The sequence below is a fragment of the Notolabrus celidotus genome, chromosome 21 (genome assembly GCF_009762535.1).
Source record: "Notolabrus celidotus isolate fNotCel1 chromosome 21, fNotCel1.pri, whole genome shotgun sequence".
NCBI classification, from domain to species: Eukaryota; Metazoa; Chordata; class Actinopteri; order Labriformes; family Labridae; genus Notolabrus; species Notolabrus celidotus.
Genome location: NC_048292.1, coordinates 7445542 through 7589720, shown reverse-complemented (window position 1 = coordinate 7589720; position 144179 = coordinate 7445542). Strand labels below are relative to the sequence as shown.

General features: G+C 40.1%; 6 protein-coding genes and 1 long non-coding RNA gene across 10 annotated transcripts; 4 read left to right on the top strand and 3 right to left on the bottom strand.

The window, feature by feature from the left end:
- Window positions 1–43746: 43746 nt before the first annotated feature.
- LOC117805358 (transmembrane protein 229A) lies at window positions 43747–47336 on the top strand. Its single transcript, XM_034674048.1, has one exon. The coding sequence runs from the start codon at window positions 43860–43862 to the stop codon at window positions 44949–44951; it is 1092 nt and encodes a 363-aa protein (XP_034529939.1). The 5' UTR covers window positions 43747–43859; the 3' UTR covers window positions 44952–47336.
- Window positions 47337–49980: 2644 nt separating this feature from the next.
- On the bottom strand, window positions 49981–57689 carry LOC117805357 (hyaluronidase PH-20-like). Its single transcript, XM_034674047.1, has 8 exons — window positions 57403–57689; window positions 54395–55240; window positions 54096–54262; window positions 53843–54011; window positions 53530–53748; window positions 51830–51988; window positions 51278–51367; window positions 49981–50746 (listed from the first exon to the last, which is right to left on the bottom strand). The coding sequence occupies exons 2-8, from the start codon at window positions 55226–55228 to the stop codon at window positions 50309–50311; spliced, it is 2076 nt and encodes a 691-aa protein (XP_034529938.1). The 5' UTR covers window positions 55229–55240; window positions 57403–57689; the 3' UTR covers window positions 49981–50308.
- A 9165-nt stretch (window positions 57690–66854) lies between these two features.
- Window positions 66855–107144, top strand: waslb (WASP like actin nucleation promoting factor b). Of its 4 annotated transcripts, XM_034673610.1 has the most exons (12): window positions 66858–67319; window positions 83274–83408; window positions 83614–83700; window positions 87036–87132; window positions 89495–89518; window positions 90152–90175; window positions 94678–94861; window positions 98768–98810; window positions 102262–102415; window positions 103428–103963; window positions 104040–104148; window positions 105925–107144. In XM_034673610.1, the coding sequence occupies exons 1-12, from the start codon at window positions 67215–67217 to the stop codon at window positions 105984–105986; spliced, it is 1560 nt and encodes a 519-aa protein (XP_034529501.1). In that variant the 5' UTR covers window positions 66858–67214; the 3' UTR covers window positions 105987–107144. The 4 variants fall into 4 exon arrangements, with proteins under 4 accessions (XP_034529503.1, XP_034529502.1, XP_034529501.1 ...); XM_034673612.1 differs by lacking the exon at window positions 90152–90175 and having other exon boundaries at window positions 66855–67319; XM_034673611.1 differs by lacking the exon at window positions 89495–89518 and having other exon boundaries at window positions 66856–67319.
- Window positions 107145–115179: 8035 nt separating this feature from the next.
- Window positions 115180–122629, bottom strand: lmod2b (leiomodin 2 (cardiac) b). Its single transcript, XM_034673859.1, has 6 exons — window positions 122232–122629; window positions 121493–121990; window positions 120624–120884; window positions 120269–120487; window positions 118582–119037; window positions 115180–115585 (listed from the first exon to the last, which is right to left on the bottom strand). Exons 1-6 carry the CDS (start codon window positions 122505–122507, stop codon window positions 115559–115561), a joined length of 1737 nt encoding a protein of 578 aa, XP_034529750.1. The 5' UTR covers window positions 122508–122629; the 3' UTR covers window positions 115180–115558.
- A 3227-nt stretch (window positions 122630–125856) lies between these two features.
- On the bottom strand, window positions 125857–133834 carry asb15b (ankyrin repeat and SOCS box containing 15b). Its single transcript, XM_034673804.1, has 13 exons — window positions 133728–133834; window positions 133425–133477; window positions 133101–133232; window positions 132811–132975; window positions 131492–131598; window positions 131211–131349; window positions 130923–131094; window positions 130352–130512; window positions 129001–129145; window positions 128759–128914; window positions 126876–126978; window positions 126179–126332; window positions 125857–126080 (listed from the first exon to the last, which is right to left on the bottom strand). Exons 1-13 carry the CDS (start codon window positions 133832–133834, stop codon window positions 125920–125922), a joined length of 1755 nt encoding a protein of 584 aa, XP_034529695.1. The 3' UTR covers window positions 125857–125919.
- On the top strand, window positions 132813–134116 carry LOC117805170. Its single transcript, XR_004629357.1, has 2 exons — window positions 132813–132985; window positions 133068–134116. It is a non-coding gene; the product is annotated as an uncharacterized LOC117805170 (long non-coding RNA).
- Window positions 134117–135655: 1539 nt separating this feature from the next.
- Window positions 135656–143759, top strand: LOC117805109. Its single transcript, XM_034673715.1, has 7 exons — window positions 135656–135918; window positions 137767–137874; window positions 138010–138066; window positions 138224–138382; window positions 138589–138748; window positions 139163–139263; window positions 141381–143759. The coding sequence occupies exons 1-7, from the start codon at window positions 135907–135909 to the stop codon at window positions 141543–141545; spliced, it is 762 nt and encodes a 253-aa protein (XP_034529606.1). The 5' UTR covers window positions 135656–135906; the 3' UTR covers window positions 141546–143759.
- The last annotated feature ends 420 nt before the right edge of the window (window positions 143760–144179 follow it).

Sequence of the window (144179 nt, the reverse complement as noted above, 5' to 3'; positions counted from 1 at the left end):
GCCTCAAGTGTACAAAAGAGGAACTGCTTTTTTGGCACTCAAGCATTTATTTTTCCACCCCTGAGGTTACTGCTTGACTCAGACACAAGGATAAAAGAGTCATCACTCTCTGCAGTTACCTTGGCTACAACAGCACACATTTTTTTAAGATGATCAGTGGGATTTCTTTTAGTTTGTTCTGCCCTAATAGTATTTCAAATCAATGGCACACACACTGTTATGACACCCTTTCAGAATGATGGAACTAATGATAAGTTTGTCCAACATAATTGCTTATTGATTGTGTGAAGGATTAGTAAGACATCATTCCACAGCCTGTTTATTTAACTATAAAGGCTCGGCTTTTCTTCTGCAATCCACAATCAATTTGGCTTTTTTGCACCATGTATGGAGACGAAATGAAAAGAAAAGCAGGAGAGACTGAGAAGCAAGAGTCTTGTCGACAAACAGGCGGACTAAAAGAGGACAAGGACCTCTTCCTCCCACCCTCTGAGTCATCACACCCCTTCTCCCACATCTGTCTCAACGCTTTACGCCAGAGGACACTTGCAGCCGATAAAACAAAGGCTGACATGCAAGCTGTGCACGAACACTGACACCAATGACATGTGCATGCAGACTCACACCTGCACACTGGCCTCTGTGAAGCATGCAAACATGTGCATAGACAGTTTGCACACATGAGTAGTCCTACACACACCTATGCACTTGCTTTAGGCCAAAGGGAGTTCACCATGGCAACAGGAGAGAGAGTGGGGCAGCAGGATGCAGGCTCAGGCTGACACAGGTGTGTGTGAGCAGATAACACTTCCACCTGCATAGACACATGTGTGTGCACATGCTGGATTGAAAAAAAGAAGGTATAAACTTAAGCTGCAGCATCAGTTGACATAACCTGAAACATGTATTTTTTTTTGTTTGTTGTTTATGTGTGAAGGTGTGCACAGAGAGAGGATGAAACAAGACTCTCACACCGCAAAGATATGCTAATATTAGAGTTGTTCGTCATAATGGATTAATGCAACATAGCAAAAACATAGTATGGGAAAAAATTACAAATAAACAAGGGTAACTATGAATAAGATAGGCGCCTGGGTGCTACAAAAGTCCCTTGATGGACTTCAACTGCTCACATTTGTGTTGGCTAGCCTCCAAAATTACCTGACTGAGTAGATTACGTTGTCACTTTTGACCACGAGTCTAAATGACAGAAAAGCATCCTGGATTTCATCTCCATCTGTATGAAAAGGAAAGAAAAAGAGTGACAACAAATGTGACATAAATAATCTGTTATCAAGCACCCACCACTTGAAATAGGGTGCTATATTGTAACTGCTCTGATTAATAGACCCAGCTGTCACAAACTGGAAGCGTAGTGCAAGTGCAGAGTGCTGGTTACATCAAATCAAGACAATAAAATCACCACAATCAATACCCTGGTGTTACTTTAGAAATGCTTGTGGAAAAGTGTGTAGGAGTAGTGTGTGGGAATCACTGGACGTGATGCTGACTTCAGCTCCCTTTTGGCTGACTTGCTGACGTCCTGCAGGCAGATAAGGAGGTGGTAAGGGACAGAAAATCATTTAGCTTTATGCTTTTTTTTTTTTTGCTTTCTACGAAATATCTGGGATGTCTTACAGCAGTATTAATGTTGTCAGCACCATTGTAAAGCCATTCTATAATGCTGACTGCACCTTAAGTCCAGTTTAGAATTAACCTCCATCTAGTCTTTTAGAACAACTTTTTTGTATGGTGCTGAAACGTTCACATTTTATTCCTTGGCTAGAATTATAAGAAAATACCAATACTTCTTTTTAATGTGCTTGGTAGAAATAAAGCTAACACAAGCAGCTGTTCAGCTGAGATTATTACACGGCTAGGTTGAGTATTCAATACGTATTGGTCAATTATGGCATCGTGCTCTGCCGGGAGAGGAGATGAGAAAAAGATGAAGTGTTATTAGATAAAGATTTAAGGTGAGGGACCGGAAATGTAAAACTCCCTGGGCATGGCTCTACCTTTAGATTGTTAGGTTGAGTGTCACAGCTGATGTTTAAAAGATGTGCCTTCTCTTCAAACGCTGCTGTGATGAGCAAAGTCTGCTTGTTAAATCTTGCCTCAGCTCTTTTTTTTTTGTAGCGTGGACAGTATAATGCTCCCAGACTTATGGATCTGTACAACGTGAAGTTGTTGCAGCGGCTGCCTCCATATTATGTTTTGTTTACCTGTCGCTTCCAAGGTAACTAATTCACATGCATCACTCGCACCAAAGATGGCAAAGAAGCAAGATGTCTTACCTCTCAGCAATCAAACTCCAGAAAAGTACGATATGTCTGCACACACGCAGCATAAAAACATGAGAAGTAGCATAACCAACATGCGTGCAGCTAACTTACAGTGGGAATAAATAGGCACCAAAACTGTGGGCTTTAACACAGATGTAAGCAAAATTGTAGCTGGTGCATAAATTGAACACTAAACAGATCATGGTTTAGGTTTCGGCGGTGTTTAAGTACTTATAAATGAAAAGGAAATGTCTGACTGTCTGTGACAAGGCAGAAAAACTCAATCAGGTGTTGTTTTGATTAATGGGGTACTATTCACCCCATTGAATGTCTCCATTGGTGGACATGTTTAATTATCTATGACTAGTATCAACTAGGTTAGCTCATGCAAATATGGTTACAGATTTATCAGTTGGTATGGACACAGGTCACTATCTATGAATCTTAGCTTTTTTAGCACAAAGGCTATCACTTCCAAAATAGCATTTAATATCAAACTATTATCATTTTTTAATTTATAAGTAGTCTTCTCACCCTGTTGGGGTTTCATCTTTACATTATCCATACATCAATCTATTTGTGGTGGCTCAGCAAGTCAACCTAGACATCCCTCTCCAGAGCAGCGTTTTCCAGCTCCTCCTTAGGCATTCTGAAGCGTCCTCAGGCCGGATGGAATATATCACGCCTCAGGCAAGCTGTGGGTCTCTTCCCAGTTGGACGTGGTCAGAAAATCCCCCTGAAGGAGGCGCCCAGAAGGCATCTTTATCTGGTGCCTGAACCAGCTTAACTTGAGCCTTTGGAAAGGAGACTGACTCTGATTAGTCAGTTAAAGCATACCAAGGCCTGTTATATTGCTATGTTGCTATGGATGCAGCTTCAACTGTAGAATATAGACCACTTTTCTTTTTCTTTTTTTTAAGTTATATTTTTGTGCTTTTTGCCTCTATTGATAGTACAGTCATGGCCAAAAGTTTTGAGAATGACACAAATATTAAATTTTCACAAAGTCTGCTGCTTCAGGGTTTTTAGGTGTTTTTGTCAGATGTTTCTATGGTATAATGAAATACAATTAGAAGCATTTCATAAGTATCAAAAGCTTTTATTGAGAATTACACAGAATTCATGCAATAAGTCAATATTTGCAGTGTTGACCCTTCTTTTTCAAGACCTCTGCAATTCTCCCTGGCATGCTGTCAATCAACTTCTGGACCAAATCCTGACTGATGGCAGTCCATTCTTGCATAATCAATGCTTGGAGTTTGTCAGAATTTGTGGGTTTTTGATTGTCCACCCGCCTCTTGAGGATTGACCACAAGTTCTCAATGGGATTAAGATCTGGGGAGTTTCCTGGCCAAGGGCCCAAAATCTTAATGTTTTGTTCCCCAAGCCATTTTGTTATGACTTTTGCTTTATGGCAAGGTGCTCCATCATGCTGGAAAAGGCATTCTTCATCACCAAACTGCCCTTGGATGGTTGGGAGAAGTTGCTCTCGGAGGACGTTCTGGTACCATTCTTTATTCATGGCTGTGTTTTTAGGCAAGATTGTGAGAGAGCCCACTCCCTTGACCGAAAAGCAACCCCACACATGAATGGTCTCAGGATGCTTCACTGTTGGCAAGAGACAGGACCGATGGTAGCGTTCACCTCGTATTCTCCGAACAAGCCTTCCTCCAGATGCCCCAAACAATCGGAAAGGGGATTCATCAGAGAAAATGACTTTACCCCAGTCCTCAGCAGTCCAGTCCCTGTACCTTCTGCAGAATATCAGTCTGTCCCTGATGTTTTTACTGGAGAGAAGTGGCTTCTTTGCTGCCCTCCTTGACACCAGGCCTTCCTCCAAAAGTCTTCACCTCACTGTGCGTGCAGATGCACTCACACCTGCCTGCTGCCATTCCTGAGCAAGCTCTGCACTGGTGGTGGCCTGATCCCGCAGCTGTAACACCTTCAGGAGACGGTCCTGGCGCTTGCTGGACTTTCTTGGGCACCCTGGAGCCTGTTTGGCAACAATTGAACCTCTCTCCTTGAAGTTCTTGATACTTCGATAGACGGTTGACTGAGGTGCAATCTTACTCGCTGCTATAAACTTCCCTGTTAGGCCCTTTTTGTGCAATGCAATGATGGCTGCACGTGTTTCCTTGCAGGTAACCATGGCTAACAGATGATGAACAATGGTGTCATGCACCATCTTCCTTTTAAAGTGTCCAGTCACTCAATCATGACAGATTGATCGCCAGCCTTGTCCTCATCAACACCCACACCTGTGTTAATGTGTGTGACACCTGTGTGTCATTGAAATTATGTTAGCTGGTCCTTTTGTGGCAGGGCTGAAATGCAGTGGAAATGTGTTTTTGGTGATAAAGTTCATTTTCAAGGCAAAGAGGGACTTTGCAATTAATGGCAGTTGAGCTGATCACTCCTCATAACATTCTGGAGTATATGCAAATTGCCATTATAAAAACTGAAACAGCAGACTTTGTGAAAATGAATAGTTGTGTCATTCTCAAAACTTTTGGCCATGACTGTACAGTGGATGAGAGACAGGAAATGTGGGGAGTAGAGAGTGGGGAAGACAAGCAGCAAGGGAAGTCAAACCTCTGCGACGTGTGTGTAGGGCGCTTCGACTGCTAGGCCACCAGCGCCCCATGCACCACTTTTATAGAGGAGGCCTGCTCTTCACCAGGAGTGGGAATCGCTGGGTGACTCTTGGTACCATACCATGCCCTGCCATGCCCTGCCATGCCATGCCATATCATGCCATATCATACCATACCATGCCATGCCATGCCATATCATACCATACCATACCATACCATGCAATACCATGCCATAATATACCATGCCATAATATACCATACCATGCCATGCCATATCAAACCATATCAAACCATACCATGCAATACCATGCCATATCATGCCATACCATACCATATCATACCATACCATGCAATACCATGCCATATCATACCATACCATACCATGCCATGCCATAGCATACCATACCATGCAATACCATGCCACAATATACCATACCATGCCATGCCATACCATACCATACCATACCTTACCATACCATGCCATGTCATACCATACCATGCCATGCCATATCATACCATGCCATACCATGCCATGCCATATCACACCATACCATACCATGCCATGCCGTGCGATATCATACCATGCCATATGTCATCCATGATACCTTTAATATCACAATATAGTGATACTGCTATAACGGATGTACTGCAAGATAATCACATTACGTTACAATATCTGATTAACTAAAGAATACAAATGCCCCAAAAAGGTGAAGGGCTGGGTCAATGTATTTATTCGCAGAACTTTTGTTTCATTTCACTGAGATCAAAAAATATACATTATCAGTCTACAGATTAAATGACAGAACTATAGAACAACTTATATAATTAATGTAGTAATCACAAACGTCTTCAAAAAGGAACATTCAAAAATAAATACACCTGTAGCAATGACAGTAACATTCACTGTGATGCCAATATCTATATACAAATCTTTTTCAGGCAGCTGTCACTCTCTGTAACCTTCAATAAAACCTCTGCCATATGAGCAGCGGAGAAGGTCTCATGCATCTGGCTAGTTTGTCACGTAGGACTCTGCAGACTGAGTGAAACTCTCTCTGCAGACTGAGTGAAACTCTCTCTGCAGACTGAGTGAAACTCTCTCTGCAGACTGAGTGAAACTCTCTCTGCAGACTGAGTGAAACTCTCTCTGCAGACTTGAGTGCCTCCATCTTTCCTGTTGTGTCAGCAGAAAGAGCTGGAATAGCTTTTCTTTGTTTCTTCTGTTTGGTTTTAAGTGTCCAGGGCATCTCTTAACCATCTCTTTCACCGCTATCTGAGATAACCCTGCTGTCGTTTTCAGCTATTTTACAGCTGTTGACGTCTTCTTCAGCCAATCAATTTCCATTCACGTTAACTTGATTCATGTTCTTAGCCACGTTATACCACTCTGAGTGGTCACAAAGTTGTGAAATGGTGAATCAAAATGGCAGGGAAAACCATTAGAGTGCCATATTTTTTTCTATTTAAACACAGACGACAATCTATTGCAGTATTAATGTTTGTGCCACCCCGAGCCCACTATATATAATCTCTTACTTAGCAAGAATTTGAAGACATTGCAGAACGGCAAGCCCACCATCCTCCAAAGGTAGCAGGCTAATAAGCACTGAATGTCAAAACTGTTCTCTTAATGAGCAATATTCAGCCAGAAGAGAGGACAGCTTCTGACCCTGCATGTCCAAGGCTGCACCAACCAATAAGGCAAAAGTGGGATTAATTTGGAAAGATAGTGGAGGTGACCAGAGAGGGAGGGAGGGAGTACTCGCATGAGAATTAGCAAATTTGTGAAGCTGCAGTTTGTGGTTTTGGATAAATAATCAAAACCACAAAACAGAGCGAACAAGCTTCACCATGTTGCTCCTGATGAAATCCCAGATTGGTGCCAAGCAAAGAGAATGCTTTACAAGAGCAAAGTGGTGGTGCGGGGTGGGGGGGTTCAAGTCTGCAGATATTGATTGAACTGTCCTTGGTTAGAGGAGCATCATGTGCGAGTAAAATTGAGTGCTGTAATGCAGACAGAGGAGATTGGATATGATGATAGAGTGAATTCATTACAGCCGCAGAATGACTCGGAGACAGCCAGAGAGAATTGGGTCACTGGCTAATTGGACAGAAATACATCAGCCCGCCCTATGAGTACACACACACACACACACACACACACACACATACACACACACACACTGGACACACTGCTGGCACGCTTACACTGTCAGACTTGCATGAATACACATGCGTTTTACAGCATTTTACAGTATGCTCCCATGCAAATGACTACATTTGCACAAACATGCATGTGGACATAGCAAATACAGCGAGCTATTACTCTATAGACAGCATGCATAATGGTAGATTAGCATATAATAACCATTTAATCAATTATACTTTATCTCTGTGGGGTTGCCCAGACAAGACCTGGGGATTTTCATTATGCCTGACCAAGTGTGGCTTACAGAAACCCACACACACACTCACACGCACACACACACACTGACATAAACACCATCACTCACACTGATTAGAATCGTATCTACAGCATGTACAATCCCATGCACGAACACACATGCATGACGTTTCAATGCACCCTGATTTACTGTACGCTAAGTGAGGAGGACTATAAATAGGGTTTAGCAGATTCCAACATTATTCAGGATAAATTCAGGGGAATTGAGCTCTGGTTGCAGGGAAGAGACGCCAGAGTAGAGCAGAGAAAAGAAGGGAAAGAGAGAGAGGAGTAAGAGTGTATTATTCTGCCTGATGTCATGGTGTGTCAGAGCTTCAGGGGGTAAAGGAAACAATAGCAGCCGCCTTACTTATTCAAGGTGTTTTGCATTTTGCTGCATCATGCTACAACCAGGCAGCTTGGAGCAGTAGAAGAGGGGGAGGAGAAAGAGAAGAGGGGGTGCACATTCAAACACACACATACACACACACACATACGAATGCACATGGACTTACACTTGAGCCTTGATGTATTTCATCTCAGAGGTTTTGAAGGAGTGACACTTTGATCCATCAGGTTTCTGAGGATTGAGTGAATATAAAGACTGTTAGCTGGAGATGCAGTAAAGAAGAGATCATTGGAAATAACTCTGAGGGATTGTGTTTGTGTTTTTGCCTTTGTGTTAGTTTGTGCGTGTGCCTGTCGTTTCTCTTTTCATTGCATGTTTGGTCAATTCCCCATCTCCCTATCTCCCTTCCTCAATTCCCTCTCTATTTCTGCTCTTGTTAGTTCATCTCCTTTTTCCTTTGTAGTTTTCCATTGATGTCTGCTGCATGATGGTAGCTGACATCAATGTAACATTTATGATTTATACAACACTTACACATCATTGTCAGTTTCTTATGTTCAAAGAATCAGAGCATGAAAATTATCCACTGGAATCACTGCAATTACTGGATTCACTTGGGGAGGGAACATATGTGCAACTTTTTGTACATATGTCCCAATACTAGGACTAGGACTGGGTTCTGGACAGAATTATACGATACGATAGAATTTGATAAGTATCACAATAAAATGTATGTCAGAATTATTTGCATTACTGTACATAATTTACTGAAAATGTAAAAGTTGAGCTGAGAATACAACTTATACCTGACTGTATAATATCAAATAACATAATATAAAACTCAAAGATAATCTAATTCAAAATTTTGTTTGAATTTTAAGAAAGGTACTTTATTGATCCCCAGGGGGGAAGTCTTATTGGTATATGCACACACATGCAGTGAACATGCTTAGGGAGAGATGTCAGAGTGAAGATACTGCCATCAACCAGCGCAACCCGAGCAGTTGGGGGTTCAGTGCCTTGCTCAAGGGCACCTCGGCAGTGCCCAGGCAAGTGAACCAGCAACACTCCAGCCACCAGTCCACTTGCCAAACTTCGTCCATACTGGGACTCGATCCGGCAACCCTTCGGTTCCCAAGCCAAGTCCCTATGGACTGAGCTACTGCACATGCTGAAGATGCTTTTGTTAGTATACCAGATTTTAAAACCTTACCAAATTAGTAGTTGCAAAAATAAAGAAAATTGCTGAATCACCAGGGTAACAAAAATATAAGTCCTGGGCGAGGTTTGTTTCCATAGTGACTTATTTCTAATCATTTATATGTAAATTAAAATTTCGACTAATTGACTAGTCTAAATGTAAGAAAACAGTCAAAACTGGGAGAAGTTTATCAAACATTGCTTAAATGCAGGAACAAAGATTTTGCAAGTAAATGATGTCAAATTGGTTTGCCGAATGTGGCTAAGGTTGGCAGAGCTAGCACCACCAGTCTTCAGTCCTCCTTGCAGGTTAATGTCCACATGCCTGTGCTGGGTACACATTTCTCCAGTTGCAGAAAGAGAATAGTGGCTATCATTAGCCTGGGCAGCTTAACCTGTGTTAGCTAGCAGCAGTTACTCACCAACTAGCCCTGAAAGTAGTCACTAATGCAAATTAAACACAGAGTTATTTCATTATTTCACTCTATGACGTGCCCTGGCCTTTATTCTTTGTTTCTCACTTTCCAGTCTGCTCAATTATGCAGCTATAAAAGCTCAGAGGCAGAACTTTGGGAGTAGTAAGACGTGTTTCCCTGCCTCTCATTTACTTATGCATGAGAGAGAGAAGCGAAGAGTCAGATGGCAGGCAGACAGTGGGGATGAAAGATGTGGAGGAAGATAAAGTAGAAAATTAGGGGAGAGAGCTGAGACAGATGAGGGTCAACGAGACGGGAGGGAAGAAAATGAGGGACCATAATGGAGAAAAGAAAAGGGCAGAAGAGGAAAACTTGGATTTTTTTTTCTTCTTGCGTGTCTGGTACAAATTAACAGCAGGGGTGACAGCCTAGCCTGAGAGCCACTGGGATGGCAGTGTGTGTGTATGTGTGTGTGTGCATGAACAAGACTGAATAATTCAGAGAAAAGCTGGGACTGGCTGAGTAAACATTAAGTCGACATAGAGATGCACCCTCACACTCATACTCTGGCTCCCCTCGGTGCTCAGGGGGGACTTTCTCCTCCTCTGGGTCCTGCAGACAGATGGGACAGGAAATGTGTCACTAGGTCAAACTCTGACTGCGGCAGCCATCTTGCTACCACTGAGCTGACTGTCACCTCTATTAACCCTGGAAGAAAATTGGAGGCTTTTTTGGCAATGGAGACCATTATCTTCTGCCAAAGATATCTGATTTTACATAATGGTGCTAGACTGAGAGTTGACAGTTTGACTGATTTGATAAAATGTGTGAGTTCAGTTTGCTATCACGGATGATTATTGCATTGGCAGAAATGTCTTGATGGATTGAATTAAAACTACAGCAGGAATTTAGAGCAATAAATCTGAAGTGAGTAACTAGAAATGAAAATCAAAATTGTGGTAAAAGCTGAAATCTTAACTTCTTTTAAAAGTCAATGTAGCACTCACAGCTTCTTCAAGCTGGTCTCAAATGCCTCCTCAGGCTCTCCAGAAGATTTAGTCATTTTAGATCTCTCAGCTTAGCCCAGAAATTGGCAAAATTTTAAAAGAAAGTATTTTCCTCATTCTATGAGTATGGAAAGAATAAGAATACCAGTCTTGCTTTTGAACTGAAGTCAAGCCAAGCTCAATTTAGCCTAGCATTTAGCCTGGCTCTATCAAAAGTTCAAAACAGCCAACTAGCACCCTGAGGCTATGTGGGAAGTAAGCTGGCAGAAGGCATTTGCTCTGGTGCAAATGCTAGATAATAGAAAGGCTGAAAAACACAGAGTAAGACAAAGTGGTCTACCTTGGTTCTTGACATTTTTCAGGTAGTGAGACATCACGTTGTGAATAAATGTTGTGGAAACTGTCTTGCCCCTCCACCACTGTGAGAAGTCCCATTCAAAATATTAAATGAAAAGAGCCCCTCTCCCTCCAAAAAAGTTCCATTCAACATGCAAATAAAAAAGCATCTTCCCTCAAGCTTTTTAAGCCTAGCCTCTGCAGGATTCTAGAAATCATCTGTGCATGTGATGGAGGAATGTACAGTGCATGTAGGGGGCGTAGTCTCAGTAGCCCTGCAGTAAGCAGTGTGCTATGTGCATGTGATTGAGGTATAGCATAGATATTCAACTGTACTTCCATGAAATCTGGTTGTTTTAGTCAGAATTATGCTCAAATATATTTTCCCCAACTATATTTAAGTTCCCTATTAAGAGCCAACCTTCAATTTGGTAAATTCCTGGTTTATTCCCATTAATTCCCATGGAAAGTTTCCAACTTTGAAAATTCCTGGAATTTTGCAACCCTAATCAAGACAAATGAATAGAAACATATTTCAGACTGAAAGTGTTAAGTTTTCTACCTCCTTGTTCCTATTTGAAAATAATGAGCATGTCCACATGGTGGGATGTAAGCCAGGTGCACAACCGGGTCAAAATCAGTCCAGCAGCAGAAAACACCTGCTCACTGATGTTGCTGGTCTGCAGAGATACTGGTCTGCCAGCATTGCCAGTGTGGGAAATCTCTCTGCATTGACTTTGCACCAGTCTGTCTACTGTGTTCCAATGAGGTGGCAATGTCATATAAGAGTGCTTGTCAACATCCCTATCAGAAACCAATGGCAGACATCAGAGACGCTTAGTACCTTCACGCATTGTTAATGTTTGTTTCAAGGTTTAAATACATGGAACTATTTCAAACAATAAATTAAGATTGCCTCAGGAAAATAAGCACTGTTAATTCTCCACTTAATGTTGACCAGTATGCATGTTGTAACAACACCACAGTTTCTTACAACCCAACCACAACAAGAGTCTGGGAGGCCCATGCTCCCAGCTGTTGTTCCTAAATAAATAGTTAAGCACATAGCCTTTCTGAAACAACACATTTTGTGTTTTGAATTTCTGTTTGAGATTAAACCAACAAACAAGACATATAATGGTAATTAGCCAGCTAAAATGTGCTGCTAGGTTTAATTGTAGAAATTTGGATGGATACAAGCTAGCTGTTTAGCCTTAATTACAGTCTTTGTGCTAATTGAATCGCCCCCCCTAGCTGTAGCTCGAAAAGTATGAATCCTCCCATTTTACTTTTTTCGGAAAGAAAGTTAGGACAGTTGGTATTCTTTCCAGAATGTTGAAGTGTTCCTTTAATTGAGAGACCGTGATAGAAACTGGAGGTGTCCAAAATATGGCCATAAAATGAGGATGGGAATTAATGGATTTTCAGTTTATGAAGTTGGATACTCAAATAAACACAAGATACTTGTGTTTTAATTAACATTATAAGCCCTCAGTGAAGAAACCCCAAGCCATTGTGACCTCATCTCAACATTGATGCTCTACTGGTAAGTTACATAACCTACCATATGGACCCTAATTTCCCCCAACACCCGAGCATGAAGGTGACAGATGGGCAACAAGATCCAGTACATCACCAGGGGTATCAAGTGGGAACCAGTTTTTCATTGAGTTAGGCCAATGACACCTTGGGGAGGCTTTAGCTCTGGCATCCCAGTACCACCCCCTGCCATGCTAGCTCTCACCTTATGCTAAACTCACACACCAAAATAGGGAAGAGAAGAGGAAAATCAGATTTGAGTTTAATGGATGTTAGAAAGAGGACAGGGAAAGCAGAGCCAAGCAAGAAGCCTGTTTGGTCTATCAGGTTAGGCTGTACGCTTTACCTCCCCTTCTCCATCCCTTTAATAAAAGAGGAGAGGGGAGTCAGCATTAGGGCATGAAGCCTGTTTGGGTTAAAGCTCACCTCTGATGTTTTACACCAGTGGTTCCAAAACTTTTAGGCCATGACCCCCAAAATATAGGTCCCATAGACTCGCAATCCCCAAAAATGTAGGTGCCAAAGACTCGTGACCCCCAAAAGTATTGGTGCCAAAGACTCATGACCCCCAAAAGTATAGGTGCAAAAGACTTGGGACCCTGAAAAGTAGAGGTGCCAAAGACTTGGGACCCTGAAAAATAGAGGTGCCACAGACTAGTGACCCCCAAAAATAGAGGTGCCAAAGACTTGGGACCCTGAAAAATAGAGGTGCCAAAGACTCATGACCCCCAACAATATAGGTGTTAAATAATTGTGTTAATTAACTGTTAACTAACCCTAACCTTAGGAGTCAAGGCAGATAACTAATTAGAAATTTGAATTTGCAAGATTTTATTTCAGATTAAATTACTATTTTTGTTTAAATATTTTTACAATAATGTTAAATTTGAAATTTTAGATTACTTTAAAAAAAATTCTGGTAGACATCTCGTGACCCCTCACTAGTGTCCCGCAACCCCTCTGGGGGTCTTGACCCCCACAATGGGAAACCCTGGTTTAGACCCCTGGTTTCTACCTTCCCTTACTGGTTTTACAGCTTTTGTAACTTCAATAGACTCAACTGTGGGTGTGCCCCTTTAAAGACCACTTATGCTACCATAATGATTAACATTAGCAACTTTGCAAGTATGTAATATGAGTGTTTATTCTCAAGATTATCAGTGCTTTCTTTAGTTCAAAATGTTAATCTCTAATATGGAAATCTAACCCAGTTGTTTACATGAGCAGTCCTCCTACATAATCCCTATGTGTTGGGACAAGAGTTATTAAAATGAAAAGCTCATATTGAAATGAAATGGAAAAAAATAAACAAAGCTTTAATCCGCAGCTTTTATTCTTTCTTCATGCACAAGTAAAATACAGTAAAGCTTTAAGGCTCAGCTGTAAGGATGAAATACCCGAAGGTTCAAACTAATTTAATGAGTTCATGAACAAAGGAGTCTGTGCGCAGAAACAATCTTTTTGTCTTGCTTTTTTTCAATCACACTTATAATAAGGCTTTTTTAATTTGTCATTTTTATTCTTTTCATTGTCTTCCTGTTAAATGTTAATTTCACATCATTACACTGACGTCATCGCCACAGTCTCTCTTTTTTTTCAATTTGACTCCTAAAATAATTCAGCCATTCTTCTCAAGTGTTCCTCGCACCCTTCTTCTCCCACATGTTTGTCTTCTGCGCTCTGTTGCTGGAGCACTGGATCACGGGATAGCTGTCTAACCCCCCGTCACCTGTCGAGATACACTGGATGGGCGCGCCCTGCGGAAATTAACGCCAGGATTATGCAAATCCAAATTGAACTGTGAAGTTAAGAGGCTCGGCCCAGTGACCTCGCCGTCACACACAGGCAGGGGGTGTGCGTACAGACAGATCTACATACAGTACTCGCATGCACACACACTCGCAGGCTCCTAAAACTCAAGTACACACCCTACACACAAGGATTTATGTGTGCACAGACATGCAGACATGAACACAGAGTCACAGCCACAAACGATCGGTTCTTCCATGTTGTTGCATGTGTGTGTTTGAGCATGTGTGTACACTTGTGGGTCCATGTGCTCCTCTGCCCCGTGTGCATGAGCTGAATTATAATTTTGTCATTAGTGCAGTGTCCTAAATTACCACACACACACACATACAGGGACAGATTTATATGTGCACAGGCCACTGGTTTCTCCAGCTGTGACTGCAAGAACCATCCAGCTAATTTATAAAGAAAAACAACCTTTAACCATTTAATGAGGCAGCACTGAGGCTAACAGGGACTCCAATTTTGTTATTTCAACCTCTAGAAAGGCTTTTATCTCAGTTGGTGAAGCATGAGACACTCAAAAACCCTGCTCGACAACAAAGGTCTATGATTAGTTAGATGTTTTGTCATGCACAAACAAGAAATTCACTCAGATAAATCCTTTACTATTTAACATTCTGGGTTGATTGCTGTATACTCATCCTGATGATATATTTTATATTACGTGGCAGTTTAGGGACAATGTTTACCCATCATGGGGAGAATAGCCTCTGAAGTTTACTCACTAAAATTAATTCTGACTGCATTTGTTGCTTGGCATTGTTAATCTATAACCCAGAATGATTCTATTTTTTAATGATTTTTATAAAAAAAAAAAAATGAAAAGCAAGCTGAGCAGTCCTACAAGCTTCAATTGTTGTTACTTGTTCTAGACCAGGGGTTCTCAAACTTTTCGGCCCGCCACCCCCAAAATATAGGTGACAAAGACTCACGACCCCCACTGTCCCTCAAAGTGATTTAATGTGGCTTCATGTAGCTGGTCTGTAGAAAATTAGACTACCTATATGAGTATGTGGCTGTGTTTCCTGTGGTGCTATGAATGAACTTACTGCTACTGATGCTTTTGATAATTAACTGTTCACTCACCTTAGTTGTTACAGCAACCCAGACATAAGTACAACAAGAAAGAAGTTTCAATAAGTAAAAATAATAAAAAAAATAAACATAAAATAAAATAAAATAAGTAAAAATAAAAATAGATAAATAAAGCTAGAATACAATTTAGATATATACAATGTTACAAATGGAATTTAAATTAAATAGAGGTAATTACAGGCAGTATTAAAAATGTTTCAGTAGTGACAGGTTGACATGGTGTGATTATGGTTGGTAATGACAAATTAAGCAATAAATAAAAATAATATGGTATGTAATATGACCATGAGTTGTAGTTAGAATAATAATGTAATATAACATAATATAATAATAATATGGCAAGATAATTATAATTATATAATACAGTATATTATGCATTATAATGCCAGCAGCAGTCAAGAGAGAGAGTTCGGGATGAGATGATGGAGTGTGACAGACAGAGCAGGGATGGTATGGATTTGTTCAGGGGGGGGTGTCAGTGGTCAGCATGGTGCAGTCTGTGGCCTCCGTTACTGTTTAACAGTCTGATGGCGGTGGGCACACAGGAGCGCCTGAAGCGTTCAGTCTTGCACCGTGGTGGAAGACATCTCACAACCCCCAATTTGTCTTTCGCAACCCCCCAAGGGGTCCCAACCCAAACTTTGGGATCCCCTGCTCTAGACAATTTGTAAAAGTTCTTTAAGTTTCAAACAAAGGGAAAGATATGTTATGTATTGTGTTGCCTTGTACCAAAAATGGACCAAACCAAGTCTTCAAAACCAAAAACTGTAATGAAAATAGTTTTTGTACCATTACACCCCTAAAAAACAGATACTGCCCACACAGCAAAACGCTGTTAGTTGACATGGGCCCTAATTGGCCAATCAGAACTAAGTATGTATCACATATTTATTACACAGCTAGCTATGTTGTTAAGAAAAATATATAACTTGTTCCTCAAGGTTTTTGTTATTTAGAACATGTCAGATTAACCTAATGGCATACCACATCCCCAAATTTGGCCCTTGAAAACTAGTGATATGATAGTAAATGTGAACCTGGTATCGTACATCATTACTAAGGAAACATTACCTCACCTGAATATGTGACCTCATGTCAAGCTCAAAATGAAAGATGACATCTGAGTACAACACCAGAGAGGAAGAAAAATGAGCCATGGGTTAAAGAGCAGATATATTATATGGGGCATGTCTTCCATATTTCATCTCTATGTCCTAGATTCTTTCATCCTCCCTTACATCCATGATAGATTCAAGATGATGACAGATGAAAGGTCATAAGGTAAACACACAGATACATTCTCATTGGTGCTAAAATAACACTCATTCTCACACGTTTGCTCACACACCAAGCGCACATCCTTATCATAATCAAGCTTATGTGCTCACAGTCTGCCAGATTTGAAATGCTGCTAGAATCTAATGGTTGGCATTAGCTAAGCATTCCCCTGACATTTAGCTGGAAAGGGCTTCAGCTCATACATGTGTGTGTGTACGAGTGTGCAAGACTGTGTGCGTGTGCTCACACAGGCAGACAGCCGTGGGTGTGGATGGGAGAGGGAGGAGAAATGATGAGAGAAAGGTGGTGTGGATGGAGACAGAAATTGAGGACAAAAGAGGGAGAGATAGAAAGAACTGAAAGAGCAAAGGTGAGTCATGAAGAAGTCCAGACAGAAAGAGAGAGAGAAGAAGGGCAGTGTGAGAATGAAAGAGAGAGACATCCATACACTCTCCCAGAAGCAGCTTGTGAGCACAGGAGGAGCCTTCATGCTAATGTCATTAATATGCTGCTCCATGCCTCAAATATTCAATTATTGTCCTCAGTGGCTCTGCCGTGTATCATGAGAACATCGATTTAAATTTTGGAGAACATAGTCAGATCTTATCTCCAATTCTAACAAAAAAAGAATCCCCATTTATGATTGTCCTTAATAGTTGTACTTCTAGTTTCCTTAAGTTATGTTATCTGTCATCTTCAATTATGAAAATGTAAAATAATAGAAAAAATCTGTTCAAGACTGAACAAAAGGACCAATGTGCTATCAAGCCTCAACAGCATTGACTTGATTAATTAATGTGCACTAGCAGTAGGTTTCAACCAATCAGAAGCCAGAGTTGTTGACAGTGATTATTTATTACAACCAATCAAACTACGATGAAACTAAAGAGTTAAGCCTGATTTATACTTCTGTATCGAATTGACGGCGTAGCTGACGCCATACACTGGAAAAAATGCCCCTCCAAAAACAAGAAAAAAAAATGATTTCAAGGTACTTTTACCTTGAAATATCAAAAAAAAATTCTGCCAATATAACAAGTGAAAATTTACTTGATAAGATGTCTTAAAATAAGACGTAATATTTAGAAAAATGTGATCTTAAAATTAGCTGGGAAAACTTATTTTAAGCAATATTTCACCAGTATTTTAAAGCTTAGTGTCTCAGAATAAGCCAGGAATGCTAACAATTAGTATTTTTTCACTCACTACACTCACACACTAATACATTTCATGTCAACTTCTTCATTTGAGATATATTCACCTTCATTTGAGTTGTATTATAGCGGCACTTCTCTAGGTTTAAGACCATCTTGTGTGTATTTGAAATAAGATTACAAAGTTTTATTTGAGCATTTTGAGATATAATGTCTTCTCATAGTGAGCTGGATATACTAATATTCAGTCATGATGTTTTTTAGGATAAGCCAGCTATGCTCAAAAGTAGGTGTTTCATTGTGTGCATGTAGTTTGAGGATGTATATTTTGATCTGATTTAGAAGAAACAGTGCCTGAAAACTGTAACCCACCCTTAAAAAAAACAACTTTTCTTTCTTTTATCAATGGAGCTGTTTTCTGTTAGATTCTCCACTAAAATGCATTTACTGAAATCAAGTAAAGGGTTTGTCTTAAATCAAGATTATTCGTCTTCTACAAATAAGATCTCAGCTTGAAAAATGTATGAAATGTAAAATAAACCTTTTTTCTTCTAAATTAAAACTCAAAACAAGATCATTTCAAGATTGTTTGAATTGACAAGATATTTAAGATGCATTGTCTTAAAACAAGTCCCTCTATCTTGCTCAAATGTTACTTGTTAAGTAAATGTATCTTAAATCAAGTGGGAGAAGACATTTAGACTAAAAATGAGACAATTTCACTTGGTAAGATTTTGAGTTTTTGCAGTGTAGCTCGCGTACCTACGCAGAGGTCTAGCCACGTAGCCGACACGCACCTCCTCAAATGTAACTACGTGTCAAAGTGACGTGGACCGCAAGCCCTGTGATTGGTCTGCTCGGCGGCATTGTATTTCCCACATTTACAGCACTTACGAGATCCACATCCACATCAGAGGAGTTAAACAGCCCTCTCCTACTTTTGTTTAGGCCCCCAACTGACATTATTTTTCCCCATCTAGATTCACAGATTTGTTTTTACTGCTTGACATCTCCTCTATCATGTTTCGCAAATTCTGTCCATGCACTCCGAATTCTCCCAGTAATTAGATACCTGTTTGTGTTGCAAACCCTATACATCCTTCTTTTAGTGGACGTACCCTATAGCAGTTTCTGTTGCTAACGCTTTTTCTTTTCATTCGCCTCCTCCCCTGAGTCCTCTCAGGGCACTGTCAGTTCTATGTAATAAACCTCCCACTGACTGGTCCACCATAATACCATGTCAGGCCTCAGGCTGGTGCAGATTATCTCCTGTGGTACAAGCTTTCCACCTAAATCTACTTGCATCTCCTAATCATTAGAACTCTTTAGGTGGCATGACTCGTGCCTGTTTAAAAACCCACATGGGCAAAAGTCTTGACTCCCAGGATCAATCATACGCTGGCTGTCTTCCCCATGCTCTCACATTTCCTGTTTCATTTCAGATATTCTATCCAATAATTAAAAATAAGCCCCAAAAGATAACAGGAAAAGTAGTCATATTAATCACCAACCACATAGAAAAAATGTGCACACTGTTGGTGAATTTGTGTGTTAAAACAAAACCCTGAGGTCAGTCAGTAAATCATCACAAATATTTACTAAAGACAGTTATGCAACCTCCTTTTATTACTTAAATAATAATTGTACCATCCATTTTATCACCCAAAGGCACATCAGGTTCTTGTCAAGTTAAGAATTTGTGATACCATACCATACCATCTTCTTCCGCTTATCTGGGTCCGGGTCGCGGGGGCAGCAGCCTCAGCAGGGAAGCCCAGAGACTCCTCTCCCCGGCCACTTCCACCAGCTCTTCTGGGAGGATACCGAGGCGTTCCCAAGCCAGCTGAGAGACATAGTCTCACCAGCGTGTCCTTGGTCTTCCCCGTGGCCTCCTCTCAGACGGACATGCCCGAAACACCTCCCCAGGGAGACGTCCGGGAGGCATCCTGACCAGATGCCCGAACCACCTCATCTGGCTCCTCTCAATCCGGAGCAGCGGCTCTACTTTGAGCCTCTCCCGGATATCTGAACTCCTAACCCTATCTCTAAGGCTGAGCTGAGCCACCCTGCGGAGAAAGCTCATTTCAGCCACTTGTATTCGGGATCTTGTTCTTTCGGTCCCAACCCACAGCTCGTGACCATAGGTGAGGGTTGGAACGTAGATTGACCGGTAAATTGACAGCTTTGCCTTCCGGCTCAGCTCCCTCTTCCCCTCACTCGTGAACAACACCCCAAGATACTTACTTGCTTGGGGCAAAGACTCTCCTCCGACCCGGAGAGGGTAAGCCACTCTTTTCCAACTAAGCACCATGCGCCATGAATTCGGCAATGGGAATTGCAATTTCTGGGGGGTTTTGGAAGAGCAACAAAATGTATTGCTAAAATTGGGATTCAAGAAAAATCATATGCATAAAATCTGACCAAAACAGAATTATGTTTCTCTTTTGGAGCAAAAACAGTGGTCTGCATTTGAACTTACTATCATCATGATAACATCAGACGTCACAGCTCTACTTTTTGTGAAAGCTGATTAAAGCATCAAACCTTTCCAGACTACTCCCCTCATCAGAATCTTGTGTTAAAGTCAAACAGCTTAATTTGTTCTGTTTGTAACTCTCTTCTGTTTGGCCTCCCCCACAAAATCCTCCATAAACTACAACTGGTAAAAAATTCAGCCGCCCACATCATCACACGAACCGCCTCCATCCACCACATCACACCCATCCTACAACAGCTCCACTGGCTCCCCATCACACCCCGGATCAACTATAAAATACTTCACCACACCACGCCACACCCGTCCGCACCCTCAGATCCTCCTCCTCCATCCATCTCACTGTCCCCCCTGCTCACCTTGTTACCATGGGGAGCAGAGCCTTCAGCCGCTCTGCTCCCCAGCTCTGGAACTCTCTCCCACCTGACCTCCATAATACTGACTCACTCCCACATTTTAAATCCAAACTCAAAACTCATCTGTTTAAACTGGCTTACTCCATCTGACCACAACTCCACTGTCCATTCACTTAAAACTTTTTAAATTGTATTTTATTTACTGTTTGTTATTTAAACTCTGTTTGTTTTAATGTTGTAAGGTGACCTTGAGTGTCAAAAAGGCGCCTATAAATAAAATGCATTATTATTATTATCATTAGGTATGAAAACAAAAACTACAACATAAGACCCAAGTTGGAATAAACCAGAACTGCCCCTTAACCATTTCCCCTGATTCTTGGATTCTCTCCTGACACTGTGACATGGATTAAAGTTTCACGCGTTTGACTCCCTACATGTTTTCCCATGATCCTCTCTGGGATTTACTCATGTGCTGTGACGGTTCCTCTCTGCGTCTCCCCTCCTCTCCCCCTCCCCCTCTCTCTCTGCCTCCCCCACTTCCGCCGTTCACCCTTGGTTTTTCCAATGACACAGGATCAGATCCCCTCTCTGGGGGACACGATGTAACTTAATGCTGGTCAGTGATACACAGAGAAATGCCCTACACCACCCTTAACCCAGTTAGTCACTGACACTGGAGTGAGTGTGCAGCTTGGAGTGTGTTTGTGTGCCTGGGTGTATAGATAGATAGACTGAATATGTGGATGTATGTGTGTGTGTATTACACCTTCCACCCCCCAGCTGTAGTCATGGACAGAAGATACTGCCTCCTACAGAGAGCTAAAAGGGTCATTACAACCTTTAACTCACTTCCTGACCTCTTTTACACTTCATTTAACGCCTGCAGGGAAGTACACAAAAGACAAGGTTGACATCATCATCTGCAGATAATTACCACCAGAGCTGAAAGATAAATTGTTCGACTATCATTGTTTTGATGTGTTCATCAAAGCGCTGGCCGATACTGCAAAATGTTTCATATGAAAGAAATTTATTTTATTGGGATTAACCCCTTGAGATGTGCCATCTCGTTTTTGAGGGGTCCCAGACAGACAATAACAAATAGAAAACAGTACAATACAAAATATACAACAAAACATGAATCCTTCAAAAGAGATAAAACAAACAAACAAACAAACAAACAAACAAACAAACAAAAACACGAACAGTCAGACAATAAACCACCAGAGCTGAACTCAGATTCCCAGAGTAGAGCAGGACGGTGCGAGTCAACTGTAGCTGGGAGACACAATCTGCTACTGTGGACAACAGTGGAGAACAGTCTAGCTAAGTGCATGGTGCTTCCTAAAGAGCTGGGTCTTTACTATCCAGATAACAAGACAGGGAGCTTTTGTTAATCTTGTTAACCAAATGTCTGACAGTACATGTTCCTGAATAACCTTTTTTCCTCTCCACATTCTGAAGCAGGTGTCAGAGTCACTGTCAGACGTCTGAACCCAGTGTGGTAAAGCAAGAAAGGAAGTTTGGTTTGCTAGCAGAAAATAGACTCGGACAGAATTGTAGTTCAAATTGCATATGCACATAAAACCCACTGCGTATATTTAGTGTGATTTCCTATATTTTCTACATCACAGGAAGAGCAGCTATTGCAATGCCACTTGTCTTTCAAACGTCATGCAGCTAAAATTACAGAGAAGAAAGGAATTCATGACATCCAGGAAAACAACATGTCCTTCTCACCTCTGAGGCTTTTAGTATGTCCTGAGACATATTCCATTCAACATAAGAGATAGATTTTAAGGTTATTTTATTGGTTTTTACATCTCTTAATGGTCTTGGTCCTTCTTATTTATCAGATTTGCTTTTATCATATGAGCCAGAGAGAGCCTTCAGGTCTTCAGGTAGGTAATATCATTGTATGAAAAGCGTTTTAGAAATAAAGTCTGATTGACTGATTGATAAGGTCTGTCTTTGTGTGGACCTTTAATGTATGAATTCTGATGTGCATGTTTTTTTTCTCTTGGTTTGAATGTGTCATTTTGTGCAAGAGTTACATTTTCCAACATGTGACTAGCTGCTGAATGATTCTAGTGTATTGGGATTAGCAGGCATCACGATGACCTTGATTGGGACTGAACAGCATCAATACTCTCCATTGAGTCATTAGGACCTCTCTCTCTCCCCTGACAGAGGCACAGTAATGAAAACAGAAAGCCTCCCGAGCCTGCTGAGGCTCACTTTTCTGTGCCTTAATGTTCATTCAGCTTATTGAAAACTTAAGTAATTTTTCCCCACAGTCTACCATTTCAGGCCAGAAAGCCAACACATAACTCACTCAGAGTTGGCCCAGAAGATAGCCACAATAGGACAATAACTGTGTCAGGGAAGTGTTTCATTGTTGCTCCAATAAGTGTGTTGGTTGCTCACCCTCACTTTGATGTTTGGCCTTGGTGTTTCATAGCTTCCGAACGCTACAAAGGAGGATGAAATCTTGTGCTAGAAATATTTGTAACCCACTCATCCAGCCACTTGAACACTAGTGTGCTGTCAGATAGATGAGAAGAATGAGTGTAATGTGCCTGAACACAAGGGTCGAGTGTGTGTGGGTTGGTTGGGATGGACGAACCACTTGTACTGGCTGTCAGGAAATTTGAAACTGTGCTCAGGTCTGATACAGAGGAAACAGGTGGGCGCTGAGTACAGGCACTCCGCTAATTTCATTGTTTAATGAAGCAATTGAGCTGATGAGTCTATTATCATGCATAAAAATTAACATAAAATGTTTTGATTCTGTGATATTTTTTTTTAACTTTTGCACAACACTAAGCATCTACACAAGGCTAATATTGCTCATGAGGAAAGTCTTACTTTGGCTTAAATGAGCGTTATGAGGCTTGTATGCAAAACAGATGTCGTCTCTGTTCCTCAAGCGTAGCCTGCAGCTAATTTTTGCTGCTGCTAACAGTCTCACAGCCGCTGTACTGCAGCTAGATAAAATTTTAATGACACTCGTGAGGAAACTGTGTGTCTGTTTTGTTGCTGCAACATGTTTCACACTGTTGTAAACACATTTAGGTGTGTACCTGTAGTCAGGAGCAGTGGCGCCTTATAGGGGGGGAAAGTTTGGATTATTCTAAGGGCCCTTGACTGACAGGGGGCCGGAAAATAATAATAACAAAAAAAATCATAATTGATATTTTATTCAGAATAAAGGTAATTTAAAAAAAAGTCCTGTTGTCTTCATAAAATGTATATCAGAGATCTCTACTTTATTTGGGCAAATTCATATTAATCCCCTCCCCCCTGTATCGGCATGAAATGGTACAGCCCAGCCTGAGTCGCGAGAGAGAGAAGAAAGGGCGACTGTATGTCACCCAGTTTCTCCAGGAAAGGTTGGTATAGTCTTTGAGTGGTTAAAATCAACCTGTTTGCTGGTTTGATGCCCACAATGAAATGAACTACGTTTTAGCTAATTATACTAAATGACTTGACTCCAAGAGGCAAGACTCCAAGAGGCAAGACAGAGTTACTGTATGTAATGCTTTTTTATTTAACCTTTATTTAACCAGGTAAAACCCATTGAGATCAAGATCTCTTTCACGAGGGTGACCTGGCCAAGAGCTTTGACTGGGTCCATTGGATCCTGGAGATGTGGTTACAGCAGTTGCACAGGGTTCTGGTGGCCTTTGGTGATGGGGCCCAATGTGATATTTTTTCATGGGGTCCAAAATCCCTGGTGGCGCCCCTGGTCAGGAGTAATGGGTTTAGAGCAACAACAATCAATGTTCCTCTGTTTCTGCTTATTTTGAGCTATTACAGGACATGAGGCTTTAAATCCAAAAATATGTATCTAAAGTTTTAAGCTGAAACCTCAACTTTCTCTTACGGGGGGGTCAAAGGTCAGGGTGCAAATACAGTGTTGAATCATGTCCAACAAGTAGCAAAAATCCTGTAGCCAATCAATTTCCTCGTGACTCCTTTTCTATTTGCTGAAGTCAACCACCATTTAACCTTCAATTAACACAGCCACAAAACAGCCACCGTTCCCACCTCCATGAACAGTGATAAACAGAGATTCCCTTAAAGAAAATGCACAAAAGTGACCACTTCCATACTAATTGTATGCAAATACTTCCAGAGCATGCAGCATCTGTATTCTCCTTCACATTCAGCAGCACTGCAGGGAGCAGTAACTAAGGAGGAGCTGGATTTCCTTGCTGACCCTGACATGTAAAGCTCGGGCACATTCATGAGGCAGAAAGAAGGAAAGGGAGGGGAAATAAACCAAGTAGGAAATGAGAGGTAACACTCAGAAAGACGAAGAGCAAGAAACTGCAGTTCCTTGACTGACCACTTGAGGCTGGTTCCAAAAGTGAACCAATTCCTAGAAGGCCAAAGCAGCAACAGTGTTGGGGGACGAAGGAATCTAGACGTTCAAAAAATTGCAGTTCCTGGAGTTTCTATTGAGGCTCCAAAAGTCAAGTAATCCCCATGAGAGACTTTATTAAAATGCATGATTTAATAACAGAAATTTGCATGTTCACAACCTAGTAAGAATAAAAACCAATTTGGTCTAATTGGCTCCTTTCTCTATTCATTAAGAGTGTACTTGAGAGGAATTCTGCAACACCTCAGTTTTTCGCCAAGGCTAACATTTCTGAATACATTTTCAAAATCAAGGACGTGAGTTGACTGACATGTGGGTGAGCTGTAGCTGTTTACCAGGCGGCTACACACTGAACTCAGCTCCATCTCTTTGCCTGTAGTTAAAATGAACAAAAGTAAGCTGAGTCAGCATTTCCAATATGGCAACCACCGTTGCTGGGCTCCATTCTACATAAACCAATGAGTGAAGCCACTCAGATTACATTAGTGTTTTATAAACTTTTTGATCATAGCTCACTTTACAGCAGAGTTAGACCCATTTGGGTTCTCTGTGCTAACTTTTTTATTCATGTTTACTTGGTTAGAATTTTTCTGTTATATTAAGCCTAAAATTTTGCAAAATTAGGGACGTGGTCGCCTTGAGTGATAGATAGCTGCCTGCTGTGTGCTAGACATCAACACAGCCAATTGAATTACTGAACTTAACCTCTCTGCTATTGTTTGTGTTATTAAGGCCTAATTTGGGGGATTTTTCATGCAAAAATCACCCAAAAAATTGAAAGAGAAAATAGCTTGATGAGTGGATTTTAGCTTTAACTAGCCATCCAAGAAGTCTGTACACTTCTTGGTGAGTGTTTATGCTGTATGGATATTTCCCTGGCACTTTAGCTCACTCAGTGTTTAATAACCTTCTGTTTGTCAGCTTGTGCACAAAAGTCAGGATAGTTGTCAGATTAGAGAGATTACAGTGTGACATAGAGATTAGTTATTTAAAGCTACCTGCTTTGAAACACAAGGGTAAAGCAGTTAATTGGGCAGCTATTGAATCAGATTTTGGTGTTGACTGTTCAGCTTTGATAACTTCCTGTTGCACAGCCCTTTGATCATCTCAAGCTCCACACTCCACCCAGTTATGATAACTTCTGACTCCAGAAAACCAACATGACAACAGCCAAATGCAAAACTCCAGGCCTTCATTGGAAAAAATGCCCCTCCAAAAACAAGAAAAAAAAAACGTATTTCAAGGTACTTTTACCTTGAAATAAGCAAAAAAAAATCTGTCAATAGAACAAGTGAAAATTTGCTTGGTAAGATTTCTTAAAATAAGACGTAATATTTAGAAAACTGAGATCTTAACATTAGCAGGGAAAACTTATTTTAAGCAATATTTTACCAGTATTTTTATTTTTAGTGTCTCAGAATAAGACAGGAATGCTAACAATTAGTATTTTTGCACTAATACATTTCATGTCAACTTCTTCATTTGAGATATATTCACCTTGCGGCACTTCTCTAGGTTTAAGACTATCATGTACTTGAAATAAGATTGCAAAGTTTAATTTGAGCATTTTGAGATATAATGTCTTCTCATAGTGAGCTGGATATACTAATATATTCAGCCATGTTGTTTTTTAGGTAGATGTTTCATTGTGTGCATGTAGTTTGAGGATGTATATTTTCATCTGATTTAGAAGAAACAGTGCCTAAAAACTGTAACCCACCCTTAAAAAAAAAAAACACTTTTCTTTCTTTCTTTTATCAATAGAGCTGTTTTCTGATAGATTCTCCACTAAAATGCATTTACTGAAATCAAGTAAAGCATTTCTTTTAAATCAAGATTATCCATCTTCTACAAAGAAGATCTCAGCTTGAAAAATGTATGAAATGTAAAATAAACTTTGTTTCTTCTAAATTACAACTCAACTTCAAGATTTTTTGACTTAACAAGATATTCAAGATGCATTGTCTGAAAACAAGTCCCTCTATCTTGCTCAGATGTTACTTGTTAGGTAAATGTATCTTAAATCAAGTGGGAGAAGACATTTAGACTAAAAATGAGACAATTTCGCTTGGTAAGATTTTGAGTTTTTGCAGTGTTTGTATCAAGCGGCAACCTCCGGTCTAAAAATATGAGTCAATGCGGAAGTGTTAAAAGCTGCAGTTCATCGAGGATCCACTTGAGGCTGGCTCCGGAAGTACCGGAAGTCACATACACATGACTGGGGAAAAGACGATCTTTGCAGCATTAATAAACACGTTTACAGCCTGGTTCAAAAGATGAGTGTAGTCTGAATAGCTAATTTCTCGACGTCCTCTCACTGTGAGGGGGGTGAATTTTTTTCTAATTCGGCAATTTCGAAGATATTGAGATTACAAGTCTTCCAATGAGAGGCACAGCTGCCTGTGGGAACACTGCAGCTGTTGGCTAGGAGGCTCAAAGCCCGCCTCTTTACGTCACACTGGCTCGACAGAAGCAAGATGGCTGCCGCAGCCGATTGGTCTCAAAACAGCTCTTCAGAAACAGATGGGTGACGTCACGGATACTACGTCCATATTTTTTACTGTCTATGGTTTGTACAGTTGCAGAACAAATGGGTGGCCACGTCCATCATGTCCTCTGGTTAGATAATGAGGGAGGAGAGGGTTGTTAGGAGCTAAACTGAAAGGAGAACAACAAACAGATGGAAAGATGACAGATGAGGAAAAAACATGTTGTTCTCATAAACAGATACAAGACACAAGTGTTCCATCCTGGAGCCATTTTATGATGATTATTAATAAAGTGGCAGACTCCTTCAGGAAATCACCTGTAAGAATGCAGTTTGCATAATTCCCATTTATTCTGAAGCAATCACTTTAATAATCATTCTGTTTTACCGGAAGTCATGATCGTCTCCACTGATTTAGGAGACAGGAAAAAAGTAATTTGGTTATTTGTGAATAATGGTAATTTAGTGAGCCTCTGTTGGTGGCTCGCCTCCGGCCAGTCATTGCTTTAAATCAGACAGGAAGTCAATTTTGATAAATGGGAAGCCTGCAGAACAAAATCGTGTGTTATTATTTCTCGATCACAGGGGGACTGCTTTGTTATCAACAAAGTAGTGATTTATATGCTTAAATTGAAAGAATATCCTAAATATGACAACGAATAAGCGCAGAAGTGTGATGAATAAGCAGCAGCTTGACGTCTTCCAACTAAATCACAGCTTTTCCTGCAGAGCAAACACAATCAAAGACGAGTTTGAGGGTGAAAAATTCATGAAAATCCACCAGAGTGTTTCTTTGTAAACCCGTGTAGACAGGCTGCCACGGGACCTCATTAGGGGAAAGCTTTTGTTTTGTTTTTCCTCATTGAATGTTTCCTTCAATAAGGCAAAATTAAGTCATGAAATCTATCTTTATTTACTGTGGCAACTTTATTTTAGGCCCACGAGGCATTTTGACACAATAAAGTTGTCTTATTTCCATATCCAAGCTGTCATGCTCTTCAGAGATGCACGCTATACTAAAAATAGACTTTAGAGAGTCAGAGTAGAGACCTTTGGTTTATGCTTAATGACAACATGGTGTGTCTTTTATAGACCTGGGTGATAGATTCCTTTATATTTCTTCTGTTTTTGGTAAATATTTAACCAGGCAGGTTTAAATAAAATAAAGAAATGTAACAGATTTTTGATAATTGAATTTTGAATCATCATTGACAGAATCAAACTCAAGCTTTTCTATCCTCAGTACTGGAAGACTTGCATTAAAAGAGGTGCTGGTTTTGCCTCCTGCAGGCCAGGAGGATGGTTGCTCTATCTTGGAGAGAGAATGAAGTATTCTCTGCACAATCTTGGATTAGAGAGATGGCAATGTGTGTTACACTTGAAAAGTTAACCTATGTAATTAGGAGTAAAATGCAAGAATTTGAAGAGGTGTGGGCACCCTTAATGGACTTTCTCAGGCAACTGTAGATTATACTTATATGTAAGGCTATTGAGTGTGACTATTTTATTTTATTTTTCTTAATTTAATTTTCTTATTATTATTATTGTGTGTGTTTTAGTTTTTTATTTTGCAACTGGTGTGGTATGTGGTAATGTTTTCTGTATGTTCTTATTGAAAATCAATAAAAAATATTGTTTAAAAAAAAAAAAGAAGAGGTACTGGTGGTCTAACACACTATTTCTGGCTTTGTCATGGACACAAGCACCAACTCTCTCCAACACGTCAACCCCACTCCTCACTGAGGCAAACGCCTCTGCTATTTTCAGTGTGCCTTTACCACCAGAACATCATGTCTGTTGGAGTGCAGTCTCTGGCTTGTTGTTCAGCATGAAATGTGGAGAGATAGTGACACGTGGAAACTGTGCTGACCTGGAGTCTGCAGTGAGCTACCTTGTCAGCACTTTTCAGCTCAGCCATGATTACCTCACGTCTCCTCCACTGTTATAGTTGTTACAGCCATGATGTTAGCTTGCTATCTGAACTCTGTACATGTGGCCAGGCTAAAAATATATAAAGTTAAAAGCACTGATTATGTAAAAGTTGCCAACAACGCTACCTAGGGTTAAAAGTGTGAGCCTAGGACTTGTTTCGTTCTGCTCCCTGACTGAGTGGAGGCTCCTCTTCTATTGTCCTTCTGTGCACAGCCTCCGCTGCACCTGCTGCTGATTATCTCATTAGACAAGGTGGAGGTGTGACTCACTAGGTCTCTAGGCTTGACACATTAAAATACATCTAAAACCCAATACAATCCTTTAATAAAAGAACATAAATGTATAAAAACACAGCAATCATTAAAAACATAACATGCAAAATAAAAGGTAAGTAAAAACACACCACAGAGAATCCTTTTTCCCCCCGACACCATTAGCTTATGTAGGCTCAGTGCTTCCACTCTCTTTATGGTAACACATCTTCAGTCACCATTTTGTGACAAGCTAGCTTATCTTTTCTGTCCTGGTGGCACCACAACGGCACAAACAAACACTGCCAGCAAATGAGTTGATGAGATATGGTTGTTGTGCATTCACGCTGTTTTCACCTTCCGTAGCTTGCACAGAAAATTGATCACACTTACTTAGCAGTAAAGAACTCCACTTGTCACGATTATGCCTTGAGGTTTCCATTCTACATGTCATGTTGAATCAAAGGATGTCTTGCTTTGCAACTTGACGATCAGAATTAACACTTTACAAAAGACTTCCTACACAGTACTGAATAAGTAAGAATACAATTGGACGCATTTCAAGTATGCGTGTTGGGAGCGTAGCGCAGCTCAGAGCAGCCAGGATCAGCTGGGTCCAGTATAGAGAGAACTACATACAAACAACAGGTCATAGAGCCTTTCTGTGGTTGAATTTCTGCTCATTTGGATAGTATTCCATTACTTTTGTGCTTCTATCATCACTGAGTATGCTGCAGAACTGTTAAGCTTCGTTTTTGCAGGTTTAGAACCTGCAAAAACGAAGCTTAACAGTTTAACAGTGAGTTTAATAATAATAATTCGGCTCTACTTTGTTGTCCTGTTACCTTCTGAAACAGTTATCATCTTAAAGTCCTGTTGTAATTGACCTGGATCACAGATATGTGGCTGTTCGTATCTTACATCCACAATGGATGAGTATTTCTGCTCTATACGATCTTTAAACGGTCGGGAGTGCGTATATGATGTTTCATTTTGAGATTGGCGATGTGGCATGCAATCCTCGTGCCTGACTTCCTGTCCAGGTCATTCTTTTCTGTGCATATTGACGCGTGCTGGGAGCTAGCTCCGTCAAAAATAGACTTGAAGCGTATCTCTGGCAGAGCGGCGTGGGGGCACGCTCCCGAGACGGAGCTCAGACGTGCCGTGGCGCGCCCTGTGGACCCGAGGCTTGGGGAGTGACAGTTGTTTACCGCTAACCACTGGCTACACCAGAATACCCAGAAAATTCACTGTCAGTCGAGACTTCTTTGCATTGTTTTGTACACTTCATTTTTTACAATCCAATTAGAGACTCGAGAAGTGACCGTGTGTTCAGATCAAAATCAATCAATCAATCAATCTTTATTTGTATAGCGCCAAATCACAACTGATTTTATTTCAAGACACTTTTACAAACATGGGAGGTCTAGACCACTCTGTGTCAAATTATGAACAGAGACCCAACTTCAAGACAGGGTAAGACTCAGTCTGACCCCACCTTAATCCATCATGAGCATTGCACCTTGCAGTATTTAGCTAGTTACAGTGGCGAGGAATAACTTCCTTTAACAGGCAGAAACCTCAGGCAGAACCAGACTCATGTTAGACAGCCATCATGCCTCGACCGAGTTGGGTCTGGAAAGACAGATAGGGGGGAGTAAGAGAGAGAAGTGATAGTGATGAGACGAGTAGTAGAAGCTGTTGCCGCTGGAGTCCAGCACGTCCGTATCAGCTGTAGTCCAGATCGTCCGCAGCAGGAGGACGTCTACGGCAGCTCAGAGGGACCTACGAGATAAGGGAGCTCAGGGACTCCAGAAAGGTCTATGGTTAGTAACTTTAATGGGACAGGCAGAGTTAAAGTAAGTGATGAAGGGGTTGGGGGGAAGAGGTGAGATAGGATCAGCCCAGTGTGTCAGTGCGCCAGTTCCCCCGGCAGTCTAGGCCTATAGCAGCATGACAAAAGCTGGTCCAAGCCTGATCCAGCTCTAACTATAAGCTTTATCAAAAAGGAAAGTTTTAAGCCTACTCTTAAAAGTGGAGAGGGTGTCTGCCTCCCGGACCCTGACTGGTAGATGATTCCAAAAGCAAAACACAATTCTTCCCTCCAGATGTGTCTGCAAAATACACACTGCTTCAGAGTAGCACCCGTTCCTCTATTGCTGGTGAGTCTCAGTTTCACTGTAAATGTAAGGTTACACTCTGGCTTACTACTTCTGTAAGAACCCAGTAAAAGGGGCTGTTTTTTTATGATTTACATGCAATTAAGTTGGAATTATTCTGAAGTGTGACCAAAAACATCATCTTGATGCAGATTTGTAAAAAGTTAATTTGATAGCTTTGTTACATCCGTTCTCAAGAGGAGAAGAAAACAGAGTTTAAAGTGCTTGTTTGTTAAATGAAGGTCGGATCTGTCATTTCTGATGCATTCCAGGAAGATGGTAAGCTTAAAAGGTGATTGGCTTTTAGTACACAGCATCAAACAGATTTGTCACTTAAATAGAAACATGTTTAATTGGTGTCCCATGACATATTGTCATTGAAATATTGATCAGTGTTTAAGTGTATATTTCCCCTTGGTCCTGTCCAAGAATATAAACTTTAGATATAGAACAGGGTCAGTTTATGAATTTTAAAGATGTGAGTACTCTATGCATTGAGCAATACTTTCTGACCCCTAAGAGAAGCTCACAGCGAAACTAAGTAACCCAAAAGGTCAAAGGTCAGATGTCAGACAGACAAGACACCCACTGCTTCTCCTCTGTTTTCCTCCTGGCGTCACAGTTGATAGACAACCTCCCACGCTCTGCTTTCACTGCATGTCTACATCCACTCGCAGTGCTGACCCATCTCTGTGATATCTCTCAATCTACTTGTTCTTTCACACTCTTTCCTCTTTTCTGTTTTCCCTCACTCTGTCTCTGCCTGCCTCTCTCAGACAGACACTGATTGTACTGTAGAAAACACAACAGAGAGAAACCACGCTGCAGACAAAAGGAAGACAGAAGGTAGAGCGGGCATCATCATCAATGATCCATATCTCTATCACTACAGGTCTAATGACAGGCTGAACCAATCACCGTTTGACACACATTCATAGAGTGTCGGTATCCCATGGCTACAATCTCCCAGACCCCCCACCCCTAGGGCATATAGAGGCAGTAAACACAATGGATGGGATGCACAAAGGCTCAAAATACACAGGCTATTGTGTCTGCATGCCTGTTTGGCCTCTTTCAGAGATGTTCTGATTGCTTTTCCCTGCCTGATACCATTTCCAGTGCTTAGTAATGAGTATCAGAATGATAACCGTACTAAATGTATGCCTCTTTTTTATGGACTGAACCCTGATATTTTCATAGCTCTGCACTAACGCTGCATGTCAATTGTCCTAAAACCTGATAATTTTTTGGCTAAGAATTGAAGTAATCCAGGTGTTTATGGTTATTGTTGGTTATTGTACTTGTTGACACTGATATCAGCAGTGATACAGATATCAGTGCCAATATCAATATAGGGACTGGTACTGTTATTCATACCCCATTTGAGGCAGTAACTGAGGCTGATACCAGTACTTGTATCAGTTTGGAAATAACTATCTTGTTGCATTAACTTCTTGGTAGTTTATATAGATATCAGTAGTGATTAGGGGTGGGTATTGATAAGATTTTATCAATGTCAATGCCATTGTAGATTCTGCTTATCAATCTAATTCCTTATCAATTCTTCCAACGATTCATGAGTATTTTTTTAATGGGAAAAAAAGTAGTTCTACAAAGTCTTCTGCACCAAAAGGAACCATTTAATTTTTTCCAAAATTATGTCTGCACAAGACTGAACATGAACATTTTCAACTTGTACATACTGAACAATTCTCGGCCGTGTGAGTCCGAACTTGGACCCTGGAGCCTGGAGGAAAATACTTTGAATTTGGAGAGGAAAAATGTTTTCCTCCAGGGGTCATCACGGAGGTATTTTACCCGCTCTCGGTGCCTCATTTTCGGCCGCCTGAGTCCTGACTTGGACCCTGGAGCCTGGAGGAAAATACTAGGAAACATGGAGAGGAAAAACGCTTTTCCTCCAAGGGTCACCATTGAGGTATTTTACCCGCTCTCGGTGCCTCATTTTCGGCCGCGTGAGTCCTGACGTGGCCCCTGGAGCCTGAAGGAAAATACTTTGAATTTGGAGAGGAAAAATGTTTTCCCCGTGGTTGAAGGAGTTCTGCGTGGCAGAGTGTGTAACGTACGACATGACGTGACGTGGCGTTGTGCTGGGAAATGAATCGTTAAGAAGAATCGTAAACATTTGAGGCGTACAATTCCGATGGAATTGATCAATTGGAACCGGTTCTAAGTCGGATCCGGTTTTCGAGTCCCACCCCTAGTAGTGATACAGATATCAGTGTGATATTGACCTCAGTCCTGATATTGATATCCGTTGAGGCAGTAACAGAGGCTAATACTGATACTTGTATAAGTAGAGAAATAACTCCATCTTGTTGCAACTAGTTCATATTGATATTGATAGTGATACAGATATCAGTGCCCATATTGATATTGGTACTGATATCGATACCAGTACTGCATTTGACAAAGTAACCGAGGTTAATACTAATACTTGGAGAAGTAGAGGAATAACTCTTGCTGCTATAACTTTTTACTAGTTTATATTGATATCAGTAGTGATACAGATATCAGTGCTGATATCAATAATGTATTTTAGGCAGTAACTGAGGTTATAGTATAGGAATAACTCTTTCTTGTTGCATTAACTATCCTACTAGTTATATTGACATTAGTAGTTATACAGATATGAGTGCGATACACATATCAGTACTGTTATCAATATAACATGTCAGATACCGCATCTGAGGCAGTAACTGAGGCTGGTACTGCTATTGGTATAGAAGTAACTGTCTTGTTTCATTAACTATTGCACTAGTTGATACTGATCTTACTAGTGATACTGATATCAGTACTGATATCGGTACTGATACTGATATTGGTTGATATTGATACTGGTGTTGCTATGAGAATAACTCTACCTTGTTTCTTTTATCCTAGCAAACTGCCTCAGAAGTCACCCTACCCTGAAGTAGACACTTTTCCTATCAAGAGTCTCAACCCCAGGCAAGCAAAATTAAATCATCTCATCCTCCAGACCTGTCTAGACTGAACGAAAGAGAGGGGGAGATCTAAGGCCTGAGGTGGAGGGGACAAAGACTGTCTGGCAACAGGTACGTAGAGGTCATCTGGAGTGCCGCTCTGAGCCAACTAACAAATTTCGCCCTGCAATGATTAAACATGCAGAGGAGAGGAGAGGAGGATAGAAAAAGAGGGTGAGTAATGAGGATGAGCAAAGGCCAAAGGGGGAACAAAGGACTTGTAATTGTCAGAGTCAGTAGACAGGATGCTAAGGAGGGGCTAAAATGTTGAGAGGAGGCTGTTCGGGGGTGGATGATTAAGATTGGAGTGAATGTAGAAATCTGTACCTGACAGGAGCGGATGGGATAGGTCAAAAGGTGAAACAGGGTTTAAATGAAATGAAGAAGGTGACACATTTGAAGGGAGCTAGGTAGAGAGGATATGAGATAATAAAGAAAGGTGTGAAAAGTTCTCTTTCCACTGGAATAAGCCAACAGGGACATGCTGTATCGCTCATATATTTAGTGGAGGCAAATTGTTTGATGCAAAATTTGACCTGAAGCAATGATCACTATAGGCTTATAATGATTTAAAGATGAAAGACCTGAGAGTTCAGTTCTGGTTTCTGATGAGGAATGTGCTTTGAGCTAACATCTGTGGCATATTAACTCTCTTTTTACTGTCTCACAATGAAAGCCAATCTGTGTTTTGCTAATAGAATGCTTTTGAATTGAAACAGCGAAGCACTTAATGTTCGACTTTTGCATTAGCAGCATTTTCATACAGCTGTAGGAGGTACAAAGCAAACAGATGTCAATGAAACACAATCAAAAGCAGTTATGCTGTATTTTATTCATGTATTGTTTACCATGAATCTTTTGTGCATGTGAATCTAATTCAAAGCCACTATGAGAGATGCAGATTCAGTGAACAATGAAAACTACTGTACAGAGAGCTAATCAGAGAGCTTTAATGACTTGAATGGTTTTGTGTTTGTTTGTATAAAAGTTGCTAATATAATACGCTTCAAAAAAAGTATTATCAAGACGGTCTGAAAGGAATGTAGCTTTCATGTAGGCTGCAGTTAAAGAGGAATGATGTTGCATTTATTTCCAACTATTAATGTCATTCAATGCACTTTCTCTCTCAACCTTTAACTAAATATTTGCAACATTTTTATATAGTAAAGATTTAGCCTATCAAAGAGAAATACATTTAAAACGATTCATTGCTATACTGTCCAATATGATCCACTGTTGTACATGTTAAAATATGGTACAGTATGGTACAGTATGTTTTTTTATAGAATACAGTATGGTACATTACGTTGCAATATGGTACAGTAGGGAACAGAAGTAGAAATACGATACAGCAGGGTACAATAAGTTGCTATACAGTACAGCAGGGTGCATTAGGTTGCACTATGGTGCAGTAGGGTGCAATAAGTGGCAATACAGGACAGTAGGGTACAATAAGTAGCAGTAGGGTACATTAGGGTACAATAAGTACCAATACAGGACAGTAGGGTACAATAAGTAGCAGTAAGGTACAGTAGGGTGCATTAGGTTGCAATATGGTACAGTAGGGTGCAATAAGTAGCAATACGGGACAGTAGGGTACAATAAGTACCAATACGGGACAGTAGGGTACAATAAGTAGCAGTATGGGACAGTAGGGTGCATTAGGTTGCAATATGGTACAGTAGGGTGCAATAAGTAGCAATACGGGACAGTAGGGTACAATAGGTACCAATAGGGGACAGTAGGGTGCATTAGGTTGCAATATAGTACAGTAGGGTGCAATATGGTACAGTAGGGTACAGTAGGGTGCAATAAGTAGCAATACGGGACAGTCGGGTACAATAAGTAGCAATGCGGTACAGTGCCAGTCAATCTTCAAAATAAAACAATTCGTACGTACTCTTTACCACATATCAGATCCTGTACTTAGGTCCGAAATAACTAATCATGTTAAAGGGACCTCTATTGTTTGAAAAACTACAAAACAGCCACACATTCAGATCCACATGGTTAACAACTGCGATTACCTTTGTGTGTAGGCAACAGCACATCTCTTTAATCATGCAGGGTACCCACCTTTATGGTCGAAACACAAACATCCTGGAATAATATACATATAAATGCTAAATCAGCCTTTGAAAGATACAGCAGCCTTTTCACAGTAAGTTGTTCTCACTACACATTGTTGTTATAGCATGATTTTTGATACTCCTACTACTAATTTTGTGGAGTTTTCTGGAGTGATCTCATGAGTCCAACTGTTTTTAGCTTTGCTCTGCTATGCAAGGCTTCAGAAATGGTTACAGTGGGCCAGGACCATCAGATGGATCAAAACCAAGGTGCTGACAGCACACAGGCTTGAAGACGTGATTTAATACTGTACAATACAACAGTTAAGATACATTATTATGATACAATACAAAATTATAGGATGCTACACCATGCCTCTAAAGTAGCACTAACACTACAAAAAAACAGAGTTCATGCCCACTTTAAGTCAAGGAAGTAGTAGAGGATGATAAAGGTTGAGAAGGTGGAGAGGAAGAGAGTAAAAGGTTATGCTACTAAGTGGGGGGCAGAGAGGATTACAACTATGCAGTTGTGTAAAGAATATAAAAGGTCTTTGTGAAAAGGGATGAAAGATTTTTCACAAAAGACAATAGACACCATGTTGGCCCTTAAGTATTGAAAGGGATAAGGAAAATGGAGGTTAGAGTGAGGTTGAAGGCTTGTGAAAGGGAGGATGAGGTGGTGAAAGGGTTATTTAAGATGACAAGGTTAAAAGGAGGGGTCACTAAGGTTACTGCAGAGAGGAGCGAAGAAATGAAACCGGAGAGGAGGAGAGGAGCGGCAGCAGAATGAGATGGGTGGAGAGGGGTGGTGAAGGAGGAGATTAATTATACTAGTAGATCCACTGGGACTCACACGGGAGAGAATAAGAGAGCAGGGAAGTTAGAGTAGGAGGAGTAAGTGTGCCAGGGAGAGGAAAGGAGCGTTTAGAGGAGAGACAAGGTGAGTAGTGAAGGGTGAGGTGGGGTGAGTCAAGGTGTTGTTGCCATGTGACGGCGAGAGTTCAGTGGGTCTTGAGGGTTGCGCCGAATTCCTAATGAGGAAGAAAGTGCAAACAAGAGCCCTCACTGCTCCCGGGGAATAACGCTAACCCCCTGTTGGGAAGGCTGATCCCTAATGCTCTCTTCATCCTCCCCCTTCCCTGCTCCACCTCGAGAGGGATCTGACACACACACACACACACACACACACACACGCACACACACACACACACACAAGCACAAACTCTCTCATAGGAGCAACAGGAACACTATTATCGGAAAAATCACCACATCAGAAGTCAAACAAGCTTAATGTGAAAATAAGGATACAAGCACACTAATGAGCGGACAGGCACACTAATGCTGAAACACACACACACACACACACACACACACACACACACACACACACACACACACACACACACGCACACACACACACATTACCCTGCCCGCCCTGACCATATGAGACAATACAAGAGGCCAGCAGTCCATTCAATAATGGCTCAAATTGGAGGAAATGGCTTCTGAAATTACATTTTCAGATGTACGGTTTTTAAGTGCACGAGCGCAGACTCGCGTTCATTTCCTGTGGGACTCGACCACGCATCACATCAATCAAACATCAATGCGCTTCATCTTACAGACGTTCATAAACTAATACAGCTGGTGAATGTGCCAGATGAAGCAATGTTGCATGCAATAGCAGAGAGGCGGTTGAGCACCCTGTAAGATATATCCCTGTTATACATTTACTACATGGATTACAAGCCTGTGGAATCTAAGTAAGGGATAACCCTTCCACTCTGCATATGGTCTCACTCACAGTGTCAGGATTCTAATTTGCATAACGCATACTTTGTCCTGCTTTTTATTGACTACCAACCAAATGCCTAAACATGTTAATACAAAATACTGTTGTAAAATTTTGTTGATTTATTTATACACCCCCAAAAAAGTAGTCCCTCTGATTCCAGAGTAACACTTCCAACGTATCTGTCTCCTTGTGGGACTAGTTAGCATTAAACTGAATGTCTCAATTCAGTGGGAAGTTAAACCATTAGCTTGCGCTTTTGTTATAATTCACATTAAATCTAATATTTCCGTTGTAGGTTACGTAAGATAACAGGAACAGGACTTCTGCAGGAATACTTATGTTGACATTTCTGTCCTCAAACAGCTCTTCTTCTTCTCTGGGCTTTGCACTTGACACACTTTTCCACCATTATTGCTATTAACACTTTAGCTTATGGTGTATTATGTTACTAGTTATAGACGGCTTCTCCCTTCCTTCCATGGAGGAACTCTACGGCTCGCACTGCCTCAGGAAGGCAAAACACATCCTCAGGGATCCAACTCATCCTGGACATGCACTTTTTGAGCTGCTCTGGCAGACGTTTTAGGATGGTGTTTTTTTTATATTTATTCCTGTATTTATTACTTTTATACCTGATTGTTTTTGTCTCTTTTAAATGGCACCTAATGAGGACTGCACCTTTCAATTTTGTTGTACTTGTTGCAATGACAATAAAGGCATTCTATTCTATTGTATTCTATTGTATTCTATTCTATTCTATTCTATTCTATTCTATTCTATTCTATTCTATAATGATCTGTAGCTCAGAGATACACTCATTAGCGCACACTGTCTACAGGCAGTGCCACAGGTGAAATGTGCCAGACTCCTTTATGCAGATTGATCTGATATGACGTGATCAGGCTGTCCCTGGCATGCTATTTAGAATTAAACACCATTGCTATGGGGATTTGACCAATCAGAATCAAGCATCACAGCCAGGTAATAAGTGAACATATTCTGACTTTAATTTTCAATGTGCCGCTCTTATATGAATGAAACACAATGAATCCAGCACCAGAGTAAGCTCCATTGTTCACATTTTAATCATGCAAAGGATTGTCAGTCCACAGCAACATAATAATGCACAATGGCTATTCAGGCCACGAATAGAGGTCTTGTCATTTGCATTCCCTGCTTTGGCCATAATTTCTTCACCTAGCATTAAAATGCACACCATGCACAACAGTTCCATTTTCATTTCTGTGAATGAAAACATCTCAGAGTCAAAGGCGGCCCACCCAAGCCACGGGAGACTGTGTCACACTGCTGCCCTCTAGTGTTCACACGTGAGGAGATGATATTTGAATCAGCACAGACAGGCGTTTTGACAAAGCAGTTTGAAATGGTTAAAATTGAGTCTATGAAGCGGAAATGGGATGATATACTTTATGGTCTGATGTAACAAATACTCGCCTAAGGCTGTAGCCAGGTAGTGTAAAGTCTCCTGCACTTTCTGAACCATTGTTATCCCCAATATCCATCACTGGGCTCACTAGAATACAAAAGAAAACAGTGTTATGATGCACAAGAGGGAGATAGAAGAGAGCTGACATAAACTCAAGGTCGATGGTGTTTTATCTGACGGACATGGAGACTCAAACTCACTGTCAAGCAGAAGGAATCCAGATAAAGAAGAGAGTGATGTAAAGATTGCACAAGATGTCAATTGTCCTATCAAACCAAGTCTTTGAAATCATCTCTGCTTGTCTCTCACTCTTCAGTTTCTCTCAACAGTACACTGAAAAACTGCAAGTTTTTATGTTTCACTTTGATTACATGTTCCACTTAATGGTAGTAGTGTGCAACATGAAATCTGGAAGTCATCTCAACATGAGGCAGTTAAAGACAGGATTAGTTTGTGGAGAGAGCGCCCAAGGGGTTTCAAAATATCTGCAACATCATGGGCTTATTTTCAGCTCTGCAGAACGTGTTTGATCTGCAGTACAAATGCATTCTCACGTCTTCACCCGTACTTTCTTTTGTGCAGTAATGAATAGTTGTCAGGTTCTCTGTGACCGCTGAAAGATGTAATAAAAAAGCCTAATGTCTCACAGTTATACAAAAGAATCCAATATATGAGGCAGCACTGACCTCGTCTGACTCAGATGAGGCGGAATGAAGCCGACTGGCTTCACAGAAAATCATTCATTTCAAAACCCATTTTCCTTGATGGAATCTTATTCTGTCTGACTCCTCTTTGTTTGGATTTGTCTATAAATATGACAAATAAAACTGGTTATTATGTTTTTATAACTTTGAAATGCAATAATAATAATGTCTTATCTTTTAACTTGCTGTGAAATTATTTTACATATTCAGCAGACGGTGAAAAACTAACATCTTCTGAGCGTTACTGTTGAAAATGTATCATTACTGAAGACTCAAAGATGTTACTCAAGTCCATTTCATCACACATTTTTTACCCTGTGGTTTTTATAGTAGAGCTGAGCTGAGCTGTGCTTATGCCATAAATCTAGCTTCCACTGTTGCAGTATAATAATGCAAAAATGCTCTTTTAGTTTGGAACAATTTGCAGAATTCATGAAGAGTAATGGCTGCTATGACCTTAAGCGTCACACGTACTGGAGGTCAAGAAATGTGTAGGTGATGTTAAACGTGTTTGAAAATCCAAGCAGTGTTTTGCCTCCAAATCAGCTGTGATGGTTCTGGGTCACGACTGAGATAGTTCAGTCTGTGCTGTTTTAAAGCATGCAGAGACACACCGTTATCTCTGCAGCCCAGAGAGAACACTCATATCTCTATGTCTTCTGAGAGCACACATACACACATAAAAACACACACTGACACACAAATGCATGCAGATACATGAACAGCACACAGGCAGAAATGCTATCAAAAGCAAAGATGAGTACACTCAAGGAGAAATGTAAAGCTAGGTACACAAAAATGCCCCCTGACCCTCACTTAGAGCTCACAGACTGCAGGCAAATACTGTTTAATGTATTCATTAAATGCCAGTCATAAAGGTCAAACACAAACACACACATGCATGTGCTTATGGTGAATACACAACACTACTGTGTGTCCTCTTTAAAAAAAAAGTGCCACAGTTAGAGACAGAGTCATCACTAAACCAATCAGACACGTCTTGAGACACAAAGCAGCCTCTGATGAAAGTGCACTCAGCTCCCCTGGGTGGTGAGAATGAGCGTTATCTACAGAGTCATTGTCTATTTTGGTGCCTCACACGCAGCAGTGCCCCTTTGTGGACACATGTGTAATACAAGTCCATTTATCCTCATGTATGTACAGATGGGGCACAGAAATTCTACATTTATGATTCAATAATTATGATAAAAATAGGAATAACATGTTGGCTTTAATTGAATATTAATACACACCGCTTAGAAATGTTGCATAACAGTGATATTGCACTGTTATAATGAATATCAGCACAGTGATATCCTGAATTAAATCACAGTTGTGCTGCTTTTCAGGGTAACGGCACAGAGACAAGTGCAATATTGCTTATTATGTAACTACTTTTTAATTATCTTAAGCATTCTAGGCTCAGAAGCATTAAATTTAGACAAATGATACAGCCCATCTATCAATCTGTGTCATTCACACATGTCTGATCACCTATGATGGGAGATTCATCCATTCTGATTAAAGAGGATTAATTATTCCTTCATTTCTTTTTGACAGGTGAGTTTAGTGAGGAGCAGGGTTGCCCTGTGGAACCAGTAGAGAGTAATCTGCTGTAATTGTCATTAATAATGGCTCGTAATTAAACAGCGTCAGGACGTCGCAGAGGGACGTGAGCTCAATTAATTGCCGAGTCAGAGCCAGAGCGTCCTGTCACCACCACCACCACCACCACAGCAATACAGCTACACCTCCTCCTCCACCAGAGCCTCTCCTATGCTGCCTTCAGGTGCCCTGGGAAAAAAATGTTAGAATGATGTACAGTAAATGAGACTCACATAAGTACTTGTTTGAGTTATGCTGTTTTACTTTAGTGGTACTGACTGTGCACACATTACACTATGAGATATATACTTAGTGTTTTACTTTATTTTATTAGTATTTTCAAGTTACATCAGCTTTGAGGAATTATGACATTTTATTACTTCTGTTACACATATTTCTTCTTTTTATCATATCCAAACTGATACATTTTTATTTCAGAGCTTTGAATTGAATGCTATTTGTAATCGTGATTTTGTTTAGGCTTATGTAGGCTATGTCAAACATATTTTCCAAGCTAATGTCAAGGATACAAGGTTTAAAATATCTTTTGCAGAAGAAGAATGAAGTGCACCAATATTACTTTTGGACATAACACACTGTGTTTCGATCTTTAAAAAAACACCTACATATTTGTTTCAGAACAGTGTGTTTTACACTTTCTTTAGAAAGAAGAAAGAAAAGAAAGGTACTTTATTGATTCCCAGGGGGGACATTCAATTTTTTCACTCATGCTATTATTTTTGGACATGCTACACATACAGTTTTTTTTTTTTGGTATATACATACAAATGCACACACATGCAGTGAACATACTTAGGAAATGAGGTCAGAGTGAGGATGCTGCCGTCAACCAGCGCACCCAGAGCAGTTGGGGGTTTGGTGTCTTGCACAAGGGCTCCTCTGCAGTGCCCAGGCAAGTGAACCAGCACCTCTCCAGCCACCAGTCCACTTGCCAAACTTCGTCCATACTGGGACTCGAACCATGTCACTATGGACTGCTACTGCCGCGCTTGAGCTACTGCCGGGACTCTGGAAGCTGCCTTACTGGAATAAATAAATAATAATAATAATCAGAGGATCAGTGCATAAATTGACCTAAATAGATCTGAATGACAAAAAGGGCCACAAATGTAGAATGGGGATGTGTTTTTTTTAACCTTGTTAGATCGCACACAGTCATGTTGGAATAATTTTCCAGGACAATATGTGATTTTCCAGGACATTTGACTTTTTCTCCCATTTTCCAGGTGTTTTGCAGTACTGGAAAACTGGTCAACTGTTTTCCAGTTTTTCCAGGACGCGTGGGAACCCTGGTTTTAGGTTAGCAACAGCAGTGTGTAACTGGTTCAAACAGAATGAAGTCATATGAAATGTGTGTTTCATATGATGACAAAATGTGGTTTCGATAAATTAGTGTTAAGTTTTCATAAGAGTGTTTCTGCTACTTGTGTGTGTGGTTGTGTGAACTATGTGTAGTGTTTTGACAAAACACTGCAAGTGTCTCAAGATTGGTAACGCGTTTTTCCATGGCGCACGTGAACGCAGCAGTCACTCTGCACCGTGCAGGAGATGCTTACAGCTGCAGCGGAACAAAACAGAAAACAATGTGTTGGGGGAAGGACAGCTGAAAACATTCAAGTACAGTGACTAAACATGGTCAACCAGGGGAGAGACGGTCTTCGCGGCCGCTCAGGAGACTCCGTCGGCGGCCTTAAAACTGGACGAATCCCCGGCCAGGAGGAACTATCCGGAGAGACTGAGGACACGGCGGAGTCGCTACGGGAGCTGCCGCGCTGGATGCGGCTTTACTTCTACGGGATGCACGGCGTGACTCTGGATATCCTGCTCTCGTCGGCACAGCGGGTTTTTAAATACAGGGACCCTAAACTGGTGGGATTTTCTTCACCATATCTCTGCATTATGCATTCACTGACCCACTTTGCGTTGGAGAAGATCTACTCTCAGAAGAGGTGCTTCCGAGGTCGGCCTCTGGTGTTTCATCTGGTTTTCTACCCGTCTGTCTACATCGGGCTGCAGATCCTGATAGGGAATATAAACACACTAACAGAGCAGGTGAGGATGGTGTCTGGGACCCAGCTAGTAGTGCACTACATCTTGTCTCTCTATTTCACCCAGGTTTTCCACAAGGGGCTGTCAAAGCTGCAGTATCACCCCTCCACCTTATCCACCGACCCCTCGAGGAAACCAAACCCGCAGGAGAGCGTTCATTCTCGCACGCCTCTGCACAGTCTTCCCGGCATCGTGCGGTTCTTATTCTTCGGGATGCACGGCTTTCTGGATGAGGTCATTTTCACTTCAGTTTTCAACCTCGTGGAGAAGTCAGACCGGACCCTCAGCGGCCACACGTCCCTGTGGTCCTTCCTCATGTACGGGAGCTGCAGCTTCGTGGTGGAGAAGCTCTACCTCTACCTGCACTTCAGAAGAGGGTGGGGGACCTGCAGGAGGCTCCCCATCTACATCTGCTTCATCTACACGTGGGAGTTCTGCTGGGGGCTGATTCTGAGGCAGTTTGACGCCTGCTCCTGGGACTATTCTCATTACCCTCACAACTTCATGGGACTCATCACCCTCCTGTACCTGCCTGGCTGGGTCTGCCTCAGTCTGTACCAGGACGTGCTGTCTAACGTGCTGCTGAGGATCAAGAGGATCAAGGGCACCAAGGAAGTAACATTCAGCGGGGAGAATGGGGAGGTCAATGGACAGCTGGAGAAAAAGCACCTTTGATTCATTCTTTGTTGGGGTTTTAATGTAAAAGTCAATTATAAAAAAGGCTTATTAAACCTGTTATAGATGAATAAATTAGGCCTAACCAAAATCTATGAAACTCAGCAAATCTAGCAGGAGGTAAAATGTTAAAAAGTGGGACCAGCTTGGGGCCTTGTTGCTAAAATCATGGTGTACAATCCACATATCAGCTAACTTTCTTCATGCCAAAGTATTTAACTACTTGGATACTTTGGCAAGTTAGCAATTTGTTTGTTGCCATGACAGCAAATGTTAAATATAGGATACAAAACTTGGTGCAATTAATATTTCAGCACGTTTAGACTCCAGTAATTCTGGATTCTGGGCACGTATGCAGGTGAGACATTTTCCAGTAATGTTTGATATTTTCTGAGTCCATTTAACACAACTAAGGGACCTAAATTCTGTTCAAATACTGCCGTTTTTATCTTTCTGATGTTACATACAGTTGTAATATTAATATTTTAACAGTCTTCATTAGCATAGTGGTGTGATAATTTATTTATTTAAATGATTGCAGACATTATATAACTTAAACAGTGAAGTCATTGTGGCAGGTTCAGTCTGAATTGCACTGTTTAAGTTTGCACCAGCATGCTTTATTACACTGTAGCTCATATCTGCATGCTAAAACGTTTACATGAAGCAACATATAGAATGTTTTCAGAGTTTTTCCTCCACTACACACACACATAACAACCTTATATTGAGAGGAATCATGCAGGCAAAATGTTCACACCTTTTATTTCAAGGCCTCCGTGACTGAAGAGTAATGCATGGTGACTGTTAGAGTAGAGATAAACCCAGTACTAATCGTAGCAAGAGAACCAGTAGCTGACAAGATTGGAGGAGAAGGGTGAGATTTTACTGTGAAGCTTCATGAACCAAACTGCTGGAGTGCCTTCCTGTGCAAAGTGCAAACAGAGTCAGGCAGAGGCAAACAATAAGGCCCAGTGTCCACCAATCAATAGATCAGTTATTTATTTACCAGTACTTTCAGCTACAGATATCCAGATTTATTGTACTGTTATTTGTTGCAACCTGTTATCATCTCATGCTCTTTTAAATTTGAATAATTACAGTCTAACAGTTTTAAACAGCTCTGAAGAACCTGTTCAGGATGAGTTATTGTTTATGGCCTATGGGGTAAAGTCATGTTCATTCCTGAAGATCTTAAACTGAGCCTCTTTCTGCCATAATGTAAGACATTTCATGTCAAAACATGTCTTGAAGAACTGTCTCTTCATATTCATTTTTAATGTTTGAAACCACTGTCATGAGGTGGGTGTTGAAGGAGACGACCAACTCTATGGCAACAATTCTTGATAGAGGTACCTCTTTGACACCAAAATAGACACAAAGAGATCCTCACTGGAGCTTTAAGTGATCAACTTTAGTCATAAAGATAACTATACACATATATTTAACATGTTTTCAGATATGGATTAGATAAACTGAAGCATATTCTGACCCCCAAATGTGCTTTACAGTGGCCTTCTTTATTATTGAACATTTTTAAACATGTACCTTACACTGTGACTCAGCAAATGGCGGTAGATCTTAGCAAGCTGACTTCAAACAAGCCACTCTGTTATGTAACCAACTGTGGTTTGGTTTTCAGAAATAAGTGGCTAATAGCTTGCAGGATATTACCCCTTTTTATGAATTTTTAATCAGTTCTAGAATCAAGGAAATACATTTATTAGAGAATTTTGATCTAAGCATAACTCTTAAATATGAATATTTGTTTTAACTTACTTAATAAAGAAATAGTTTAGATAATAGTTTTTTTAATTGTTTGATTTATGTTTGTCATTTGCTGTAGGCAGAGCGTCCTACTAGTTTTGAACCTGTTTTGTAGGTTCAGTAACCCTAGTAACATACTTCATAATAAGCCAAATCAATCATTACATGCCCGGATATGTTGTGGGAGCTAAACAGAAAATTGTTTTGTTGTTGGATCATTTCAATAATTTGGAATCATTCCATTGAATCAAAATAAAAATGTATTTTTGGTTTTCAGTGTCTTGTTTGAACATGTTGTAGGGGATGTGATTTAATTATCAGAACATTGCACGTGCCAGTGACTACTGCCTGGGGCTGTTGTGGGTTGGGGTGGGGTGAAACTTGGCAGCTATTTTGAGGTTCTGAAAAATTGCATTGATCTGCATCTGAAATTTCTATGGCTAATTGAATCATACTTTGCTTTGTGGTGTTCCTTTTAAACAGAGACTACCAAACTACTTTTCAAAAACATCAGAGTGTGGAATAACATGCAAATTGAATTTTAGAAAAGATGACCTTCCTGCAATGGCATGCACTGTACTACTTAACATTATTTCAATTAAATCTGAAATAACCCCAAACAACAACTGGCATTCCTTCATTTTTTTTTACCCATTGTTGTACTCAGCACAGCTCTGATTAAGTCATGTTTCACAGCATGTGGTACTTGTTTGTCGTTTAAGCTGGAGTGAAGTGTAAAGAAGATATCTGGGTGGAGGCAGGTGACATGCTGTGCAATGAGGAAGTTTACTTTTAATTCTACTGGAACTTCACTATCATATGCGATAACAGAAGAATAAATCTGTGACCTATTTACAGGCTGACTCATGATATTGACATGTTATGGCTTTTCAGATTTTATGATAGATTACATTTCTTTTTTGCCTGGGAGCTCTTTTTTTCCCTCCAAACCTACCAGTGCCTAGAATATACAAAAACAACTAGTCATGTCGTAGCTTGTCATAGTGTAATGAAAATTAAACAAAAACAGGGAAGTTCAACCTGTAATTCTTAAAACTAGAGTCTTTAAATATTTGTTTTTGAATGTTCAGTGAGCTTTCTGTGGAAGTTTTTCAAAGTGGAACGTTGTCAAGGCAGCGTGTGTTTGTGTGGAGGGTTTGTTTGTTGGTTGCATGGATAACATAAATATCATCATAGTAATAGTCTGTTTTTTTCCAGCAAGCAAAGTTTACATGACCCACATGTTCTGTTGTATGTTGTCACAGTGAAAACCGACAACAGATAAATACCTGAACCAATTCAAGCAAGGATTAAACTGTGAGTAGCTGAAGTGGAGTGAAAAAAACCCAGCCAAGTAGCAAACTGTCACTGCGCTCTTTCTTTTTCAGCCAGCCTGGAGAACATTTTGACACAAGCAAACACACCTCACATGCTAATCCCCCCGAGGACTCAGTAACACACACCCATGACCTACAGTATCTGCTGACAACACCACAGTGGGAATAGTACACACTAACTCATACATAAAGACTCATTAGCTACTGCAATTAAATGTACAGAAGGATGATGTGTACAAACATGTATGTAGATGAAAACAGGACGTTAGATGGAACTTTTTTGAATATGAATTAGCTTGACCATTAGCCATAACCCTTAATACAAAATCTTAAACCATATGATGTCCATTGGCAGCAAGTCTCCAATTATCAAACATATTAACATTGGATAAAATTATGAATTTTGTGTGTAGAATAAAAGAACTGACTATCACTTAGGAACATGCAGAAACTTAGCTAACATCTAACTATGTTGCTCTTTAGCCAGTATTAGCTTGTTTAATGGTTTAAATGCATGTTTACTGTATACCTTTGCATCACAGCCCTTGTTATACCTGTTTCAGAGGCAGCTGGATTCTGCTTGTGACATGAAAAAAAGCTAAAACAAAAACAAAGTACACCACCTGCTTCAAACTAATGATAAATCAAAGTTAAGCTATTAGCTTGTCAACATTAGCTAGCTAAAAGCCAACTTACTTATCCAATGAGTTTAAGACCAAAACTAAATAAAAGACAAGATAGTAGCCTATATCAAAATCTCATTTGTCTGTTTGTTTGCTAAAACATTCTTCAAAAATGTATTTTGTTGCTCTCCCTTTTTAGAGCTTAAGAATCATAGCTTCCTAACAAGTTTGCTAGCTTTAACACCCTGACAAGGTTACAAAAATCAAGCTTTCCTTGGAGTAATTCTGCCTTTAAGTGGCCTAAAATATCATAAGTAACTTATAAAACCATGTTCATCCACACAAGTGGTTTTTAGTTATGTGATTAGAGCCCTGCTCAGGTAGCAGTTGGTGTAGTTAACAAAAATCTGCATGCCAAAATGTAGAGTGCCCTGACCTAACTGATATAACAAAACTACAAAGAGTCATTTTTAATCAAACATATTGTGACATGTTGCTTAGCCACTTGCTTAAATCAGGGGTTCCCAAACTTGTCAGCCCTTGACCCCCAAAATATAGGTCCCAAAGACTTGTGACCCCCACTGTTCCTAGAAATGAATAAATGTAGCTTAATTTAGCTGGTCTGCAGAAAATTAGTATACCTACATTCACATGTGACTGTGTTTCCTGTACTGCTGAGAATTAACTTGTAACTGATAATTTTGTTAATTAACTGTTAACTAACCCTAACCTTAGGAGTCATCTAGCAACAAATAAAGCAGATATCTAATGAAAAATTTGAATTTGTAAGGTTTTATTTCAAATTTCTTAACTATTTTTGTTTCAATTTTTACAATAATGTTTAATTTGAAATTTTAGATTACTTAAAAAAATTTAATTAAATTCTGCTTGACATCTCGCGACCCCTCACTGGTGTCCCAGGACCCCCCTTGGGGTCTTGACCCACACTTTGGGAAACCCTGGCTTAAATGAGGATAGTATTGATAGCAACCAAACGCAAGCTATCTACCTGTGACACTGTAATAGCTAACTTTGAATGCGTCATTGGTAATGTTAGTGATTACCATGGAGGGACCAACACTTTTACCTGTGACTGTGCTAACAGCATGTTTGATACCAGAATAAGACATGAGCTCAATAATGTGATCCTATTCACTAGTAAACTAATCTTGCTAAAATAAATTGGCAAATAAAGTTTTTGTAGTTGACGTTTTAGAATACATTTCCATTCACTTAGTTTCTCCTCCATCCTATTTTCTATTTACTGTGTCAGGGAAGTTGAACATAGCACCAACAACACTGTTGCTCCCTGCCTCATTTATTTACATACACAGTCAAATCATATTTAAATGACATCAGAATAATATTGCCCGAGGTAACTTGATATAGAACCACATTTGTTTTTCCCCTAATAACACCCTTGTTCTTTGGTGAGACTTTGAACATGTTGATTCTGTCAGTGGTTACAGTATACAAGCTTAATTTAGATGGTGTGATGCTTCCTGTGTCCTGAGGTCTTGTTGGGTATCAGTTGCTAACACACTAAGTCACCCAGTACAGCTAACTGTGTTTGTTATGTGAAGTCATAACATTAAACCTTAAAGAGGGACCAAAAAAGTGTCTTCCAAAGCTAAAATTTCAAGTTCTTTTTAACATTGTTCTTTGTGTAGCTGTCTTGTTGTGTCTCTTCGAACAGGGCTTTGTACAGAGTGTGAGGCTTGTGGTAAAGCCACTGCTTCACACTGAACATCAGAGCCTTGGCTAGCTCTCTATACGTCCTTGGAGAGCAGTTGAGTCCTTCGTAGCACTGACATGTAAACCTCTTGCTGAAAGTCTTCAGGTCTGTCATGGTAGGTTTCCCCAGGACCAGGTAGCGGTTCTGAACATGCATGACCCTGAAATTCTCAGGGTTCAGGTGGAGGTAGTGACTGGAGTTGTAGTTTTTTCGAACACAGCGGCCGTTCCCTCGACACAGGAAATTGCTGCATAGCTGGGCCGCCAGAGTCACATTGGTGATGTAAGGGTTGAGGGTGGAGGAGAGGTAGGATGAGAGCGCTTCACATGAGTCCTTGGAAGCAAGTGAGTAGAAAAAGGAAACAGCTTAGCATTAGGACAGGAAAGATAGACAAACAGGGGTTTCTCCAACATGTTATATAAGGGATCATGTATAGTGAGCAGGTGGTTACACCAAATAAAATCCTGACAGGGTGAGACAAGACCCTGATATAAAGCGGAGGGGTATCAGGCTCTAGCCTTATATTGAACAGACAGCTATCAGAGTAGTATCAACCTTCTATTTAACACTTTCACAAGTCATTGCAGTAAGAATATGTTGGATTGTGCCAATTATTTTACAGTTTCTACTTATACAAATATTGTGGCTATCATCAAGCTAATCTTTACTCTCCTGCCATGGATTAATTCTGTCACAACCAACCAGTGCAATCCTTCTGTTACCAAGCCGCCCATGTAAAGGCAGCCTCATCAAACACACTCCTATTTCGTCTCACTGGACACATTGTCTCTGATCAGACTACCTGCCATCAGTGCTCTGTCATGTCCCACAGCAGTCCACTGGGGGTCTGCGGTGTGATGTTACCTGGTCATTGAAGTCAGCACTGGCCCCCCACATCACAGCTGCAGACGCTCCCACTGCAGCACTCTCACCAATGGTGCTGACCAAGTCTCCCTGGACACAAACGTTCAGATGTATTTGTTACTGCTTTTGTATAAATACACAGAAACCTCCACTGAAAATCAAAAAGAGACAAGAAACTGTGATACAGGCCCCACTGTTCTTGTTCCATCAAGAGAAAATAAGTCCTGTGAGGTGCCAAAAGAGGATGAGGGTTACAGGTGGGGGTTACCACCTGAGCTGGGTATCGTCACAAGAAGAAACCGAACTCCTCTTAAAACTGGACCTCAGGCCGGAAACACCTCACTACACAGATGAAGAAGTAACCTAAGCTGTATCTAATCTTACCAAGTGCTCAGAGTGGTTGCAGGGTGATGAGTCATTTCTAAAATGTGGTGGATTTGAAAGGTTTTGGATTGGTTATATTTGTCTTTCAAAGAGATTTCTATATTACATAATACACCTGAGAATACATCGTGTTTTAAACAAATCAAAATTCAAATTCCTCTCATTTACCTGGCTTAAGAAGCGTCTGTGTTGGTCAACAAATACAGGTCGCATGTAAACAAATACAGGTGCGGTGGCACTCCGCCTGGGTAGGGCTGATACTCTCAGAGCTTCCTGGACACGATTCCTTACCATCAGGGCAGCTTTAGGTTCATCTGCCAGTGAAACCTGAAACAGTGCAAGGACAAATAAACGATATACAGTATGTTTGTAATTCTAGAGTGGATTTTAAGAGCAACTTCTGCTGTATGTTACCCTAATGTTTATGTAAATACAGAATCTGGATTGAGAGTCTGAGTGTTAGTACAAGACGTGTTCTGGTTTCAAGTCGAAGAAGTACAGACAAATCATGTTTCAGACTTTGGTGTTTTGCAAAAGCCAAACAGCATTTAGATTTCCCACCTTCTATTTTAAGGCGGGTTTTCTTCCCTTCTTGAAGACAGACCTGACAAAGCTTGTATTTTTATTTAAAAAATCTTCATCATGATATTATTCTGGCAAATTTAAGGCCTGTTAATCCAAACAAATCACATGTAAATCAGTTTCTTTTCCAGGTTCATACAGAAGAAGAAAGCCAGACTGAAGCCTCCAACTATTTACAGTGAAACTGAGACTCAACAGAAACAGATAAACAGATGCTTTATGGGGGATATAATTAACCAAGAAATGAGGGTGTTTATTTTACAGGCATATCTACAGGGGATTATTCTGCTTTGATCCAAACTAGAGCTGTCAGCATTAACAAGTTAATCCGGATGAGATTAAGGTCAGAAATTAATGAGTTAATTTTTTAAAATCTCAACATAGTTAAGCCATGGCTGCCTGTCCCTGTTCTTTCTGCTATCATGATGGTGAATAACGACACCACTGAGGTTTTGAAAAGGACATTTCACTTAAACAAACTCCCAGATATGTCAAAAGAAACATGCACTTTGTGTCAAACTGAATTTAAATAACACCAAAGTACGTTTGAGTTTGACCAACCGCCTACGAGCTAGGCATACGAGTACGGCTAATCAGACTGATGTCAGCTGGCAACCACATCACAAAAGCTGTCAGAGCACTACTTTAGAGTGTGGGAATCATCACAGACCTGTGAATGGAACTAACTATATGAAGTTAGCAGTACTTGCTAAATTGGTGGCAACTAAGGCCAGAGTCAACACTAAGGAAGACTTGAGTCTAGGGATTTTCCTCAGGTTGGCATATTGAGACCAGTCATATGTATCTCCAGTGTTGGGAACAATTGTACCTGTTTGAAAGAGAGGTAGAAACCAAACTGGAACTCCTGAAAAGTATAAGTTAGTTGAAGGTAGTTTTCAATCAAATCTTTATTAGTATAGCGCCAAATCACAACAAATATTATCTCAAGACGCTTTTACAAACATAGCAGGTCTAGACCGTACTCTATGTTGAATTATTAACAAAGACCCAACACCAAGACAGGGTAAAACTCAGTCTTATCTCATCTTAATCCACCATGAGCTTTGCACCTCACAATATTTAGCTAGTTACAGCAACAAGGAAACACTTCCTTTAACATGCAGAAACCTCGAGCAGAACCAGACTCATGTTAGACAGCCATCTGCCGCGACCGAGAGGGAGTTTTTTGGCAGGATGTTAGACCAGAACAGCTGACTATTGTTCTCAAAAACATATAGTGTTACCAAGCAACAGCCAATAGGTATTTAGATTGATGGCACCCTAACCTGCAGGTAGACGGAGGGGAAGAGGGCAGTGCTGGACTCCCACAGCCAGAAGAGCTCATCATTCTGCCTCTTCACCTCCTCAGAGCATTGGCCTGTATAGTCGGGATGCTCCCAGCCATGATTATAGCAGTTAGGAAACAGGTAGAAGCCCCAGAGATAATTGGGTCTCATTGCTCTGCCCAGTGCCAGCACTCCTGACATGAAACTCTTTGCTGCCACCTGAAAAAAAAAAATGGGGAAAAGAAAATTCAACAAAAACTCCTGAATACTGAACAGAATCTCAGAAGTCTATCTATACAATGGCACTGCTGACCTGGAATTGTTGTTTGGCTATCTTTGTGGCTTGCTCCTCTGTAAGGGACTGGTTTCCCTGCTTTACATGAGCCACAGATAAAGTCTGATAGATTCTCTTAGTGCCCCAGTTTCTGTCCCATAGAGGGCGCCATTCCTCCCAGTCTATCACAGACAAGCCACGACTTGTCCTAGTGGATGAAGAAGAAGTTCATTGTCTGTCTCAAATGTGTGGAAAAATTGAAAGGTGTGGTTTCTGGGTGTAATAATCTTACTTGAATGGGATGTAGTAGTTAATATCTGCCTTGGCCTTCGTCAGACTGGCTTTCAGATTACCTCTTTGTGGGATGCCACCATTGCACAGTTTTCTACTCTTGAGGTTGACATGTGGGTAAAGACCCAATCGGTCCATGTAGAACAGAGACAGGAACTGATCTGGGACCTAAAGGAGGAACATATTAACTTTTGAGTTTCCCTAAAACAAGTATGAAACAACATTTCCAAGAAGACTAAAAGTGAATGGAGATTCAAACCGAAAACCAGTTTTTATACATCAACATATTTTCATGCTTGCCTTAGCAGGTGTGGTGATTCCATGAAAGGGCGATGTGTCTAATGAGATGTTGTGCCTCTTACACACCCGATCAGGGATGTTCCATGTGACAAAGAAGGGCTGGTGCTCAAACAGCGGACTTGTCGTGTCAGGGAGAGATGAAGGAGGTGGAAGTGGCCAGGGCTGATGAAAGGCAGCTGCTTCTGAAGGCACCGTCGAATTAGGAAGAGGGATGGGGGACGCTTTGGGAAATGAAGGCAGCCATGTTTTATCAGTCAAAGGCGAGAGTGCTTTTGAAAAGGATGGTGTTGACTGTGGAGAGGGGAGTTTGTTTAAAGTATTTTGAGTTGGAGGGTAAGGTGGCAACATTTTGGGAAGTAGAGTTGAGTTAGAGGAAGAAAGCAGTTTGGCTTTGTGGGACTGAAGGTTTTTTTTAGACATGAGGTATTGAGTCCTTTTGGAAAGAGGACATTTTCGTGGGAATTTGTCAGGATTACCACTCTTACAGGCTTTGAAAGTTTTTGAAGGTCTTGAGGGTGTAGACATAAAAAGGTCTCTGGAGGATGTTAGGTCCAAAGCAGACATTGTAGGAGTACCTAGTATTGGTTTTTCAGAGGATGTTGGGCTGATAGTGGAGGTGTGTACTTCCAGGGTTTCAAGAGTGGCAGATGTGTTTGAAGCGCTTGATGTGTTGGTGTTACCAACAGTGGATGGCAAGGCTTTTGGTGATGTCAGGACAGATGTAGAACGAGCAGGCCTGATCAGGAGAGAGACGAGCAGAGGGGGGAGGATGGAAAGGTTGATTGAGAGAAGCAGTAGTACGTAGCTTCTGCTCTTCCACGTGACTGAAACCATCTTTTCTCCTGGCTGAAGAACAGCAGAACAAAACAGAGACAACAGATAAAACTTCACATTAGTCTCATATGCTTACGTTATCTACATAATGATGACAGAACGTTATTATATTTAACCTACAATGAAACAAGCAAGGCAGTTAGGTTTTCACATGTATTGTGGCACAGTGGAAGAGTGAGTTGTCCTGCAATTGTAAAGTTGGTGGTTCGATCCCACCTCCTGCAGTCACAATCTGAGGTGACTTGGGCAAGATACTGAATCCCAAACTGCTCCTGGTGACATAGTAAGCAGCGTGAATGCGTATGAATGGGGATTAGTTGATTCTGATGGTTCCCTATTATAGCAGCCTCTACCATCAGAATGTAGCATGAATGAGACATATCAGGGAAAGGCCTTTGAGTGGGGTTTTGAGAAAGGACTAGACAAAGCACTGTTTAAGTACAAGTCGATTGTCACAGTGTTAAATTGTTGACATTCCACTGTGCTTGAGATCAAAAGTAACAAGTCACCTGAGTGAAATGCTTTTGTGGGACCCGTTGAAGTGCTCGTTAGTTGGAAGCTCAGAAGAAGGATAGAAGAGAGATTGGTCTCAAAGTTAACAGAGTTTATACAGGTAAAGCATGTGCTCAGCTGAGGTCTCAGAAGGAATGAGCCTCGATGTACAGAAAGGATGAACATTTATCTTCTTGAGCTGCACCCCATAGACTGTATAAAATATGGACGTAGTATCCATGACATCACCCATCTGTTTCTGAAGAGCTGTTTTGAGGCCAATCGTCGGCGGCAGCCATATTGCTGCTGTGGAGTGATTGTGAGGTAAAGAGGCGGAGTTTGAGCCTCCTCGCCAACAGCTGCAGTGTTCCCGCAGTCAGCTGTGCCTCTCATTGGAAGACTCGTAATCTCAATATCTTCGAAATTGCCGCTTTAGAAAAGAATTACAGTGTGTGCCGATCGAGAAATGTGCTATCCAGACTACACTCGTCTTTTGTACCAGGCTGTAAACATGTTTATTTCTGCTGTAAAGATCGTCTTTTTCCCATTCATGTGTATGTGACTTCCTGTACTTCCGGGGCCAGCCTCAAGCGGATCCTCGATGAACTGCAGTTTTTAGCACTTCCGCATTGGACCCATAATTTAAGACCGGAGGTTGCCGCTTGGCTGCACCCCATACAATGGATTGGACTTTAAGATTGGCAATCTCTGACTCCAGTTCAAACATTTCAGGGTCATCTCTATCATGAGCTGTGCCAACCGTCAGCCCACACATTTATTCCTGTATGAATCAAAGACGTGTGTGTGTGTGTGTGTGTGTGTGTGTGTGTGTGTGTGTGTGTGTGTGTGTGTGTGTGTGTGTGTGTGTGTGTGTGTGTGTGTGTGTGTGTTGTTTTTAGGCATGCAGCTAAGGAGCAGTGTAGGAGTCACAGTTTCTGTTAATCAGAACATTCTGTGCCCCTGATGATAATACAGCACAATAGTTTCTAACATAAAATCAGCAACATTTATATTCATATTCATGTTTCACAGGATAAAGCTTAGTTTTTCCTCCATGTCCCTTCTTGAGGGGCTACGAAGACAAACATTTGTTATATTATAAAAACTGTCAGTTGAAAGAAAAAGTAACAAAGCCATTTTCAACTTACATGTGCATCATTACTTACTTTGACTGACATACGTAACATAACCAGACTTTCATATGAAACTTTAATAATGTAGTTCTGTCAGTGTTTTAACCCAAACTGTGAAGTTTTCATTAATATGAGTTCTTGTTTCACATATCTCAATGTAGGCCTGACTCTCCATGGAGACATCATGACTGTTTAAACTGATCCCTTGAATTTTGATATTTTTGTTTCCCAAAGATGTTAATGGAAGGGTGAATTAAGCAGAATTAGACTATAAGAAAATTGATTGCTTTAGTTTAAAAGTGTTAAGTCATGTTATTTGTTTAAAGACAGAGGAGACCACTTCACAAACTAAAGCCACATATATTAAGGGTTATCCAGCAGCACTTTTAACTCTGAAATCTCATCAGATTAGTCAGTTTTGACGAACATGGCATTAATCCATTCTTATTGTCTTGACAAAAACAGCAAATATCTCCTATTCCAAGCCAACGCTGACAATCACAAATACAACTCGTGTACTCATAAGTAACAGATAAAAAGACACATTACCTGGACATGCCTTCAGTGGAACCGTCCCACCATCAGAAGCGTCGTCTGTCGCGCAGAGAGTGAGAGTATCCACAGAGCAATGACACAGATATAGGTTGGACAGTGGAGGCATGGTGGGCAGAGCTGTGTATAAAGATGCACTCGACTTGTTTTGATCGCTCATGTGCCAAGTTTGAGTTGGAGCCGGGGCGGACGGCACACCTGGGTGTGAGGTCATTGAGCGTGCACTGTCCTCATACTGAAACACAATGAGGAGGGCATCAGTGAATCATGAGTGGGGCATCAGCATGGAGCTGAGGCTGCAATTTGCCTCTTGGTTGATGATGGTATTTGTCACTTGGGGTGGGATTAACTTCATGCACTGATGATGTCATCGGCTTAAGACAGCTTGTACAGTAATAGCATACAATTAGATTTTGATTCAGAGAGTTGTGAGCTCAAGATTTTATGGAGGTATACAACACTCATGGCTGCCTTTCTACGAACAAGGAGTAAGTTGGGAAAGTAATTGCATAACATCATGAATGCTGTCAGTCAGCAGCTACATCTTTGCATACTCCCTCTACAGTTTGGAGACAGGAAGATTTGACGCCTAGGTGGCAGGAGTGTAGCTGACACTGATAGAATTAAAAACATCATATCTCTTTTCTACAAGATTGTAAGTGTTGTAAGTGTAAGTGGTAAATTATGCTTGCCTCAGTAAGTTAAGTTTACGGCAAAACATATCAAAAACACATGTAGTAACAAAACTCTTCACCCCATGTTCAACACTGTGTTGGGTACATACAATGGACTGTTTACCCTGTATGTGTTTATGTGTCTGGACAGCAGATTTTAATCCCAAATGGTAGTGGTTACTTCACAGTGGAGTGACATACTGTGTACACTGGGACACTGACCTTTGACCCCACAAGCTGTTTTTACGAGGAGGGCATGCGTGCACGTGGGTTTCTGTTCAAATAGTGCTATAAGTAGACTTCAGGGAAGTGAACAGGATCCTTTTACAATAAGTGAAATACTAAAACAATAAAAAGTTGGCGGCTTGTTGTAAATAAAAAAAATGAAATGGCTTTTATAATTTCTTATCTAGTAAAGGGATAAGTATAGAGCTAGTAAACTGATGCCACACGACAGTATTTTACCCCAAGCTAATGTGCAATACCCATCCCCGTATGGACCGATCTATCATACAATAAAACAACAAAAAACATGAAGGAGATCATACATGACTGAGCCCTGGAGCCATCTTCATAAGAAGAAGTCAATGTATCTCCAAATCAAAAGAGACATAGGCTTACTAAAATACTGAAAAGGCTTAGATTAAGTGCTTTAGAAATCCATGAAGTCACCAAACATTTTTTTGGTAAACATGCATTAAGTATGCAAGGGGCACAACAAAGATATCTTATGAAACAACAGATAAAAGACTCTGTATTCAAAGGCATGAGTAGGTGGTAATTTGTTTTGTACAATCTCACAATTTCAAAGAATGCTACCACCAACAAACCATAAGCACATGTCTGCCACTGTTTCACATGAGCTGCATTATCTTTGTCCAAATAATAACACTGCAATCATAATTTTTAATTTTTAATAAACTCATTTAAACAATACATACAGGCTTCATTAAGCACAGTAGCACTTGCCTTTTTGTACAGATGTTGGTCAAATGTAATTTGATGCAGTCAGCAATGTGCATCCAGCAGGGGGGGATACGTATGATATGTTTTGCTGCCATCATGTGGTAAAAGTAAGTTGGAACAGTTGCAGTTCAATCAATGTCCAATTCTAAGACCATGTCCCACTGACAGTTTTGTTAACAGGGGCAGATCCAGACTGAATGGGGGGACCCAATTGAGGAACTAACTTGTGTACGGGTGTCATGAAGTACTACTGCACACAAATAATAACAACACATTGCGTGGCCCTATCTCAAATAAAGCCATCCCGTGCTTTCACAACTAACATTAAAGCATCATTAAAGTAACAGAAAAAGGTTGCAACATTGAAATCATCTTAGGTTTATTCTTTGTATATCAGAAGTAACAATTTAAAGTACTGATGAAAAATTTACTACATTGCATTTTTTTCTAACACATCCCTTAAGATGTTAAAAATCGAACGGTTTTATAGAAATGTGTGGAACTAGATGCAGGGCTGAGTTGCTCACCTTCGTTGGGCCTCTAAACTTATTTTCAGAAAACAATGGGTGACCTCACAGAGACTACGTCCAAGTTATGGACAGTCTATGGTTACAAATCACCCCAAATAGTTGATCTCAACAGTAAGTCCTGCTCCTGAAAAGGCAAATGGCCAATCATAGTTGGGGATTCTGGGGTGGCCATTCAGTTTTCAAGGGGGGGTGAAAGAGTGAACCAGTAAGGAACTGTATGATAATATTAAGAACTTTGGCTTGTAATCACATAAAGCTATTAAATGTTTACTTATGACTCTTTTCTTTCTGATTTTGTTTGTATAACTTCATTTTGAGCTATTCAAACAAAGCTTTGACTGATTTGAGTTTAGGAGTCTAGATTAAATATCTGAGTAATTGAAAGTTAATAAAATTATGTTTGTATCTGAACCTGTGTTTTATCTAGCTTTCCACAAAACTTAACTTTGCTAATATTTGTTTCTGTTAAGGGAGATGTATAAGGCAGTTACTGTACATGCCATAAAATCTGGAGTATAAGGCACAGTCCAGTTTTGGTAGGCTCCCATAGAACAAAGGTTTAAATTGTGTTCCTGCTTGCATGAAGACTTCCATCGCATTCAGCAACATGCAGCTTCTGTGCAGCTCTATCAGGTACTATCTGATATTGACCTGTCTCCTAGCTACCTGTGTGGTACTTGAGCTCAGCCTACAGTAGCACTGATAGTTGTAGTTTACAGACAGACCTATACTGCCCATGACCAATTTGCAGAGACTTGCGTTAACTCCCTCCAATGGTCACCGATTGTCTTAAATATAAGAGTCATTTCAATCAAACCAGCGCTCCATAAGGTTTACTTACTTAGTATTGTACCATTATTTTCTTTAGAAACATGATCATCATGACTAAAGGCAGGAAAAAAATGTCAGAAGGTGGTGCTAGTAGACTGATCCGCCGCCCTATGTATCCAGCATGCTTTGTACAGCAGTGGATGCTTGGCTAAAGGTAGTGTAACACAATAGTAACCTTCTCTCTGTCTTTTATTCTGGTATATTGGTGGACCTGGTGTAATGGATGCAGGATAAGTCTAAAAAAAAAAATGTTTTCTCACATTTCTAATGTCACAGTGGATGAAAGGCTAGTGGTATTCAGAGGTTCCTTCCATCTTCGGTAATATATGCCTTCCAAACCAGCTAAATACAACATCAAAATCTGGGCAGCATGTGACAGAAGAGCTGTCTCCTGTTAATTTATCAACATCACTACAGAAAAAAAAAAATCTAAATGTAAAATAAAATAAACAAAATTCTATGTCATGTAAAACTATTGTATTTATATTTAGGGCTTCTCAATGTACATTAAAAAAAGTTTTAACATGAAGTTTATTAAAAACGAGTGAGTTATCCTCATTGAACCATGATCTGTGAAAGTTAAAGAACACCATTACACTAAATATTTATTTAAAAGGTTAGTAATGAAGTAAATAATGAGATTTAAAAAATGTTTATTGGGATTTTTTTGGATTCGGACACTTTTGGTTTATTATATATGCCCCGGGTCAAGTTGACCCAGGAACATTATTGCTGTCCCTAAGAAACAAACATAACAGGAGGGTTACATGTCAAAAAATGTATTAAAAGTGTGTCTTAGATACCAAATATTAAAGTATTCTATATGTGGAATGCTACCATCTTGTGGGGGAACTGCAAAGGTTGGTGCAAGTTTTAATGAGAGCATTTAAGAGATCTCTTTCAATGAGATCCTACTACATCATATATTTTCTCAAATTGAATAATAATCCCAAATGAGGAGTAGACAAGGTAAAGAACTTTTTTTTTTATATATTTTTATAAACTGTATAATATCATCAAATACAGTTAAGGTTATAACCTTTAAAGCAAAGAAATGTTTACTTTTAGCCTCTTCCCTCAGGTTGTGCTGTTATACATACTGATTGTGAGTGATGCAATAAATGCTCAGATTGTTTGTAGTCTTAAGAGGTCATTGGAGGTCAAAAAATCATGCTGTGTTTTACAATAAAAAAGCCAAACATTCAAGTAAAACAAGTTAAAACATAAAAAAAGATATGTGTATATGAACCAGTGTAATCATCTAATCCATATTCACGATGGGGCTAAGGTGACCCATTATAATATTTCCAAATCCACATTGTGAAACACGCAGAGGAGATGTGTAAAAGGCCAAATTTATGAAATATTCATACAGCAGCCTGTAGGGGATGTCCTCCTCCAGAATTCAAAATATAATATTCATGTTGTCCTCTTCCTCCCCTCTCTCGTAACCTCAATTTTTCCTTTTGTTGTCGAAAATGGGTCAAATGAATGTTTCACAAGGGTAAAGCCCAAGACGGTGTGTCTTCATTCCCAAAACACATGAGGCATTTACACCTAGATGATGCAGTTTGCTGTTCCTTTAACCCACATGTAACAACACAAACACATACACACTTATTCAAATATTAATTTACATATATATTAAAAGATTTCCCTGCACAGGCCCACACCTCATGTGTTTGTTAGTCGTGCATAGAAATGTCAGTTAGGTATCTGTTCCCAGTTCAGTAGTCTTGTTGTTGTATGAGTAAGTGCATACCAAGCTGTATTAGCTGTCATTATCATTGGATGCACATGAATAGAGCATCTGTGACCTCAGTACATCGGCCTATAAGCAAATCACTTCCCTATTTACACACTTGCCTACTTATGTTACGACAACTGTCTGGAATTTTCATTCCATGCACACATGTCTAGTAAGTTTTGGCAGTTGTCTAGGTTATCATTCACCACAGACTGTGGCAGATATAGGACTTAGAGGTAGTTTTTAAACAATCAAATGACATTGAAATGTTACGACATAATAGTACGTCATCATCATATAAAGACACTCCCCGGTCTGTAAGGCTCACGCTCTCTCCCTCACTTCTGTTTCTCTCTTTCCCACTGATTCTTTTGCTCATTCATGGCAGCTAAAAAGCCAACTTCATCAAGTTTCTGCATGAACATAAGTGCAAGTCTTTAACTGTGTATTCATGAGTCATCTCTTACTCTTCTATAACTCCCTACACCAAGGCTAGGTGGAGCAGTGAAGAGTTTTCTCAGGTGTTTCTCTGCCCGTCCGTCAGGTTTTTCAAGTCATACCAGACTCGTTCTACAGCGAGCAGGGAATTTGGCTGAAGCAGGTAGAGGTGACATGGAAGAAGGAGTGTTGGAGAATGTAGGACAGGCTGACGTTATGTACACATTTGGTATCTTAGGAGCAGTGGGGAATAGATTAATGAGATATTATATTGTCAATATGTCTATGCAGTTTCCCACATAGTTTTCTCTCTACATAAGTGAACATGGACTTGATCCTTTCATGAAAAACTGAGTGTTTCCATCGGCTTCATTTAAGAACCAGTGCTTAGAATGAAGACATGTTTTGACTCTGGAATGTAAACCCAACAATCAGAACCATTTGTACACAAAATAAGTGTCTACAAAGCTTGAACAGAATACAAGATTTTTGTTTCATTCAGTTTATTTGTTTCACTCAAAAAGACACAACTCAAAGCACATCAAGAAAATATTGAAGCATGTGTGGGTGAGGCAGTAACCAGAAAATGGCATATACTAAAACCACTCCCAGAAGACTTATAATCTGTAATACACAACATCCAAAACTAAACACACACATGCAAAAATAAATAAATAAATAAATATTTCACTAGCTACTTTTCGACATGAGATCTTGTCGGTATTTAACAAAATATGGAGGTCTGGAAGTCTTTTTGCACATACGGATTGATTTCCATGAAATAACTCCATATTTATTTGAGAACTGTCCAGGGGATGTTTTATACAAACGTAGATGGTGATTTTTGGCCTGTTTAAAGATGCAGTATGTAGTGTTTAGCTGCATTTGGCATAACCAACTTGGTAGAGATGGAATTTAGTATCCATAAGTATGTTTAACCCTCCTGTTATGTTCTTTTCTCAGAGACAGAAATAATGTTCCTGGGTAAACTTGACCCGGGGCATATACAATGATCCAAAAGTGTCAGAACCCAAAAAAGATCCCAATAAACATTTTCTAAATCTCATTATTAACTCCATTACTAACCATTTAAATCAATATTAAGTGCAATGGTGTTCTTTAATTCTCACAGATCATGGTTCAAAAAGGATAACTCACTCGTTTTTTTTATGAACACAGTTGCAAAGAAACATTTACTATTTGACACTTCTGACCCCTTTTAGCCTCCACTTTGACTGTAGGGTCAAATTGACCCACAACCAGTATCTATGTAATATAAACATTCAGGGGACGTTGCAGATGTGTGAAATGAGCAATTTTCATTTTATATGTTATTTACGCTAATTAAGCCAAGCAGAAGAAGTTTCATACCCACAACATAACAGGAGGGTTAAATTAGTGTTTAATCACCTGAATATAAAATGTTTTTTTTTTGTTAACTTAGAATTAGCCTTTAGTTCTACATAGGAGCAGTTGCCTTCTCTTGAGGCTGCCATCTTGCACCACCGTGTTTCTACAGTAGCACAAAACAGACAAACTAGTAACATATACGTTTTTTGATCTAGTGAGCGGCTGTGTGAAATGCTCTGGTTGGAAGACAAAGAAGAGGGGTACACAACACAAGGGGTTGTTGTGTACAAGATAATTTGTATTGATAGACTTTTTTTGATGGTAAAAACTGGACAAACAGAGGATCATACTTAACATCCACGACAGGAGCTTCTTGTCTTTGAAGGCCACCATCGCTTCTGGAACTTCACCAACAGTGGAGGTGAGCAAAGGAGTGTTTCAGTCTAGAATCTAGATATTTCACTGGATAATATTGTGGTGGTACATTTTTTGTTGCAGTTGAGAAGCTCATCTCAATAAGCTCATCTCAATAAGCTCAATAACTCAATCAGTCCATTCACAATATTTATATTTTTATTTATATTTGTATATTCATTACTAATGTCTTCCTTTAACTGTGTGTTCTTTGTGGCTTTGTACGGGACCTGAGAAATGAAATTCCGTCCCATATCATGTGACAGCATGTGTTGGTATGACAATAAAAAACCTTGAATCCTTGAATCCTTGAACGGGTGACATTCTCTGCCCTCACACTAGCCCAAGAAGGGCCCAAGTTTCTGGAACACCTACAAGCATGGTACATATACAAACACATACACAGCAGTATCACATGCACACACAGTATAATCAGGTTTACATGCAGACAGACTAATCCAAAATGCACACAGGGATCTTGAACCAGAAGTCTCTCACACCTAAAACTGGCAGAAAAAAATGTTGCTTTTCAAAAGAAATCTCTCTTCTACAAGTTGTTTGAAAGCGAAGATACAATTCTAATGAAATTTCTACTTGAATAATTTAACACCAGTTGACATTTCACACCAGTCTCATGGTTTAAATTATTTGGCAGCTGATATCATCCACAGTGATGGAAATGTATGCTGTGATCAGACTCTCAAAAGTTGCATTTAAATATGAGATTAGGAACACGTTGTGAGCTTTATTTTTCCACACAGAGCCAGCTTTGGATATATCAGTCTAACAAAGCTCATAATTTGGGTCAGGAAGATTCTGGGAGAGCTTATTTCAGAGGAAGCTCCGCATGAATCTATGCAAATAAGACCCCATTATTCATTAGCTACTTAAAAACTATGGGAAGAGATTTGACTTTATAAAGTCTGGGATGTAATTTGCATATTATATAATTCTACTCATTCTGACTGTAGTTCCATGTGTCTTAGCAGCAATGCAGCCTCACCAAGGTTTTATTACTTCTTAAAGAACAACATCCTGCATAAAAATGTAATTTTGGAACATGTTGAAGGTGCTACAAACACCCTAAAGCACACTATTAAAATAAGTGCGTACGGTTCATGTATGCTGACCTTGTTCTAGGCTACTAACAGAAGCCACCAAGTGTTCTACAGATTATCAGGTGCTGTTTATTTTGAAACTATAAATGTCTGATGTGAAGTGACTATGGTTTGTATTTCAACAACTATCAAGAATCCTGGAGAAACACACTATAATGTAATGTACACTTTGAGACATATGTCAGACGTGGCAGTCCTATGCCTGAGGGTATGTTGAGTAACTGGAGCAGCCTTGATTCTGCTATTCTGCTTTGAAGGCTATTTATAGTTTATTCCAATAAAACAAGATTTGATTTGATGTCTTTATTTCGATCATGTAAAAGTAAAATAGAAAAAAACATACAAGTAGTAAAAAAGAAAAAATAGTTAAACAAACATGCTGCTTCCTGATTGTCTTGGACACTTTCTCAAAGACTGTCATATCATGTCCTTGTGTAGCTTTTAGTCATTTTTAATCATATGGTGCTATTTGTACTTTTCTTTTCTTCTCTTTTTTGTTTGTTTGTTTGTTTGTTTGTTTGTGTTTTGGTTTCTCCTCTCCCTTCTTATTTTGATCTTATTTTACTCTATTTTATCTTTGTTTAATCTTGATCTTTTTAGGAAGCCTTTTTAACATCTGACAAGGGACTACTGATGTAAACTGGCCTTTTGGCTAACTCTGGCATATTTTACAGAAGTGTTAATTAAAATGCGTGGTCCTTTTAAATAATAAATAATAATACCATGCAAGAAAAGAAGAAGATTTAGTTACACAAAAGAAACACAATCAATCAGTTCCATTAGCAAAAAGTGAAACATTTTACTTTGCATGTGTGAAAAGGAGTTGGAAGAAGTTCAAACTTATCCAATCCTACCCCTTTATTCACTATTTTCTGGCATTATACTAGTGCACTCAAATCTCCATGTATTATCTTCATATTTACACCTACAATCAACAATCAAGATACTTGTCTACCATTCCTCTTTGACCCTAAGACTAAATGTATCATAATTTAAGGAAAATTATATTTTCCCTGATTCTTTTATAAACACCTTTTCAACCTAAAGAGTGCCAATAAAAAATGTGCCTTTCCATTACTTGTCAGTTCAATAATTCCTTTTGAAAAAGGGAATTGTATGAAATCATCTGGGCAACTTGCACCTTAATTCTTATCTCCTCCCATTCGGCTCTCGCTCACATTCCTGTCATAAAAGCCACGGGCGGACTGGACCAAACCATCTGCGTGGAGAGTGTGCTGAGAATAATCATCTTAATTATCAGACTTTCTTCTCTTACACTTTACCCCCCAAAAAAAGTTTGCATTTATAATTACATGAGTGTTTTATTAAGAAGCATCCAATGTCAAAATGTTTCCTTTAACATAATGTGGGACGCATCTTTGGACCGTGCGCTCCCCCATTCCCAGATGGTGAACTCTTCCTAACACTGCCATGTTGGATGGAACTGGCTCCGAGCTCTGTGGCGGTCGGACTTCCCAGGAAAGTTTTTGCAGCTTCCCTTCTTCGCCCTGTCGCTGCAGTTTTTGACCTTATTTCAAAGAGAAGCGGGAGGTCTCATTACACCCATAGGCAGCGTACAGTTTCCGCACCCCCAGTGTTGAGGACCCCCCTGGATAAAGTGAACCGATGTGAAGGGGTCGGGGGAAGGCCACGGATGACCAAAGGATTGTTTATGTATCTTTCCTGGATCTGATACTACGAGTTACAGTCGGTGCATACTTTTAGAAACTGACCACCAATAATGAGTGGACATCCGCAGCAACGGCGGATGGCAAACGTCGGCTCCATACTACTGACACCGCAGGAAAATGAAGCCATTTTCAGCCACCTTGGCAGGAAATGCATCGTAAGTTTCTTCCCATCAAATTGTTTGATAGCTGGCTAAAGGGGGGGAAAAGCTAGTATTGCTAACTTGCACTATGTTTCCTGTCTCCAGACTGGAGTTAAAGCCAGCTTTGAGGTGTAATGGTGTGTTTGTGGCCTGTGGTTTCTCATGTTATGGCTTGAGAGGTAGCATGTTGTATAAGAAGCAGTGTGGACTTAAACCTTGAGGAGGTTTGTTTGTGTTGACAGGGGGAGGCACTGCGTAAAGGTTTGGATTGGCAGATTTGACCGTGTCTAAGAGGGTGACAGTTTAGTAAAGGCAAGTAACGCCTTAAAGTGAAATCCTGACACACCTGGACTCACCCAGGAAACCCTCAAGTCCTGATCCCGACGCAAAACTGGGCGCTTTTACGCACCGAGCTTAGCATTGTCTTAAGTGGCGTGGACAAGTCCGTGTTGTGGGTCTGCTAAAGCCATCAGCGGGGATAGCAAGGCAAAGCAATGCTTTTTTGCACTGGCATTACATAACATAGCAAAGCTGAACATTGGTTGTTTTCAGGAAGTGTGTCCACGGAGAAGAATGTGCCGAGCAGACTTGTGTGAGGACAGCGCTGACAGGCTGAAAGTCCTCCCTAATGCAACACACGCCAGAAACCAGCGTCGCTGTTTTTCTCTATGAACGCAGACACCAATCTGTAATGCACTGTCACGACTCGATGTTGTGAGATAGGCATGTAATTGCGTAACACGTTCAGAATTTCAGCTGACTCATTTTTATGTGTCCTACATGTGCACTGTGCCTGTTGCGGATCCCACAGATAGACCCAACAGATTTGAGCCATAGCTCAAGTTTGCAGCTGCAGCAACACCCTCACACATGCAATGCACACTAGTGTTGTCAATCAATCAATCAATCAATCAATCAATCAATCTTTATTTGTATAGCGCCAAATCACAACAAACGTTATCTCAGGATGCTTTTACAAACATAGGAGGTCTAGACCCAACTTCAAGACAGGGTAAGACTCAGTCTGACCCCACCTTAATCCATCATGAGCATTGCACAGTTACAGTGGCGAGGAAAAACTTCCTTTTAACAACCAGACTCATGTTAGACAGCCATCATGCCTTGACTGAGTTGGGTCTGGAAAGACAGATAGAGGGGAGTAAGAGAGAGAGAGAGAGGTGATAGGGATGAGAGGAGTAGTAGAAGCTGTTGCTGCTGGAGTCCAGATCGTCTGCAGCAGGAGGACGTCTACGGCAGCTCAGAGGGACCTACGAGACAATGGAGCTCAGGGACTCCAGAAAGGTTTATGGTTAGTAACTTTAATGGGACAGGCAGAGTTAAAGTAAGTGATGAAGGAGTTGGGGGGAAGAGGGTGAGCTAGGATCCCAGTGTGTCAGTGCGCCAGTTCCCCCGGCAGTCTAGGCCTATAGCAGCATAACAAAAGCTGGTCCAAGCCTGAGCCAGCTCTAACTATAAGCTTTATCAAAAAGGAAAGTTTTAAGCCTACTCTTAAAAGTGGATCAAGACCACATTAACCGAGACTAAGACATGTCCGAGACCAGAGTGTACCAAGACCAAGACATTTAGGGATCGAGACCGATTCAAGACCAAGGCAGGGCAAGACAGAGATAAGACCAAGACCATATATATCAATGAAAAATCATCATGAGAGCAAACAAAATAAAAGACTTCTGTTTATTTTATTTAAGTTTGCTTTGATAACTATTGACAGCAACAAACAAGGTTTGGTTTTGTCTTGGGTGCCTTTCTTTTGACTCCTTAAGTTTAATTTTTGTTCTTATCCTAGTAATGACAGGGACACAGAGAGCATCAGTGGTGGTCTCCGCCGGTCATGATATAAAATATGGAGTCCGCCCAGTCCAAGACCGAGTAAAAATGCTTTCGATTCTGAGACGAGACCGAGACCTGAAATAAGAGGCATCTAGACCAAGACCGGTCTTGAGTACCACAACACTACAATACACTACTCTTCTTTCCCAGTGATTTTCCTCTTCATCATTTTGTGAAATAGGTTTCCCCATTATTGCTCCCCATGCCCAATGTTTGGCCCATCTGAATATTAATTCCAGCAGGTACAGGTAATATTGAAGACTCAGCCTCAGACCAAAGATAGCCTTCCAGAGTGGCTTTACTTTGTACTTTCAGTCCTTCACACTAGCATTCAAATATCAGTATTAAATCTAATCAAACAGGGTGTACTCCCAAAAGGCACGCAGGCTTGGTATGGTAATGCACATTCAAATGCATGAAAAAAATTATCATAAATATTAAATCTAGGCATCATATTGATTTCTTTGAGCCGATACCAATAACTGATAGCAGCTTTCTCCTAATGGAGGTTACTAGAATTAACGTATTTTTGTATTTTAAAATATTCACTTTATGCACACCTGAGAGTAAAAAAGGTTCAGATTTAGTAAGAAAAGATGCATTTACAGGTGTAAAATACTTCCCAATTCTAAGTGGAATCACTATGGTGAACACAAACAACAAAGAACGGTTCTATTTCTGCAATTTCAATTAATTAATAATAATGATAATTATATTTGTAGAGCACTTTTAAAAAAAACAGGTTACAAAGTGCTTTACATGGGCAGCAAAATAAAACAGGCAGATCATAAAAACACTCAAGTCAAGATAAAGAATTATATTTTAAAATACATAAAATTCCCCTAAAAGAACTCTAAAGGAATACAATTATTTTAAAATATATTTCTTAAGATGGTTAAAATAAAATAAAGTCAAATAAATTCAGATAAAAGGCTCTGCGATAAAAGTATGTTTTAAGAATGGATTTAAAAGAGCTCACTGACTCAGCAGACCTGATCTCCTCAGGCAGATGGTTCCAGAGTGCCGGACCCCTCACTGCGAACGCCCTGTCCCCCTTTTGTTTACATAATTAATCAATATTGTTTTTACTTGGAACCAGAGCACTCCTGTGCATGCAAACATGCCTTTTTTTAAGTATTAAAGTCTTAAGCAAAGCATACTCACTGGAATGGCGTCATGTCAATCAGACTGTGAATGTGTGTGAGATCACGGTCATTCGGGACAGGTAGAGATATGTATGCAAAGTAGCAGCAGTTTGAGATAACGCTCCAAATGCCAGCAAAAATATTTGATTGTCTACCTCATAAAACAGTGGGTCATCAGGTGCTGTAAATCCAATCATTTTGCTTCCTCTTTTAAGATGTCTGTGGTAGACTTTCTGCGATTGTCACAGTTTTATTTGCTACTAGCCAATACTACTTTTCAGGTGACTCATGATTTTCATTGTTAAAACTCTTCTTTTGCAAGTTACAGAAACATCCATCACACCGGTGTTGCCAGAGACCCTTTGTCTCAATCAGTGTTGCAGCCTGAAAATGTTGTTTGCATCGCCATCAATTGGAAGATAGCCTCTCACTTGCAATTCTCTGGCTGCTAAAGGATTAGCTATTATCAAATTATATTGCTTTCAGCAGTTAGCAGAGCAGCCTGTTTCCTCTTCAAGGTGTGTGAGGCAGAGGCCTAACAATGAGAAGTAGGGTGCTTTGTTATTTCCTTGTCTTTTGCTGTTTTGGAGCTTGGAAGTTTTATCTTGTAAATGTCACCCGGCTATAAAAAACGTCACCTGTTGTTATGGCCTCTACAGATAAGATATGTGGTGTTTAAAGTCAAGGTGTCAGCTTATTATGAACTGTGTTGTGTTTTCAACCAAGCACAATAAAGTAATCTCTGCAGATATGGGTCAGTAAGGCTAAGAAGTGTTGCATTCAACATCCAGATGGAACCAAACATGTACAAACAAAACCTGCATCCATTTTTGCGATGTGTAGACTTCCACGTAGTCTGCTCTCAGGTTACTTCCTCATAGTGATCACAGCTTCCTGTCATTGTTGTATAAGTAAAGATGATTGCCTGAGCGTACGAGAAACGGCTCTTCCTCGTCGTCGATGAAGCTCACCTTATTGCCATGAGCCTGTCATGCTCCTGGAGTGTGTGAGGCTACACTTCCTGTCCCATGACACACACACTGACAGGCCTGTGTTGTCCGCTCACATTGGTGGAGTATGTCCCGCCTCTCGCTTCTTTTACATGAACACACAGGTTTCTGAGGCGTGCCATCATGCACCTATGCACAACCTGTTTGGAGAAAACATCCAATGACGATGTTCCTCTGGTATTCTGGCAGTCGTGTCACTCAGCATGTGATGGAGAATCAGGAACATTCTTTGCGGTCCTGCGCTCTGGCGTGTCCGTATACGCATTTGCATGCAGGGAGAGTTTGTGAAAGAGAGACTGGAAGACACTGACATTGTGTGTCTCCCTGGCCAGTCTAATTGAAATGCCCGGTAGTGATTTAGTGGCTCTCCTTACTTATGGTTTTAGCAGTGTGGACCAAGGTTTTATGTCCAGCTGTGACTCCAAGGGCAAATTTTTCTGCACAGAATTCCTCTGGGAATTGTCTTAATGGAAATTAAATTGGATGCACAGAATATTTAGTCTTTTTATTGCCAAAGAAAGCCCCATCTGGACGCAAGTTCACTCAAATTATCAAGTAACTCATTTCTTTCACCTGCTGTCATTTAGATTTAATGTTTTTAATGTTTTAATGTGTTGCAGGAATACTTACTTTGCAATCAAAAGATACAAAAGACTTTTTCCATCAGTATTAAACTACCCTTCGTCACATTTTAGGACTTAAATCTCAGTATTTCAGCCTGCGTTCTGCCCGTCTCACACATGCATAGATAGACTGGGATACATCCAGGTACACTCACAGTAGCTTCACTCATTGCTTTAACGCATTAGTATTCCTTCTGCTGTTTTCACCATCAGCCACACTGTCTGACTGGGCAAAAGGTGGAAGGAGTCCAATTCCCACTGTGTGAGTGTGTGTGTGTGTGTGTGTGTATGTGTGTTGTGTGTGTTGTGTGTACAGACTGCCTGATCAGCAGTCCTATCCTACAGGAAGTCCCGTGGTCGGCCTCCTCTGGTGAATTGTGCTGGAGAAGTGGAACATGACTCCTCCTTTTCTACACTTAGCTCCTGTTTTTTTCGTATTCGATCTCCTTTCCCTCCTTCCAGCCTTGCTTTACCCCCTTCATGTCCTCTGCTCCAACCTCCCCTTCCTTTTATCATTCATATTTTCGTGTTCTTTCCGCCTTCCTCCAGGCATGTTTTGGATGTCCCTTCCATTTTGTTTTCCTTCTGTACATCTCTTTACTCTAATCTCAGAATCCATCGGCTCTCGTTTGGTAACATGCCACTAGAGGTGGTGGTCTACTTTTTGGGCACTCGGGCCAGCAGTTAGCATTTAACAACTTCCAGGCAAGAATTCATTTCCCATGTGTTGCATTGTTTACTAATTAGCAGCCTGAGATCAACCATGTGTTCAGACCAAAAGCAAAGTAAAATTTCCCTCTTTGAGATCTGTATGAAGAATATTAGCCACAATTCCTTGATTCATTACACCCCCTTAAGTTGTGCCTGTTTACCTGTTTCTGGTGAGTCTCAGTTTCACTGTAAGAAGTAAGTTGCACAGAGGAACCTCCAGAAATTTCTGCAGAATAAACGTCTTCATTTATTGGTTCATTATGTTCCCTGGAGAAGCGCCCGTTCTTCTGTTTCTGGTTGAGTCTCAGTTTCACTGTAAGAAGTAAGTTGCACAGAGGAACCTCCAGAAATTTCTGCAGAATATACGTCTTCATTTATTGGTTCATTATGTTCCCTGGAGAAGCGCCCATTCTTCTGTTTCTGGTTGAGTCTCGGTTTCGCTGTAAGTCATAAGTCATACAGAGGCTTCACTCTGACTTACATCAGAGGTATGTCCACCACCACCCCAAAAATCAAACAAGTAGATTTTCTTGTAGTTTTCCTCCCAAATTAAGTGCACGTTTGTTCAGTGGAGGTTCAATTGTTCATTTTTGATGCCTTCCAGGATATCCAGAAATCTAAATGCTGATTGGCTTATGCAAAACAGCGTCAAGCAGATGCTGTACTAGCAAGGAGATGTGTTGATAGATATGAATAAATAGCTGAGAGTTGACCGCCACCGGGTGTCATTAGAGTAGTTTGTGTTACGCCTGCTTTTGCTCTCCATACAGGCTGTTTTTCCTGCATACTCAACTCAACTCATACTTTATTTAAAGAGCACGTTTAAAACAACCAGGGTTGACCAAAGTGCTGTACAGATCAAAAACAGCACAAATGACAAACATAGCATATAATACAATACTAAAATATAATACTAAAATACGTAAACACAGTGCAAATATATGATAAAATAAGATAGAATAAGATAAATTAATTAATTTAGCCGGCAAAACCTGCTGATGAGCGATTTTATTCATACAACTATTTGATGCAAATAAAAACCAGAACATTTCTGAGCCCACGGTGAGGTCCTGTGTGTAAATATGCTTGATTTTTATGTAGAAATTGAAAGAGAGAGTACTATTTCCTTTGTGTACCCTCCTTTTTTTCTACTTCTTCCAAAAATGCATCCCATCTTCAATTTCTTCCCCCCTTTTTGCTCACTTTTCAACATCTTTTACTCATTTCCTCTCTGGAGAAATGCTGCTACTTTTGAAAAAGTGCAGAAGAGTTTTACTCGTGCCAATAGTTTGCTTCAGCAGAAAGCAGGATGGACAGAAGTGACTAGTTGTCACAACCACTCCCTCAATGACCTGATTCTGCTTTCAACCACTCAGAACCAAACTTTGCCTTCTTCTTCTAAAAGCAAAACTACACTGAAACTGAGACCGAAGACTCATTCCCCCATTTCCCATATACTTTGCTCATAATATGTGTTGTAATTGGCTCACAGAATTCTAAAAAAGGAACCACATACTTCTGACTTTTATTGTAATGCATTTTCCTCATTTGATGAATCATTAAAACTTTACGGTTTTGGACTCGGCTACCACCTCCAGGCAAAGTCATTTAATGATTCACTTTAAGGAAATGAAGCAGCCACAACCTGGAAATCTGGGCCTTAATCTTCTGATCCTGCAGAGTAAAAGCTTTATCCCCTTACACCTTTTATATTCAGAGGAAGAAGTATCCTGCTCTGGTTATGCCAAATAGCTGATATTTTGTATGTATGATCAAGCGTTTTTTTGTCGTGCTTTGATGACGTAACACACCGAGCTCCTCTTCCCGCAGCCTTTCGGCCTTGTCAGGAACAATCAGCACTCTACAGGCAGATGAAACCTCAGGGGCCTCCGAGCCTCGAACCCATTACAGTCAGTCGCTGCACACACAGAGAAGCCAAATTCTTATTATTCTTTTGATCCAAGGTAATACTGATCCAAATCCAAACAATCAAGAGCTGTAAGGCTGCCAGGGGACTGAGTGTTTGTATGAATACGTACAAAGATATATCATACATGCAGGAGAGAGAAAGACATGTTTGAGGCTGAAGCAGAAGAAAAATAAATAAACAAATAAATTAGGGCTGATGATGTCCTGCAGCGTCACTTCTACTGCAAGGTTACACCGTGCCTCAGAATCACTTTGATGATGACACAGGTCCTCTACATGCTCTGTCATCTCATGTCCACTGTGCAGTTGACATTTTCAGCCAACGTGGGTCATAGCTCCTTGACTCAAAGAGCACTTTCTTTTGAAGTAATACTCTCCTACGTTGCAAGCAATATCAACGTGTATCACAGCACTTTGAAAAACGTCTCGCTAGCATTTTAAATCTCCCTTCTCTGCCTCTGCACATGTGCTTAATTTAACCCCCCCCCCACCACAGTGCTAAATTACAAAGAGCAACACAGGGGCTCTGTATGTTGTCGTGTTGCGTGCCATAATTCCTGGAACCACAGAGTCCAAAAGGCCCCTAACATCAGCAGGCATTTCCCTCGCTGCTGATGCTCTGTCTTTCATGTGTGTGGTAATGATGACTGTGAGCCTGGACCCCCGAGTGGGAGAAAATCCCTGCAGCCACCTGTAAAAACCTGCGGGAGGCCGATCTGCTCTTATGATCGTGGATGTGTGTGTGTGTGTGTGTGTGTGTGTGTGTGTGCGCGCTACAGGTGTGCTAGTCTGTGGGTGTGTGCATGTAGTGTGAGACTTCAGGCTTTCTTTGCAAGAAGGTTTAAGACGGGGCTATTCAATTAAGTGTTTGGTCGTGCCGGATTTTCAGACTAAGGACCTTAGCTGGGCCGGACATTTTTAGCAGACAGTGAGCAAAGTTAACCATTGAAAATAAAAACAAATAGACAACAAACACACTGGATGTTTATTAACGTATTGCCACATCCAAAATGGCATAAACACTGTAAAAGAGGCGGTGGTGTACTAGATGCCACACTTGAGACCTCAGGGAGATGAACTACTTGCTGGTGATTTTATCTGTAGGGTTGCAATCGTCACAGTTTGTCCGGTCAGAACATGGATGTTGTGGATGGAAAGATATTCGAGGTGACACACTCTCTTTTGATTTCCACTCCTTTTATTGTCTTTGACAGTGATCTTTACTCTTGATGGTGAATATGAAAGTGAAGGTTTGTGAACATTTGTGTGTGGTGTGGTGGTTTCTGAAGGAAAGAATAAAATATATACATAAACATGAGGTCTGTACAAATAATAACAACTTAATTAGAAACTCTACATGATTATAATCTATGAAATACAATGAACAAAGCTAATATACACTCCCAACTTTCGAGGGACAATCAACAAAAAATTACCATAATGACAGCCACTACCTCTATCTCGCATACACACACACACACACACACACACACACACACACACACACAGACATAGAACACAAGAAAATGCTGTCGGTCCCTAAGTGGACCCTGCATGCTCATAGTGGCACCAATCAATTAACTATAAACTTTCTCTATACAACACAATATATGAACATAAATGATGATAATGAACTACTAATGCAAACTTATGACTAAACTATGATTAAAACTACTCACAATCTTATGGACGCACTAAAAACTGTGAAAAAGGATGGGAAGGGAATAGGATGAAGGTGAGGGGAAAAGAGACTCTCTGCATCACTGACTGAGGGGTGTGCAGGTGGGCCTCTGTGCATCCTGTTTATGTCCCTTCAAAATAAAAGTCCTTTGCATATACAATTTGGAACATCCTTTTGTTCCTTCAAAATAAAGGGTTGCAAATGTAACTCAGAACGACCTTTTGCACAAACACAATAAAAGAGCAGCACTTGTCAGTGTTAGTCAAATATGTTTTTCTTGTCGGACCCAAGTCACAATCACCCGGCAGTTGCTTTCGGGCCGCTATTTGAATAGGGCTGGTTTAAGACTTCAAACTTCTGAAATGTAAAGGTAACATCGAGAGTATGGATGTGGCTAGGGCTGTACAATAAATCGATTTAATAGATTCATTCGCATTTTTAGCGATTCCAAAAAAAGAAAATGTAGATTTTCTCCGTAACCTCCTCCGCTTCTTAAGGGGAAATTCAGTTTGCCTTTGTCAAATTGTATTGATAAAACTAAATCAAAAGTTGTTGTTAGTCATTTGTAGATTTCTTTTTTTCAGGAGAAAAACACAAAATCAATTAAAATCGTAAATGGAGTTTTTGTGAAAAAAAATCTGGGATTCTATTCCCAGGCCATATCGCCCGGCCCTAGATGTGGCCTTCGATCCTGATCCGATCTTTTAATATTGAATATTTGCAGAGACCAATCCCGACCTGATACTTATAGTTGCACAAGAGATAACAGAGTTAAGCTATACACTCTTTTTGCCCTTTAACAAATTAAGTCATCCAAAAAATAACTAAAATATGTCTTATGTTTATTTCATGTAACTTAATCCACCTAGCATTGTTGTAAAACTCATATGTTTCACAAGCTCTGCTGTATTAGACCCATGAAACTGGTGTGCTTCATTACAGCATGCTTAAATCTGAGTCTGCTCTGAACGCAATAGCAGTCTGCAGACGGTGCAGGATTCACAACCGCAGCATCCGGCTAAAAGACGGAGAATGTAAATATTGGGAGTGACAGCAAAATCAAAACACGCCCGGTTGCATGCCACTAGCTACGGAGCAGCTTCTGCTAGCTCCGAGGTTGCTAATGCTAACGTAAGAGACTGTCCTATGTTTGGTTTATGTGTTCGCCTTTTTGAACCACATGTCCCTGGAGAGTTACCGTAGGGTGCGTAGAGCAGATGTGTTTTCTGTAACATGTCTGGTGGTGCACATGTGAGTTCTACAATAAAATTTAAACCATGGCTTGAGCTCTACATCAGTGTCTCATTTATTATTTTCTCAGTATGTATACACGGTTACGCGGACTCAGAACACTCAATGACACTCACGCCTTAGCCTTAAGCTGCAAATCGTGTTCAGTGACAGTGGACGTAAATGATCGGATGGGATGATCGGCTCAAATGCCGATCACCAATCAATTAAAAAACATCCAGATCGGATAGTTGAGATCGTGATCAGGACATCCCTGATCGAGAGAGTTCGGTGTTCCTATCATGAACCAAACTAACCTGCCCCATCATCTCAGACTCATACTTTGCCTTTGCATTCACTCAGCTCACTTGGTGCATCTTCTCTCAGTCATATTTCTGAGCTGCTTGTCAGTCATGTCGTGCTGATGGTCTTTTTTCTAAGACAGAGAATTGGTGAAAACTACTCAAAAAATTACTCGGTGCTGACCCCAAAAAGAGCAAAATGTTGAAAAATGTCAGCACTCGCAATTCAAAACTTTTGATATCAGAAATAGGCAGCAGCTTAAAGAAACGAAAGTGTTTCAGCCCTAGGCTTTAATCAGCGTCTCACCAACTAGGTGGGTGTGTCCCATTCATAGGCAATTATCACCAAGTGGCAAACAACAAAAAAAGGCCACGTTACATAATAAAACAAAATGATATAAAGTATCATCTTGAGTCAACAGGAAGTAAAAAACAACGTGTGATATATCAGCAGCATAAAAACTCACCAGCCGCAAAATCAACTAATACATGAATGAAACAGTCATCATACATAGCGTCTGTAGTCACTGTAGAATGCACAAAGACAGGTAGTGAAAGAAACGGTCAAACAAAAAAACTGTTGATTATAAAACCAACCAGAACCATTAAACCAAAAACATTTAACCAAAACATTTTAAACTTGGGCCAAACCTCATAACCATCTCACATTGTAGTCACGATAAATTACATAAATAAATTAAAGCTGCAAGCGGCGATGAACAGGCCCTCGCACACCCGCAGCTGCCGCCCAGCGAGCCGCCGCCACATGTAAACCGCCGCCTGATATTTGCCACCACACGATGCGAAAGCAAGATCTGAGAGTATATACCCGCTTAGGTGGTGCAAATGTTCCAAGTTTTTCGCCCACAATTTTAGTCTGAACAGAATTCCTTTAATCATTTTTACATTTTCACATTGAAATCTGTATGCGCGTTGATGCACTGCCTGAAAGTCAGCATCGCCTGGTCTGGCCACCGCCTGATGATTTTTGGAGATTTGGGCATTTGAAAGTCTGAAAAAAACATTTTTTTGGTTTATGTTGAGACTAGGGATGACCACAATTAATCGATTATCGATTAATTGATTGTTAAGAAATTACTCGAAACACAGATTTTTGTTATCAATTTTCCGTCACGTGGAACAAACATCATGTGGTCTCATATTACACTCATCTATCAGGGAGGTGTTTTAAGTTTAAAGCATGTTTCGATGTGAATCAGCTGTTAAAGGTGTTGCGCACAGCGGAGACGCTCAGCTGGCGGCTGCGGCTGCGCGTCAGGTCTCCACGTGCGCTTTTTAAAAGAGGATCAATACAAAACTGCTGCCAACAACAACACAGACACAAAGGTTGACAACTTTAAACAGGATATTTCCCACCTTTGGATACGAAGGCAACAGACAGGTGGGAGATTCAGGTACGCTACGTTTACAGACCAGCAACATCAGAGCCGTCTGAGCTTTTCTCCAGCGGGACTGATTATGACCCGGTTGCGCTCCTGGCTGACACCTGACCGAATACACACGTTTATTTTTCTCAATAAGAACGAGTAGACAGAAAACTGGACACTGTGAGTTTGAGGGACTTTTCTGTTAGTATTATGAGCCTTCACTTTATAAGACTATGTTCCCGGAGAATAGTTTAATGAGCCTGATCGTTGATATTCTGCGTGTCAAACATGTGCCCGTATTCAATCCCGTCAGTTATTTGCATTTTGTTGCAGTAGAAAATATAATTTAGGGGTAAAACAACCTATTTGGCATTGTTTTTGACGTAAGAATAATAATGTTTTTTTGTATCAATTAATCGATAATTGATCGTTAACATTTCCAAAAATCGATCAAGGAAAATACTTAAAATGTACATCCCTAGTTGAGACTTTTGATTTAATTTGTACGCAAAGTTATTTGGAGAAGTGTTTTTTTGCGGTTTGATGTTAGTGTTTGGAAGGTTGTTTTTACTGTCCTGGTCAAAAGAATGTGAAATACATGTAACATGTGTAACAATGAGCGTTGTTCTTAGTGTTACTTTGGATAGCAGTGATGTGAACCTTTATAGTGTTCATATTTATGTATGTGTCAGTCAGAGATGATATGAAACAGACAGATTTTTAGAAAACAGACATTTATTACCAATTTTAAGAAGAACTCAAAGGAAATACAAATAAGAGCATTTGAAATATATAAAAATAATTTAGCCCATAATAATAAACAAAAAGATCACCAAAAAAAATTAATCACAACACCCCCCTGCCATCGAAATGCGGGTCACCAAAATACAAATAAATATTACAGGAAACAGGAGAAAGAAAACTCCTCATTTCAGCCTTCAGGAGACTCTGTTTGCAGATAAAGGATCAATGAAGAGTTTTCTTATGTGGTTTGCCACTTGCCGATAATTGCTTTTAAATGGGACACACCCACTTAGTTGGTGAGACGCTGATGAAAGGTCTGAAACGCGTTTGTTTCTGCATTGCTGACATTTTTCAACCTATTGGTCTTTTGTCTGACAGCTACTGGGCAGGACGATTTGACCCCAGAGAATTCCTGTCGCCCTGTCAGTCAGGAGTTATGTCACAAGCTAGCCGTGAAACACTTTACTTTGAGGGATAGGAAAACAGTGACAGATCTTAAAACTGTCTTATGATAACTGATGCAAGACTAGTGTTGTAAAGAGCTAGCCCTGGATTTGTCACTACTCTTGCTACAGTATAGGGATGGGCATTTCAAGCCAAGCAGCAGGACGAGGTGGTGCTAGTAGCGAGCACTGACTGTGACGGGTCGTGTGTGTGTTTACATTTTACAGCAATGCTCAGTTTTTGAAAATACGTGTGTAGTACTATGAGATTCAGAAATGGAGAAAATCGCTGCGACTGTCGCTCATGTTTTCTTCTTTTTTTGCAATTTAATGAAGTAAGCATTCTTCTTCTGTTTGCTAAACCGGTCAGTAAACAGCTTGAACCCTCCTGTTATGTTTGTTTCTCTGGAACAGCAATAATTTTCCTGGGTCAATTTGACCCGGGGCATATTTAGTTATGCCAAAGTGTCAAAACCCCCAAAAATCTCAAACATTTTTTTAATTTCACTATCAACTCCATTAATAACCATTTAAATCAATATTTAGTGCAATGGTGTTCTTTAATTCTCACAGATCATGGTTCAATGAGGATAACTCACTCATTTTGCCCCTCCCCTGCTGAGTGTCCCCTCAATGTGGGTGGAGTTTACTGACAGGAACAGAGAAGGTGGAGTGAAACATGTCACACAGTTGCAAAGAAACAATTAGTATTTGACACTTCTGACTCCTTTTAGCCTCCACTTTGACTGCCGGGTCAAATTGACCCACAAACAGTATCTGTTGCAAATATGTGAAATTAACCATTTTTTATTTTATATGTTGATTACGCTAATTAAGCCAAGCTGAAGAAGTGTCATACTGGAAAAAGTACTTTTAAGTTTTTTATTTTGAAATGGGTCAATCTGACCCGGAACATAACAGGAGGGTTTAGACGCTCTGCAGCCACCGTCTGGCGGTAATACAGTATTACAACCCGGCACCGGTAAAAGCACTGAAAAATTTTACTTCTCAAATGAGAAAATATTAAAAGTAATTCTTCGATTTTTACAAAGTGAACAAATATTGAGATATTCGAAAATCATTGCCCATCCCTACTACAGTAGCTGTTCTGCTAACAGCATGCAAGAGTCAGTTTGTGTTGCATTGCGTCCAACCAGATGCTTGCTGTCCACATTGCATCTGTCACATGAACAGTTCCTTTGCATCATGTAAACAAACACCCTCGCTATCAGCTGTGTGCAGGAGCAAAACAAGGCACAACTCCTCAATCTGAACAATAGGGATATTATAAATGCACCACTGTTTCCATCTTGTAAAATAATCTGATAAGCAGACAGAAATCAGGAAGCATAAAACTCCCCTACCTCCTTACCCCAACCAGACCTCACTTAATCAAGTTTTGATGATCTTGATATTTGGAGGCATCATTCAGGTAGCTCCACATCTAAAGGTCATGATGGAACCACTCCCCATCCATGTTCACACAAGCGACAGGAATGAAAAAAGAAACGTGGCGCTGGAGTAAAAACCAAGGAAGCAGGTCTAAGCACATGCTGTTAGCACACTTAGCAAGATAGGTTAAGTTGTGGAATTTAATTTGTCACTTTAGGCAGAAATCTATCAATTTTGCTTGAGATGATGCAAACCATGCTGTAATTTTAGCAATGAAAGATTTCTCTGTCCAGTACTGTGATATTGAGTGCAACAATACATCAAAATAAGACTGCATTCAAGCTGTAACTCTCTGTTTTCATCCCTATCTGCTGTTCATGTCTTACACAACACCTGTGTGTGCAACATGTCTCTCCTGCGTCCAAAATAAATCCCTGAGCTGTTTTTTTTTTTTCCACCACCCCTAAAGTAGCACCAAGTAATCTGTGGGTAGCAGATAGCTAGATTTAGCTGCATCAAAGCGGTGTTACAGCTTAGCCATTCATTCATTAATACTGAGGCCTCATACAGCAGGTGAACCTCGCGTGATGCCTGATTTATGAGCGTTTGATTACTTTAGAGGCAAAGATGAGAGATATGTAATCAGACTGGAACTGGAAAGAACTCAACTCAGTCTTTGGGGTGAAGATACCTTTCTGTATCAGATCTGAGGAGTAAGTCTACAAGGATATTAATACCATTTCTTTATTAGTCTAATGTAGGGGTTGCCAAAGTGATTCAAATAAGGGGTTGTGAGATGTCTTCCAGAATGTTTTTTTTTAATTGATCTAGAAATGTATATATTTATTTATTTTTGTTTATTTACACTCTTTGCTTATTTTCCTTGTTTTTCCTCCTTTTTGTTTTTACTGTTTATTATAATTATTCATTTATTATTAATATTTTTTGTATTTATTTAGTAATTTTTCTTCTCTTTGTTGGTTTTGTATTACTTATATAATTTTTTAATTTGTAGTGAAAAAAGAAAAACTGAAAAATAGTAAATTTTACCCATTATAGTAAAAAAACATCAACAAGAATAGACTCTAAACTTGAAATAAAACCTTGAAAATAGAAAATGTAATGAGTGTTATGCCTTTCTTTTTGTCAGATGACTCCTAAGTTTAGGATTAGTGAACATTTAATTATCAAAAGCATCAGTAGCAGCACAGGAAACACAGCCACAAGCACAAATAGGTAGGCTAATTTTCTGCAGACCAGCTAAATGAAGCCACATTAAATCCCTTTGAGGGACAGTGGGGGACCCGAGTCTTTGGCACCTATATTATGGGGGTCGCGGTCTGAAAAGTTTGGGAACCCCTGCTCTAATGGGTATCAATTGGTTCTTTTCATCGTGTTACCACCTTGTTGCACGCTGACTTCCAAGACACATTTGTAGCTACAGCAAAAAACAACCACTGCTAATGTATTGTCCATTTAGCAACACATTGAACTAACTCTGCCTCCCTCTCTTCCTCCAGACGTTGTGCTCAGCAGTCGTCCAAGTGTTCACATCAGATAGAAACTCCAGCTGGAACAAGAGATGCTGCGGTGTGGCCTGTCTGGTCAAAGACAACCCTCAAAGATCCTACTACATCAGGGTCTTTGACATCAAGGTAAGACGAAGGCACTTCTGCACAATCATGATACATCACTGTGGGTTTTTTTACTGCGGTAGCTGGAAGACAATGGCACTTATGTCGATCAATATCCAGACAGACTGTTGCAATGTTTTCCTTTTAAGACCTTCAGCTTGCCTGTTGTGCTTAATTTGAACTCTCTTTGACCTCGCCTGTGTGCGTGCATGTGTTTTCTCCACAGGATGGTAAGATGACGTTCGAACAGGAGCTGTACAACAACTTCAACATCTACCTCTCCAAACCTTACTTCATCTCATTTGCTGGAGATGTAAGTCCTCTTCTTCCAACACATTACTCTGTGTTATTTCTGATCCTCTGTATTCTAGGTCAGCGCCCAGATTTAGTCACAATTATCATCATTTGATATTTTTTGACCCACTCATTCATTAAAATGTAGCTGGAGACTGCACAGAAGGGAAACAACTCCAGTTTCTGCCTCTAATGCGAACAAGCGACTCACATCAGAGACTCTTTAATTGATGACTTCATGTGACGCTGCTTCCCTCAAGGAACCTTTCACCACACTTTTGACATTTGAGACGCTCTTCAATCCTTGTGATGAAACAATGTGTGGATGGTACAGGGAAAAAAAAGAAGATCTGAACCTGTTCAACAGGCTGTCGCTCAAGCAAACAAAGAGCTCCTGTCTGCCATGTTGTAAACACTTCACACCTGCACCGGCACCTAAAGGCTGGTTTATACTTCTGTGTGCAAATGTGTCCTCAGCATTACTCCACCGAAACACTACAGTGTGGTCTCTCTGATAGCCGGGTCCCTGTTTCCGGCCTCGCTACCTTTTCTGTTTGTTATTCACAGCAATTCAGAATGTATTATGTGAATTTACAGCTGCTGCATTGTGCTGTTTATTATACAGCAATGATAACAGGGAAGAATAGAGAGGACACGCCAGAGGAGATGAAATACACAGGTGATGTACTGTGCTGTAAATGCAGGGAATACAATAGTGCTGAGCAGACCAATCACAGGGCTTGTGGTCTGCACTGATTCGACGCATAGTTACATTTTGGAGGAGGTGCACATCGGATACATGCATAGGCCTCTGCGTAGGTACAGGAGCTACGCAGACCTATGCACTTAGGCTACAGCATACATTCCACACAGAAGTATAAACCAGGCTTAACGCCTAATTAGCAGAGTATGTTGAGTCCACATTGTCTTTTTGAGAGTCCATTAGGGCAGGGGTTCCCAAACTTTTCAGCTTGCGACTAGTGATGCACCGATCCGAGCCTGATATCGGCTAGATGCTAGATCGGATATCGGTGACAAGGGGCCGATATATATAGTGCCGATCCATATGGCAGATCTATTCATCTCAGTTCTATGCTTTTCTGTGTTTACAATATCTGTTGGTTATGAAGATTGACTCACCAAACTGCTGGTACATATCGATGGCCAAAATGTAAAACCTCCTATCTGCATAATTTGCTGAGTTGCGGATTTCACTTTAAATGATGAGAACAAGGAAGGCTGCACATTTTCAGTCTGTCTCCAAGGTAATCCCACCTTTCATTGTGACAGAAAAGTCACCTGACCAAAATCTCCAATCACGTTTGCTGGGAATATTTTGAGGCACACCTCCTATCTGCACATTTAAAATTTTCAGATAGGAGGTTTTGCGCTTATAATCTCTTGAATAATGATACTGTCAGTTTAAAAATGTCTACTTTGTATTGGTTTACAAAGTCAGAAAAGCATGAAGTTGCCTAAACATGATTCTATCCTCACATTAAGGAATAGAGATTGTTAAATCAATACCGGGATCGGATCGGCTAGCATCGGTATCGGCAGATACCAAAGCCCAGGTATCAATATTGGGACCTAAAAAGTAGGACTGGTGCATCCCTACTTGTGACCCTCAAAATATAGGTACCTGCAACCCCCCTCGAAGTGATTAAATGTTGTTTCATACTTAATTTAGCTGGTCTGCAGAAAATTAAGTACCTGCATACACACCTGGCTGTATTTCCTGTGGTGCTGTGAATTAATTTGGTGCTACTGATGCTTCTATTACTTCATTGTGAACTTACCTTAACCTTAGGAGTCATCAGGCAACAAAGAAAGACAGAAATGATGAATGTTTTTATGATCTGTAAGGTGACCTTGGGTGATCTGAAAGGCGCCCAAAATAAAATGTATTATTATTATTATTATTATTATTATTAGAAAAAACTAATGAAACATTTTTAATTCTGCAAGATTTTATTTGAAATTGAACTATTTTTGTCAATATTTTTTAGAATAATGGGTAAAATAGGCAACTTTAGATCATTTAAAAAAGAAAAACAATTCTGGAAGACTTCTTGCGACCCCCAATTAGAGTATCGCTACCTCCCAGGGGGTCCCGATTCCAAACTTTGGGAACCACTGCATTAGGGGAATTGGAAAGCACACCTTTTAAAAAAAAAAAAAAAAAGAGTGATACAGAACTGACTTTATGTTAAAGTTATATTTTTGGGGCATTTTAATCTTTATCAGATAGGACAGCTGAAGAGAGACAGACAATGTGGGGAGTAGAGATAGGGGGAGGACATGCAGTAAATGGTCGAGGCTGGAATCAAACCTGCGACATCTGCGACGAAGACTATAGCCTCTGTATATGGGGCGCGCTTAGACCACTAGGCAAACTACGCCCCATCCCTCTTAACCCCTAAACCTAAATTTAAATCTGCTTGTGTCCACTAAGACTTTTTTTTTGTGCTTGGAGAGCCAACGACCTCAATTTCAGAGCGCTTTTCACCAGTGTTTAATATTTTAAGGTGACAAAAGTTGTCCACTTTTCTAAGTAGTGACTGTTGGGTCTGTTTTAAGATGCTGTTTGCTTCATACTTGGTTTCATTCATCAAGAAACTGTAACAACTATTGATAGAAATCATGTCGTAGCATTATTAGCATCTCAAACTTAGAAATCGTACCTCGAAAAGACGAGTGAGAGAACTTTTCTCCTCCGTACGGTCCATTGTTGTTGACAAAGTTGATACCAGAAGTCCCGCCCCTTCTTGATTCTGATTGGTCTGTGATCAAGAAGTGACTAAGAGGTGTTCCAAGAGTTGAACTGATTTCAACTGAGAGCGCAGTGACAGAAATCAGAGGACATTGAGGACACTGAGTGCCAGAAACCCTGAATCGTATTTGGTTTGAACAGAATAGAGACGCTGCCAGCACATAAAACAGTGACTGGACACCGCTTCTTACTGAGTGATAAAATGAAGTACAAGAAAACAAGTATTTATGTACTTCAATTTATGAAATAGTTTAATTTCTCCCTCAAAATAATGAAAGAAGACATTCTATCAGAAGGTCTCCTCCAGGTTGTCCTATCAAAGATGCCGTGACATGCATCCACATTATAGAAAGCAGCATTGTGTGTAAAAATCCAAGCGTTATGTGACATTTTAAGCCCTTGATGTGACTAGATGTCTTTATTTACGGAGCAAACATCTTCACTGGTGGCTCAGGCTGCAGCAGACCGTGAGGTATTTGGGGCGGCTGATGGTGCCGATAAGTCGCTCAGGTAGCTCTGACAGAAAAGTAAATTGACTTCACGAATGTGTTCTTATCAAATTGTATTTTTTGCTTTCGCAGGCATGCCAAGTGGGTCTCAACTTTGCCAGCGAGGAGGAGACCAAGCGTTTCCGCACTCAAGTACAGGAGCTGCTAGGCAGACGACAGAGGAAAACTGGTACCAACTAACTGCTGCTGCTGACTTCACTACAAACTTTAACCTGCTCACCTGACTCACTGAGAAAAAATGACGTGTTAAGCCAATTTTAAGAAAGTCAAATTATTTTAAAGGATGTCAAAAACATTCAAAAGGTCATATCTTAGTATCATTTAAAGGTGACATATCATGCAAAATCGACTTTTTAATGGTTCTCTACCTGAAGTATGTGTCCCTGGCATGTCTACAAACCCCCTGAAAATGAAAAAATCCATTCTGCCCCTGTTCTGAATTATCCACCTTTCTGTAAATGTGTGCTGAAATGAGCCGTTTCAGTTTTCAGTGTAACCCCTCCTCTGCTTTTCATTACCTGCACACGTGTGTGCTAACAAGGAGCTTAGGAGGGAGGCATGCTAGTTGTAGGCTGTCTTAATAAACACAAAGGTCGGTTTTACTCCCCACGTTTGCAGATTTGAAGATCTAGTGGATAATTTTTATTTTTCATGGAAAAGTGCTAGCGCTAATTAGCATAGCTACATAGCTACATGTTCGTAGCTGTGTACCAAGACACACGTCGACATACTGACAAATAAAACAACAAGAAACACTAAATCTGTGACCAATCGTTCAGAAAGGTCCTGCTGCAGGCGCCTCTCCATTAGGATCAGATTCTGGATCAGATTCAGAAGGTTGAAGTAGCGCGGTCTGTAAGCAGTGTGTCTATGCAGCCAACATGTAAACATTAGAGCAACGTGCTGGAGAGCACATCCACTTCCTGAGGGGGCGTGGTCAGAGAGCTCACTCTTATTTAAAGGCCCAGACACAGAAAACAGCCTGTTCTGAGCAGGGCTGAAAAAGAGGGGTTTACAGGCTTACCAAAATCAGATTTCAAAGTGTTTTTTTGAGCAATAAACTTTAAAGACATGTTTTGGGGACCTCTTAGACCAATATATTTTGATGAAAAAGAGCATAATATGTCACCATTAAAGGATGTCAAAAACATTCAAAAGTTCATATCTTAGTATCATTTAAAGTTGCAATAAGATGTTTAGGTTGATATGACCTACCTGGTCTAACTAGTGTGAACAGATGATCAAATTCAATTCTTAAACTGTCATTTTTTACAGTGTTTAACTCTCAGAACTCAGCAAAAAATATGTAAAAAATGTCAATACATGAGGAAAATTAGTTCAGGAGCATCAAACAGATGTTTCCACGTGTTCCAGATTAATGCTATTTCACAGGTTTTCTATCTAAGTCATGCATTGACATTTTTTTGTCTAGTACTGGCGATTCTGCCCTCCTGTCTTCTCCTTTGTCTTACCTGCTGTAATCCCTTCCTAACTCCTGGAAACTTTGATAACACATCACTCTTTTCAAACTGCAAACCTTTTATATAAAATCACAAAAGTAACCAGAAAGACAATGACTTGTCACAGAGTTAACAGATCTATTAGTAAAAGTATTAAAGTCCCAATTTTGGTGCTACAAGAAAACCTCTCACTCATTGTCATTGGCTGTCACAGGATTGACTCTGGATTAGTGTTTTGTATGCTGACCGGCCCGAGGGGGGCACTACAGCTACATGTTTAAATGAGCAAACAAATACATGATCCTCTGTGGAAAGGACTCCTTTGCTCATGGCCAGCAACTCCCAAAGGGCCTGTTTGCATGAGAGTACCATCATTTCCTCATACCATGATGCCATCGGTTAAACAATACATTAACAGCACCAACAATGAATCTTTTTATAGGTCACACCTGGGAGGCAACCTAACATACTTTGCTGTCCATTCTAATTTCTGTCTTGTCATTTATCAACGGAAATGAACCGTGAATGTTTGTGTTCATCTGATCAGACTCTCAACACACTGTTCATGCAAAGCCACACATTCCTTGACTGATTATTGGCTCACCAGTCTTGAACTTTTATCATCACTTGCTTCATTAAGATCGTCCAGCTTCCTTCCTCTTTCCTGCGAGTCATTTCTTGTCCTTCCAATCGGATCCTTCTTTCATCTTTTGCCCTTCAGCCCTCCGCATCGGGTGCCTAATCTAATCCAGTCTCTAATCTCTCTTGACCTCAAGCTGGTAGAAAACTCAAAACATCACTCTTGAGTTTCACAATTGAATTTTTGTTGGAAATAGTCTTAGTTGTAGCGTCTTTGTCTGCTCTGCGTCTCTTTTAACACGCTAACCGAACACTTTGCTTTGCAATTCCTTCGAACGACTTTCCATTCTATGCAACCTCGCCGAGCCCTTCCTTTTCAAAAAACAAACAACAACTTCTCCTCTCTTTGTTCATATGCGCTCTGACGTTCTCACTAACACAACCCACCACTGAGCGCAGGATTTTAATCATTTCATTTGTCTGTGTTCACAGAGAAGAGACGCGACCCTCCGAATGGTATGTTCTCCCTTCTTTCCTGTTGATCAATTCAGAAAAACACAGAAAAAAAAAAAGCAGAGACAGAAAAGTGTCTGGTGGTAATGAAAACCTCTTAGCACTTGAGCTCAATTTGTCAGACGGGTGGAGCTGCAGGATCATTCGGATATTTGTGTTGGCAACAAACTCAAGGCCAGAGGTCTTTTTCCTTACATCGCAGACGCAGAAACACAGCGTACATACCATTCTGTACTCTACAGAGAAGGTCTAAATGTGCTGTTGATGCAGTCTCTTGTTGCATAATGGAAAGACAAGGAGGGACTGCACATAGCTAAACATTCTTATGTATTAATAGTGGAAGTGAGAAATCTTAAAGCTCCAGTGCGAACTATTTTACTGGTTTTGAAACACACTGAAATGATTCCGGATTCATCTTTATGACCTACCAAAGCAAACAAAACCATCAGGAATAAGATCGGTTCATTCTAATCTGTTGTTCTGAATGCCTGAAACCACCAACAGAGTATGCACACACCTACTACTACTGAAAAGTATGTGATATGTTTGACAATTAAAAGAGAGCAGGATGACATATTTGTTAGAAAACACAGCTCACACATTTCAAACGAATAAGAGGTACTGCTTTGTCCACAGGGGGCGCCGAAATCAACGCACAAGGTAATGTCCTCATAAGAGCTTTATATTACAGATCTTGATAACGAAAGTTTGCTTTCTCCTAATAGATGGTGTAAATCAATAGTTTTGTTCTAAAGTAGCAGATTGATTGATCGTTGAAGCTGTATAAAAATGATAAAGCAATACACAAAGAAATGTATGATGTATCTGTTCTGCTTCCTTCTTGTAACTGAAAGAGAACAGCTTGTTCAGATGTAGACACTAACAAGCCTCAGACTACATACAGGTCCACTTACAAATAATGACAAATATCAAGATATTTCACCTCTTATTGAGTCTATTTTGTTGTGTATAACTTTCACCATCAGTCAGTCATAATAAATGGAATTGTTCAGGAGGCTAAAAGAAAAGAACACACATAATCCCAATACCACCGGATATTGCAAATGCACTCTGACATCAAATTAAATTGCCCTTCCCGTAGTGTAGTCTTGATCTGTAGAGTTCATGACCTGACCCTCAGTCAGGGTGGTCTGACGACTGGAACAGATGGGACACATTTGTGTGTATGTACACATTAGCTAGTGCCCATGCGGCATCGGACATACAGCTTCCTTTGTACAGTACGGAAGCAGTTTTGGACAGCTTGGTTTAACCCAGATGGCCAATTCATTTTTTTGTGTTTGTGTGCAGCTGTCCACAAGTCTTTACCACACAATTGACACATATACTCGATCAGCTGATGCTCATATTCAGCACAGCTTAATGACATGCTGCCTGTGGACCCTCATGGTCACATGGTATACCTTATATGGACATGCATAAAGCTATATGGTTCTTTATTTTGGGTTTATTTTTGTCTTGTTTACAACTCAGGTTAAAGATTTGTGTTTCAGCATGTTGTTGTTCCACCTGCTGGAAGATGGATTTTTAAAAGTCGTGTTTCCTGAGGGCGTTATGTTCCATGTACCTACGCCAAATCACGCTGTCACGCATAACTGTAAACACAATGTGCTTATTGGATTCGTCACGCATGGTTTGACGTTCTGAATAAGTTGATAAGTTGTGCGTGATTTGGTTCCTTTTCAAAGGAAGTCATCCTTGCCCTGCTACAGGAAAATCTTCTTCCATCAGTCTCCTCCTCACTTCTCATTATGGACTCACATTTCTATTACTGTCTCTCATCTCAAGTCTGGTTCTACATTTGTTCTGTGAATCTTCATTAACACATTCTAAATATGAAGAGTTCATTTGCAAAAACAGATAACTCAGTTTTTATAAATTTTCAAAAAACTTAATTTTTTTATATAGATACCTAATAAAGTTACATTTTCAAGATACCTCTGATTAGTGAAGTTCTTTTGACTTAGTCAAAGCCACCCAACCTCAGTTGATTGTTCATACCAAAAGCTAGTAACAGAAAAAGTAGGTTTTTTGAAACATTTATTAAGTTTTTCAGAAGTGAGTTAACTGTTTTTGCAAATAAACTCTTCAAATGTAGAACCTGCATGTACCTGATAATACATTTGTTCATGAGTAGCATTGGCCAGTCAGTAGGCTTTGGGATTAGCAGGAAACCAGTCTGTATGGTGTGCAAAAGTGGGCTGAACCTACATGGTGTCCCAGTCCCCAAATATGATGTTTTCCTGAAAATTAGCAATATTATTTTTTCTTTGGTTTGTTTATTTTATACAGTGGAAAGAATCCAGAATGAGGCCATAGTGAAACATACTGTTTACTGTGAAACTGAGACCTTCTGATAATAGATGAAGGGGATATAGCAGGAAAAACAGTCTGTATGAATTGCAAAAGTGTGCAGAACCCAATCCTTCACATTGAAGTCTCAACATTGGTTAATTTAATTTTAAATTTGTTACCTTTGGGGCATTTATTGGACATGACAGCTGAAGGGAAATCAGGGGTAGAGAATGGAGGATAACATGAAGCAAAGACTAATGTCTGGGAGTCAAACTTGCAGCTGCTGCAACAGGGACTCAGATGTTTGCACATGGGGCCCACATGTAATCCCCAAGGCCAGCCTGCACCCAGAAATATTTTTATTTTCCTTGTTTATACTTCAGAGTAAGCCAGGGTGAAGCCTATTTGTATTCCAGTATTCACAGTGAAACTGAGACCTACAAATAACAGTTGAATTAGCCCGAGTATGAGGGTGAAATGTACCAAGAAATTTGATTTTATTTCAGACATTTTTGGAGAGGATATTTTGTTTTGCTTTCAATCTAAACACACGGTCACTTCTCAAGTTGTTAATTGGACTGTAAACGAATCAGTTTAAGGAAAAAGGAAGTGTGTGAAATTGCTGATGGCTAACTGCTGGAATTCACTAACTGGAATTCACATTAAGTTGTCCATCATTCTCAGAGGCATTAGCGTCATCAGACCAAAACTGATGGGTCCAGAGATGGTTCCTGCTCCCCTTCCAGCTCTCCTCTTCCCCTCGTTTGTCCTCATCTGCCCTTTCCTTTTCATTTACCCCTTTTTTTCCCATCACATGATCCTCTCTTCCTTTCTTGCCTTTCTGTCCCTAGCTGCAGATTCATCATGTCGTAGAGAACCCCTGAGATTAACGTTGGATTATGCACGGACGGGGTTTTAATGGTTATGTAAAACCCAAGCACTAAGTCCAGCATGATTTGCTGGGATTAGATCCATTTGTGTGTGTTCGTGATGGAGAGGGAGGAGATAGTAGAGGCGGTGGGTGGAGAAACGATCGCAGCGAGCCAATCCGAGTTTCATAATCTATCAGTGCACCCTGCTGAGATGCAAAAACCAAAGGGCAGGGGAAAACCATGGAAAAAGACACGAAATCTGCAGAGCTTGGATAGAGAGAAAGGGGAAATGGAATTTGGTGAAAATTTTGCGTAGAAGAAAGCTGTTCTTGTGATGGAAGGAATGCAAGAGGAAGAGCAAACTTTGGCGAGCTAAGTGTTGGCTGGTTCTCCTCCCTTCTGATGGCATTGTTGGATGTCTGCCTTCACAGCTCAGACAGTTTGTGACTGAACTCCACCAGATGTCTGATGAGGATATTAATTCCGTAAAAGCAGACAGTTGCGTCAAGTCAGTCACAACATTTTTTTTTTTCCCTCTTCCGTCTGTTTTTCTTTTGGTCGAGTTGCAGAAACTTTGGGTTCAGCAAAGACACTTCCTTTTCCTTGAGAAGCCTGGAATCTTCTGATACACTTTTTACAGCAGCAAGTTAAAGGGGAAGCTGTCCTTGTCGGGGATGAGAACCTTCTGAATGATAACACATTTCTGTGTTGACTGAGAGGGAATACATCAGATCTGTCTGGCGCCTAAAACCCAACCAGGATCCTCCCTGGTGTCTCTGCTTTCACCGTTTAGCTCAGGCAAAGTCAGCTGCTACGATGATGTTCTGCACCACCTTCCTCTCAGCTCCCTCTGAGGACCTAAATTGTGACGGCAGCACAGGAGGAGTAGAAGCAGGAGGCGGAGGCGGTGGTGGTGGAGGTCTGGGCCCAGGGAGCTGCCTGTCTTCTTTACACTGCCTGGTTCTCCCACAGGATGAACTGTATCCGTCTCTGTCTGACCCGACTGCACGGCTCTCCATTTGCCCCAGAGAGCAAGCTCACAGCTTAGTGGGCAAGATGCTCCTTGATGTCAGTATGAGCGCCTGCAGGGAGAGCGATGCTAGTGGGTGTATATGGGACAGGGTGAGGAGGAGACGCAGCCGGTCGGTCTCACCTTCGCCAAGTAAAACTCGAAAAAGTCCCTGTAGTGAGAGTGTTAAAGGTATGTGCTGCAACCCTGGCTCTGAAAGAAGCAATCATGTAGTATTTCTGGACATGTGATTATGTCAATGATGCATGTGCAAAGTCCATCTGAATATTGTAATACCACTTTGGTTCTGGACCAAAAATGATTGCAGTTAAAGTGGAGAGAAACTAAGGTTTGAGGTCTAGAGGTGTTATGGAAGTTTTGGTTTCCATATTATGTTATTGGTTTGGTACCACATTGTTATTGCTAAACTGAATTGAGATGGAAATGTCAGCAAGGCTTTCCTGTTTGAATGAAGTTAAGTAAAAACTGTAAAAGATTATGTTTGCATGGCTAACAAACAAAAAAATGAACTCATCTGAAGCTTTGGATTCAGTGTTTTGATCGGTGTCCAGACTCAGTTGTTGCCTGGTTTGTCATTTAGTTTCAGTGAGAGTGACAGTAATGGGATGATGCTGTAATCCCACATGTTCTAAGTCCTTTTCACACCCACAACCCCCCAAAAATGTCAGTTCTACCCAAACAGAGTCTGTAATAACCATTAAATAGAGGATTATATAATTGGAGGGAAACAGCTGGCCTGAAAAAGCCCCATACTTAGATTTAGAGTCAAAGCCTGCCTCACTTCATAACGCTGTTTTAAATACCTTTTCTTACCAGATTTGAATGTAGTTTAAAACCCCACACACAAGTGATGCATCCTTGATATATTGAAACTGATGTACCATGTGCTCCACCTGTCATGTTACATAAACTGACTCTCTTTTTTATGGTCTGTCACTTTTCAGGCCCGACGTTGCACATGGCCACGGTCGACATCAAAAACCCAGAGATCAGCAACGCTCAGCGTTATCACAACAACTCTCAGGTGAACAACATGGTGCACTCCACCTTCCCCAAGAGGGAGAAAAAGGCCAAAGGGAAGAAGAAGAGGCTGACCAAGGCAGACATCGGCACGCCCAGCAACTTCCAGTGAGTCAGCACGGGGCATCAGGAGAATCATCCCACTATTTCAACACCTCACTACCTGTTCTCAAAGCTAAGATTTATACACATACATTACATATATATTCATTATATATATATTCATTACATATTATATTTATTACATATATATTTATTACATATATATTCATTACATATATTTATTACATATATATTTATTACATATATATTCATTACATATTATATTTATTACATATATTCATTACATATTATATTCATTACATATATATTCATTACATATATTCATCACATATGTATTCATTACATATATATTTATTACATATATATTCATTACATATTATATTTATTACATATATTCATCACATTACATATATATTCATTACATATATTCATCACATATGTATTCATTACATATATATTCATCACATATTTTATTCATTGCATAAATATTCATCACATTATATTTATTACTAATACATACATTACATATACATTCATTAAATATATATTCATTACATATTATATTAATTACATATATATTCATTACATATTATATTTATTACATATATTCATCACATATATATTCATTACATATTATATTCATTACATATTATATTCATTACATATATATTAATTACATATATATTCATTACATATTATATTTATTACATATATTCATCACATATATATTCCTCACATATATATTCATCACATATATATTCATCACATATTATATTCATTACATATATATTCATTACATATATTCATCACATATATATTCATTGCATAAATATTCATCACATATTATATTTATTACTAATGCATACATTACATATACATGCATTACATATATATTCATTACATATTATATTCATTACTAATATATCCGTTACATATATATTCATTACATATATATTCATACATATATATCCATTACATATATATTCATACATATATATCCATTACATATTGTTATAAGCATTAAAACAATGGTGTCACCCATACAGCATATCTCAATGTCCTCACTTGATGCGGTATGCTCATAAAACCTTCACTTAAAATCAAATATTATGGGATGGTGTGTCCCTCAGGCTGTGACAGGCAGACACATATCTCTATGACTTTCTTGTTGTTGTTTTTTCTTAAAGAACATCACCAACACAGGAAAACTTCAATAATACTAATTATACACTTAAAGTTTTACCTAGCACAAGAATCATTTGATGCTTTTTTTTATTATTTTTTGTGCTAAATATGTCGCTGAAACTAGTGTAATGTCCAAAATCACACATTCACTCACTACCTCCTACTCCTTACCTCAGGAGTTTCCTGTAGAGGACTATGTAGTGAGCACAACAAGGAATCTACTCGGACACTTCTTGCCTGTGTCGCCAGACGCTGATTATAGCATCATTGTAGTTGGCCACTTAAATTGTGCAGTTCAACAACGGCAAGGGATCAGTGATACTAATTTCAACATGAACTAATATTATACTAAGCGTGTGTGTTTATATATAAGTATGCATGTAAGTAAAGTCCAAAGTGATCAGCAGAAGTAACAGTCAACTAAAATCTGTTGGAGTTTTAGCTTGAAGGTTGTGAGTGGAGTCAAAGTTGAGAGTTTGAGGGTGTTTTGTAAGTTGTTCCAGTCGTTAGCTGCTGCAAAACTAAAGGAATTACCGTCTAAAACAGTAGAAGTACCGGGGATGATGAACTTGATGTATTCACTGGACCTAGTGCGATATGAGGCTTGGGTGACGTGAAGAAGAGAGGACAGGTAGGGAGGTGTCTTGCTCAGGATTGACTTGTAGACGAAATGAAGCCAGTGGTGAAGCCGCCAGGTATGAAGGGAGGGCCACTTCACCAATTTATAGAGATCGCAGTGGTGAGTGTGGAAGGGTGCATTAGTGGCAAAGCGGATAGCTGAGTGATAAAGAGTGTCCAGTTTCTTGAGCGTGGTACATGAGGCCATTATGAAACACTCTTTCTGATGTAGAAATGAAATGATCACACCACAAGTCTTTCGTGTGTCCTGTGCATTCTGCATAGAGGCTGTGGCTGTCATCATTTAGAGAAACCAACATCCCTCCATCACAAATCCCTCACTTCCATTCATCATTTCACTTTACACTGCAATGCATGATGATGCAAACTGCTTGATTAGTGACCATCGCCCATGCACTGCTTTTCTCAATGCATTGTGGGACACAAGGAGTCAACTATCTGGGTTATTACTATACACTATATTTTCACTCAGACATCAGATAACACTGTAAAATGATGACTTTGCTGTATAGTGCAAAATATAGTGAGTAGTGTGTGATTTTGAACGCACCCCAGCAGTCATTGACCTTAGCTTAGTTTAGCTTAGCACAAATGCGTGCCAGCCAGCTTCACTCTAGGATTTTTTTAAGGGATATTTAAATGAGTCGTTGCATGTTATGTAATCTGCCATGCCTCTGAAACAGAGATTAACATGCTCTATTCAGTGGAATATCATTACACAGATCCACACAGTCGGTTTAATGGGATTGATTTCAAGAAAAAAGGCAAAACTAAACATTAAACATGTAGTGTATGGTATCAATGTGTCCTAAATGACACATAGAGCCACACTTGTTATTTATGCCTCTGGTCCATATAAGTACTGGTGGTGAATCAGAATCAGAGATGAAATAATCCAGGTGGTTTTTTTATACAGGATCTAATCCTATAGGGTATTATATGATTGATAAAACAGGAATGTCTGTGATGTGCTTCCAGGAATAGTCAGTGACAGCTCTCATAGGTATGTTTGAGATGCTGCAGGCGAACAATAGGTCATTCAAAGGTTTAACACACACACACACACACACACACACACACACACACACACACACACACACACACACACACACACACACACACACACACACACACACACACACACACTACCAGTCAAAAGTGTGGACACACCTTCTCATTCAAGGGTTTGTATTTATTTTAATGATTTGAAACACTGTAGATTACTACTGAAGGCATCAAAACTATGAAAGAACATATATGGAATTATTTCATTAACAAAAATCAAATCAAATCAACTTTATTTATATAGCACTTTACACACAACACAGTTGATCCAAAGTGCTTTACAACAGAAAATGAGGAAAACAAAGAGAACATGAAATAAAAAAACACAGACGAAGAGAGAGGGAAAAAAGAGTGGTAAGAGAGCAATATATTTCAAAATGAAATTAACAGTAATGACGAGAAATACAATTAACAGTGCAGTGAGTGTGTTAAACACACTAGAATATGTTTTATATTTCAGATTCTGTAAAGTAGCCCCCTTTTTCCTTCATGACAGCTTTGCACACTCTTGGTATTCTCTCAGTCTGCTTCATGAAGTGGTCTCCTGGAGTGGTTTCTAATTAACATGAGCCTTGTCAAGAGTTCATTTGTAGCATGACTTGCCTTCTTAATGTGCTTGAGACCATCAGTTGTGTTGTTCAGAGGTAGGGTTAGTACACACTGGATAGCCCTATTTGACTACTGTTGTAATCCAGATTATGACAAAACCAGATTATTTCATAGTTTTGATGTCTTCAGTATTAATCTACAATGTCCAAAATAATTAAAATAAATGAAACCCATTGAATGAGAAGGTGTGTCCAAACTTTTGACTGGTAGTGTGTGTATGAGATGCTGCAGGCGAACAATAGGTCATTCACAGGTTTAAAACATGCATTAATATTTATCTTGCAGCAAACTCATAAACTTCAGTCAGATTCTTTATGTACATTTGTGGGCATGTTTTCTGCTCTCTCCTCTGTTTTTGTTTTCTTGTTTAAGAGCTCACACGCACCCTCTCTCTCTCTCTCTCTCTCTCTCTCTCTCTCTCTCTCTCTCTCTCCCTCTCTTCCTCTCTCACAGGCACATTGGACATGTCGGCTGGGATCCAAACACAGGCTTTGATGTAAGTGCTTTAAAAGAACATTAATATCGGTTTTGTGCTTGTCTCTTTGCACATGCTGGAAGTATGTGACCTCTAAATATTCTGGCCCATAATGTATCTGTTTATCAGCCACATAGCTCTCTCCCAGACAGATTTTTTTTTTAAACATTTTAATATCAGCTTTGAAATTTTAAGCTGAGCCGCGTAGCCAAGTCATCAGGAGAGTTACACAAGAAGATTTCAGATGGGGGGGGTGGAGAGAGATTCAACCTGCATCTGCATAATCCATGGACTCGTTCCCAAAAAAAAAAGCGTTGTCGGTAATTATGCTGGAGGCTGGAGGATGAGTAGGAGAGCACGTAGGTCAGAGGACTTACTCAGTCAGAAAATGACAAAGATAAAATCAGGTGATTCAGTTTCATAAGTCAATGCTTTCAAGGACTTAGATTGATTTGAACAGTGTGACGTCAGCTCAACAAATCTTGCACAGCTTTTGAATCTTCAGGCTTTAAGCTGGAGGGAAGATGAAGGATTAAAAAATGAGCAAAGGCTTTATCTTCAAGTCTGAACATCCTTTAAATTTACCTTTTATTTAACTCTTTTTTTCTACCTTTACATCTTGGATAATGTAGATAAAATCATTCATAGAGGTGCACATTTTTAAAGTGATCATCCATCCTGAAAGATGGTCTGAAAGTTGAACTCTGTACTGCTGCTGTCGCACCTTAAATGTATGTTAGCTGCAATAATAATAAACACAACCCAGAGACAACACATGATGATGAACTCAAACAGTAATGAAACTCAAAATGCAAAAACCAAAGCATCTGAAGGGGAGCTTTGGCCACAAATAATCCAATCTAAGAGAACTGTGTGTCAACTTGAAGGTCCAACCCCACACCACCAGGTGGCAGCATAACCCCTGACATCGTTCTCTCATTTTGTTGCATTTTACAGCAAATCCAGGCTGCAATCGCTCAACAATGTAGCCGGTTAAAATAATATAGAATAACTTCTCACATATTTGATTTTCCCTGAATGAATCAGTTGAAACAGCTGATTATATTCCCAGCATCCAGTCTCAAACATGGTAATCCAGCTCTTTCAGATGTCACTTCTTTTTAATCCGAATTCAGGAAAACACAGCTCCTGATGTGCCGGCCACATAATGTGTTACTGAGCATGAAAGCTCATAAATACAGATTACAAACTAGTGTCGCAGATGTTAACATATAGGTCATGAGATTATGCATGATTGTGCAGGAGTGTGCCGGTACGTTTGCAGATATGAGAGAAGCTGAGACACCAATCTGTTAGAGCTGGGCGAAGAAACTTAAAATATGTGAACGAAGGACCTGCAATGATGCAAAAACTGGAGCATATATAATTTATTATTATGTATCCTGCCATAACCCGATGAATAATCTTTAATTTGGGGGTCAAAAATACTCAAAAATGTAGAATCTGTTGGAAAGCACCTGGACTTTGGTACGAGAAATCTTCTGATTTCCATTTGTAGTCCAGGTAGTATTGACATATCATGTGTCAGCGGTCTTTGGTGTATGCAGGAAAAGTAGTCTGTATGAGAGCAAAGGCAGATGATTGCAATCAGCCTGAAAGACATCTGGCTCCCATCAGCAGTAATCTGTTACCTGTTATCTTTATTAACAGACATCTGTATGCAGTTACAATTTGGATTCAAAATTTGAACTTGAGTGACATATTTGCATGCTTTGTGTCACTCAAGTTCAGACTTCCTGACTGCCTAGAATAATTAAAAAGTGCATCGATCTAATATTCACTCAAACAACATGCATTGTAGAATATTTTCCATATTACCTGTCTACTAACTTAAAATAAAAACATGTTGTCAAAAAACATTGATTAAAAGATTATTTTATTAATTTAAAGTAATTTATGTTCACAGTTTTTAAAAAATAGCCCCAGTGATTCGACTGCAGTTAGTGTTCCATAGCGATGGATTCTTATCTGCCTGTTGCTAATATTGCTGGACAGGATCCAATATGTAAACAAACCCTAGCCTGCCGATTTCGCATGCTAACCGAAGCTAACGTTTTAGCCACATTGTTTACCAATATGACGCTAATAGAAGCTAACGGTTTCCCCTCACCTTACGGTCTGTGGTGTCAACATGCAGAAGCTAAATGTGCCAGAACTCTTTTCCGCCAATTGATTTGACATGACGTGCGATCAGTTTGCCTCTGGCGTTGCTCATGTTAGTGAATGTTAACAACCGCTGTCAAGGGGTTTTGACCAATCAGAATCAAGCTTCTTACACATCCAGAAGATCAGTAAGAAAGCTGGGTAATAATTGTAAATAAATCAAAAGACAGTGAGGCTACATTCACACTGCAAGGCTTAATGCTCAATTCTGATTTTTTGCTCAGATCCAATTTTTTGTTTGCCTGTTCACATTACCGTCTATAATGTGACCTGTATCTGATTCCAGTGTGAACTGTTTGCAGCTCTGAACTGCCCTGCATGCGCAAAAGAACAGTAACAATGACATCACATGCAGCTGTTTTACAAACATAAACATGGAGGAAGTCAGCATTTTCGCCTTTGTTACAAAGTTTTTGTGCAGTGGGAGCCGGAGAATGAATGACCAGGTGCTGAGGAGGTCAAGTATAAAGAAAGAAAGAAGAAAAAGAGAGCCAACTTGCTTGGTTCAGCTTTTTGCGAAGCTGTGGCCACAAATATGATTGAAAGGTCTATGTGGAGTCAGGAGTGGTTGGTCTGCGACGTTAATAGTTTCACAGAGACAGAGTTCATTCAAAACTTCTGGATGTCGAGGGCAACTTTCAATTACATCTGTCAGCGGCTCTCCCCAAGACACCTTCAGCAGGACACTCAATTGACTTGCTCCATCGTTGCTATCCTCCATTTTTGCAAGGCTACCGCCGCGCTGAATTGTAACGTGTGTCGCTATAAAGTGACGTGAAAGTATCAAATGCGCATCAAATCCGCCTTGGCCGTTCACACTGAGGTCGCATTGAAAAAGATCAGATCTGTGTCTGATTCAGGACCACATATGGAAGTGGTCTAAATCAGATTTGGGCCAGATTTGAGTGTTCACACTGCCTCTAAAAAATCTGACCTGGTCCCTTGACCCCAAAAAATCAGATTTGGGCCACTTTTGCCGGCAGTGTGAACATAGCTTTAGTTTCTTTTCCAGGTGCTTCACCATCAAGTGAAGCCTCTGTGTTACCTAGCATTTACAGTGAAGCTGAGACTCACTAGACACATATTAAAGGGCGCTACTCCAGGGGATGAAATGAACCAAGAAATGATTGCTTTTATTTTGCAGACATTAGCTGGTGGGTTCAGAGTATCACGAATCAGTATCCCACAGCAGATCCATGTAAAGTGTCAGGGGATGAGTCATGACTGTGGTGAACAACCCACTTAATGTTCTATAGTTTAATGTCTCATCTCTGTTCTCTTCCTCCAGGTGAATAACTTGGACCCAGAGCTGAAGAACCTGTTTGATTTGTGTGGGATCTCCGAGGCTCAGCTCAAGGACAAGGAGACCTCGAAGGTCATCTATGACTTCATTGAGAAGAAAGGAGGCGTGGAAGCTGTCAAAAATGAGCTACGGAGACAAGGTGAAGAAATCCTCCACTTCACACTGAGAGAAAAAGTACAGCTGGTCATTTGGTGTAACTAAAGTGGCTTCAGAAGAGTTGACGTCCTGTGGTGTGTGGAAGTGTGAAGGAGGAGTGGTGAAAAAAGCATTTGAAGGGTTACCTCCAGTCTAACAAGTGTGGTGGTTCTGTCCCCAGGTCCGCCCAGGTGGAGCGGTAGGTTTTTGATGCATGACTGACTGTGCATGTCGAGTTGGACTGCAGTTTGATCCCATCGTCAAGTGTGGGAAACTGCAGTGACTGAAGTTAAATGAGCGTTTGCTCTGTTTGAACCTAAGACGATCGTTTCCTCCTTGACTGACTCTGAGATTAAGATTCAGAATGAAGGAATTAAAATCTAATCATTTCAACATCACACATCCTTCCTCTGCTGACTGGAATAACTGTTGTGAAAAAAGTGATGTTTTATGATTAACCGTCCAAGTAACACTATATAATCTCTGGCTCTCATCCGCCATATTGTAAAATCTATGCCTATACTGTACTCTGGAGGTAGGCTGCCCCTAGTGGCTCCTTTTATAACTGCATGATGCATTGGTTCTTGTGAGGTTTGGAATTTGAATGCATTTTTGACAAGTATGCAGTGACATCTTTGATTAAACTGGTTTACATTCATGAGCTTTTTCCTGCTTAACTTCTACCTCAGCTAAACCTGACAGCTCTTCCTTCATGCTAGAAGCACAAGTGGGTCGTATTTTAACAACTTTGCACGTGCATTGTGGTTTCCAGAAGAACAGGGACACTCTGAGATAAAACAACAAATAGCTCCTGATTCAAAGACTGGACGAGGTTTCAATTGAAATGATTTTAGTTTTGGAATTTGTCAACATCAAATCTACATCATGGGAGCAAATGAAAGAGGAAGACCAACATGTCATCACTTTAAAAGAAAAAAACTAGATTAACACTAGCAGAGTGAAGCCTGAATTATCCGTGATGATTATTGAAACTTGAATTATTTTTTTCTTCCCAGCTCCTCCACCTCCTCCATCCAGAGGCGGCCCTCCTCCACCACCCCCACACCACAGCTCAGCCCCTCCTCCCCCTCCTCCAGCCAGGGGGCGAGGTGCCCCTCCACCTCCTCCGCCCTCAAGAGCTCCAATCTCTGCGCCGCCGCCTCCTCCCCCATCCCGACCGGGCATGTCCGCCCCACCTCCTCCCCCTCCCAGCCGAGGCTCCCTCCCGCCACCCCCTCCGCCGGCCCATGCTTCCCTTCCTGTGGCACCTCCCCCTCCGCCTCCTCCTCCCTCCTCTTCGATGTCATCTGGCGGCGGAGCCCCACCTCCTCCCCCTCCTCCTCCACCACCTCCTGGCCCTCCACCCCCAGCTCCTCCGCCGCCCATGGAGGCTAATGGAGGGGACAGCGGTCAGCCCGGGAAGTCTTTGCTGCTGAGTCAGATCAGGGAGGGCACCAATCTGAAGAAGGTGGAGCAGAAGGAGCGGCCGGTGTCCAGCGTGGGAAGAGACGCTCTTCTTGACCAAATCCGACAAGGAATCCAACTGAAACCTGTCAGTAGTCACACCACATGTCTTTGAATCAGCTGTTTGATTTCTCGTGCTTTAACAGCTCATGTTTCCTTCACAGAGAGAGGACAACATCGACTCACCCCCCTCCACTCAAGCTCCATCAGCAGGCATCGTTGGGGCTCTGATGGAGGTGATGCAGAAAAGGAGCAAAGCTATTCACTCCTCAGGTACAAACAGATGAACCAACATCCCCTCCAGCTTCACTCTCTTAAAATCTTAGAAATGTTTCCTTTGTCCCGTCATGTACAGAACTTTATAACGCTCCACATTTAGACTGGAGTTGCATAAGTGCTGGAGAAGATTTTCCTATTTCTTTGACCTTAAAATGTTGCTGGAGTTCACTGACACCAGTTGACACTCAGACTTTGTGTCATCAATTTACCATCACATGACACACTGTCAGCAAAGATAAAATGAGACTTTCACTACCTCCTGGTTTGTCTCTATCAACCTTGTGATGCTTTTTTTTTTAATCCGTTTTTAACCTCTTGGAGGAGGAAACTTCTTTTCCCTGAAAGAGATTTTTAAACTTGTGGAAATTGAAGTGGGGGGCCTGGGTAAAAGTCTGGGTGGTCAGGTCTGCGTTTACATCAACACCTGTGTTGGGAAAGTCAAGACATTTTGTATGAAAGAGGCTTTATATAAATATAACTTAATTTATCCTGAAACAGTCATTTGGATACAGACAAATGGAAGGCATAGGGGAGAACGGGGTTGGTTGTCCCACTTTTTACTGTTTTGATGATTGCTCATCATCAAAACATATTTCAATAGTCATTCCTACATTAAATTGAAGCTTAAGGTGTTGGCTTGAAATGTGTATCCCTCTCATTTTCCAACTCATTGTAAGAAAGAGGCAATTAACTATCAAAGACACTCTAACACATTGTGACAACCAACCCCATCACAGGGTTGGTTGTCACACACTATGGGGTTGGTTGTCACACTATGGGGTTGGTTGTCACACACTATTGGGTTGGATGTCACACTATGGGGTTGGTTGTCACACACTATTGGGTTGGATGTCACAATGGTATTTTAATGGGAAAAATCTTTTAAAAAAGGCAAGAAGGCAGGATAAATTTGAAAGTTTAATTGCACTGACAAGTGATAGGCCGACATAACTTAATGCATTTTAACATAAAATGAGCAAGGACCATGAACAGGAAACACATCTTTAGGTCAGCCTATATAACAACATAAAGAACAAAACAAATAGGCCGAACAATAATGGTCTACTCAACTAGGCTACATGCAGTCACTGTCTGAGTTACAGTGATGGCAAATGTAGGGTCTGCGCACTCCAACTCATTTCACCATGCATGATTTTGCCAACATAGGGGTTGGTTGTTACATGTGACAACCAAGCCCAAAGAGAATGTGACGACCAACCCCAACTGGAATTTTTTGCTAGCATCAAGGCTAACAACCATCTAACAGCTACTTAGCTAGCTAATACAAATCTAAACTATAGCTTTCCCCTCACACTTTGTAAGGGTAACTTTTGTTTTGTTATAAACCCGTCGTTTAAAAGCTGAGAAGAAAAATACTGAGGAGCTGAATATTTACAATTTGACATGAAAAACACAAAAAGTCCTCTCACCTCAAGTTCAGCTGTCTTACTCCAGAGAAGACTATGTAGGTGATCCTAATTTTGGAAATGCCCATACCCCAATTTGAGAGACAGTGCCCTCTGGTGGCGAGATATAACGAATGCGCTAACCAACCTGTGTGACAACCAACCCCGTTCCCCCCCATTTCTTTAATCATAATTTTTTTCTAATTTGAATTTAAATAATAAAAAAAAACTATTAAACATATATAGGCATTACATTAAGAAGTTTATGAAACTGTTTCTACCTAAAAGAAAGGCAATAAATAAATTTACTCAAGTGTATTTATCCCCCGTTTCAGTTCTTGATGTATCTTCTTTTCCTCCATAGATGAGGACGACGATGATGATGACGATGAGGACTTTGAGGAAGATGATGAATGGGACGACTAGCGACATTCTCTTTCTCCCCTCCCTCACCCCCAGGATGATTATGACACTATAAATGTTCTTGTCTTTCTGAAAAGAAATCTTTAATTTCACAAGTATAAATGTAAATGTTCTATCAAGTTGCTGTATATTTTTGTTGCCTTTATGCTTTTTTTATTAATCTGTGCAATACCTCATTTAATCTGTAAATGTTTGTCATTCTCATATCTTAGGTTGTTGTTTCTTTATCTTTGTCTCCGTCAGCTCCATCTTCTCTCTTGATAGCAATATTTCACATATCGGTTCAAACTTTGTTGGGTTTTTTCCATCTCTATGCATCTTCTCCTTCTCCTCCCACGTCCCCCCAACTCTTCGACCTCCATCTGTCACTCAGACATCGTTCCTATATCTGCTGCCTCCCCATCATCCCATCACACATTTTCCCTCCCTGTCACTCTGCATATTCCCATTTCCCAGAATAACGTGCAATTTAACATCAAGCTGTTTCTTAAACCGTAGAGTTGAATGTGTTTTCTTTTCTTTTGGTCAGTCATCGAAGGAGAGGGCTTACAAAATATGTTGCCACGAATCCTTCATCAATCATGTGTCATTGTTTTTCAGGAGAAGAAAAAAAGAAATTGAACTATTTTCATACCCTATTGCTCTGTAGTTTATTTTTACTTATTAAATGATCCTAGTTTAGCACTCATATTTTCTTAAAACCAAGAAAAAAAAGAAAAAGCTCTTTTTTTGAAACTATAGCTTCATTTGCTGTCGACTGTAAATTTGCTCCAGAGTTTGAGTCTTGTTATATTTTTGCACAGAAAGAGGAGACTCGCTGCGTGAATACAGGACATTTTCAGGTCTGTATCATCATGGAACATACATACGCTTTAAGACATGAAGCATAAAAGCATTTGGACAAACAGCATTTGAACCGTTAACCTATCACACTACATTAGTACACACATGGAGGTAGTCTTCAGCCGGCTATCTGTTGTAAATGTTAGTCCCTTTTTTTCCACTACTGTCACACTACAGATTCTGTTAAAATTGTATTTTCTTTTTAACTGATTTTTTTTTTTTACAGTAGCAAACATTAATAAAGGCCTGTTTGTTGGAATCAGGTCATTGATCATGTAAAGCTTGAGGAATAAAGACATTTTAGTTTTACCCACCTGATGCTCATGATGGCTCCATATCCTGATTTAATGAGGCACTTGAAACACGGTGTCATTATATAGGAAGTGTTTATCAGAATAAATGGTGGTAATTTGTTGAAATTTATCAGAACGAAAATGAATTTCTCAATAAGTACGTAGATTTGTCAGACAGAAGATTTTGCCAAAATAATATGGATGTTTAATTTTTTTTTAATAATTGTGATCTGATTTTTTTTTTTTAAATGGACTTAAAGGCACTATGAGGAGTTTTTAACTGGCTGAGAAACAGACTGAAACTGATACTGATGCCTCTTTATGACCCTCAAAAGCAAACAAGACCATCTACAACAACACTGATACCTTCTCTGTTGTCATTTTAATGTCTAAAACTGCTCTGAGGGGGTAGGTGTCAGAACAGATGATTGACATCTCGCTTTAGACACACCCTTTTTTGGCTGTTTTCATTGCAAATAAATCACATTGTAAGATAAGTCTAAATGCTAAAAGACAACAGGATGAGGTAATTGTCTGAAGACAATTATTTTGCATGTACAGGACAAGAGATGAGAGGTATCACTTTGTCCACAAGGGGGCGCCAGAATCAATACAAGCTAAAAGTTCCTCACAGCAGCTTTAATAATATCCATTGAAAACATTTTTATTTATTTTTTAAGTTATATTTTTTGAAGAGAGACAGGAAATGTGGGGAGCAGAGAGCAGGGGAAGACATTCAGGAGATGGTCGACCGGCCGGGAATCGAACCGGCGACCCCTGCGACGAGGACTGTAGCCTCTGTACTTGGGTAGCTTAGACCGCTAGGCCACCAATGCCCCGAAAACATCTTTTGATGCAATTTGCCTTATGCAGAGGCATGACTTATCCAAGCGGCAACCTCCGCCAGCGAGAATTGAAGCCAATGCGGAAGTGTTAAAAACTGCAGTTCATTGAGTGTCCACTTGAGGCTGGCTCCGGAAGTACCGGAAACCACATACACACCAATTAAAAAAAGGCGGATCTTTGCAGCAGAAATAAACATGTTTACAGTCTGGTACAAAAAACAAGTGTAGTCTGGATAGCTCATTTCTTGATCGGCACACACTGTACGGGGGGTGAATTTTTTCTAACACAGCAATTTCAAAGATATTACTAAGATTACGAGTCTTCCAATGAGAGGCACAGCTGACTTGATTAACAGGCGGGAACACTGTAGCTGTTGGCGAGGAGGCTCAAAGCCCGCCTCTTTACCTGGACAGATATTAGGTTGACTTCAGCATATCCAATATGTTTCCCGCTGATGATTGGCTTGAAAACAGCGCCTCAGAAATAGATGGGTGACGTCACAGATACTACGTTGATCATTTATACAGTCTATGGTTTTATCTCGATGCCAAACGGTACATTGCATCAGATAGCAGCTCCTGACAGTATTTCTTCTTTACTTATTCAATGTTTACTGAACAAGCAGCATAAAAATATATATCTCTTACAAGGCTGTGAGTTGCTTAAAAAGTCGCTACATTCGCTAATAATACAATATACATAAGATAAGATAGTCATTTATTCATCCCACATACGGGGAGATTTAAGTGTCACAGCAGCAGAGTAGACAGTGCAAAAGAGTATAAAGCGAACAAGAGCCTATAAAATATAAATTATTAAAAAGTTATTAGCAGTTCAAAATTAAAGAGGTAAAAATAAGCAACAGTACAATCATTTTGAAATTCTGAATGCTCGTACAAACTGAAAAAAATGAACAATGCTAAGTTCATGAAGGCAGCATTACGCTTGCGGGTCACACCAGACTCCCTGACCTTAATTTAGAAAGAGTTTATTGCATGGCTAATTTGACTCAATGTGTAAGAGGTACTAATGTGTTTATCTTTGCATTGAAGAGCACCTGTTGTTCCTTGTTGCTAACAGTGGACCACAAGTCTTCTGTATGGCAGTCAGGTTAGCTTTACATTCAAAGGTCATTTCTGCTAGGCGCCCCATGTTGAATTCTCTAATAAGTCGTGTTGGAATTAAAGCCTGGAGTGACGAGGGTAAGTGGATTTAAACTTCTACCCCAAATCTGTTTAGCATTGTATTGGAGTAGTGGCAATAACTTAAATGTAACATTAATTGAAAGGACTCTCTGCCAAGAAAGTACATTATCATTGTTGACATGCTAATTAGCTACGTATCTCTCGTGGGATAAAAAAAAAAAGTAGAACAAGTATTTTATTTTATTTTTTTACTGGAAGTCAGTTCAAAAGAGGAATGTTTGGGTCTCTATATCCTGTACTTAAGAGACAAATTTCAATTTATTTAATGGAAAAACTGAAAAATATCATGATACTTATTGGGAAAATCTAGCAATGTTCTTGCTAACCTAAACTTGCTAACTCAATAAGTCATGGAAGCCAAACATTATCAGTGGGGCTTGTCAAATAATTAACTCATTACATTGTACACTCCAATCATTAAAGGTTCATCTTTTAATTCTTTGGTATTTTGGTGTCTTTTACCCTCACAACCTGTTAGAATTCATGTTTTTCCTTTCCTCCTCCCTTGTTTTAGGATGCACAATTTTATGTGCTGGGAAGCTACTGGCTTATTTTGGTGTTTATGTTTCAGGAGACTCACATTTGTTGAGGATACATGATACACTTCTGTGTGAGAGAGCAAAATCGTATCTATCAAGCATGAAATTTGAGTGTATGTGTCTGGGCCTGAACACCTGTAATAGACTGGCAGACAGGGAGCTGAACAGATCTGCTAACAGCTGAGAAGAGGATTATCACAACCCCTACTGCTACCATTTCATCCACTGAACCAGGTAAAGTGATGGAGCACAAGTACAACTACTTACCCTCAATGGCAATTTGTTGGAGTGTGAAGCAACAGCACTGACTACAAACCAAAAGAAACCATAAACATAGTTGAGTCTGTCATAAAATGTGACCAACAAAATAATGACCACAACAATTCAATGCCCCCATTGTTTATTTTTAGTAGATGTGCACATCAGCTGACACCACACTGACCCTGTATCAGCTCTCTGTGCTGTGGGGTTTACAGGAAGGATTAGAGCAGCTATGGCACTTTCCACTAGGGGGGCAGTACTATTTGGGGAACAGTGCTGTCATAGAGACCTTTTAAACACAGGCACAAAAACAACAGCACTTATCAGTGGGATACAGTATGACTTGTCTTTTGACTCTCCTATTTTGTACACTCAGTACTTACATTTTGTCTCAGCTTAAATTTGTTAAATGGCATTACCGACAGATAACATGAATTATTATTTGATGATTTCTTTCTTTTGTCTCAGGAGAAGGATTATATGGCCAATTGTTTAAAGTGTTGTGTAAAATGTCCTTTACTACAAACATTTTAAGAGGTAAAGAATCCACACATTTGTTACAAAATACTTGTCAGAAAACTCAGATAATCAAGTCAAGATCTGAACAAAACAGCTGGACAATGACTTGCCCTCTCATAGGGTCAACAGTTTAAGTGTTGAGGGTGAAAGGCTCGATAGGTATCCTGTTGCCAAGTCATAAACAAGTACATGCAAACTCAGATCATTTTGGTTCAGAGACTTTTACTACATTCCCCTGGGTGCATGAAATCCCCTTCGATCCATCTGGAAAATGATCTTGAATTCCTTTTGAGTGAGTGAGTGGTCAAGTATTAACAGGAAGTCTACATTTTATGGATGATTTTATGTAGGGATCCCTCTGTTGACAGTTTGACAGAGGTGACAAAGTGCTGTGCTTGTGTCGAGGAAGTTTTATTCTTAGTACACTTCACCTAAGGAATGCATTGTGCATACTGAGCTGCTGTGCATGAACATAGCATTTAGCAGACTGGTTTAACAGCATGGGGGGTGTAACAAGTCAGTGTGGTTAGATTGTCTTGCAAATGGAGTTTTTTTCATTCAATAGAGCAACATTTCTACACCACTGCCCGTCATTTCTGTGTTTAAATTGTATTGTTGAGACAAATAAAAAATGTTACCAAGCCTCCAGGTAGCTATTAAGGCAAGAGAGTGTAAGATCTTAAAACTATGTTAAGTTTAAAGTTCATATAATAAAACCTATGAAAATGAAAATGATTTGAAATGGTAGTTTAATCCATTAAAAAGGATTCTAGTTATTAGCTGGATCTCAAGTCTTACATGACAAAAAAACATGGCCGGCACTTGAATGCAGGCTTGCTAGTTGTACCTAAAATCTCTAAAAGTAGTATGGGAGGTGGAACCTTCAGTTATCAGGCCCCTCTCCTTTGGAATCATCTACCAGTCAAAGTCCAGGAGGCAGACACCCTCTCCACTTTTAAGAGTAGGCTTAAAACATTCCTTTTTGATAAAGCTTATAATTAAAGCTGGCTCAGGCTTGGACCAGCTTTTGTTATGCTGCTATAGGCCTAGACTACCCGGGGAACTGGCGCACAAACACACTGGGATCCTAGCTCACCCCCTTCCCCCCCAACTCCTTCATCACTTACTTTAACTCTGCCTGTCCCATTAAAGTTACTAACCATAGACCTTTCTGGAGTCCCTGAGCTCCCTTGTCTCGTAGGTTCCTCTGAGCTGCCGTAGACGTCCTCCTGCTGCGGACGATCTGGACTCCAGCTGATACGGACGTACTGGACTTCAGCCGCAACAGCTTCTACTACTCGTCTCATCACTATCACCTCTCTCTCTTACTCCCCTCTATCTGTCTTTCCAGACCCAACTGGGTTGAGGCATGATGGCTGTCTAACATGAGTCTGGTTCTGCCTGAGGTTTCTGCCTGTTAAAAGGAAGTTTTTCCTCACCACTGTAACTAGCTAAATACTGCGATGTGCAATGCTCATGATGGATTAAGGTGGGGTCTGACTGAGTCTTATCCTGTCTTGAAGTTGGGTCTCTGTTCATAATTTGACATAGAGTGGTCTACACCTCCTATGTTTGTGAAAGCGTCCTGAGATAACGTTTGTTGTGATTTGGCGCTATATAAATAAAGATTGATTGATTGATTGATTGATTGATCCTAATACAATAAAACAAAGTCCTCATTGCTACATTGCCTAGTTTTTGTCTTTCAGCGGATATGGCTTAATTAAATTTTTCTCAGCACTGTGGAATCTTAATTAATTTAACAAATGTATTCATATGTTTTACATTATATATGATTTATTGAAGTAGTCAGCAAATAGTAAGGCATGAGGCCAGAGAACTGTGCAGATCTCTGAACGAAGGTGAGATCAAGGACAGAACCTGCATTTCTGCAAGCTCAAATGTCCTCAGCCCGGATGCGGTTGAATGTTGTAAGCTGAGGGGATTTTTTTGGTAACGTGAAGACAAACGGTTTGTGTTAAGATAAATAATTGCCTTATGATGACACGAATAATCAGTAATGCCGATGTACGCTTTTTTTAAGAATTGTTGATATGTGCTTTTGATAACCACAAATGTCGTAAAATGAATAGGATATGTGCAGACGTGTGCTTTTTGTAAACCACTAGACTGTGGTAATGTCTCTGTTGTTTCCAGGGTACAATGTTCACCTGACAAGACCCTTTGCTCACCCCTGATTGCAACCCACCCACACCTGTTACCCCCCCTCCTTTCTCCCCCTCCCTTTGTTTTTCTTTATGTATGAACAACTGTATTAAGATGACACGTACACATGTTTCCCCCCCTCCCTTTCTCCTCCCTTATGCTTTTGAAGAACTATAAAGTATTGATCATCTCTGTCATCCGGCAGAGAACTTCAGATGCTCTTCAGTATGCTGTAACTTCTCTCTCATGCTGCATGAATAAACTTTGTGTGTAAACTTTGATACTGAGTTTGAAGCCTCATTTCTGGTCACTGCTCCGCTGGACGATCGCCTCACGGTCAGGGTCACGCCACCACAGCACTAAGACTCATTAATTTTCAATTCAAAGTGCCAGATGTTTTGCAACTGGTGTAATTTGTCGTTTTTCTTGTTACCATCCATGAGCCCTCGTGCATGTCGTCCTTGCACAGCTGCACCGTGGATTTAGGAGTCAGGGAGCTTTTCCAAGACGCATAAACAAAAACACGAACAGGATTAGTATGAGCAGCACTAATAGTGCACATCACTCAGTCACTCCATCTCCCAGTCATTTGCTTTGACACTCTCATCTGTCACCCTTCCTCTAACATTCTTTGTGGTCTCCCCTTCCAGACGCGATCGTCATGTCCCTCACTTAGTTCCCCCTATCCCCCTTTACTGTAATGTTAACATGTCAATCTTCACTAAACATCCAAGTCTCTTAATTTGGTAAATACTTAAGTACTCTGATCATGTCTTTTTAATGCAATGTCCCACTGGCCCAGAAGAATTTTGAGTAAAATTGAATGGTATTCTTACTATTACCTTTAAAAGTTATAGTAAGTTACACGAAAGACTGTGACACAAATACTTAAAATTAAACAATGAAACAGTTTTAAAAAATTTCCCCCCAAAAGAAGCATGTGTTGCTAAAAATTCTTAATTTTTATGCCTAGGTTAAGTGTTTTAGAATTAGCATTAGCCCAGAATTGTTACATGTAGCCACAGTAGCACTTTTCACCAACAGTTAAATCGTCTTTAACCCTCCTGTTATATTCGTTACTCTGGAACAGCAATAATATTCCTGGGTCAATTTGACCCGGGGCATGCTCAATTATCCAAGTGTCAGTAATGGAGTTAAAAATTAGATTTTAAAAAAATGTGTATTGAGATTTTTTAGGTTTCTAACCATTTATATCAAGATTTAGTCCATTGGTGTTCTTTAATTCTCACAGATCATGGTTCAAAGAGGATAACTCACTCATTTTTCATTCAAATTAATGTTAAAACTTTTTTTAATGTACATTGAAAAGCCCTAAATATAAATACAATAGTTTTACATGACATAGATCTTTGTTTATTTCATTTTACATTTTGAATGTTTTTTCTTTTATGAAGTGATCTTGATAAATTAACATGACACCTCTTCTGTCACATGCTGCCCAGATTTTTATGCTGCATTTAGCTGGTTTGGAAGGCATATATTTAAAAAGGGTCAATTTGACCCGCAACATAACAGGAGGGTTAAATATATATATATACATATTGCGGCAAACCTTTAAAAAATGGGTAAAAGAGTCAGCACAGTGTTAGTTGATGTAAGCCAAAATAAGCTAACATGTGCTGACAGTATGTTAATAATTTAATCATTTTTGCTAACATCTACTGATAGCTTACAGTGGTATATGATTGTTAGCTAGAGCGAGCATCGGCTGCCCCAGGTTACTGGTAAACACTACTTAAAGGGATATTTCAGTTTGTTTGAAGTGGGGTCGTATGAGTTACATTACACTATTAGCAGGAGCTGCTAGCCACAATGAGTGCCGGTGAGCTCTTCCCCTTTAATGAGAAAACCCCCAGATGACCGTCAGGCAAGCTAGGCTACAATTCTCTGTGGATGGGGTCACCTATTTCGCGATCAAATAAACTGAAATATCCCTTTAAGGCTGTAGCTTTGAATCCCAGGAGTCTAATTAACTGACCAAAGCTGTTTTTTAAGGCTTATGAATTCAACTTTTGACTTTTAAAAGTAAGAACATGCTAAGTCATCTCTTTTGAGTGTAATCTTGTTTGAAAGGCATTTTGTAGTGAAGCTATTCAGCGGCCCACAGCTTTGGTTTCATCTGGTATTTTTTTCTAAGTTGACATCTGGTCTGTGATGTTGTCTGTGATGTTCTAGTAGCAAGTGTCTGTTCGCTCCCTCTACTTGTCATGCATTGTTAATTGTTCCAACAAAGTGCGCAAAAAGCCCTGCTCTCATACGTGCTGACTGGAGTGGGTGTGCTGTGAGAGGGTTTGAGTGGGAAAATGCATCAGTGGTGCAGTGCTTGACCGGTGAGCTGACTCACTGATGAAAACAGTGGCTTTGTTTGCTTCCTATTCTGCTACATAACAGCTGACCCTTCTCTGTAAATGGAGCTCATCCAGTAACCCAAGAAGAAGAAAGCATGACATGCTTAGACAAATAGTGTTGTAAACACCAAAGGACTATATTTAGAAATCAACACGTAATTCAACCAACAACAGATCATATTTACAATTTTACAAGAAAACGCTGAGTTAGAAAACGTATCAGTAAACAGTTCTGTCTGCTCATTTAAAATTAAAGAAGAAACACCATCTTTAATGAGGCATAAATACTTAAAAAATCAGAATATGTAAAGCTATTATGGCAGTGCAAATTTCCATTATGTTTTCTTTTTCATGGGTAAGAATTCAGTTCTTGCTTCTTCATCACTCCCAACTTGTTTTCCATTATCCATCATCCATTATCAATCAGTTTCACCTTGTGATTTCATCACTGACAATCACTCCATCTTCATCATTGTCACGTCGACTCCTCTCAGTTTTAATGGCAACAAATACACCTGTTATTCTGCGCTTGCATTATCGTAGATGATGAGGGATTTCCACCTGAAAATAACAAAGCAGTCAGTTTTAAATGCAGGGCATGAAAAAGACACAAGTCACTAATGCATTTTAGGAAACATGATGGTGATGTCAAAGATAGGAATGAAAGGAATGCACATGAGTCAATGGTAATGACTGAATGGCACCACAAATTTGGCAATTTTGACTTCTAAAGCCCTTGATGTTAGAGCAGCAAATTCCATGAGACAGTTCCTTTATCTGTTTGAAGTGACCACCAGCCAGACTGCAACATTCATTGACTGTGAAACTTTCACAATATTACACACAAGTTAAATAAATTCTTTACTTGTCACGCAGTTTGCAAAGAATTAGATTAGAATTACATGTACAAACTGAAGCTATGACTAGTAAGTGGTTAGCTTGGCTTATCTCATCATAAAGACTACAAACTGGGAGAAACAGCTAGCATACATGTTAAAATTGGGTATTGTTAAGTGCAAAATCAAACCAATTGTACTTCATAATAAAGAGCAGAAACTAACAGCTAACATTGATATTTGCTTAATCCAATCAAGTTTAAATATACAGATGAGAAGCTGAGGGAAGCAGCTAGCTTAGATGTTGAATTTGTACAATGTAAATTTAAAGCTGTAGCTAAAAGGAATGTGCTGATAATTCAAATGGAAATTTAATTCTGGCTAACTGACTCGTCTGTAGGTAAGGGAACTTATAAAAACAAAAACAGTCAGTTTTTTTTTGTTTTTTTGTTTTAATTTTTTTAAATATTTTTGTGCTTTTTACACCTTTATTTTATAGAGGAGAGGACAGTAGATAGTGTAGGAAACTGGGAGAGAGTGGGGGAATGAGATGCTGGAAAGAGGCCGCAGGCTGGATTCGAACCCGGGCCACCCGCAAAACAGTCAGTATTGAGCACGATTTATTTATCACAGCTAAACACAGGATCACAGAGTCTGCGGGGAAACAATTTCAAATTGGTTTGCCAAGTGTGGCTAACATTAGCAAAGCTAACACCACTAGCCTTTTGTTCTCCTTGCAGGTTAACATCCAGATGTCTGTGCTGGTTATGCATTGCTCAGTTCAAGTGGTTATGTGCCAGTTTAACAAGAAACAGCCTCCATAAAACTCTCCAATCTCTAGATCAAAATACTGCCAATTAGGGACGCCCAATGAGATGCCATTTATCACCTGTGCCTTTTTACATCAGGGTTGTAGAGCATTATAGCATTATCATAGTAGCCACTAACCAGAGCTGCAACCCTGGCTTGTGACTGTGCTTAGACCCAACATAAGACCGGCATTCCAGGCCAGAAATAATAAAACTGCTAATAACTTTTTTTTAACTGACTAGTAATTTAGGTGCCAACGAGAGAGGGTGATGATGTTTAATCATTTAGTCGTCTAAATGCAAACATCCCTGGTAGCTAACATAAATAGACCCAGAGTAAACAGCTAGTTCTTGTGTTCAAATTATTTATTTATACTAATTTGAATTAACAGGTTGTGGTTTTTTAAGATGGAATATAGTGGACTGTAAGCTGGTAGGCAGATGTTGCTTCCTTTGGACAGAGGTAATGCAATGAAAGAAATGGCGTTTTCCCCATAGACTGTATAAATAATGGATGTAGTATCTGTGACGTCACCCAATCTGTTTCTGAAATGCTGTTTTGAGGCCAATCCACGGCGGCAGCCATATTGCTGCTGTCGAGTGATTGTGACGTAAAGAGGCGGGCTTTGAGCCTCCTAGCCAACAGCTACAGTGTTCCCGCCTGTCAATCAAGTCAGCTGTGCCTCTCATTGGAAGACTCGTAGTCGCAATATCTTTGAAATTGCCTCGTTTGAAAAAAATTCACCCCCCATACAGTGTATGCCGATCGAGAAATGAGCTATCCAGACTACACTCGTCTTTTGTACCAGACTGTAAACATGTTTATTTCTGCTGTAAAGATCAGCTTTTTTGAATTGGTGTGTATGTGGTTTCCGGTACTTTTTTTGGACCGGAAGTTGCCGCTTGGTTTTTCCCCCGTTTGCTAATGAAGCTAATTGCTGTTCACCATGTACACCTTTCTCATAGCTGACTGATTAGATTTTTGTCCAATACTGTGTTGATACCTGCAGACAACAGGTTGTATCATGTTTTATAATATAATCAGTTGCATTGGCCAGTCATTGTTTGTTCTTGTTTTTTTGGATATGCTAAGAAGCATGGACCTTACATCAAATCATGTGCATCATGTCCTCAGTTACATAAACACATGAAGTGTTTATGGGCTGAATGTGTGTTGTTGGTGCTTGCTGTGGTAACATGTCGTATCTGTCTTTATCAAAGCTCCCCTGAAGAGTTTCTATAAATATGTGCGCTAAGTGGCAGGAATTTCGCACCTCGGAGACCCCGCCATCTGAGGGCAGAGCTGATTTTCCACTCTAACAATGTAACAAGCTGTGCTAACGCTTCAGTCAAAGTAACACTTGTCTCTCCTCCAAAGATAAAATTGACCATGAAATAGGACTGAATGCCCAGATTTGAAGTTTGTTTAATTAATAATACATTTTTCTTTGTACCAATGTTGTATCTCTCTTGTTGGTGTAAGAATGCTTAAACTGCTTGACTGATATTATTGCCAGCTTTGTTTCAGCTTCCAGATCTGTCTTTCTGGCTGTAAAAGCATTGTGACCATACCACAAAGCTTGCTGGTGTTAAGCAGACTTTCGCCAGCCTGCTCCATTGTAGAGACAGAGCATACCATGTCAGCTGCAGAGATGACTCAGACACCACAAGGCTCTGTGTCATCCTCATCTAAATTAAACTTCCTACTTGTTCAGTTTGCCTCTAGAGGCACTCTACAATTTTGCAATAAGTACTTTGTTGACTGCTTGTGTGGGAGGAACGGTTTTACTTTTACCAGCTTCAGTTTCACAAACTCCGAGACCATACAGCTGATAATGCCGATGATAATTATACCTGAAAGAATCGTCTGGATGTCAGATAAAAATGATGTTGTATGATTCTTTCAACTTACTCGTTTCAGGCTGCGGACGCTGCTGGTGCGAATTGACTCCATCAGCTGGTCATGGGCAGACCTCATTGGTGTGGAAGGCCTGCTGCCCTCATCCCCCCTTCTGTCCACCGACACAGGCCTCAGTGCGTTCTTCAGCTCCTTCAGGATGCCACATGTCTCGTCTTTCTCAGGGCCTTTCATCTTCCCCTTCTTGCCCTTCTTACCTTTTGTCTTCTTCACCTTTTGGCTACTCGCCTCATGAGCCTTGATGACCTCTGCTATCATCCTTGTCGGGTTCTTCTTCTCCCGTGGAGGGGGAGGTGGAGGAGGAGGAGGTGGTGGTGGTGGTGGAGGGGGAGGGGGAGGAGGTGGAGCAGGAGGAGTCTGTTTTTTAGGCAGTTCTATCCGGGGGAGTTTGGGTGAGGACCATGGAGAGACTCTGGGCGAGGTGTAAGGTGATGAACGAGGAGTTCCTCTCTGGAGATGGAAAGAAAGTTTGATCATTTCAACAAACTTTGAATGAGAAATTCAAGTGTGCTTGCTTTTTGTGAAAGTTTGGGTTGAAACCAATAAGCAGGGAAACTATGAGATTTTTGTCCTGATTAAATCCCTCAAGGAAGTTGAGTTCTCAATTTCAACAATAAAAGTCTTCAATTTTAGAAAACCCAATTCTAAAATTGGTTATACATGGTTTCCTTTTAGCATTATACAGTTTCAACCTCCATTTATAGATCCATCATCAAACTGGGTTCAAAGGCAATGGTTTTTGGAATGTATTTTGAGCCCATGCTGTGATTTCCACTACAGAGCCATATCTGCTTTTAATGCAGTGCCACCGATGATCAGGGCCGAAGATCCCAGCCTTCCAGTATTGGTTTTCAGCCTTGTCTCTTTTGAACAGAGATTTCCAGATCCTCTGAACCTTTTGTTGATATCATGTACGATGCAGAGGATGAAAACCCAATTCCAAGACTCAGCCGTTCTGGAATGACCTTTTATACCCAGTCATGTTATCAAAGGCTTCCAAATTAACCTGATTGGTTGGGAAATGTTCCTCCAGGTGTTTTTTTGTCAGTGTTACTCTCCTTTTCAATGTTTTGTTGTTTTTGTTCCTGTGCAACCTTTTTGAAACCAGTAGCTGGCATCACATTTAAAATGACATTATGATATGTTGTGTCTGCACTGTTTTCAGCCAAACATAGAGTTCAAATGAATTGCAAACCATCAAATTCTGTTTTTAACATTTTACACATTATCTAAACTATTTTGGATTTAGAGCTGTCGTTGAATCATAAATTGAAGTGTTGCATTAAGCAATTCAAAGTTATTTGGTGCCTGAACAAGAAAAACATTTAAAACTATAAATATACAACCAATAACAGAAAGTAATTGCAGATCTTCTAATGAATGAATATGGTTAAAATGTCAGCTGTCAGTAGTTAAAACAACAGATGAAGAGTTGAACAAATGACAGTGGGTTTGTGGGATAAGTCCAAAGTTTTGGGGAGGTTGCACACCCTTTATATAAAGCTTGTACACTGAAGGCTTTTCCCTGCTTAACACAAAGGTGGGGACTTTGGAAATAGCAATGGACGGCATAAACAGATAACATAATACAATTGGAGGTCCATGTGGCACTATTGAGCCACATCGTTCCAGAAAGGTTTGTAATAAATTGGACATTTCTTACTTGAGCAAAGTTACATACCAGTGCGTTGGTTCTTGGGTTAACAGCTCCTTCTTGTGCTCCTTGTTGACCCTGCTGCTGCTGCTGCCTCTGCTCCTGCAGCCGTTTCTGTCTCTGGCGGTCCTGGTTCCTGGTGAGGATTCCTGTCATGCTCATCCTGGGACCAGGCAAGTTGAACTGGTATCCCAGCTTGATCAAGGTGTGGTTTTCCCTCAGGATCTTCACCATCTCCATCTCTACCTGTGGGAGAAGTTTGCAAAAGGTAGACATTGTTACACCTGCTCGCACCTTTTCAATGTTAAGAAGGTGAACTTTGGTTACATCATGAATGTTCGTTTGGTTGAGGCAATATTGGAAGTGAGAGATGTGTCCCAACCTGTCCTCCACACATGTGTCTCTGGTTGTGGAATCGAAGCTCAGTCAGGGTGTTGTTTGCTGGCAGTGCTTGAACCATCGCCATCACACCCTTTCCAGTCACATAGTTGGACTCTATATTCAGACTGATGATGGATGAGTTCTCCCTCAGCATCTTGGCTATGGCCAGAGCCACAGGGTCATCTGCTTTGGTGTTTGCAAGGCTGAAGACCTTAACGTGGGAGTTGGATCTCAGGGCTTCAGCAAATCGAATCAGGGTTTCCTAAGAAGAAAATTAGGATCTTAATATTTTCAGAACTTCTTTGCATGACAGGGAGTAGAAAAGCATTGCCTGTTTTGCAACTTAGCATGAACCAAACTTTTTGTTTGTTTGACTGCTGAAGGATTGGACAGTTGGAAACACCACCATCAACACAAAGAGGTTAAAGCATACATTAAACATTTTATTATGTCCAATCTTTTTGTTGACACCAATTTACAAGGAAGTCCTTTTTGAAACCATAATGAGTAGAACAACCTTCTTAGCCAATACTTTTCATCAAGTGAACCTCTCACATGAAGAAACTTGTCAAAACTGTTGATTGCCATTTGTAACTATGTTGTCTATTATATAATCATGGCACAATGCCTGGTTCCAAAAATAAGCTGGCATAAAATCAAAAGTTCCTCAACAGTAAAGAAAAGGATGCTGATGAAAGTCTACTTAGGGAGACGTGATGCCAGGCTTTAAAACTCATTGTTTATGTCATTTTGGGGGAAATGGTTGAACTTAAATAAAAGACCAACAATGTCAGTATTATTGGAGTAAGTAAGCAAGATTTTGCAAACTTACATCTATTACTGATGAAAACCAACTCTCTGTGTTAGTACCTGTGAGATATCATCAATGTTGTTGAGGTTGACTTCTGTGAGTTGAGGGTCGTCGCTCAAAGCTCGTTGAAGAGCTTCATCAACAACTGTTGGGTTTCCGCCTGCATTGGGATCATCGGGTGGAGGAGGCGGGGTCAGTCTCAAAGGCTCCACCCTCAGTGGCTTCAGTAGCATTGGGGTGTTGGCCCGTGGTGTCAGCGACTCAGAATCCCTAAAGGGTTCAGGTTTTAATTTATTATCCTGTTCCACCTCCTCCTCCTCCTCCTCCTCCTCCTCCTCCTCTTCGTCGTCATCCTCCTCTGTTACAGCTTCCTCCTCTTCCTGACTCTCCTCTTCCTCCTCCTCCTCCTCCTCCTCTTCCTCTACGTCCTCCTCCTCTTCATCCTCCTTCTCCTTTTGTTCTTCATACTTTTTCTGTTCTTTTTCATTCTCAACATCTTTTTCATCATCTTCTCCACTGCTTTCTTCAGTCACACACTCCTCCTCTTGTTCTTCATCCTGTTTTAAGAAACAGTTACAAAATGCAGTACTGACAAAGGTTTTATAAAGAAATGTAACATGTATATGGTAAGCTCATTTGGCAAACATTAGAAACCAGGTTGTTATGGCCTTCACCTAATAGGACATCAACATCTTAAGCTTATTAAGGAATCTGTCCAATTAGGTACCTTTTAAAACTCTTGCTTTGCCTCTGGCACATTACCCAAATGCCAAGCAAATCTAATTAAATATCACTGACCGGTCTCAGGTGTCCTCCACCTATCTCGTCCTCCAGCAGTCTGCGTGTCTCATTTTCCCAATACTTTGAAAGGGCCTCTCTGCTGAAGGTGCCCGTCGGGGTCTTGTCTGTCTGGTCTCTCTGTCTGAGTCCAATGGGAACATTGGCGTCAGGGTCAATGTCCACCAGCTCTTTTTCCAACTCAGCCAGCTCTTCAGGGCTGAGGGAAGCCAAAAGCTCGTCCTCGTCGACATCTTCATACTTACTCAGCTCTCGGCGGTACCCGAAGTAGCTCATGGCCAAAACAGGTTGTGGACACACAAGTCAGTTTGAGCTCAAACTACTCAGTCCACTTGTTGAATAGCATAGATTTCATCAAATGAAGAAGCTGTTTGGGGAAAGTCGTTCCAACAGAAAATAATGTCCACGTAAAGGTCTATTTGAAGTGATCCTTGTTGGGTTAAGGTGCTCAGTTGTAATGGGTCCTGTTAAAAAGAAGTTCTTCTATCAAGAGTATGAACCAGCTCCCAGTGGTGTTGCTGTGAGGGAGCCTATATGCATGTGAGCCGGTGTCCTCGCCTCTCTAATCTCACCAGCTGCTGTTTAGGCCTTAAGAGAGGGATCAGAGGGGAGAGTACCAAAGTGTGGACCCCATGATGCTGTGTCTTTTTTGGGAGGCACTGCTCTGAGAGACACAGCCACAAAAAGCATGTGAGCTCAGAGACTGCGGACTGTCAGCGTAGCAGTCTATCACCAGGGCCTGAGTGGATTTGTTCATGGCCAAAAAAGACCAACTGGACCCAACGGAGGCGAACAAGAACGATAAACAGAGATAACGTAGCACCCAAAAAACAGCACAGGCCTCATTACAACATGTTTATCAGCAGAGATGTGTTCACACTTTGTTATTGTCAGTTTATCTCTGTGATTTTACAACTTCAACAACATGAAAGTGATATATACAGAGGCAGTGCCAAAGCAGAGAGCTGGAGTTGATAGGTTTATAGATGTGTTGTTGTTATTATTTTTGCAACAGATTATGTTTATCTAGCTACAGACAAATGTTAGCGCTAAATGTAGAGCCAGTTTTTATTTATTGACTCCTCAGTTGTCTGAAAACTTTGTAGACTTTGACATTATGCCAGTGAAACCATTTATTTCTAGGTTTAGCATTTAGGCTTTAGCCAGCTCAGTGTTAAACACTGGTTTGTGAACTGCCCATTTTTGGGGACTGGAATTCAGAATTATGGTTGTTGCTATTATGGTTTAATGGAAGAAGTGACCATATTTGAATATGAGGTTGGAGCAGAAGAAGAGCAAGGTGTTTAAAAATGCTGAGTTCCCGCAGCGCGTTGGGTTCTTCGGCCTGACTGCTCTCGCGGCCTGGGTGCCGGGCTGAACCGCTCGGCTGATCTGACCCAAGTGGTATCATCTGCAGAAGTGGTGGTCTTGTTACACAAATAGAACAGAGCACGGCGGCAACCCTCTGTGACCCAAGCTTCAGTAATGATTGTGGACACTAAGGGTTGCTTAATCATTAGTATCACCGCAGTGTTTTTGCCATCAAGGTGAGATGGTTCCTCTCCATTTAAGTGTCTTAGGTCTCTCTCTCCTTCTCTTTCCCTGTCCCTTTTTATATCTTTGTGTATTCTTTTTTTTTTACTTTATTTAATTTTTTTGGTCCACCAAGGTGTTCACGCCCTCTTTTACAGAACATGATATTAGCTGTCAATAAAAGATAGGCCAGAGTTCTAAGAGGGATGGTGATGGTCGCATGCACACAGTCACAAGCACAGAAGAAAAATGTTTTCTTCCTTTTCTTTTGCTGCAAGAATAAATTGCATTAATCTTTGACAGTTTGTGACGAACATGACACAAACCAGAAATATATATGCAGACAAGAGGAAAAAAAAAAAAATGCTGAGTTGTCAAAGTTAGGTCCTGTCTATGCTTGAACTAGAGATGCAACATTGGAATTTCTTTAGCAGAGTCAAATATCTGTTTTTCTTAAAGGTCTATTTCACCAAATGTTGAATGAATTGCATACAATTTTGTAAAGACATGAACAGTCTCCAGAAGATAACTCCCACTGCCCTTCAGGAACCCTCACTTAAAGCTAGGGTTGGTAGTCACAGAAAACTAGCATGAATTTGAATGTAGCATTTCCTCAGGACTCCGTCTAACCCCCCCCCCCCCCCCCGCGCAGGAGGCGGGCAGAACGGCAGGGCGGGATTTGATTGGTTTCATAAATTGGCTCCTGATGGCAGGGATTGGTTGGTGCTTTCCCAGGTTTACTCCGGCCGTTTTTTTTTTCACTCTTTATTTAAGAACACATATGACACATGTTTTGATTGCCATCAGACATAAAGATTATTTTAACCAGTATAACAAAAAGTGTGCAAACACATTGGTAAACATGTTGAACACTAGCATGTTGGGGGTGCCAGTTGTGCTCAATTTGTAGAGTCTATCAAATTAAGGAACAAAGACCAAAAGATAAAACTCTTTAACTGCCTGACAGAGTTTATAGTTTTGCTTTGCACCTTGTTTGACCACTCAAATAGATTTCAAAGAATCAAGTCAAGAGACTGATGTGCAGTTGTACAAATCATGTTGCAGCATTTAATAGTAGGAGAAGAAAGCTATTGCATCATAGGATTTGTGTTGTGTTGTGTTGACCTCTCAAGCAAGTTGATCTCTTTTTTTCCCCTCTGTTTATATTCTCCCTTTCTGATTATTGTCTGGTGTAAAGCAGGATTTATTCCACTCTGAATTATATAACCCAAACCTACAGTGAAGCCACGTGTTTACCTTTCAGATACTTCCAAAGACCCAAAAAACGAACATGTTAAGTGCTCTCCATCAAAATTGTACCTACAAATCTTTTTGTTTACCACCAGACCAAATCAGAGTCAGGTTTTATTCAGTATTTATTTATGATATATTTAAAAATACGATTGTTTATGACAAATCAAAAACATTCATACAAACACAAGCCATATAGAGTAACAATGCTGTTATGTTTTTATAATCAAATACAAATGTGTTCTGTGGAATCCAGCTCAAAGTGAGAATAATGTTTTCCACCCACACAGGTGTTTCCACTTGCCTGATTAGACCTCTGCTAAGAACCGTGTAGGCAGGAACACACCGCCCTGAATTGACTGTTCTCTAATAGGCTGCTGCACCTGTTAGGGCGGGACAACTTCCACTACAATCATTTTGATTGGCTGATAAAGTTTGGTGACCTCATACACTTCCTTTCAAACTTCTCTATGAGCATGGATCTAATTAGTGATAAGTGGAAACACCTGTGTGGGCGTACAGGGGGGTTTAAGGTTTGTGAAGCTTCTGTTTTGTATACTATACATGCAGTGTGATAACATCATGTTTTGAGTCAGGGTCATTGTGATGCATGAGTTCACTGATTTTAAAGCTGGTACTCCCAATGGAGTGGAAAAGGGAAAGACAGTAGAATGTACTTTATTAATGTTAATGTCACTAGCCTACATAAAGACAGCTCCGGTTGTTCAAGCCTGCAGGGTGATATTATTTAACTTTTTTGACATGAAAAAGAAATCACAGGCAGACACGACACATAAATGATATACAAGAGTACTTCATGAAAACATGTATTCCTATTTGATGAAGTTTAAAGAGTTAGTGCACTTTATTAGAGCCTCAATCACACAGATATTAATAACATCTTTCACATCATACCATACAGGTCGAAGTCACCGTAGATCAGGTACTTCTTCAGTCTTGGAGGAAAAGGGACAGCAGCCATGGCCTTAGGGCTGTTCATCATCCCAAGGCTCATATGACCTCTGATAACAAGTCGACACAGATGCTGCAGAGACCGGGGTTTACCTGAGTACACACAAATATACAAAGCCTCTGTTGAATGTAAAAAAAAGGCTGAAACTTTATACTTTATTTTACACAAAGTAATGGGTTTGAAGTCTTACTCAGTATGTCAGAAATCTCTTCCCATTCTGGTTGACTCTCCAGGGTGTGTTTCAGCTTGGGACAGATGCTGACATGACGTACGTAGTCCAGGAGAATCCTCACAACACCGCCAACCAGATGTGTCAGCCAAGATACAGATACGTACTCACAGAACTAGAAGAAAGAAAATCAATTGATGCAATTTCTTGTACATTAGGTATTGTCCTGAAGCTCACTTATTGGTTAGTTGGTGGTGTTTGGTGTTAAGTCAACTTGGCAAGTTCTATTTTGTAATAATCTATATTATGACAGAGTCTGAAGCTGTAATCAAGTAATCAGACTTTATTTGTAAAGCACCTTTAAATATATAAATAGAGTATACAATAAGACCCCTCACAAACAAACACACACACACACACACACACACACACACACACACACACACACACACACACACACACACACACACTGTCTATTTACAAGGTTAAAAGTAAAAGACTCAATAAGAGAAGAAACTGAGGAAAAGCTATCACAAGATCTTAATGAGGAAACACTGGAGGTGGAATAAAATGTTAGGATAGGAAAATAAAACATCCAAAATAGAGTTAATAAACAAAATGATAAAATACTATACTGAAGATACTACAGTAAATAGGAGAAGACAGTAAAATGCTAAAAGTAAGTATAAACTAAATTTCTGCATATATTGCCTCTTACTGGGATGACATCTGGTTCACTGTAGATTTGGTAGGCTAGGTTGTGAAGCTCCCTCCAGGTACTGTCCGTTTCTTCACTGTAACCATGGCAACACTGGAAACACCTAAACGAGGCAGAGTTGGAAGATTTCTTTTTCAACTTCATATATTCACTTTTTTAATATTAAAGCCCCCGAACACCAGAAATCAATTCTGAATAACAAGAATAACGCCAGAGACAACCTAATCGCACGTTACAGCATGTCAATCCGCGGGTAAGGAGTCTGGCACGTTTATAAAGTTCATGATTTCACCTCTCCCTGTTGACAATGTGGCATAAGCATTAGCTTCAGTAGCCAGGAAACATGGAGGATACTTTAAATATTACTCTCAATTTATTTAGAGGACACAAAACTTCAGGTTTGAGGTAAATGACTGACCGGTCACCAGCAGAGAAAAGAAGACGAGAGGAGGAAAACAGCGCAGAAACTAGTGAGGGATGTGGGGCGCTGGTGGCCTAGTGGTCTAAGCGCCCCACGTATACAGGTTATAGTCCTTGTCGCAGAGGTCGCCAGTTCTACTCCCGGCCGGTCGACCATCTGCTGCATGTTTTCCCCCACTCTCTACTCCCCACATTTCCTGTCTCTCTTCAGCTGTCCTATCAATAGACTATAGAATATATATATATATATACTATCATCGGTGTCGACCTGCCCCCCATCCAGGACTTGACCGGTCCCGGGCCAGGAAACGGGCAGGTAGCATCACCGCTGACCCCTCACACCCTGGACACAAATTCTTCAAACTCCTCCCCTCTGGCAGGCGCTACAGATCACTGTGCGCCAAAACAACCCGCCATAAGGACAGTTTCTTCCCCCAGGCTGTCACTCTGATGAACACTAAACCATAACAGTGTCATACCTGTTGGATCAATACTCTCTGTAAATATACATGTAAATATAACATGCAACAATTCTCCAAGCAGAATTCCATATTTCTATTTATTTTATTATTTAACTACTATCTTTTTTTTTTATGTAAAAAACTACCTCTGCTACTCACCACTGCACTTTATCATATTATTTTAGCCTGTACATGTTAGTCATGCCTATTTGTTGTTCTTTTGTATTTATAGCTGATCTTATTGTTATTATATATATTTTTTATTTTGTATGACTTATTCTTATGCCTTGTACAAAGAGAGCACAGTTTTCCAAAGTCAAATTCCTTGTGTGTTCAAGCATACCTGGCCAATAAAGCTGATTCTGATTCTGATTCTGATTCTGAATAGGCAGAGTAGCATCATGCTAACAGAGCTAACACCAGACACGAACGCCACATTGGAAGGATTTCAACCTGCTGTGGGCGGACAGGATACAGGAGAGCAAGACTGAACACACTGGTGAAGAAGGCCAGCTCAGTCCTGGACCCTGTGGAGGTGGTGGCTGACAGGAGAATTATGGCCAAGCTGTCATCTTTGATGAACATTTATTTTCTATATATATTCTTGTTAAATTCTTGAACTGTACACCTTTTTGTTTGCTTGCTGCTATAACTCCATGAATTTCCCCTTTGTGGGACGAATAAAGGAGTATCTTATCTTATCTTATCATCTTATCTTGATAAAGGCAAAAAGGCCAAAAATATAACTTAAAAAAAAAAAAAAAACTAGTGAGGGTTGTTAAAAAACACAAAGAGCTGAGTGAAAGAGACATCGACCGAATTGAAGACAACAACCAAGAAGCAAAAACAAACCGCAACAAAGTATGAGCTTTGGCAGTGTTACACGACTGGATGGCTTGATTTAATCCATGAAATCATCTTTAGTCAATCCTTGGTATGCAGTTGTTTGTGTTTTTGGTTGTTGCCCAGGTATAAGTGGGATAATGTAGTTGGTAGACTTACTTGTAAGCTTGATATCCACCGTTGAGCAGCAGTCGCATCATCACCGGATCCTTCAGACAGTACTGCAGCGCTGTAGGGAACTGAGTGTTACAGATAGCCCTGAAATAACAATTCACATCTGCTCCATAGGACAGCAACAGCTGCACCAACTCGTACCTGGCGATGACCAAACAGAGATGTCACAGGTAACCTTAAACACATCATGCCATGAGGTACAATGCGCACTGATATATGATGCACACCTCTCAGAACGCACGGCCACCAGTATGCATCTTAGTGGGTCCAGTTCAGTTCTCGCTCCAGCTGCGAGCAACATCTCGGCACAGGTGATATCGCCGTTACAAATGGCGAAGTACAGAGGAGACTTCCTTAGGTCGCTAAAGTTCTCTGCAACATTTACAGTTGGGAATTTTTAAGAAAAAGTCAGTTTTAAAGGTGACATATTATGCTCTTTTTCATCAAAATATTTTGGTCTAAGAGGTCCCCAAAACATGTCTTTAAAGTTTATTGCTCAAAAAAACACTTTGAAATCAGATTTTGGTCTGCCTGTAAACCCCTCTTTTTCAGCCCTGCTCAGAACAGGCTGTTTTCTGTGTCTGTGCCTTTAAATGAGAATGAGCTCTCTGACCACGCCCCCTCAGGAAGTGGATGTGGCATCTGCTGTCCAGCACCTTGATATATATACATATACATATACATATACATATATATATATATATGGCTGCTCACAGACCCGCATTACTTCAACCCTCTGAATTTGATCCAGAATCTGATCCTGACGGAGAGGCGCCTGCAGCAGGACCTTTCTGAACAATTGGTCACAGATTTAGTGTTTCTTGTTGTTTTATTTGTCAGTATGTCGACGTGTGTCTTGGTACACAGCTACGAACATGTAGCTATGTGGCTATGCTAACTAGCGCTAGCACTTTTCCATGAAAAATAAAAATCATCCACTAGATCTTCAAATCTGCAGACGTGGGGAGTAAAACTGACCTTTGTGTTTATTAAGACAGCCTACAACTAGCATGCCTCCCTCCTAAGCTCATTGTTAGCACACACGTGTGCAGGTAATGAAAAACGGAGGAGAGTTGAGTTGTATTTTATACAGTCAATGGGCTGAACAAGCTCCAATCTCTGACTTCCATTACAGACCGGATGTCGTTGTGACGTATGAAAAACACTGAAAACTGAAACAGCTCGTTTCACACACATTTACAGAAAGGTGTAGAAATCAGAACAGGGGCAGAATGAATTTTTTTCATTTTCAGGGGGTTTGTAGACATGCCAGGGAAACATATTTCAGGTAGAGAACCATTTAAAAGTCGATTTTGCATGATATGTCACCTTTAAAGAAGGACAATGCCAATACTTTGACTGTGAAAAGGACTCCACAGATGTTTAAAACCTTGATATTGTTGAAATCTATCCCAATGAACTACTGGTGACCTCTACTGTTTGGCCCAAGTTGCTAATTTATCAAAAGTTTTCATCCTTTCACAGTCTAAAAACATATGGCTATCTTGATTAACACTTCATATATTTTTGAACAAGTGTGTTAGTTAGAGGGAAAGATTCATGTCCAGCAGATCTAACCAGAGATGGTTGTGTCTAGCAATGCATTCACGTCGCATCCTTTCTCAAGAAGCAGTTTCAAACACTCAGCTTGTCCCCCGTCTGCAGCTGAGTGGACAGGGTTCTGGCCTGAGAGACGGATAGCTTTCTTTGTGGTGATGGGGATGAGCGTTCGCAGGGCTCTACACAGAGAGAGAGAGATAGAGGCAGAGAAGGAGACAAACAGGAAGAAGACAGAAACAGTGAAAACAAATGCTAAACAGGACACAGAGAAAAATGTTCACTAGATTGTGGTTTGAGCGACACTGTTATTCAGTGACAGAACTGAAAAACAGCGATACACAGAGGGCTCTTTGTTGAAATGAGCTGAGTAGAAAACACTGCAGATTTGTGAGGTGCAAAAAAAGACATGTTTCTACAGTTTGGTCGATTTGGCTGCAAAATTGGAGGAAAGGAATGTTAATTTGTCTCTAACAATTTCTGGAACTAGGGTATCTTTTGAAACTCTGATATTCTCAAGCTGTTTGCATGAGAATATTGCCATATCAGACGGCTCGGTACCATAGCTTCAGAACACCAGGGGTCAGCTCACAGTATGTGTCCTTCATATGCAGCTCTGTGGATGGGCAGCTGGCAGGCGTAGCTGGCTACATTCGGGTTGGCTCTGTGCTCAAGGAGCAGCTTGATGCAGTCCAGGTTTCCATTCCCAGCTGCATCATACAGGACTGTGTCTCCATTGGTGGACTGAGCGTTTACGTCACCACCTGGTGGAGCACAGGGGGAATACATCAAGGTCAAGGTATAGGAAAGAAGAGTTGTTGTCACTCATTTAAAAAAGAGACAACATATTTACTGTATTTAACAGTATTTAGTGCTTTACCATGATGTATGAGGATTTCTAGAGCCTCAGTATTGCCGTGTTCAGCTGCAATCCCCAGAGGAGTCACCCCATGGTCGCCTCTGGCTGTTACCTTAGCTCCATGTCGAAGCAGAAGCATCAGGAGAGCTGGACAGCCCACCTGTTACAAAACATAGGAAGCAAAGACACAAAGCAGGAGGGAGAAATGGTTGACAAGAAGAGAGGGGATAAGATATTAATCCTGGATATTTGGTTCTAATTCTCTTGATTTTTTTTTTGCAAGTAGTGATGCTGCTCTTCACCTTTGCAGCTTCATGAATTGCAGTCCATTTAGAAAGGCACAACTGCTCTACAAAGGCCCCGCCCATGATGAGTGATAAAACCATGTCGTATGATTTCTGTCTCACTGCTACAAGATACAGAAAATACAAGACAATCACAGTAAAATAAAATACTTACAAAATAAGATATTGAAACATTTAGGAGTTTCTGACAGTTGGGAGGCTGTGGCTCAGCCGGGGTGTTAGTGGTTTCTCAATCAGAATTGCACGTGTGGTGGTTTGATCCAAGATTGTTCTGTCTTAAAGCTGGGGTTGGTAATCAGATTTCTATACACGTTTTGTTATACTGGTTAAAATGATCTTTATGTCTGATGGTAATCAGTACATAATGTGTTCTTAAAAAAGAGCGAAACAAAGCTGTTATCTACAGCCACAGTAAACCTGGGAAAACACCAACCAATCCCTGCCATCAGGAGCCAAATTATGAAACCAATCAAATCCCATCCTGCCGTTCTGCCCGCCTCCTGCGCGAACATTTCATGTTTGTTTGTGTTTTCACTTTCACTATGATAATGTTTTGGTGTTTTCTTACCACTGAGTGAGACATGAGTTGACGGAGTGCAAAACACAAATGATGTGCTGAGGACCGGTTTGGAATCAGTCACGATCATATAGTCGTGAATCAGCGGTGCTCATGCATGTGAGTGGGGCCGTCGTTTTGAAGGAGCTCCGAGGGGAGGTGGGTGAGGAGTTAGACGGAGTTCTGAGGAAATGCTACGTTCAAATTCATGCTAGTTTTCCGTGGCTACCAACCCTAGCTTTAACGTCTGTACAAAAGGCCCCACACATGATGAAGATTAAACCATGTCATGGGATTTTTGTCTCTTTGTGAGTAAGATTCCATGAAAACGAAATAATGTATCTTCATAAACATTTAAAGGTTAGTTATAAAGAAGTTACTTTTTATTGCGCAAGACCAGAGCCATGCTAGCAGCTCAATACGGCAGCCTTTAGGAATTATGTAGGTGCTAATGTTAGCATGCTAACATACCCCAAACTTGCTAATGGTTTGCAGAGTAAATATAGAAAGTTGAAACAGACATCAAAACTCACAATTTAGTTTTAATGCTTGAACTGGCAAAGCTGCTTACATCAGCAGATAGACACATGTAGACCTGTTTGTTTAATGAATGCTAATGCTAATTTTTACTCCTTTTAATGTTAACAAATGATGTTCAAGGCGTTATATGTTAATAACTGCAGAAGTGCTTGATATAAATAAGGGATTAGCGAGTGACTTTTCGTCTGTGTTGTGGTGGGCATGTGTGTGTTTGTGCTACCAAAAAGCAGTGGAGTCTCATTCCTTCTGTTGGTGTTGTGCGGTGAAGCGCCATACTGCAGCAGCATCTTGATGTTTTCCACCAGGCCGGCCTTTGCAGCCAGAGTCAGAGACGTCTCCCCATCCTCTGTCAGCTCCTCCAGGGTCAGGTCTGTGGACATCAACACTACAACACAGTAAGTCAGTTGAAAATACACTATTATTAAACACTAAAATACTCTATTCATCCATTGTTTTATACGTTTGTCTTTTATTCAGATGTTACACCCATCTGTGACACCGAGCTCTCACCCTGCAGCACCTCATGAAGAACCTCTTGTTGAGGCTGTACAGCTGCTGCGTGCAGAGGCAGCCAACCCCTGCTGTCCCTCTCTCTGAAGGCAGACGCACAACCTGGTATCCCCTGCAGTGTGCACACATCACCTGTGGAGACACAACCAGGAGACACACAGGTAAAACAAGGGAAACATCAATATGCATGGAGTGCAAAGAGATCAAACAGAGGAAGAATACAACAACAAAAAACACTGTTGTTGTAACTTTATAAGAATATAATGACACCAGATACAGATTCATGTGCTGAAATAATGAAACACAGTTAAATGCAGGCCTTACCTTCGTGGATGGCTGCCATAATATTTGCAAATGCATCACTGTTTGATTCCTTTCTGATGAACAAGAGGAGAGAAGTGGGTCCAGTGAAAACCTCTACTTAAGAATTTAATTCATAAAGTTTTAGGAATAAAAACACACCAGTGTTGGAGTTAATTATTTGTATGTGATCTGAATCAGGAATCAAGAAAAGTTCCCTTCCTCCTCAATATATTACTTAATAATAAAGATTCAAAAAATGACTTCTGATACATGTAACTCTCAGTGAAAGTATTATGGGTATATAGATAGTTTTGACTCTCAAACCTGTTTGTTTGTGTTGAATATGGCAGCTTGTATGAATCTTGAATGCTCTCACGGATGGCAAAATCAATAAGCTCTTCATTAATGCCTTCCTGCTCGAGGTCGTCCATCTCTATATCAAGTGAAGCAACAAAAAGTGCAGGTTACCCACTTTAACCCTGAAATAAATACCGCCATGCACAAGTCACATCTCACCTGTTGATCTGAACCTGATCCGAACGTGCACCCTTGAGCACTCCTGCTTGCTGTTGTGTGTTTTTGTTGTTGCTGGGTCCTGAGCTGTCTGAGTTATATTTAGACATGACCTGCATTTATAGTGACCCCGCTGAACTTAGAATGTGTCAGTCACGTTTTCACATTCAGATAAAAAATAAAGCTCTTCTGAGTAATTATTCAATTCAAGTATTATTTGATTAAGTAATTTAGTCAAATCAAAATCACTTGATTTGCCAGACATTGTAAACTCAAAAACAAAACAATCTTAATATTGTTTGAGTCCTTACGCTCACATAACAGATTACTGTAAGGTTAATGATTATTTCTCTCTGACTCTTCTGCTTTGGGATTTGTATTGATCTAATATTGGAAATTGTTACACTATTGATTTCACATGGATGACAGTTGTGGTTAACTATCAACCCCACCCAGGTCATAAACATCCACAAAAATAACTCAGTTATGATGAATATACATACAGTTGTGCTCATAAAGAAATCAGAATTTGTGATTTTTTTAGGGCAATTTTTCAGAGAATATTAATGATAAGAGAAACATTTTATTTTCACTCATGGTTAGTGGTTGGGTGAAGCAAAATTTGTATCAAACAACTGTGTTTACTCTTTTTATATCATAATGACAACAGAAACTACCCAAGAAATCTTAATTTCTCCCAGGGTATGTAAACTTATGAGCACAACTGTATATAGATGTAATAAAATAGAAAGCTGTACTAATGAAAGTTTCATTAAAGCTCCTGTGAGGAGTTTTTATCTGGTGATGAAGCACATTGAAGCTGATACTGATCCCCCCCTTTTTTTTTTTTTTTACCTATGAAGACCATCAGCAGAGAGATTTACTATTTTCAAACAGTTATTTTTGGTATCAGAGGTAAGGTGTCAGATGAAGTTATTTCTGCTGTAACAGACTTTTTGTTGTAAGCTGTCAGAGGTGAAGGTTTTCAAAGGGTGATACATTTGCCTGTCATTTTTATTGTCAAAATAAATCAGCTAGTTTTTCATTTAAAAAAAAAAAAACATCTTTTTTCCAACGTGGTACAAAATCAGCAGACACCAGGTACTGCTTTGTCCACAGGGGGGGCGCCAAAGTCAATGTAAACCAGAAGTTTCCCACAGGAGCTTTAAATCATATTACAAAAACTCTCCTTTTATGTCACAAAAAAATCAGACATTCAAAAGATATATGTGCATCAATCTACTCCTCCTTTATGTAACAATCTGATATTATTGGAAGAAGAGAGGGGGACACTTTTAATCTATAAAAACTGATCATATCAATACCACATTATCTGAAAAGTTTGATCAGATGAAAATATATTGAAACAGGGATTTGCTAAATGAGTGTAGAGCTAAAGGAAATTATGCAGCTGTGCGTTCTGTGCATCAACACAATAAAACAGTGAAAATTGTTTTGTTTTTGGAAAAAGAATAGTAAAAGAAGTATATAAATGTCATATGGTAGTAAAAAAAAAGGTAATGTATAAAAAAGTGATGTTAGTAGATTTGAGCCACCTTTAGTTTGAGGCTTCAACCCCCAAACAACTGTTAAAACCTTAAGTAAGACCTCTTATCATCTCCTTTCCACTGTCTGAACAACAGCTTGGGGAATAACCTTGACATATTTCTAAGCGAAATATTCCCTCGAGAGAACAAGCGCCCACTTTCTCCCCTGACGAACAAATTGAAACGTGGGAGTTTATGGAAAAGTCTCAGACAGCGTCAGTGTGTGACACAGTGACTCAGCCTGTAGGCGGCCTCTCCACCACGTCAAAAAAAAAGGGAACGACTTCACCAATCTGTCTGGAGTGAAAGCAGACTGCCGGCCCATCCTCAAGTTTCACTACACGCTCGGACACCACACACATGCACACAATGATCCCTGTCTTTGAACTGCAAACACTTGATTTCATGCAGTGGATTTGAGCAAACACGGATTCTTGCTCCATATGAGGAAGAAAGTAAGTAGAATTTATTTTTTTCCTGTTTTCATTTACACAGAGAGTTTTTATGAGTGTGTTTTGTGAAAGTGTGCAGACTAATACAGAAAAATGGTTAAACCTCATAGCTTTATTTTGCATGTTTTTGTGCTTACTCAGCTTTATTCTCTTAATGAAAAACATCTGTATGATGTCAGAAAAATCTCCATGTGGCAACTTTTCTTTAAGTTGTTTGAGGAATTTTGATTTATGGACTCTATCTGATATTTTTATCATCAAATATTAATGCTACAATTAAATATTGTTCATGTAGCACTTCATTATTGAGCTAAGTATGATATAAAGAAGAATACTTCCTGTACGAGAGGCTTTATCATCACATTAGAGGTATTGGAGTGTGTTAAGAGCCCTGCAGTAATTGCTTCACATACTGCTGGTGTTGCATCCTGTTAAAAGGGGGATTGAAGTGACTGGACACAGGGATGCAGTTTGCTTTCACTCAATATATTGAACAGGGGAGATCAGCGTGTGTTCTCCTAGAACTGCACCTCCTCATTATTCTTCTCATATTCTGGATTTAATGAGAAAGACAGCTTCTTTGACAGGAAACACATTCCTGTCCGTCATCTGACAACTTTGAAGTCTGTTGATTTATCAAATTTGAGCTCAGTTTATGTTTTAAATCTTAAATCTGTTTTCTTAAATGTTGCAAAGAGCACTTACAGCTGTCACACATGACCTTAGGGACATTGCACTTTAGGGAATTTGGTCAAGTACAAGTGCTGGCGGGGTTCTGATAAGCTTGTATAATTTTGAAGCATCTTCTGTGCAGATAGTTGCATGGATTATGACTTAAACTAACAATTAATTCCCAGTTAATGAGCTGATTATGCTTTAATGAAATATTTATTCAGTAAAAAACTGAAAAATGGCCTTGACGTTTTCCCAGAGTCAATGATGTCTTCAGTTTTTCTCTTACTAACAGTCAAATACTTAAAGATATTTAATTTTTGAAAGGAACACAGATAGTCCTTGATAACATAATCAAAATAATTATATTTTAATACCATGTTTAAGAAAAAAATGTACACTCCTTTCCTAAATTCAAGATTATTGATGTCAGACGTATTTTTTATGCAGTTCTGTGTTTTATAATAATAAATAATAATAATAATACATTTTATTTATAAAAGCGCTTTAAAAGATTCTCCAAGCGCTTTACAGGAAAATAAAATTATACAATAGAAAAGCAAAGGAAAACAGTGCAAAAAAAAGCAGAGAAAAACAAGGCAGCAAAATAAAACAAAACAAGAAACAATAAAACAAAACAAAACAAACAAAATCAATCAATTATAGTTTAAAAGCCTTTGTAAAAAGGTGTGTTTTGAGTCCGGATTTGAATTTGGTGAGTGAGAGAGAGAATCTGAGGTGTTGGGGGAGAGGGTTCCAGAGGGTGGGGGCAGCAACAGAGAAGGCCCTGTCCCCCCAGGTTTATATATATTGTGTTTTAAATGCACACAGACTTGCAGTACTGTCCTTTAATATGAATCTTCCTCCTCCTTTTTGTAGCACAAGTCATGCACATTAAATACACAGAGATAATTAGAAGAGTAACACATATTTAGCTGCATGTTTGGGGGAGCATGAGGAAAATCACAAATGCCTGCTGTCAGGAAATGTGATAAGTGAAAGTCTGTTAACTTGATTTTCCAAGTGTGAATGTGTAACAGGGTTCATTGAAATCCTCTGTGAGGTAAAAAACAGCTCAACATATGTGTTGTTATTACTGTGTTGAATACAGAATGATAGAGGTGCTGTCCTTCAAATATTCTGTATTTAAATGTTTCACCTGTTTTTTCTGTTTGTCAGATCTTGAAAGCACCTTGTCTCCTCTTGAGTGTCTTTACAAGTCTAAATCTTTGCTCTGGAAAATTTGGGACACCAATTACTGATGATGTGAGCAAGCTGGCATTATTGGTAAGGTTACTTTGAGTGACTGCAGACTTTATTTCTTATTTTGACAGCCATTCTCCTGGTATGAAATCAGTCTTCTGCTATTTACACCAGTGATTTGATGCCTCTTCAATCTTTCTGTCATTACCTTTATTGCAGAAGCAGAATATCCCCTCTGATTATGAGATTCCTGTTAGTTACATCCCCAAAGAAGTGGTACGTATAAAGAAGTAAAATAGCATGCGAGTGGTTGCAAATTAGAATACTGACAGGGCGAGGAGGATCCTGATGTTACGCAGAGGGGTCTTGTCTCACCCTGAAGAGTTAGCTGTGTTGTAATGTTAAGTGATTGGGTTTTCATCTTCATGTCCAGGCTGGCACGTGCTGGGTGGTGTTAAACATCTATCCTTTGGAGCAGAGTCTTCGGAAGCTGGCCGACATGTTCGGTGCCATCTCCTCAAACAAGGAAAACATCATTGTCTTTATCGCCATGTTAAAGAGTTTACGCTTCACTTTTGACCATGAAGAACTGGTAAGCACTCAGCAGCTTAGTGCTGCATATACGTTTTACATAATAACATCATTAAAGGAGGCTTTGCAGTGCTGCAAAAAACAGCAAATCCGTAGCATGGATGTGCAAATAAGCATGCAGCGTTTTAGATATTTCGGGCCTGTTTTGCACATTAACTGCATCATCCAGTTATTTCAGGATTGCTTGTTTGTTGTTTGATCCCCCAGGAAACAGCGATGCAAGTCTTCCAGTGTCACTACAGAGAGGGGAGCTTAATGTCTGGTCTTTACTTCGACTACATCAAAGATGTCTTAAACACCGCCTCTCAAGGAACATCCGGCTTCTCATGCAAGCCACCACCTTGCCTTAATCCACAGCCAAAACCAGGTGTGTCATTCATTTGCATTTTAATTTCTAATGGATGCCACCAAAGTCAAAGCAGCTTTGAAGCCTGGTTGTGTGTGGATATTGATTTGGGAACAGGAATCAGATATGTAACATTGAGCACACGGCCAATACAGGTAATTAGAGGAATTATATGATCAAAAGCTGCATTAAAAGCCTCATGCAGTTTGAACTAATAGAACCAGCTTTGGTGTTTACTCCTCTCTTCTTCTAAGAAGGGAATTAAAGCAAGGGGGTAAAGGTGCACATGTAAAGATAAGTGCCTATAACGAAGCTAGAATTCCCTCTACTAGTTCGATAAATATCAAGAGGATTAGCCCAGCCACTATCAGATTTCAAGATTTCTATGGTGTAACTGTAGTCAGGAGAATCTCCAATAACATTTCTCTCTTCCAGGCGGTCAGGAGAAGGGTCGTGACTACAGCTGGTGGAAGAGAACTCCTTTGCTTCTGGCTTTCATCCCCTTCACAGCTTGTGTTGTGATGTTAGTCTGGCTGGTAAGTGATCGGACCAACTCAGTGTGGAAGTGTTTTTTTTAACCTGTCTATATTAAGCTTCAAATACAGAGCACAGAGACATATAGAGTGTTTTTTTATAACACAGAGCCATATACTGTGTATAAGACATGGACTTCACTGTTTAGTTTGTGGAGTGCTGTTTAAAGCCTTGAGTCTGGTGTGTCCCCTAACTTGCTCTTTTTTGGGGGGGTGGGTGGGGGCCAAAAGGGACCACATTACACATTGTTACCTCTCTACTGGGCTGACAGATTGCCATGTTAGCAACTTGTCAATCACAGAGTAGCCTCGCCCAAAATCATACCCAACTCTATCATCGTTATTGCTTTCAATGGGTCTTTAATTTTAGAACTAGGAATCTATAAACTTGTGAGATAATTGTTTTATTTAGTGCACATATGAACTAATAAGAGGGTTATTTTCGGGGTTGCTGGTGGCCTAGCGGTCTAAGCACCCCATGTACAGAGGCTGCAGTCCTCGTCGCAGGGGTCACGGGTTCGATTCCCAGCCAGTCGACCATTTCCTGCATGTCTTCCCCCACTCTCTACTCCCCACATTTCCTGTCTCTCTTCAGCTGTACTATCTAATAAAAGGCAAAAAGGCCAAAAACATAACTTTAAAAAAAAAAAAGAGGGTTATTTTCTTCTGATTCAATACAGGCAAAATCCCCCTTTGCAGCCAGCGCACTCTTGCCCTAATGGCTATTGGGAAATGAGCTGATAACGTCTATTTTTTATATACAGTTTTTCCCTTTCTCCTGGATAATGGATGATCCTTAATTTTTCATATTGGACAATGGCAAAAAAAACCAACTATTTTTTCAACTTTATTTGTAGAACATTTTCCACATTTTAGACAGGCAGTGTGACATACAACAGAAGGTACAAAAATATAGAATAGACATCAGTTGTCACATCTGAATGTCAACAGCGTTCCCCACCCACCACCCATTACAAGGCCTTTCAACAATTACAAAAAATAACAATAATAATACATACATACATACATACATAAATAACAAAATAAAATAATAATGATAATAGATAAGTGGAAGAAAATAGTATTAAGGTACAATAGACGTATTAGATGAAATAAATAACAAAGTGTAAGTTAAGACTGCACACATTAGTCCTCCAACTCTGAGGAGAAATCTCAATGGCAAAATGTTCTTATATGTTTTAAACATGCACAAATTAACAGAGCTGCTAGAATGGATGGATACCGTTTTAAAGCAAATCTACTGTGAGGCACTTTCATTTTGTGTGACCTTAGCATTCCCTGTGATCAAAGCGGGTCGTTTTATCTGTTTTCCAATCATGTCAGATGCATGTGTAGATTACGTTTTTAGATAGAGGTAACCGTACCGGCCTCTTGCTGATGGTCTTGATTGCTTTCAGGGGCCATAAAGAGTCATCAGTATTAGTTTCAGCCAGGTTGATAACCAGTTTAAAACTCCTCACAGGAGCTTTTAAAGGCTTACCTTTTTTTCTTTTACTGCTTGCATGGGAACCAAGTCAGCACTCTATTCGGGCAAATAATTGCATGTATACACAAAAGGTCAATTATGTTCGACTTAAAATGCATGGCTTAATTTTATACCACAATGAGCACTTATTGCAATTTCTAGGACCTGTCAGTTTCAGCATGGTGTTCATGTTTCCTGTCACTTTAAGAATGAAAACTCTATTAGGATCCCTTTCACAGTTGTTTATCCAGAGAGGATGTATTCTGGGTTACGTGGACTGTATGTAACCCAGGTTTAAGTGGTTCTATTGGTTTTCATAAAAGTGCCCGCATCACAAAAAAACTTCCTTTGGTGGTTAGTTTTTCATCAACTACACTGACTCGTGTCCGTTTTGGTCTCAGCGGGGTCAGTCTAATTCATGATAATGCCTTCATTTTTATGAGCACTTCCTGGAAGGCAATTCTTGTAAAGATAACAACTTCTCATCAAATATTCAGTGGTACTTTGAGGCTGTGTTACTACCTAATGTAATGATTTCCGCTTTGGAGATTTATCATCTGTCATGAGCTCATCATAAAAGAGCCCCATTCAGTCCATGGGTGGGATTTTCTAACCATCTTTTTTTTAATTCTAGGTCAAATCTGGAAAGCACAGACCAGTTTGCCGCACTGAAAATAGCCCAATGGCACCTCCTGACGCGATCCCAAGTGTGTCTGTCTCCATCCCACTTCAAACACTCACCCACGCCACTGACACTCAGCCAGCGGGGGAGGTCATCCCTGAACATGAGAGTGGATGAGGCATGATTAATGGCAAAGAGAAATCTCGAACTGAGCAGTGTTAACAATCTGCAGGTTGTTCAGGATCCTGCTGGATGGACAAGTGCGGTGGGACACTCTTCTTCTGCTGTCTCTGAACTGAATGCATGGATCTGAGCTACAAGAGAAAGGTCACCTGCTGAGAGGGCAGCTATGTCACAGATTTTTTCTAGCACTTAACCATCCCAAGAGTTTCTGAGGGACCAGAGGAAGAACTCTCAACATAATGGCTGTTTAATGACCAGAATGGCTGCGGAAGTACATGAATGATCTCATCTCAACCAAGGTCATTTTTCAGTCCTGTGTCTCTTTACTGTCATGATTCAGGGTGTTATTGTGCTCATTTAGGGTGTCGTCGTGCTCCAGTTTTGAACAGGAACAAACACTTTTGCTAAAGCCTCAAAAAGAAAAGAATGCTGTTTAAGGACGTTGTTTCAGTTTTGATTAAAACCTCTTCTGCCAATAAGCCTGCTGTGGCTTGGTTGTTACAAAGGGCGTCCTTAAACTGCTTTATTAAGAACCCTACCTTAATGCATTGAGCGTAAATGCAGAAACGTGTATTTCCATCAATACCGCCTTCAGCCAAACGGTTGTAAATGTATCAGTCATCAGACTCATCCAATGAGCTGTGTTTGCTCCTCTGCATCCTCTGTCCTCAACTTGTTGTTGCCATTATTTTGATCTGTGATCTGTCACAAAATAAGAACCTGCTTGTCACAAACAACACGCCATGTGGTTCAACAAGCAACCTACTTTGTGTATCAAAGATCTGACCAGATGGCAGATAGCCATGGCCAGAGGCACTTTGAATCCCCTCATTGTATTTCAAAGCTGTTGCCCAGTGATCTATAGCTGCTACTCAGGCCGCAGCGAGTGTGTTAGAGTTTTTAATGCCTCATTCACTGAGTCAATCATGTTCAGTCATGAGAACATGACTCCCCAAGTGTGAGCGCTCGTGCACTGTATGTGTCAGAGGGAGGGAGCGAGAGACAGGACAGACAGGATGAGGGAAAGTGAGGGCGATAGGGAAGGATAGATGGATGGACGGATGAGCTCAGTGAGGAGCATAAGGAAGGCTTGTTCTCGTCACAAAAGGACTGGCCGTAGGCTGGAGGAAATACCAGTTACAAACACGACTGATGTCGGCAGATCCCTATGAATCAACAGGCAAAGAATCTCTCCAGACCGCAGGCTATGCTAGCCTTATCTACAGAGGATTGTTAGTATTTCAGCAACAGTTCCAATGATTTACTTCCAAAACTCATCATCGAAACATGGAAAAATATACTGAAATGTTTACTGTTGGAGAAAAAAATATTCAACTTTTTTTGTTTTATTGTCTCTCTGGTGACCAATTTGTACAATTGTAATTATGGGATTTTGTGTTATATTGTTGGTGAGATATTTAAGTTATTTACGAGATAAAGCATTTAAAAATTTAAACGTTTTTACAGTTTCATTGCTGTAAATGAAAATTCAATTCATGAATGTACGAGGATGAAATAGTTTCTGAGGGAACAACTTTGCAGAAACTCCTATCCTCATTGCAAAACATTGTGTATTGTTGATCACTCTTTCTCTTTGTTGTCAAGATCCAAAAGTGTCTGACTGAACATTATGAAGTTAGGAATCAATTATCTTGAGACGTCATGTTTACAAGCACTGTGTCAAATGTTTCGTGTTTGTTCAAATTAATTTACTATGACCAACTTTTTGCAAGTTTGTAATGAGTATATTGTCAATGTCGCCTTTTATGAAATATTGACATTATTCTGCCCCTTGTGAATGGACCGCAAGCAAAATGATGTCAATATTACAGATAAACTTTATAAGTATTTGTTAGCAATATAGAAATACGTAGTCGTACTTGTTAATGTTGTTGGTGAAATTGTGAAAGACAAAGTCTAAATATTTCCTCAAAGATCTTTTCATTAAAAGAGAATAGTTTACTCTAATTAATTTTAGAAGGATGCAAAGTTTACTTAACCTGTGCAAAAAGGAAGTTCAAAATAGCACAGACTTTTACTTGTGAAATAACTCACTTAAGGATCTGAACATGTATATGGAATGTTGTTAGGTCATATTCTCAGACCTCCTATCTTTTGTCATTTTTTAAGGATTCACTGATGGAGTTCAGGTTCTTTTATCCGTAGCTGGAGGTATTTCAAAAACTGTCAAATAAATTGGATAATTCAATAAAATGTTGTTTATGTACTTTCTTAAAGGTTATTTGCATTTAACTGTAAAAAAAAAAATCAACATTATCTTTGGTCATGTTCCTTCTCAGTTACAGTATTTGGAGCAAGTCAGTCTGTAGGGACTTGGCTGGGGAATCTGAGGGTTGCAGGGCTGATGTCTATTCACAGAAAAAGTAAGTTGGGCAACTGGAGGGGTGCTAGTTCCATACCTGGGCACTGCTGATGTGCCTCTGAGCAAGTTACAGAACCCTCAATTGATCAAGTGCCCCTCAGCAGTGGACAGCCCTTTATTCTAACATATCTATTAATGCATGTCCATGGGTTTATGTTTGTGCATGTGTGCGTCATGGTTATAGAGGTTTTGACATTTCATTTCATTTGTATTAATTACATTTCAGTCAAGCTGGGGTTTTTTTG

Coding starts and splice junctions, on each gene's coding strand:
- LOC117805358 (XM_034674048.1), top strand. CDS start 43,860: ATGGTCAACCAGGGGAGAGACGGTCTTCGCGGCCGCTCAGGAGACTCC.
- LOC117805357 (XM_034674047.1), bottom strand. CDS start 55,228: ATGGTTTCAGTCACGTGGAAGAGCAGAAGCTACGTACTACTGCTTCTC. Junction 54,263..54,394: donor GAATCACCACACCTGCTAAG/GCAAGCATGAAA, acceptor TTCCTCCTTTAG/GTCCCAGATCAGTTCCTGTC. Junction 51,989..53,529: donor TCCCCTCCGTCTACCTGCAG/GTTAGGGTGCCA, acceptor GCACTGTTTCAG/GTTTCACTGGCAGATGAACC.
- waslb (XM_034673610.1), top strand. CDS start 67,215: ATGAGTGGACATCCGCAGCAACGGCGGATGGCAAACGTCGGCTCCATA. Junction 67,320..83,273: donor ACCTTGGCAGGAAATGCATC/GTAAGTTTCTTC, acceptor CTCTTCCTCCAG/ACGTTGTGCTCAGCAGTCGT. Junction 98,811..102,261: donor ATCCAAACACAGGCTTTGAT/GTAAGTGCTTTA, acceptor CTCTTCCTCCAG/GTGAATAACTTGGACCCAGA.
- lmod2b (XM_034673859.1), bottom strand. CDS start 122,507: ATGAGCTACTTCGGGTACCGCCGAGAGCTGAGTAAGTATGAAGATGTC. Junction 120,885..121,492: donor ACATTGATGATATCTCACAG/GTACTAACACAG, acceptor TTTTCTTCTTAG/GAAACCCTGATTCGATTTGC. Junction 115,586..118,581: donor GCGTCCGCAGCCTGAAACGA/GTAAGTTGAAAG, acceptor TGTTATTTTCAG/GTGGAAATCCCTCATCATCT.
- asb15b (XM_034673804.1), bottom strand. CDS start 133,834: ATGGACGACCTCGAGCAGGAAGGCATTAATGAAGAGCTTATTGATTTT. Junction 133,478..133,727: donor TATTCAACACAAACAAACAG/GTTTGAGAGTCA, acceptor CTTGTTCATCAG/AAAGGAATCAAACAGTGATG. Junction 128,915..129,000: donor GTGGCCGTGCGTTCTGAGAG/GTGTGCATCATA, acceptor GGTCATCGCCAG/GTACGAGTTGGTGCAGCTGT.
- LOC117805109 (XM_034673715.1), top strand. Junction 137,875..138,009: donor TGAGCAAGCTGGCATTATTG/GTAAGGTTACTT, acceptor CCTTTATTGCAG/AAGCAGAATATCCCCTCTGA. Junction 138,067..138,223: donor GTTACATCCCCAAAGAAGTG/GTACGTATAAAG, acceptor CTTCATGTCCAG/GCTGGCACGTGCTGGGTGGT.